The 144,179-nt window shown below is 42.2% G+C and overlaps 3 protein-coding genes across 4 annotated transcripts; 2 read left to right on the top strand and 1 right to left on the bottom strand.

Annotated features, from left to right (window-relative positions):
• Positions 1 to 50,515: 50,515 nt before the first annotated feature.
• On the top strand, positions 50,516 to 100,993 carry MORC4 (MORC family CW-type zinc finger 4). Of its 2 annotated transcripts, none has more exons than XM_082865201.1 (17): positions 50,516 to 50,824; positions 50,943 to 51,015; positions 56,993 to 57,125; positions 62,674 to 62,891; positions 63,639 to 63,786; positions 66,099 to 66,231; positions 66,566 to 66,694; positions 69,408 to 69,527; positions 70,935 to 71,035; positions 79,833 to 79,931; positions 83,632 to 83,760; positions 85,620 to 85,688; positions 86,085 to 86,136; positions 87,520 to 87,695; positions 98,551 to 99,244; positions 99,549 to 99,832; positions 100,159 to 100,993. In XM_082865201.1, the coding sequence occupies exons 1-17, from the start codon at positions 50,723 to 50,725 to the stop codon at positions 100,310 to 100,312; spliced, it is 2,814 nt and encodes a 937-aa protein (XP_082721327.1). In that variant the 5' UTR covers positions 50,516 to 50,722; the 3' UTR covers positions 100,313 to 100,993. The 2 variants fall into 2 exon arrangements, with proteins under 2 accessions (XP_082721327.1, XP_082721328.1); XM_082865202.1 differs by having other exon boundaries at positions 99,549 to 99,794; positions 100,159 to 100,336.
• Positions 100,994 to 112,805: 11,812 nt separating this feature from the next.
• CLDN2 (claudin 2) lies at positions 112,806 to 117,036 on the bottom strand. Its single transcript, XM_082865473.1, has 2 exons — positions 116,748 to 117,036; positions 112,806 to 114,961 (listed from the first exon to the last, which is right to left on the bottom strand). The coding sequence occupies exon 2, from the start codon at positions 114,777 to 114,779 to the stop codon at positions 114,087 to 114,089; it is 693 nt and encodes a 230-aa protein (XP_082721599.1). The 5' UTR covers positions 114,780 to 114,961; positions 116,748 to 117,036; the 3' UTR covers positions 112,806 to 114,086.
• A 20,223-nt stretch (positions 117,037 to 137,259) lies between these two features.
• RIPPLY1 (ripply transcriptional repressor 1) lies at positions 137,260 to 139,813 on the top strand (the record flags this gene model as incomplete). Its single annotated transcript, XM_082865132.1, has 4 exons — positions 137,260 to 137,402; positions 138,274 to 138,328; positions 138,965 to 139,029; positions 139,567 to 139,813. The coding sequence occupies 4 exons, from the start codon at positions 137,260 to 137,262 to the stop codon at positions 139,811 to 139,813; spliced, it is 510 nt and encodes a 169-aa protein (XP_082721258.1).
• Between the last annotated feature and the right edge of the window lie 4,366 nt (positions 139,814 to 144,179).

The raw sequence follows: 144,179 nt of genomic DNA, 5'->3' as shown, positions 1-144,179 counted from the left end.
GTGGTGTGCGGGCTTTGTCATTGTGGTGTGCGGGCTTTTTCACTGCAGTGGCTTCTCTTGTGCGCAGGCTCTTGTGGCTCTAAGTGCGCAGGCTTCAGCAGTTGCAGCACACGGGCTCAATAGTTGTCGTGCATGGGCTTCAGGGAGCGTGGGCTTCAGTAGCTGTGGTGCGCAGGCTCAGTAGTTGTGGTGCATGGGCTTGGTTGCTCCGGGGCATGTGGGATCTTCCCAGAAAAGGGATCGAACCTGTGTCCCCTGCATTGGTAGGTGGATTCTTAACCACTGAGCCACCAGGGAAGACCCAAGAGATTAATGTTAACATTAGCAGTGATAAATCATGTTGAATATCATGTACTCTCAATATAATGCAATGGGACATATCACTTTTATGGTATTTTTTTCCAAAAACTCATAACTCTAGTCTAATTAGGATAAAATATCAGATAAACACAAATTGAGGGACATTCTACAAAATACCTGACCAGTACTCCTCAAAACTGTCAAGGTCATGAAAAACAAGGAAAGAAACTGTCACAGACCTGAGCCAACTAAGGAGACATGGCAACTAAATGCAATGTGGTATACTGGATTGGATCCTGGAAATGAAACATGAAATTAGTAGAAAAACTGGTAAAATATTATTTAAGTCTGGAATTTAGTTAATAATGACCAGTGTTGCTTTCCTAATTTTGACAAATATGCCATGGTAATATAAAATGATCACATTAAGAGAAACTGAAACTGTATACTATTTTGCAACTTTTCTGTAAATTATTCCAAAATAAAAAGGCTTATTTAGAAATGTACTACATGACTGTGGTGGAAAGAAAAAAATGAAAGAAAGAATAAAGAAGGGAAAGAAGGAAGTAGAAGATAGGAAGGAGGGATGGAAGGAAGGAAGGAAGGTGGAAAAGAACAAAACAATAATAAATATAAAGAGTAAAGAATTTTTAAAAATCCTCTAGAGGCAAACTATTATTAAAAAGTTTTTGTGTATAATTGCAGACTTTTATTCCATGCATCTAGGCATATTCAAATATATATGATTTTTTATACAGAGAAAGGATATTATACATGTCTTATAACTTGATTTTTCACTTAATATATAATGACTATATTTCCATTAATTCATACATTCAGTCAGCAAATATACAGTGACTGGTAATTATTCAAAAGGAAAGAGTATGTGAATATGGCTTTTAGCACTTCTTGAAGGTATTATTCTGCAAGTCATGAGAGGCATCAGAAAAGGAAAGGGAAAGAGTTGAGTACATGGCAAGTAATTTTTAAAAGAGTGAATCTTTGACTAAGGATTCAGAAGGGGGGCGCAGATGTTACTTTATATGCCCAGATTCCTTGGGTATGAAGACACTTCTACAGCCCAAAGCCTAGTCATTTCACACGAAAATTTAGGCCCGTTCTTCAGACAGTTGGTGGGGAAAACAATTTAGCCTCTTGTGGATCATGAGGGATGAAGAACTGAGGATTATAGCTATTGCCATTATAAGTCTGCCTGAAGGTGAAACTCAATTTCTTATTCGCAAAATAGAATACTGGACTTTAAAATGGGCTCTTACAGAGAGTATGTTTATGTTGTGCCTTTTCAGATGTACTGCTGATCTAGGTACTTACCAATGCTAAGCTAAGTGCTATCAGCAGTAGCACTAATAAAACTTAATTTTATTATTCAATACAGTATTTTCTATAAATCTGGGCCCAAGATTAAGATGTTGATGCTGTCTATTATAACACATACCAACAGATTATTTAAACTGTCTCCAATGAAGGGTTCAGGGCAATCTATAGCTCTCAAAGTGCAGGACACTTGAGTGAAAAATCACCAAAAGCTTGGGGCTGCCTCCAGAGACTGGGTCTATGGTGGTGATCAACTCTGTGGTCATGGCAGCTTGTCAATGTTCCAACTAGGAGGTAAGGACAATGGACAAAATGCACGCTAAAATGGCGAGTTAAAGGAAAAACCAAAGGTTTCCTAGAAAAAGCCTATATAAGCTATCTTCAGACTAATAAATACTTTGCTTGAAGGATAGCATAAATGAGTACTGGTTAATGGTATATTACATGATACCCTGTGCCAGGGCAATGGAAAAAATTGGTTATACCTCAAGAATGCTATTCCCATGGTTGTGAGAGTTTCTCATGATGGCATTAGCCACTTGGGGAAGGAAAGAACTGTAGACATAGGCTCTAGCTTGAGGCTGAAAATGACTAGGGACACCAGGGTCAAATGTGAAAATTTTCCCTGCATTCAATGAAAAATGTTGCCACCTCTTCTTACATAGGAGGATACAAGAGGAAGCCTGCAACCCAGAAGAGGGCCCCCTCACTCTACCATGCTGCACCTTGATTGGGACTCCCAGCCTCCAGAACTTTTGGGAGGTCAAAAATCTGAAATTAGTTTCACTGCACTAAAGTCAATGCATAGACAGGACAAGGATCTCAGTCCTATAGCTGCAAGGAACTGAATTCTGCCAGCGGTGAGCTTGGAAGAGAATTATGAGCCTCAGATGAGATAGCAGCCCAGACTGACATGTAGATTGCAGCCTTGTGGGACCCTGAACAGAGGACTCAGTCGAACTGTGCCTGACTAAAGACCCATGGAAATTGTGAGTTAATAAACAGGTAAAAAAAATTCTTTTTAATGTTGCCAACACAGCAGCTTCCCTGGAAGCCATTCAAAGCCAAATACTCTTAGAGTTGGTGCCCTGAATTCCAAAACAGAACATAATAAAATGCGTTCCCAAAGAAACAAATCTTACTCTTAGCCAATCAGCCACATGCTCAGAATTCAGAAGAAAGTGCAGGAGAGTGTTTCCCTTGCGGGAGAACTGGAAGTAGCTCTTCCACGCTCTGCAGCTCGCCTTGTCTGCTCCACTACAAGTGTGTTGAATCCTGTCTTGATTCTTAGAGCCACTCATATAGTCACCTTTCTCCTAGGGAACCTCTTCCTTTTTTGGAGTATTATCTCTACCTTCATTCCTCCACAGGCCCCTCCTGCTCTTAAACCTCTGTGCTTTCCTCTTCTCAGCTCCAACATTTTGTTTGCTTTAGACTTTGACCCAGGTTATTTGTCATTTGTTCCATCTAGTTTTTTCATGGAAGATGTAAGATCTTTAAATCTGTGTAGAAGGAAGGTAGGGTGAAGGAAGTCAACCCCATCAATCTGGCATTTGAACATAACTTCTGTGAGTTATCATGTTAAAAGAATCCCAGTCGGGCTTCCCTGGTGGCGCAGTGGTTGAGAGTCCGCCTGCTGATGCAGGGGACATGGGTTCGTGCCCCGGTCCGGGAGGATCCCACATGCTGCAGAGCGGCGGGGCCCATGAGCCATGGCCACTGAGCCTGCGCATCCGGAGCCTGTGCTCCACAACGGGAGAGGCCACAACAGTGAGAGACCCGCGTACCGCAAAAAAAAAAAAAAAAAAAAAAAAAAGAATCCCAGTCTCTTTAGTCTATTTACAGTTGCATTAAAATAGCCTTCTTCTTGGGACTTCCCTGGTGGCGCAGTGGTTAAGAATCTGCTTGCCAACGCAGGGGACACAGGTTTGATCCCTGGTCCGGGAAGATCCCACATGCTGCGGAGCAACTAAGCCCGTGCGCCACAACTACTGAGCCTGTGCTCCAGAGCCCGCGAGCCACACTACAGAAGCCCGCTCTCCTAGAGCCCGTGCTCTGCAACAAGAGAAACCACCACGATGAGAAGCCCATGCACCACAACAAAGAGTAGCCCCCACTCGCCACAACTAGAGAAAGCCCACGTGCAGCAATGAAGACCCAACGCAGCCAAAAATAAAAATAAATAAATAAAATAAAATAGCCCTCTTCTATTATCGTACTTACTGTGTATTTGTACTCACATTCCTCCACCCGCAACACACACACCATTCTAAGAAGGGACAAGTGAATAAAAAGACTGTAGATTTTACTGTTGTGAAATTATAATGGAAATTTTATGTTGGCTGCAGTTAGTATAGTATAATGAGCTCCCTGTCCACCCTCCATTTTGCACAATCCAGTGTCCATTTGCCTCCATTCATAAATTAGGAGAGGGTTTTGTTTTGTTTTGTTTTAATTATGGGGAGAGAACCAAAAGAGATGAAGAAAGAGGACAGAGGTGTTGATATAGAATGTGTCCCCAGCCCTGTGGACTGAGTGACCTCTTGTGGTTAGAGAGGCTGAGAAAGCTAGAAGTTGCAGGGAACATTCAAGAAAGGCTCTGGGGAATTCCCTGGTGGTCCAGTGATTAGGACTTGGTGCTTTCACTGCCGGGCCCAGGTTCCATCCCTGGTGGAGAACTAAGATCCCACAAGCTGCGCGGTGCGGGCGTGGCCAGAAAGAAAGGCTCTGAAACTCTGGGTACAAGCAAGTTGGCTTTAGAACCCAGACAACACAGTGTAACACAGAGTAGGGAGGCCCTTTACCTCTTCATGGGACCATGTACAGGTCTGATACACCAAAGACTGGGCATTTTAGAAGCATCTAGAGATAGCCTACTTGACACTATAGGTGGTGTCAGTGGTGATGCTTTTCTGAGTAGCTTTACAGGCAGCAAATGTAGACAAAGGGGATCCAGAAAAGGAGGAAAGAACAGAGTGCCTGCTGAGTGGAAACCAAAGCTGATAGATTAGTTTGTAGTCACATGTGAGGCACCCCCTTGCTGCAGTCTCACAGCACATATTTGAATTATATACATATACACATACACACATATTTATGAAAATGTATTAACTGCATTAATGTGTATGTAGAAACACAAAAGAATCTATAGTTAAATTTAATTCATAAGTGAATTTTGCAAATTCAGTGGGTAAAAAGTCAATGTGCAGGACTTCCCTGGTGGCACGGTGGTTAAGAATCCGCCTGCCGATGCAGGGGACATGGGTTCGATCCCTGATCTGGGAAGATCCCACATGCCACGGAGCAACTAAGCCGGTGCGCCACAACTACTGAGCCTGCGTGACTAGAGCCCGCGCTCCGCAACAAGAGAAGCCACTGCAATGAGAAGCCCACACACCGCAACGAAGAGTAGCCCCCGCTCGCCGCAACTAGAGAAAGCCCGCGTGCAGCAACAAAGACCCAACGCAGCCAAAAATAAATAAATAAAATAAATAAATTTATTTTAAAAATTCAGTGTGCAAAAATCAGTTTTATTTCAATATACTATCAAAAAGCAATTGTAAATGAAAAATTGAAAAAGATACCATTTACAGTCACATAAACTACCTAGGAATTAATCAAACAAGACTTCTACACAGGAAACTACAAAGTATTATTGAAAAAAGTTGAAACAGAAGAAAGCAAATGGAGGAATTTGCTAAGTTCATGGACTGGAGGATTCAATATTTTAAAGATGTCAGTTCTCTCCAAATTGATTTATAGATTGCAATCCAACCAATCAAAATCTCTGTACATTCTCCTCCTTCTCCTTCTCCTTCTTCTTCTTCTTTTCTTGTGGAAATTGACAAGCTGACTCTATAAAGCAGTGCAAAGAGCCAAGAACAGCCAAGACATTCCTAAAGAAGAACAAAGAGGATCGATGCCATCAGATAGTGAGACTTATAAAAGTACATTAATAGTTTGGTCTTTTCAAAAGGGTAGACAAATAGAGCAATAGAACAGAGTCCAGAAATAAGCCCACACATATATGGACATTTGATTTATGACAAAGGTGACACTGCAGAGTAATGAGAAGTATTTTTTTAAATTAATCCTTCTGGGTCAATGGAATATCCATAAAGGATGAAATGAATCTTGACCTCAACCTCAATTTATACAAAAATAATTTCAAAGTGGATTGTAGATCTAAATGTGAAAGGTAAAACAGTAAAGCTTCTAGAATATAACATAGTAGAATATATTCATGAAGTTGGAATAACAAAGATTTCTCAAATAGGACAAATAACACTAACCATTAAATGAAAAGATTGATAGATTGGAATACATTCAAATTTAGAACTCTGACCATCAAATTATATCATTAAGAGAGTGAAAAGGTAAGCCAAAGAGTAGGATATGTTTGCAAAATTTTTAACTGACAAAGGACTCATATACAAAATACATAAAGAACCACTAAAAATCAGTAAGAAAGAGAGAAAACCCTATAGATAAAATAGGCAAAAGACTTGAATAAGCACTTAATAAAAGAAAACATTAATGAAGAACAAACATATTTAAAGGTGTGCAGCATCATTAGTCATCAGGGAAGTTTAAATAAAAACCACAATGATGTACCACTACACATCCACTAGAATGTCAGAATTAAAGGGTGATGATAGCAAATGATGTGATGTGGAGCAACAGAAACTCTCATATATTGCTGGTAAAAAATGTAAATTGTTACAACCACTTTGGAAGGTTGTCTGGCATTCTCTACTAAATCTGAACATGTAATATTATACATGTATATAAAAGGCCTAGCACTGCAGTAACATTTCAATAAAACGATGTGCAAGATATATCGGAATAATCTTTCTTGGATAAAGTACTTTGAAAAGCCAGTAGGGTGAGGGAAAGATTCTATGGGGGCATGGATTTTTAACAAGAGTAGATTGTTGCTTTTTGACTTAACCACTAGTCTTTTGTTTAGCTAAGTGGGGCACCAAGATAAGGATGAGTTGAGTTTCTATGGATAATTGCGGTAGTATTGAAAAATAATTTCTGTGAAGGAGAAGAAAGGATTGATAACATGAGAAGAATTCTCCACTGAAAAACAGAGTGTTTGACAACTATCTGAAATTTCATAAAGATGCATGATGTAAACTCTTTCCCTGGTTCCCCCAATATATTTGGTAAAAAATCTATAGCCCCGTTTTATGAAACAGCATTTGGGAAGGTATAAGGAAGGTCATTACCAGGAATCAGATTTTACTGCTAGCCAGTCACTTTAGCACAGAGTCAAGGGGATGTGACGAACCTGGCTTTATTTTTCCCCATCAAATCATCAATGAGTCCAAAATTGTCCTTCAATGGGCATTAGGGAGTCCCACATTTCTCTCCCATCTCCTCCACTTCCAGGAGACCTTCTTAAGTCTTTCTCCTACCCCGTACATTTCCACTCTTGAATTCCCCACCTGAGAAGATTTTATATAGATGTTTTGGATTCTTAGAGGTCTGTGAAATAAACAGACCCTTCCCTGATATTGCCGACAGTTTGCTGATATGTTAATGTGCTACCTGTCTCAAGCCCATAAGAAGAGGAGAGAAAGAGAAGGTAGGGGAAGAAGACTCTTCCCTACCAGAGATGCAAATTTATTAAAGATCTGTGGGCTTGCATTTACTTAGGGGATGCACTGGTGGAACTGAAATAAGAGGGAGGGCTACTGGGGGATTCTGTCACATATTGGTGGCTATTGTTGTTATTCCAACCATATTTAGAAAGTAATATAACCCTCTCGTTATCGAAAAAAATGAACCTACAGCTTGGAAGTGGCCCTTTCTTCTTAGAGGCTTCAGCCTTGAAGTTGTCCTGGAAGATGTCATAGTACCTGTCCTTCCAGCCTTCAGCTGGTGGACATGAACGCAGATTTTGAAGATCCAAGAAATTCAGGAGTGATATAAGATCAGGAGAATCACTTTAAAAGGATCAGAAAGAATGTACTGCTCAGGGAGGTGCAGAGGCTATAAATTCAATGAAGGAGGGTTTTAATTACAAGATTGATGATAAAACCAACTGGCATTAAGCACATGGCAAAGGAAGTAGAAAGAAGAAACCAAGACCATTTGACGACAGCAGTTCACTGTGTGCTTGGAAAGTAGCCAAGAGGAGCTTAAGGGAGACAATTCTGGGTCCAAGGTTGTTGTAAGGTGTTACTATTACATAGTGAAATTGTGGAAAGATTAGAGGAAGGTTACAGAGTAAGAAAGTGAAGAAAGGGAGAGTGCAAAGTCAGAAAAGAACAATGTCTATTGGGGAAAGAAAAACTTACCTTATAAATAACATGTATTATTGGGCTCCATTCTCCTGCTGTAGGAAAAAGCAAAAACAGCTCTGAAAATTTGCTGGTAAGGTACACCCAAATAACTATGACTGATTGTACTTGAAATTATACACACTATAAAGTGTGGTATAGAAGTGTTTTAAGTGACAACTTATTCCCAAGGAACACCAGGCTCGTTAGGGGAAACAACTTTTCAAGACCCAAGTATGATCTCTGTCACTTAACTATATGTTTGGCTGTGATTTCCATTTCTAAATAATCATTGTACATGGATGGACAGGGTAAACATTGAATCTATACAATAAGTTGCCTGTCTTATAAACCAGAAAAGAGAATATTTATTTCATTTTGATATTTAAGATTCTCTGGTGGTTAGAAGAAATGACTTAACTGAAATTCCAATAGTTTAAAAATATAAGCATACATGTACCTATTCCAGGCCAGATATCTTAGTCAGTTTCTACTGACTACTTATAGGTAAATCATAGAAGGAAAGCCCCCCCCAAACGTTGTGCACAGCCAGGTTAAGAAAAAGAATGGTTCATTCTCAGTGGTGAAACTTAGAAACTGGTGGTCTCTCCCTGCAAAATTCAGCCTTTCCAACCAGGTTTTAGTTTGAAAGAGATGCATTAAGCTAACTTTTGTGCTGAAAGAGAATAGTCCCTGTGGTGCTTAAGTACTCTGTGTTTCTTCCTGCAGAATATTCTTCAAAAAGACCTGGATCAAGTATGACTAATCTCTAACATTTTGGTGAGAGTAAGTTATTCCTGGTGACCTCCCCTTACAAATATCTGAGAGTAAGAGATCCCTGCTTCTTACCGCATTGTGTAAGTCCAATTCAATGGCAGGTGTACATATATGTGTCGAGGCAGATACCCCCTCATGTACTAGTCATGATGTATTTTGATATTTTCTGCAGGTGTCTCTAGATGACATATTTAGATATTTTATGAATCATATTCTAACGAGCAGTACTTTGAGATATCACCACCTGATTAGAGTAATTTATTTATAGGTTCTTCATTATTTGGCAATTTGATCGAATCTACATATTTGCAGTGATAAACACGTATGTGTTCCAAAGAAAATGCTCACCAAGTATAAGTTATTTTTGGTAGGTTTGTACTAAGATAGATGTTGTAGAAATCAGCCCATTTCTGACTAATGAAGGCAAAATCTCTCCAAGTGAAGAGAACACTGTCATCGGATACTTAAAAACAATTAAGTTCATTTAATTGAGTTTTAAGTTAAAAGTAATTGAGTTCATGGAGCAATAACATGTTGTTGTTGTTGTTTTAAATATTCAACTGAAGTTTTTTCATTACTTTTAACTTAGTGTTTCTCCACACCAAGCACAATTGAAAATATGTGTAAATTTTTCTCAAGAGAAAACAAAATCAATTTTGTCCTTTTTAATCCCTGAATTTATATGAAGTAGGGTAGGTCCCATTAGCCAATTTGCAAATGGGACATTTCTTTAAAGTGGGCCTTAGTATTCACAAACTACTTCTCCTATTGAGTAATTCCATGATCCTCCTCACTGCAATTGATTAGACTCCAAGTATTATTGTTGATCTATGCTTCCTCCTTCAGCATAGGCAGTGCTTGAATTATCTATTAGGTCCTTGGGGGACTCTTAGATTTACAACAGTGTTGGGAGAAAACCGTATGGGAGTCAAAGCAATACACAGATGAAAGGACTCCCTCCCTACAAGGGGATATGTTGTTCTGTTCCACCCAGAAGGAAGGGGAAAATAGGTCTGGTTGGAGTTTTCACAGTAATAAGGGAGGGACCATTCAGAAATCTGCTGCTGTATTAAAATAAGTAATTCTTCTGTTGCTATGGCTTTATAATTTATCCAACAAACATCTAGAAAGATATCAGCATGTTCCAAAAAAGCTTAGAGAAGTTTTTTAAAGTTTTATATTTATTCATAAGGGAGATTTTGTTGCATTACATATGCCAATGTTTTATATTATCTTGAGGCCTTCAGAGACTCTGCTTAGAGTTAGCAAGCCTTCTGATATAGTTTTAATTCAAGTTCTGATACAAGTGTTTTCCCCTTTTCTGTGATCATGACTGAAGCCAGTGAAGAATGATGGATGCGCACACACACACACACACACACACATACACACATTCACACAAGTGAGTCAAGGGAACATGATTCTCCACTTTGATAATACCAAGGAGTTCTGCCAGCTTTGAGATTTTCTCATTTGGCTCTTAGGGAGGTTTTCCAACCACCGGCGTATACTTCAAAAGGCTCAGACAGTAACATACATGTAAATAGGTGGGGCCTATTAAGTAAGGTAGTTGGACAGCTCCTTCCAAGTGTAATTTCAGAGGGCATTTCATTCATTGATTGATTCATTCAAAGGAACAGACTTATGTAAAACCCAACGAGGTGCTGGAGATAATAATGGTCAATAATATGGACCTAGGCCCCAAAAGTCACTCAGACTAGTTGGCGAGACAAAGTAAACACTCAATTTTAATGCAGTATGATAATTACTAAAATAGTGGTGAGAGGAATGATACTAGGAATCCTCTTAGGATTGCTTGAAGATGAGTTACTTGGGATCCCTCTCCCCTCAGTGAAAGGGACTGCACATGACCTCAACTGCCTCCAAAGCCTTCGGGTATTGAGAAGCTGGCATTACCAGCAACTCCTAGGAAAGCTGACACCTAAGCGCAGGTCATTTGGTGTCAGATCTTGAGCTCTCTTTGCTCTTCTGACAAGGCTGCTCTCTCACTTGCTCTGTAAAAAAGGGAGAGCAACAGGGGCCTGATTCCCTCTGCTAGAGCACAGACCCAGTGTGCCCAGCTGCATCTGGCCCTTGCACAGCTCTCCCCAGGATTTCAGTAGAACAGAGAGCTGTGCATCTGCTCCCTGTGTCCACCTGAGCGCTGTGTATGACATTTGAGGATTCAGTGGAAGCAGTTAGGAGAAGTTCCCACCGTGTCTGGATCATGGATGCTTCTCAGAGGCAGTGATGTCTAAATTAAAGCCATCAAGCTGCAAAGTTAATTAGGTAAGGAGGAGGAAAAGCAAGGTGAGAACACCCCAGGCAGAAGGAACCCCAGGCTCGCAAACTTGAAGATGAGCAAGTTAGTGTGTTAGGGAAAGTGACACTAGTTCATCATGGCAGAACTATCTTGGGAGGAGAAAAATGAAGAAAGATGAGGTCTCAGAGGTTACCAAAGTATAAATATGAATGAAGTCATAGTAAAGACTTAGGATTATACCTTAAAAGCAATGAGGGTATGCTTGTAAGTTTTTTTAATTATTATTGGAGTAAAATTGCTTTACAACGTTCTGTTAGTTTCTGCTGTACAATGAAGTGAATCAGCTATGTGTATACATATATCCCTTCCCTCTTGGACCTCCCTCCTACCCCCTCCAACCCACCCATCTAGGTCATCACAGAGCACCGAGCTGAGCTCCCTGTGCTATACAGCAGGTTCCCACTAGCTATCTATTTTACACATGGTAGTGTATTTATATCAAACCTAATCTTCCAATTCTTCCCACCCTCCCCTTCCCTCCCTGTGTCCACATGTCCGTTCTCTACGTCTATGTCTCTATTCCTGCCCTACAAATAGGTTCATCTGTAGCATTTTCCTAGATTCCACATATATGCCTTAATATACGGTATTTGTTTTTCTCTTTCTGACTTACTTCACTCTGTATGACAGACTCTAGGTCCATCCACCTCCCTACAAATAACTCAGTTTCGTTTCTTTTTATGGCTGAGTAATATTCCATTGTATATCTATGCCACATCTTCTTTATCTATTCATCTGTTGATGGACAATTAGGTTGCTTCCATGTCCTGGCTATTGTAAATAGAGCTGCAATGAACATTGTGGTCCATGACTCTTTTTGAATTATGGTTTTCTCAGGGTATATGCCCAGTAGTGGGATTGCTGGGTCGTATGGTAGTTCTATTTGTAGTTTTTAGGGAACCTCCATAGTGTTCTCCATAGTGGCTGTATCAATTTACATTCCCACCAATAGTGCAAGAGGGTTCCCTTTTCTCCACACTCACTCCAGCATTTGCTGTTCGTAGATTTTCTGATGATGCCCATTCTAACTGGTGTGAGGCGATACCTCATTGTAGTTTTGATTTGCATTTCTCTAATAATTAGTGATGTTGAGCAGCTTTTCATGTGCTTCTTGGCCATCTGTATGTCTTCCTTGGTGAAATGTCTATTTAGGTCTTCTGCCCATTTTTTAATTGGGTTGTTTGGTTTTTTGATATTGAGCTCCATAAGCTGTTTGTATATTTTGGAGTTTAATCCTTTGCCCATTGCTTCATTTGCAAATATTTTCTCCCATTCTGAGGGTTGTCTTTTTGTCTTGTTTATGGTTTCCTTTGCTGTGCAAAAGCTTTTAAGTTTCATTAGGTCCCATTTTTTTATTTTTGTTTTTATTTTCATTACTCTAGGAGGTGGGTCAAAAAAGATCTTGCTGTGGTTTATGTAAAAGGGTGTTTTTCTTATGTTTTCCTCTAAGAGTTTTATAGTGTCCAGTCTTACATTTAGGTCTTTAATCCATATGGAGTTTTTATTTATTTATTTATTTATTTTGTGGTACACGGGTCTCTCACTGTTGTGGCCTCTCCTGTTGCGGAGCACAGGCTCCGGATGCGCAGGCTCAGTGGCCATGGCTCACGGGCCCAGCCGCTCCGCGGCACATGGGATCTTCCTGGACCGGGGCACGAACCCGTGTCCCCTGCATCAGCAGGCGGACTCTCAACCACTGCGCCACCACGGAAGCCCGGAGTTTATCTTTGTATATGGTGTTAGGTAGTGTTCTAATTTCACTCTTTTACATGTAGCTGTCCAGTTTTCCCAGCAGGAAATGATTGATCTAAATTATGCTTTAGATAGACCACTCTGGCTCAAATATGGTTTAACGATTAAGAGGAACTAGATAGGAGATCTGATGTAATAAAAGAAAAGGAAAAAATTTTCAAGTTGTGATAAGTGATAAATAATAAATGAAAATAAAGCAGTGTGGTTGAGACTAGGCTTAGAGCTGAGTGGCAGGAAGCAGCCAACAACATGAAGATCAGGGTAAAAGCATTTCTTACAAGTATACCCTCATTGCTTTTAAGGTATAATCCTAATGAGTGTGGAATCACTTAGAACAGTGACTGGTACATAGTAAACACAATTTAAGTATTATCTTTTACTATGATGATGAGGAGGAGGAGGAGGATTAAGCTTTTACTGAAGTATAACATGCATATGAAAACAAGCATAACTATTGTATGTCCAATCGACAACATGTCTGGTAACTGACAACCAGATGAGGAAACAGAACAACCCATACATAGAATCCTCCTTGTACTCTCTTCTGTCACTGCCTGCCCCAAAGGTAACCATTATCCTGGCTTCTAACAATTCAGATGGGTTTTTCTTGTTTTTGTGCTTTAAGTGAAATAATACAGGTTGTGCTTTTTTGTGTCTGGCTTCTTCAACTCAATGTTGTTTCTAAGAGTCATCCATGTTTTGGATGTAGTTGTGTGTTTTCCATTCCCATTACTATAAGTTACCTTACTGTGTAAATATACAACAATCTGTATATTTGCCCTACTATTTATTTTAATTTTATTTTAAAATTTATAAATTATCAAAATATCACTAGGAGAAGAAATGGTTAAAAGTGTGTATCTGGTTTTCATTTTAAACCTCTCTATTAATTTAAAAAATATGCATACATTACTTCTACATATTTATTCATAGTTGAGGAAGTAGCCACCACTCTACAATCCCAGCTCCACAACCTAGAGTTTTTATTTCCCTTTTTAGTTCTTCTGGTGTCTATTTTATAACTCTTAATTCTACAGTTGACCCTTGAGTAATGCAGGGGTTAGGGGCACTGACCCTCCACACAGTTGAAAATCCACGTATAACTTATAGTTGTCCCTCCCTTATACGTGGTTCCTCCATATCTGTGGTTCCACATCTACAGATTCAACCACTGCGGATCATGTAGTACTGTAGTATTTACTATTGAAAGAATCGACGGGGCTTCCCTGGTGGCGCAGTGGTTGAGAGTCTGCCTGCCGATGCAGGGGACACGAGTTCGTGCCTCAGTCCGGGAAGATCCCACATGCCGCAGAGCGGCTGGGCCCATGAGCCATGGCCGCTGAGCCTGCACGTCCGGAGCCTGTACTCTGCAACAGGAGAGGCCACGACAGTGAGAGGCCCACGTACCGAAAAAAAAAAAAATCGACGTATAAGCGGACCTGTTCAGTTCAAACCCATGTTGTTCAAGGATCAACCATATATCTATTCTTCCATTTTAAAAATGTATCAATTTTACATATCATTATGCTATTATGATATCATAATTATGATATCATTGTGAGTCTATGAACCATGATGATTTCAGTCACTAACCCCATTCTTAATTTTAATGTTTTATTATTTTGGGTCTTTGTAAAGTAAATAATATACTTGAATTTTCCTGTCTCATTTTTTCTTAACAATATCTACTATCTCCCACTCTGTGAAATGAAGATATTGGTACCCAGGCTCTTACCTCACCCCCACCTTCCTGCTACATACCAGCTTATTGTCTTAGCAAAATTAACATTGTATTCTGTTTTATAACCAGATTAAGTCTTCCATGCTTTGTCTATGTGTTGATTCTAAATTTTAAAAACCAAAACCCAACATTACATTATGATGGCTACCTAAATACTCACCACTTCTAGGTTAAGTGGTTTGCTGGGTTATAGTCTTATCTCTGCATGCCCAATGTCAGTCCCATACCCAGTGCCTCCAGTGCCTAAAATCATGCAATACACTTGGACACCTTTCTGGTTTTTCCTATAGTTTCTAGTTGCTTTACTCACTTGCAAAGAATCTGAAGAAAATCCAAGAAGAATTTTAGGGCCCTGGTCCTTATATTCAGCTCAGTATATTCCACAGAAATCCCCTCTATATTTTTAGTTTTATAAATTCTCAGCCAAGCGCTGATTCCAGATAAATTCTGTAGAGACTGTTGATGTGAGTGTGGGTCCAAAATATATGCCTTATCATTCCCACAGAGTTGCTATGTGCCTTTGCATGTCTGACTTGATGACATGTCCTCAGTTCTTTGCTTGAAATTCACTTATTAATGGAGCCAACTTTATGACTCAGCAGTTTCCTAAGAGGCTCAGAGTCAGCCAGGTCTCAGCAATAGCCTGTGTCCTGGAGAAGTTTGCTGGCCTGCCTTCTCCCTGTTCAAAATTGAGCTCTGGGGCTTCTCAGGCTGGTCATATTTGTCATCCCTTTCCTAGTGCTTCATGCCAGCTGAATAAAGGCTGTTATCTGTGGGCTTGTACCAGTAGGATTTACAGCATGAGATGAAGTTGAACTTATTACCAACCCTACACTAAAAAGGGCTATGATACCCGGGGCATCTGCATCCTGAGAACAAAAGAACTTGATTTCTTTGACTTGTCCAGTCATCAAATCTTCTTCAGGCAGATGTGGACTGTTTTTATTTAACACGATGTGGGATGTCAGCAAAAAATGGAACCCCAGAATTTTGCCACTCCATGATAAAATGCAAAAACCAACAGAATAAATTTTTAGGAAATCTTGAAACTGACCAAAGGCTTTCAGCAACATGGGGAGTATTTGTTCAAGAAAAACCACTGATTCTCAGTGAGAATAGCATATTTTGTGGTGTTTTAACTTGCTGTAGTCCTATTGCCACCCTCCCACTGAGGATAGCCTTGAAAATATCATCCCACATTCCCAATACCAGAAGGAGCAGAATTGACTACATTCGCAAAGAATTAAATGTTATTCTTCACAGCCAAAAAGTGAAAACAAACCAAATGTCCATCAACTGATGAATGGATAAGCAAAATGTGGCACATTTGTACAATGGAATATTATTCAGCCACAAAAAGGAATGAGGTAATGATGCATGCTCCAACATGGCTTAAACTTAAAAATATTATGCTAAATGAAAGAACCCAAATACAAAACGTCATATATTGTATTATTTTCTTTATATAAAATGTCCAGACTAGGCAAATCCATAAGGATAGACAGGAGGTTAATGGCTTCTAGAGAATGAGGGGAGAGGGGATTGGAGTGAGGTAAGATGTTTCTTTTTGGAGTGATGGGAATGTTTTAGAATTGGATAGTAGTGGGAATTCCCTAGCAGTCCAGTGGTTAGGATTTGGCTCTTTCATTGCTGTGGCCCCAGGTTCAGGGAACTAAGATCCTGCAAGCCTCACAGTGCAGCCAAAAAAAAACAAAAAACAAGAATTAGATAGTAGTGATGATTGCACAGCATTGTGAATATGCTAAAAAGTTTGTACACATTAAAATGATGAACTTTATGTTATTTGAATCTCAATTTAAAAATTTCTCTCTCTCAAAAAATAAAAGTGCTCTCTCACACACAAAAAACTTGAGGAGATCCATAACTTCCCTATGCCCCTACTAACTATAGCTTTATGATTTGATCAGCTTCAGAATTCCTATTAAAGTTGGAGTAATTAGGAGCATTGTCTGTAAAAGTGATGTTGGCATGTGGAAGGGTGGGTGCCCCACTACCTAGGAGAGCTGGCTTGGGTCACATACAAGCCATCATCACGGACTGCTTTCATTGGACTCGAGGTCAGTTTTAGGAGTTGTAAAGACCTTGGACACAGTCTTCCAAGAGGAATGGGAAAAGCCAGTTGGTGTCACACTTTGTTGAGGAACAGCTAACATCTTAAATTCCATAAAACCACAAGAGCAAGACAAACAATAATGATGGAAAACGACCCATAATTTGTTGCATGTAAGTGATTGAATTCTAAGTAGATTCTTAATATGAATATGAAAGGAAGAAGAGGAAGGAAGAAGAGGAAGTTTGCAGTCTTGATATGAAAGATGTCCTTCTTGTTTCGTGGCCATAGTTGTGCATGAGTATAAGTGATACCCCACAGTTCTAGATACTTTTTATGTACTAGACCCTGGGAAATGTGCTTTACCTGTTAGCAGATATAGAAAGTATTACTATAATTCTTATTATACTTTTAGAATGAGTCTAAAAGAGGTCAAGACGATCCAGGATTGGAACACAAAGCCCATGTTCCCAACCTCTTCCCCAAACCATCCCCATGGGTGCCTGTCTGCTAACCAACTCAATCAGCCTCTCATGAACATCTTAGACTGAATTGCTAGTTTTTGTTGGCATTCAGACACTGAATAGAGACAGTTCCTCTGGGAACCCGGCTGCATTCCCTTCAGAGGTGTTGCACAGCTGTGCTGGCCTTTGAAGCAGAGCCAGTTCCCACATCGAGGTCAGTTCCTTTTGTGAACAGAAGGTAAACCTACACAGAGGCTCACAAAGGAGCGATGGGGTCAAATGAAAGACAGACTCTTAAGGAAGAGACATAGGTTCAGACACAGCGGATGCTGGAAAGGAAGAGCAGATTTGGGTCTATGAAAGTTATAGGGAACTCAAGAGCAGAATGTCTAGGCTCTATACTCCAGGCCTCACCCCAAAAGAATGGAATTTGAATCCTGACTCATCATGTATCCTTATAGCCAGCCACTTTCCTTCCACAACCGACTTGATTGAGCCTCGTTTCCTTGGTTCTAATCCAATAAGACAGAGACAACATGCTCCGCATTGCAAGTGTTGAATGTTCTTCCAATCATACACCTCAAGGAATCCATTTACCCCTTAGAAACCCTTTTTCCAAAGGCACTTGTACTTCTGGCAAATAACAAGTGAATCCTAAACAGGATTTAAAATGCCACCCACCTGAATTACCAGTTTCAGAAATGGAATTTTCAAACCTTATTTCTCTTTTTCCTGAATCCACAGCCACTCATTATTTCTCACTCATCTTCCTTGGCCTCCCACGTAGGCCTGTCACAGAGTCAACCACTCAGGATTCGTCTCTGTAATTTCTGTGTCAGATGAGATGGAATCCTGCATGACTATGTTTTTTGACCAAATAAAAGTTTGAGTACAAATTTCAATAATGTAGTTACTCCAGGCACTCAACTCAGTGAGTTTGGATATCAGTGACTGACAGAAAAGAAAACACAACTGAAGTTAATGAACACATCCTGTCTATTGATTCATGTGTTTTTAAATGGGAAGCTGAAAGAGAAACCAGGATGAAAGATTCACAAAATAATCAAGTGGTCCAGGTTGGTATGTTAGGGATGAGACAAGTGCTAGAAATGTGTCATCATAACTGCATCTGGACATGACATTTATGTCATGTCAATTAGGAATAAATGCTACTAGACCATTAGGTTTGGAGGTGATTTGCTGCAGACCTGTATCTCCCTACTGATCAACAGAGTTAGTATGGCTTGCATTAGATGGCCAGTGAGGAGTCCCCTTTGCTATCAGGAGCACTATGCATGCCCCCCAGAGCTACATATTTTGCTGGAAATATATTTTGTCAAAATAAAAAGAGCCATTCTTCCCTAGGGAATCCCATATAGACTCCCAGAATTGAGACCCAAATATATTTGCTATAATACCTGCCATATTTGTGATACTCCCTAATATATAAAAATTCTCCAATGGAATGAATCTCTGCTATACAAAGCTGAGATTATGGTATCATTAGATCCTGTACTCCTCAGTATGGAAACACTTTGAGCACATTGAGAGAAGAACAGTGAATCTAGTCATAATAAGGTAGGATGAAGATACCTTATACTAATAGATTTCAGTCAAGAAGAAATCTGCACATTCACACTTGGGTAAGTTTAGAGAACAATTTAAGGCTGTAACAGGCTTATTTAGGGAAGGCTTTTAATGAATGAGAGATAATAGGCATGCTAGTTAAGCATGTAGGATATCTGGAGTTAGAAGACTTGAGTGGAATTCCTTCCTCCAACTCTTCCCAGCTATGTGAACTTGAGCATAAGTTAACCTCAATTTTCTCATCTGGAAAATGCATTAGATTTTTCCTCTTGGATACTCCGATGGCATCTTGCACTGCTTTCATTTTAGAACTGATCACACTATGTTGTAATTACCTAGTGACTTGTGTGCATTACTCACTTTTTCACAGTGGCATTCCCTGTCTGTAATCTAGAGATTATATACACACTCCTACAAGTGTAATTACTGACCCTTAAGGAGTGCTAACCCCTGGAGGTGTAATTGCTGAGCCTTAGGGAATGCTTATCAGGAGTTTCTGAATGACTCTCTAAAGCGGTTGAACAAATTTACACTCTCACAAGAAGTGTGTGAGTTCCTACTTCCCAACATTGTCACCACACTTGATGTTATCAGACACAGATTTTTTTCAATGATAACTGTAAAATGAGCAATCGTTTTAATGTGCATTTGCCTGATTACTAGCAAGGTTGAGTATATTTTATATGCTTCTTGTCCAGTTGGGTGTTCTCTTCTATGAAGTACCAAATTACATCCTTGGATCATTTTCCTATTGGACTGTTTGTCATGTTGATTTGTTGCCACTCTTTATATACTCTGTGCATAACCTTATTCTATGGTTTTAGAAACCGTTAGTCTGTGTGGATGTGTCTTGCCTTTTAACTTTTTATAATGTCTTTTGAATCATTTACATCACTTGGCATTTATTAAATCAGTATTCTGTTTATTTGAACATTGATTCACCAGTATTTGAAATAAATAAATCATAATAGGTTTAAATGTAGGTTACAAGGAATTAATTAAAAGTTAGTGGTGTGGGATTCCCTGGTGGCGCAGTGGTTAAGAATCTGCCTGCCAATGCAGGGGACACGGGTTCGAGCCCTAGTCCGGGAAAATTCCACATGCCATGGAGCAACTAAGCCAGTGCGCCACAACTACTGAGCCTGCACTCTAGAGCCCAGGAGCCACAACTACTGAAGCCTGAGTGCCTAGAGCCTGTGCTCCGCAACAAGAGAAACCACCGCAACAAGAACCCCGCGCACTGCAACGAAAAGTAGCCCTGCTCGCCGCAACTAGAGAAAGCCCATGCACAGCAACGAAGACCCAACGCAGCCAAAAATTAATTAATTAATTTTTTAGAAAGTAGCACTAGGAAAGTTCTTATCATTTCCTCCTTGAGTGTTGGGAGACTGAGAATAACTTCAAAAATGCAATTATCCTGAGGAATTTCCTTGACCTTCAAAATATAGCTAGCAGATGCTTATTTAAAAAAATAGAAAGACAACACCAAATACTGGCAAGTATGTAGAACAACAGTAACTCTCATTCATTGCTGTTGGGAATGCAAAATGGTGCAGCCAATTTGGAAGACAGTTTGGTGGTTTCCTACAAAACTAGACACACTCCTACCAAATGATCCAGTAATCATGCTTTTTGGTATTTACCCAAATGAGTTGAAAACTTATGTGCACACAAGAACTTGCACATGGATATTTATAGCAGCTTTATTCATAATTGTCAAAACTTAGAAGTAACCAGGAGGCCCTTCAATAAATAAATGGATAAACAAATTGTGGTATATCCATACATGGAAAATTATTCGGTGATTAAAAAAATGAGCTATCAAGCTGTGAAAAATATGGAGGAACCTTAAATGCGATATAAAAGGTCAGTTTGTAAAGCTTACATACTGTATGATTCCAACTATATGACATTCTGGAAATAGAAAAAACTGTACAGACAGTAAAAAGAACAGTGGTTGTCTGCAGTTCATAGGGAGTGGGGGAGGAATGAATAGGTGGAGTACAGGGACTTTTAGGACTGTATGTCTACCCTGTGTGATACTGTAATTATGAATAATGACATTGTACTTTTGTCAAAACCTATAGAACTTTACAATGCAAAGGGTCAACATGAATGTATGCAAACTTAAAAAATCACTTATGAGTTCAGGAAATCCCAAGAATACTGCAGACTGTGACAAGAAAATCTAACTGTATTACAAATGTACAAAACAACCTCTCTGAGGGGGTGGGAGGTGCTAACTTAAATAACTTTGGAACTTAATGGAGTCTGTAAGACTAAAGGCAAAATAAACTACACCTAAGTATTGTATTCTAGAAAATAAGTTGTTTCCCATCAGGAATGGGTTAACAATTCTGAAAGTGCTATACGTGTATCTGAAAATGAACAATTAAGTAAATAGATGACAAATGGGGGGAACCAGATTTCTGACTGTTGGAGTGAAAATTTACAGATCATCAAGGAGACTATTCTAGAATGACCTATGTCATGTGGTAATGGAATTAGAGCCAGCAACATCAATAATAACTTATGTTTAACTTAATATAGCTACAGATGGTTACATATAAAAGTATTTATAGATATCGTGTGTACCATTATAAAGCCTGGCTATGTAAGAATCATCAGTGGATGCTAAATCTAGGGGGAACTTTTCAAGAGAAACAGGACATATGCGTGGTCTTAAAGGGTTTCTCTACAGAGTGCTTATCAGTTGCAAGGGGAGAAATAGTAACTAGGTACTGTGGAAATCAGGCAACACTTAAACCAGGTGATCACAATTAACACCACCTGTGAGTGTCAGATGACCACTGTGTTCCTCTAGATGCAGTAATCTGAACACATGTAGTATTCACTTATGTAGTATTCCGGAGGAGTATGCATAACCTGAACCTAATCATGAGGAAATATCTAACAAACCCCAAATAAGAAATGTTCTATTTTAAAAAGTGAGGAGGGAGAGATTATTCTCCAAAAAAATGAATGTCAAAAAAAAAAAAAAAGCTATGAAAATGTTCCAGGTTGAAGGAGGCTAGACACACGACAAAGAAATACAACACCTGATCCTAGACCAGATCTTGTATGGGAGGGAAAGTATGGCTATAAAGATAAAGAACATTATTGTGTTAATTTACAAAATTGAAATTCAGATGGTAGATTAGATATTGTATCGATGTTAAATTTATCAAAGTTGATAACTGCACTGTAATTATGTCAGATAATAGTCCTGTTCTTGGGAAATAAACATGGAAGTATTTAGAGGTAAAGAGCCATGATGTATGCAACTCTCAGATAAGTGAGGGGAAAGAATCATATATGCCTTACTTTCTGTCACATAACAAGATATTCCACACTCATCTTGTATGTTTCCTGCCCAAACCCTGAAATCAGTCATTTTTCCAAAGAGCCCTGGTTCCCTGTAATGGGAAATTGTATTAGAGACAAAGACCAGGATGTTAGGTCTACCCTTTGTAACTGGGGTGTCTTTGCTTCTAAATTCTTTCAGTGGTTAGTGGTAGGAAGTATTAACATGCATATACACAGGCACAAACACACATATACATATATGCACATATGCATAGATGTATTTTAGGAATCATGCTGACTCCTTTAATTCCAATACATCCCCACAAGGTTCTTTTTTCTTGCCTATCTTATTCCATATTTGTAACTTCCCTTCTTCCTTAGTGAGAACCCTGGCTCCATATCACATCAACAACATTATAAGAATTAGAGCAGAAATCAATGACTCTGAAAACAGGAAATCAATAGAGAAAGTCAATGAAACTAAAAGTTGGTCCTTTGAAAAGATCAGTAAAATCAATAAGCCCCAAGTGAGGCTAAATAAGAAAAAAAAAGAGAGGACACACTTGAAGGAGAAGAACAAATTACTAATATCCGTAATGAAAGAGGGGACATTGCAACAGTCCCTCATGGACATTAAAAGGATAATAAAGGAATACTATGAATACCCCTATGCTCAAAATTAGATAATCTACATGAAATGAACCAAGTCCTTGAAAGACACAATTTGCCAAAATTCACATAAGAAGGAATAGATGATCTGAATAGGCCTATATCTTATAAAGAAATTGAATCAGTAATTAATAACTTTCCAAAACAGCACCAGGCCCAGATGGTTCACTGGTGAATTCTACCAAATATTTAGGGAAGAAATTATACCAATTTTGAACAATCTCTTTCAGGGGGTAGAAGAAAAGGAAATATTTTGTAACTCATTGTATGAGGCCAGCATTTCCCTAATACCAAAACCAGGCAAAGATATTATAAGAAAAGAAAATTACAGGCCAATATCTCTCACGTACATAGATGAAAAAATCCTCAACAAAATATTAGTAAATCAAATCCAACAATATATAAAAAGAATTATACACCCACAACCAAGTGGGGTTTATCCCAGGTATGCAAGGCTGGTTCAAAATCAATTAATGTAAATCCATCACATTAACAGGCTAAAAAAATCATATGATCATAGCAATAGATGCAGGAAAAGCATCTGACAACATCCATTACTCATTCTTGATAAAGACTCTTAGTAAACTAAGAATAAGGGGGAACTTTCTCAACCCGATAAAGACTGTCTACAAAAGATCACAGCTATTATCATACTTCATGATGAGAATCTTGAAGTTTTCCCACTAAGATCAAGTAAAAGGCAAAGATGTCCCATCTCACCACTCCTTTTCAACATTGTACTGGGGGTTCTAGCTAATGCAACAAGACAAGAAAAGGCAATAAAAGGTAAACAGCTTGCGGGGGAGAAATAAAACTGTCTTTTTTCACAGATGACATGGTCATGTATGTAGAAAATTCCAAAGAATCGGCCACCACCACAATAACAAATAATTGATAAAACACAAAAAAGCCCCACAGACCTCCTGGAACTAAAGAGCAATCATAGCAAAGTTGCAGAATATGAGCTTAATATACAAAAGTCAGATGCTTTCCTATATAACAGCAATGAACAAGGTGAATATGAAATTAAAAAACAATACCGTTTACATTAGTACCCCTTAAAAAGAAATACTTAGTCTTATAAGTCTAACAAAATATGCACAAGATCTGTATGAGGAAAACTACAAAACTCTGATGAACAAAATCAAAGAAGCACAAAGTAAATGGAGAGATATTCCATGATCACGGGCTGCAAGACACAATATTGTCAAGATGCCCGTTCTTTCCAACTTGATTATAGATTCAATGCAATATCAATCAAAATTGCAACATATTACATTATGGATATCGACAAACTGATTCTAAAGTTCATATTGAGAGACAAAAGACCCAGACTACCCAAAATAATATTGAAGGAGAAGAACAAAATCGGAGGACTGACACTACCTGACTTCTAGACTTAGTATTAAAGGTACAGTAATTTAGACAGTGTGATATTTGTGAGAGAACAGTAAAATAGATCACTGGAACAGAATAGAGAGCCCAGAAGTAGACCAACATAAATATAGTCAACTGATCTTTGACAAAGGAGCAAAGGCAATACAATGGAACAAAGACAGTCTTTCAACAAAAGGTGCTGGAACAACTGGACATGCAAAGAAAATGAAGATCTTACATCCTTCACAAAAATTAACACAAAATGGACCATAGTCTTACATGGAAAGCAAAATGATAAAACACCTGGAGGATAACATAGGAGAATAGCTAGATGACCTTGGGTATGGAAGTAAAATTTTAGATAGAACACCAAAGGCATGATCCATGAAAGAAATAAGCTAAACTGAATTAAATTAAAGCCTTCTCTTCTGCAAAAGACAATATCAAGAGAATGAAAAGATAGACCACAGACAGGGAGAAAATATTTACAAATGATACATCTAATAAAGGACTGTTATCCAAAATCACAAAGAACTCTTAAAAGTCAACAATAAGAAAACCAACAACCCAATCAAAAAATGGGCCAAAGACCTTAACAGACACCTCACCAAAGAAGACATACAGATGACAAATAAGCATGTGAAAAGGTGCTCTATCATATGTCATCAGGGAAATGCAAATTAAAATAACAATGAGATACCGCTACACACTCCACACCTATCAGAATGGCCAAAATCTACAACACTGATAACACTAAATGCTGATGAGGATGTGGAATATACAACACCAAGAGTGAATTGTAATGTAATCTATGGACTTTGGGTGATTATGATTTGTCAGTGTGGGTTCATCAATCATAATAAATGTACTGCTCTGATATGGGATGTTGATAATGTGGAAGGTTGTACAGGTGTAAGGGTATTTGGGAAATCTCTGTACTTTTCCCTCAATTTTGCTGTGAAACTAAAACTGCTCTAAAATTCTCTTCTAAATAAGTAAATAAAAGGAATTTCTCTTATGAGTTCAGTTGAACACATTTTAATATGTTTAAGTGGCATTTTAACCTCTTTTTATAAATGTCTTTTTTAACAATTTTTATAGAATTTCTGGTCTTCTATTTCTCTATTTAAAAATTCTTCATGTATTTGGAATATTAGCCTTTTATCTGATATAAATTTTGTATCCGTTTTCTCCCAGATTGTCTTTTTAAAAATTTTATAGGGACTTGCCTGGCGGTCCAGTGGTTAAGATTTTGCGCTTCTACTGCTGGGGGCACAAGTTTGATCCCCGGTTGGGGAACTAAGATCCTGCATGCCATGTGGTGTGGCCAAAAAACAAAAACAAAACAAATGAACAAACAAAAAGTGTATAACCTTTTGTTATTATAGAAGCAGTACATATGCACTGCACTAAAATTAGAAAATATAAAAAAGCAAAAATAAGAAAATTAAATTACATATTCTCACCATCTAGCAATTACCGCAGTTAATGTAAGAGGATTCTTTTGTGTTGATTATCTCAAATTTCTTGTGTAAATCCTTCTGGGTCATGATATAATGGTTTTGAATACATTCCTGGATTCATTTCATTAATCTTCTATTTATGATATATCTATTATCATTGGTAAAATTGCTCTATTGCAAGGTTCTTTTTTTCAGGTGCAGGAATGAATTTATTGTTGTATTTGTTTGCACAGTTTTGAGAAAATACTGATTCACACAGAATAATATTTATAAAATTGTGGTGGTTTAAAAAGATGTGTGCAAATTATTTCACATTTTGACCATTTGAGAGGCAGGGTCTATATCCCCTCTCCTTAAATCTGTGCTTAGTGACTCACTCATTTAAAACAGCTTACTCTGAAATAGCCTTATACTCTTCATTTAAGCTGATAGGAAAAGAAGCTTTATTCAAAGGTCTTTCCAAAAATGAGCTAACCTGGCAGCAGAATTTAATAAAAATCAGAGGTCTCTAACACTGTTGGCATATGACACATAACTGTATCTGTGACTTTTATTAAGCTTTTAAAAGAAACTTAAAAAAAATTAAGTCAAATAGGGGCTTCCCTGGTGGCACAGTGGTTAAGAGTCCGCCTGCCGATGCAGGGGACACGAGTTCGTGCCTCGGTCCGGGAAGAGCCCACATGCCGCAGAGCGGCTGGGCCTGTGAGCCATGGCCACTGAGCCTGCGCGTCCGGAGCCTGTGCTCCGCAACGGGAGAAGCCACAACAGTGAGAGGCCTGCGTACCGCAAAAAAAAAAAAAAAAAAAAAAGTCAAATAAAATGTTATGAACTGATACACCTATAACTATACCTGTATTAGCTCAGATTGCCATAACAAAATATCACAGACTGGGGGGCTTAAACAACAGCAATTTATTTTTTCACAGTTCTGGAGGCTTAAGAGTCCAAGATCAAGGTGCCGTCAGGGTTGGTTTCTAGTGAGAACTCTCTACCTAGTTTGTAGATGGTCCCATTCTCACCATGTCCTCACATGGCCTTTCATCTGTGTGCACTCTTGGAGGGAAGGAAGAGAGAGAGAGACCTGGTGTCTCTTCTTCTTATATGGATACCATTTCTATTGAATTAAGGCCCCACCCTTATTACTTCATTCAACCTTTATTGCCTCTTTGTAGGCTCTATCTCCACATACAGTCACATGGAAGATTAAGGCCTCAACAAATAGATCTGGAGGGCGGGGGTGGGGACACAATTTAGTCCATAATGACATCCTAGAGTTCCCTGAAACATGTTGGAGAAAAAACTAATATAATCCATTCAGCCTGCTTTCTTTACCTATGAGGAAGTAGGCCCAGAAAAGTACTATGGCATTCCCGAGTTCATATGGCTGGACTGTAACTCATGTCTCCCAACTATTTAGGGTTCTTCTTGCTACAACAAAAAATATGCTTTTCTTCCCTTTGTTCTTATCCATTTTGGTCTAAAAGCTTCCTCTCATTTCCCATAGGGCTCATTGCCTAGGGGCCAGTTTCTACTGAACTGTTTGAAAACATCTATTTTTCCCAAGCAGTTAGCAGAGAACCAAGATCCAAATCCTAGCTCACTCTGGACTCAGCTGAACCCTGGCACTCTCCACTCCGCAGCACACAGCTAACTCTGGCAAGTTACTGTCTCCTGGGCCTCAGCCCCACTGGTAAAGATGACTATACTTTACCTGCCAAGTGGCTGGGCTGATCCAGTGAAGCCATAAGACTCTACAGCTCTAGGATTAACAAAGAACTGACTAGAATCTACAATTTCCATAGGGTGTACTTCCCCTTTCCTTAGTGAGACTCTATAACTTACCCTTTCATAATAGGTAATGATTAGAAGAAATACTTTTTGAAAGCTGTCAGTTCTGCCCTGAGCCAGAATCTCTTTCCAATCTTGGGATGGTGGCGGTGGTATTGGTGGAAATTGGCATTACACTGGCAAAGTCAGTTGCAAGAAGGCCCTGGTATCTAAAGCCCTGTTTTTACTTATGGCATTCCAAGAAACCCTGACCTTGTTGAGGGTTCTGCCCATGTAATTATTACTATTATTTTGTTGATTGAGATATAATTCACATACCATCACCACAATTTTAGGACATTTTCTTTGCCCCTCAAAGAAACCCCATACCAATTAGCATTCCCCTCCCCATTCCCTTTTCCATACCCCAACTCTAACCACCACTAACCCGCTTTCTTTCTCTATAGATTTCCCTGTTATGGACATTTTATATAAGTGGAATCATAAAATATGTGGTCTTTTGTTTCTGGCTTCTTTCACTTAGCATATTATTTTCAAGATTTATCTTTGTTATCACATATATCAGAACTTCATTTATTTTTAATAACTGAAAAATATGCCATTGTGTGGCTATAATATATTTTGTTTATTCACTCATTAGTGGATGGACATTTGGGTTGTCTCCACTTTGGGCTCTTATGAATAATGCTACTATGAACATTCATGCACAAGTTTTTGTATGGACAAAATGTTTTATTTCTCTTGGGTATATATACCTAGGATTGGAATTGCTGGATCCTATGGTGTACTTGGTGTGACATCCTTTTCATACTTTCTTTTAGTTCCTTAAACATAGTTTGCTTTAGTTACTTCAATATATTTAAAAGAGTCTAAAGTCTGTCTAGGAAATCCATTGCCTGGGCTTCCTCAAGGGCTGCTTCTATTAACTGTTTTTTACTCTGTGTATGAGCCATCCTTTTTTTGTATGCCTCATTTTTTTGTGTGTTGAAAACTAGATATTTTAAATAATATAATGTGGCAACTCTGGAAGTTAGATCCCTCCCTCCACAGGATTTGTTGTTTGTTCAGTGACTTTTCTGAACTAATTCCGTAAAGTCTATATTCTTTGTTACGTGTGGCCACTGGAGTCTCTGCTCAGTTAGCTCAGTGGTCAGGTAGTCATTGGTGAATGATTTCCCTAAATGCCTGGAAGCAATAAGTTTCCCAGCCTTTGCCATGGGGCTCTATGTGCATGTTGGGGCATACTTTTGATACCCAGCCAGGGCTTCACTTCCTGCTTATGCAGAGCCTCAAGATCAGCCAGAGGTGAGAACTTACAGCCTTCTCAGGTCTTTCCTTGGGATTGCACAGCCCTGGACATGTACACGGCCCTACACATGTGCATGAATTTTTAGATTCCCAGGAATATAGATACTCTTCAAAGCTCCCTTGTACATCTATTTCTCCAACATTTTTTAAAATTTTTTTAATTTTTATTTATTTTTTGGCTGCATTGGGTCTGTTGCTGCGCGCAGGCTTTCTCTAGTTGCGGTGAGCGGGGGCTACTCTTTACTGTGGTGTGCGGGCTTCTCATTGCAGTGGCTTCTTTTGTTGCGGAGCACGGGCTCTAGGCGAGTGGGCTTCAGTAGTTGTAGCATGCAGGCTCAGTAGTTGTGGCTCGCAGGGTCTAGAGTGCAGGCTCAGTAGCTGTGGCGCACGGGCTTAGTTGCTCTTCAGCATGTGGGATCTTCCCGGACCAGGGCTTGAACCTGTGTCCCCTGCGCTGGCAGGTGGATTCTTAACCACTGCGCCACCAGGGAAGCCCTCCAACTTTTCTTTTTTAAGTTTTTGAACAGTTTGCCCCAACTCTTGTCGCTGCCTCAGGCAACTGTTATGTTGAACAATCACCACTGATGGCTTTTGACAAATGTTCCCAGGGAAAAGGCTTTTCATACTGGATGAGATCAGAGTCAGGTCAAGTAGAGAGAAGCCTTTTGAGGGCTTATAGCACAGGGAACTCTCAGGCAGGGCAAATAATGACAGTTATCTGGCCATGCAGCTTTATAGGAGCTTCGACCCCATCTACCTGCTCCAGCTGGCCACTAGGCTGCTGATTTTCATTGAGATGGTGAGACTGTTGGTTTTGAAGGCTACCATGGTAATGAGGAAAGAGGGTTGGCAATGGGGCAGGATAAAATGCCACAAAGCTCATTGCTCTTAATGAAATTCAGCCATTTTTCATGAACAAATGCTCCCTGGATTGTTTCAAGCATTTGACTACTTTCCAGAGTTATAAGAAAGTTTACCTTGACCATTTTTTATAGCATTCTCATTGGTTTTATGGAGGAGAGAATTTTCAGAGGTCCTTACTCTGCCACTTCTGCTCAGGTCACCATTCAGTTACTTTTATAATTACGACTCAGCAGCAAGCCCACAACTGGTATGGCAGATAGTGCAAGCTGAGCTGCAGCAACTGGTAATTGTTTAAATTTACTGCATTTACATTATGTAAGTTGGTAGTTGAAACTATGTATTATAATATAAAGATTGGTTTACAACTAAAATGTATTATAATTTAAATAATTGTTTTTATAAATTGCTTCATATAAAAACTCATGCAGTATTGTAGAATTATATAGAGCTACTATTTCCGTTTAAATTTTCTGAGTCATGTTTAAGAATGTAATTATTCTCTAATACTTTAAAAAATCAACATTAATATTTTGTGTTATGATCCTCAATGTGAATATATTTTCTGAATTTAAAAAATGATTTTAAGACTTAATAAAATAGAGAGGTAATAATACCTATATCTGTTTAAATAATTATGAATTGTAGGATGTAATACTAAAGATGCTTGGTGTAAAAAGTTGAAAGAAAAAGAATAAAAACCCACCATACAAGCCCTGTGTGAATTCTATGTATTTTTGCCTAAATATAAACTACTTCAGCTTTTCTAAAGCTCAAAGTGAAATAATAAATAGCTAATGTATTTTGACTATTATCTTTTTTTTTTTTTTTTTTTTTTTTTTTTTTCGCGGTACGCGGGCCTCTCACTGTTGTGGCTTCTCCCGTTGAGGAGCACAGGCTCCGGACGCGCAGGCTCAGCGGCCATGGCTCACGGGCCCAGCCGCTCCGCGGCATGTGGGATCTTCCCAGACCGGGGCACGAACCCGTGTCCCCTGCATCGGCAGGGGGACTCCCAACCACTGTGCCACCAGGGAAGCCCTTGACTATTATCCTAATGATGTATTTTAATGACAGTAATGCTTTTCAAATTAATTTTTATACATTAAATAACATTACAATTTAAGTGTTGGATTAACTACATATATTGATAGTATAGTATATTGAAGTTAATAAAATAACATTACATATGAGAGAAAAAGCATAATAAATCAGGAGAAATTCAAAATATTTCTTAAAAGAATAAGAAAAATACTACTATATTTCCCAATTCTGTTCACTCTTCAATGTCTTTGTTTCTTTCATACTGTTTTCTTCTCAAATCTTCAATACCTCCTCTCTCATCCTCAATCCCAGCTGGTGACCTTGCTTTCTACTTCATTAATAAAACAGAAACATTAAGAAGAGAACTGCTATTTAAAAGAACATTTATGAAGCTATCACCCATATAATGACCACCCTGGACAAGAAATAGAATCCCTTGGTAACCCCGACTCCCTCGCTTCTCCTGCCTCCCTGCCCCCCACCCCACTGATGCCATTCTTCCACCCATCCTAGAGATAACTCCTATTCTGACCACTGTGATCATCATTTCTTTGCTTTTTTATATGTTTATCTTACATATAAGCATTTCTAAACAACACAGTTTTGTTTTACAGATGTTTGAACTTTATATACTTGCACTTGTCTGTATTATTTTGAGACTATCTTTTTTACTTCACGTTGTTTGTGAGATTCATCCATGTTGTTTCAGATAGCTGCAGTTGGTACACTTTTATTGTTGTATAGTATATCATCATATGAATATATCACAATTTGTCCATTCTAACTTGATGGACATTCTGGCTGTTTCTAGTTTTTGGCTGTCACAAAACAGTGTTATCATGAATATTCTTATACATGTCTCCTAGTATACATAAGCACTTGAATTCTGTCTGATTGATTACAGGATTGTTAGATCAATGGTTTCCTGGGGCCAATGTAACTGTGGGTTTTAGTTTGTATACAGAAGGTGAGATAGTGAATTTTCCATCTGGCCTTAGGGATGGGAGTGGGCAGTGAGGACAACGGTGGGGAGGGGCAAGGTGAGGCTGCTATGATTCTTCCTTTCCCTCCACTCTGACCTACCTTTCACCATAGCACAGTCTTGATACCCAACGGACCTTCTTAATGAATGAGAAGTAAAATGCATACTGGTTAAGAGCGTGGAATAGCTGAAGTTAGAAAACTTGAATACAATTCTCTCCTCCAACTTTTTCCAGCTGTGTGTGTGACCTCGAGCACAACTTAGTTAACTTAGGTCTCAGTTTTCTTATCTGTAAAATGGGAATAACATTAATTATTTAAAGTGAGTTGTTGTGGGATTGGATGTGTTGGGACTGGTAATATGCCCAGCACAGCCCCTGGTTAATGTGATATTTTTACCTCTAACTTGGACTAAACAGAATATAATGAACTCATCAAAAAGTATTTTTGAGATCTTTGACTTTTAAGAACTTGTCTTTGATTACTTTGAAGAGCGCAGATTGACTGAAAAGTCATTCTGTTTGCTGTCTGCACTAATTGAAAATGATTCCTCATTTTTTCAAGGCTCGTCTGGCTAGCTGTGATAACATGGGTGGACGTGCACCTATGGGCCATAGTTTGTAGGAGTCAGAGTAATGTTCAGTTGGTTGAATATGGATTCTTTGCACTATTGTTTCAGTTATCAATTGCTACATAACAAACAACCCCAAAATGTAGTGACAGAATGACAATTTATTTGCTCACCATGTTGAGGCTCAGAAATTCAGGCAGGGCTCAGGAGGCTGCATCTACTCCACCTGGTGTCAGCTGGGGCAGCTCAACTGAGGCTGGAGGACACAAGATGGCCCCACTCACATGCCTGGGATCTTGGTTCTGATTCTTGGGTGGCATGTCTTGGTTTTCTTTCATGTAGCTTCTCTTTCCAGTAGGATAGCTCCCCAAAGGGCAACAATGAAAATTACTACTGCCTTTTTAGGCCTGGTCTCAGAAATTGTGCATGACTTCTGCCGCATTCTATTTGTCAAATCCAGTCACAGAGCCAGCCTAGATTCAAGGACAAAGAAAATAGACCCTTGTTTGGTGGGAGGAGCAGCAAATTCAGAAATGCACCTGCAGGACTGGAGGGATTATCATGGTCATCTTTGAAAACAATGTACCATAGATAGCTTGTGAGCCTTTGGACTCAGAATGCAATGGTCTTCATTAGAGCCGGATATGGCTATATCTGCATTTATTAGTCCCAGGTTACAAAGAAGCAGAATATCATCTTTTTTTTTTACATCTTTTTTGGAGTATAATTGCTTTACAATGGTGTGTTAGTTTCTGCTTTATAACAAAGTGAATCAGTTATACATATACATATGTTCCCATATCTCTTCCCTCTTGCGTCTCCCTCCCTCCCACCCTCCCTACCTCACCCCTCCAGGCAGTCACAAACCACCTAGCTGATCTCCCTCTGCTATGCGGCTGCTTTCCACTAGCTATCTACCTTACGTTTGGTAGTGTATATATGTCCATGCCACTCTCTCACTTTGTCACAGCTTACTCTTCCCCCTCCCCCTCCCCATATCCTCAAGTCCATTCTCTAGTAGGTCTGTGTCTTTATTCCTGTCTTACCGCTAGGTTCTTCATGACAGTTTTTTTCTTAAATTCCATATATATGTGTTAGCATATGGTATTTGTCTTTCTCTTTCTGACTTACTTCACTCTGTATGACAGACTCTAGGTCTATCCACCTCATTACAAATAGCTCAATTTCATTTCTTTTTATGGCTGAGTAATATTCCATTGTATATATGTGCCACATCTTCTTTATCCATTCATCCGATGATGGACACTTAGCAAGTTTGCTTTGGGCAAGGGTGTGTGGGAAAGATGAAAGAACCAACAAAAGAGACTGAAAAGGTGCCTGCCAGGAGGAAAGAAGAGAACAAAGGGGTGTGGAGGCCTGGAAGCTAAGTGAATAAACATTTTCGGGAGGAGGGGGCAATCAACTATAAGACAAACGGTGCTAAGGGGTTGAGTAAAATGAGTATTGTTTTTCTGGGAAGAACTATAAGAAACTGATAAAAAGTAGTCATCCTCAGGAAGAGGTGCTGGTGGAAGGGAAGGCTTCCAGTTTTCATAACCTACCTGGCTGTGTTTGAACTTTCTTACTATGTATATAAGTTACTTTTATTTTTCTGATACGAATTATCTGGGAGGTGACATTATGGACATTAAAAAAATCTTTTTAGGGCTTCCCTAAAAAGAGCTTGAAGGGCTCTTAAAGATCATCTAATCCAATTCCTTCATTTTACAAATGAGAAAATTCTGTCCAAGAGAGATTTAGTGTCTTGTCCAAATTTACACAGTACTGGGGCTTCCCTGGGGGCGCAGTGGTTGAGAGTCTGCCTGCCGCTGCAGGGGATGCGGGTTCGTGCCCTGGTCCGGGCTGGGCCCATGAGCCATGGCCACTGAGCCTGTGCATCCGGAGCCTGTGCTCCGCAACAGGAGAGGCCACAACAGTGAGAAGTCCATGTTTCACACACACAAAAAATCTTTTTATAAAGGGCCCCTTATCACCAACAACTTTCCTCACCTTCCAACTAAAGTTAGAATTTAATGTTCCTTGAGTTCTTTGCTACTTTTTCTCTTGGGTGTCATATATAATCTAAAATGAGGCAGGCAGAAAATCTCTGACTTGGAAGTTCAATAATGTTTTCAGCTTTTAAATAAGGTTTTCAGGTCTCTGAAATAAAGTGAAACAGTGAAATCATCCACAGATGAACTGAGGAAAAGGGCTAATTGGGCTCTTCAAATGTATAGGTCTTGGAGCTACAATTATCCTCAGGTTGAAGTTGTTTTCCAGAGAGGGTGACTTTGCACCTCTGCTCAGCATCCCACTGAAGTGAAATGTGGTTTGAGCCCTCAGTGTCATATCCAGTTTCATTAGCATTAGGTTCCAATTCCCAGGGTGCTATTCTGTGAGAGCTCTGTAGACATTGGAAAGTGCTGCAGATGTGATTCTTGACCCCTCTGGGCCCTGGGCACTCTGCTGTTTCTCCCCTTCTCCCCCATGTCCATCAGTGGAAGGTCCCAGGACAAGACCTGTTCCTGCACAAAAGGCTCTCACCAGCCTGTGACTTCCCCTTTTTCTATCCGCAGCTCCTGACCTCCAAATGTTCTGCTCCTCGGCTTCTGCCTCGCGCTCAGCACTGCCTCAGCTAGGCCTGCCTGCCACACTGAGAATCCTCCCCCAGCCTCCACGCCAGTGCTTCACCACCCACTCCGCAGCCCCGCTGACAGGGCTGCAGCCTAATCCAGCCCGGGATCCGCAGGTCCTGCAGCCCCTCGTCACCCTTCCACTCAGATCAGCCGAGGTGACCAGCTCTGATCAAGATACACATACATACACAAATATACACATTGACATATACAAATACACACCATACAAACATATACACAAATACTAGCACACATGCATAGCACATGTATACATAGACACATACAGGGGCACACACACACACACAAATACACACACAGGCAAACACAGAGACGTGCGCTTCATTTGGCGCTGTCCTCAGGCCCAGCACACATACATTCCTAAAAATACACATATATATACAGATACACACACACAAACATATATACATACATATGCACACCTGGAGGGGCCACTGTCAGACCCAGTGAGGGCACCAGCTAGCCACAGAGATTGTGTGAGGGTTTGATGTTACTGAGACATTAGAGGATTCTAAATTGCTCTCCTTAGCATCAGAGAGGTCAAGTGGTCATTTTAAAGGACATCTGGTCCATTTTGCCAGCTCCCATATAGTTCTACCACCCTCACTACATGGACCTTTTCATCTTCCCTGTTTCCATTTCTGGAAAGGTTACTTTGTCCCAGGTACCTTGCCAAGTATTTTACCTATATCACCTTGTTTTATTCTCACAGTAACCCAATGATAGCAGCCATAAACACCATGCTATACAGCCTCTCTCCTTAACACAACACAGGTGGCCTTCCCTCCTTTTGGTTTCTAAAACACTTTCATATGCACTATTTTAAGTTGATTTTTTTTTTTTTTTTTTTTTTTTTTTTGCGGTACGCGGGCCTCTCACTGTTATGGCCTCTCCCGTTGCGGAGCACAGGCTCCAGACGCGCAGGCTCAGCGGCCATGGCTCACGGGCCCAGCCGCTCCACGGCATGTGGGATCTTCCCAGACTGGGGCACGAACCCGTGTCCCCTGCATCGGCAGGCGGACTCTCAACCACTGCGCCACCAGGGAAGCCCGGCACTTCTTTTTTAGTGTAGCCCTGATGTGGTAAGTGTGTGAATTAGAATCTAAGAAATGATAAAGTCTGAAAGACTAAGCAAAAAAATATAGTGGGTTTGAGGACCCAGGAAAACAATGGGAAGAAGAAGAGTTGAAAATAACTCTAGAATGGATCTAAAGGGAAAATAAGTGTGGAACGATGAAGCTCTTATTAGTAGTAATGAAAAAAGAGGCAAGCCTGGAACATCTTATGCCCAAACGTAAGAAAGAACTTTAAAACGGGAGTCATGTCAGAAAGTCACAGGATCCAGCTTGGCATGTGGAATCTTCCCGGACCGGGGCACGAACCCGTGTCCCCTGCATCGGCAGGCAGACTCTCAACCACTGCGCCACCAGCGAAGCCCTTTAAGTTGATTTTTGAGTCTAGCAATAACACTGTGAAGTACGAAAGCTTGGCATTGTCATTCCCATTTTGCAGCTGAGACTCATATAGGTTAAGGAACTTTCTGAAGATTGTAACAACTAATATATATAAGCTAGATCCTAATCCTCCATCCGTTCCAGTCGCTTTGTATATTTATTCCTTTGTTTATTTAGCATACATTTATGCTCCCTACCCATTTCCAGAGACTGTACCAGGTACTGTGAAAACAAATACTGAATAAGACACAGTCTTGACTTCGAAATAGCTGGCATTCTAGAGGGGAAGAAAAAGAGGGATATATATATAGAGAGAGAGAGGGGGATATATCATGACGTCAGATGCCGGATGCTGGGATAGATACTTGGACAAACTGGGTAGAATAACTGGTTCTACTAAGGGAGCCAGCATCGAAAGGAGGCCACGTGTCACAGACAACTCAAAGGCCATGCTTTGTCCATGCTTCTGGAACATCTGCTTTGTGTGTTCAGCAGATGATAGTGAGGCTAGTTGGCCTTTGAAAAATGAAGTCAGTCACATTCACCTACCTTTCCCTTCTACGAGGTGTGAAAGGCAGTAGTAATTAATCAAAGTACACTTTCTGAGCCAATGCAATATCAATTCATAAATTATATAGGGACCAAAAGGATTCCTGTTTATCGCAAATAGCTAAAATATTATAGGTGAGAATTTACATAATCAAAATGTGCCCCCTTCAAACTGCTTATGTCGTTTCCTAGCTATTGTAGAAAGTGAGTTACAGATGAGAAAATTCCAAATTAAACAAGATTAATGTTACCTTTTGCATAGGGGTCTTATGGTTTTTCTTTTTGATTTTTACTTTTAATTATTAGATGTCTTTTAATATTCTCTATCTCACCATTTCTCTCTTTCTGTATCTGTCTCTCTGTCTCTCTCTCTGTCTTCTCTCCTTTATTATGGAAATTTTCAAACATACCCAAGAATAGAGAGAATAATATAACCCATACCTGTCATCTAGTTTCAAGAATTATCAACATTTCACTAATCCTGTTTCATCTATTTTTTCACACAGCCAAACTTCTTTTTCTGCAGTATTTTAAAGCAACTATAGTCTTATTTTTGAGAAGAGCTTGAAGAGCTGTGAAATTAGAATGAGAAAATCTATGTCCTTCCAAACCTCATGGGTCTTTAGTCCTAATTAAATTGCCAGCATGATTTTTTAAAAACTGTTTTAGCGAAATCTCTTTTTTTTTTTTTTTTTTTTTTTGCGGTACACGGGCATCTCACTGTTGTGGCCTCCCGCGCTGTGGAGCACAGGCTCCGGACGCGCAGGCTCAGCGGCCATGGCTCACGGGCCCAGCTGCTCCGCGGCACGCGGGATCCTCCCGGACCGGGGCACGAACCTGTGTCCCCTGCATCAGCAGGCGGACATCCAACCACTACGCCACCAGGGAAGCCCTAGCGAAATCTCATTTATGGTATTAGCTTAGCTAGCAACACACGGCTCAACTGGACAAGGTGTCTTTTGGCCCTCCTCCCTTTGAAAGGGTTTTGCCAGAACAAACAGAATGGAAAAGTTTGTTGTTGTTGTTTTTGACTGAACACTTCAGATAAGAACAAAGCACAATGCAGAAATAGATACATAGGAGTTGTGGCTGAATACCAAGGATACCACTGTTGTCACTGTTAGGGAATTTCAGTATATTTGGGTTTTAAGATAACACATTTGTCCTTTCTGTCATTGGAACTATGATTTCATTTATTTCCTTGTCCCCTATTTTCAGGAGAGCTGCCTCTCAGCTGATGGGCTTAAGATATCCTGGAAGTCTCTGTGATGATTACAAGGTGAAAAGTTCTAAGTACCTTACTGGAGTATAGCAGTTAGGCAACACCTTCATCAGCATTAGAAATGGGCAATGGTTTCAAATTCAGACATACCTAAAGGTAAAAGCTTCAATGTTACTTAAGATAGCAAAATAATTAAAACAACTTAAATGTTGAATAAAAGGGGAATAGTAAAGTAGATCAGAACACATCTATATAAATGGAATCTTGTAAAGGTATGGTTTGTTGGAAATTGCTTATTTTATCACATTACATGATAAAAGCAGTATATGAAATTATATGCCCAGGATGGGCTCAAATACATGAAAAATTCACGGAAACAAAATTGGAAGGTAATATGCCAAAAGATTAACAGTGGTTGCCTCTGGATGGTAGGGTTATGAGTGATTCTTGTTTCTTTTTATACTTTTCTGTCTTTTTCAAATTTTCTACAGTGGGCATGTAATTACTTGTATAATCAGAAAAACATTTTTTCTGAATAAAAGGGACAAGCAAGTCTCAAAATCTCAGTGCCTAGAAGCAGATCAGCAATCTGTTTTGAATGTTTCCAAGGCAGTGAACCAGGCAAAAGTAAGAAGGATGATTTCAGAGTCCCTAGGGGGGAGACTTGTGTAGTTAGTTCCTTGGAAACCAGAAGTTTTAGCCACTCAAAACACATGTAAGTGTTTTTGGTGTGAATCAAAACCTTCCATTAGACATAATTGCAACAGCAGCTGTTACACAACCTGTATAAACTATTTTTGGTGTGAACCAAAATTTTAACAACATAGAAACTCTGTTAACCATTTCATGGTCACCTAGGTGTAAACCTCATCCACTACTGGCCAGGTTTAGCTGCCCTAATAGAAGGGAAATTTCTGATATTGTGGTGGAGCGTGCAGAGAACGCTTAGCTAAGAATTAAGACAACTCTTCTGAGTGCTTCTTTTTCTTCTTCACAGTATTCTCTCAAAAGATAACAAGGCAATTTGAAATGGCTTTAATATTTACTGGATTTCTTAAAACGTTATAATTAGTTAATACCCATTGCAATAAGAATAAAAAAGTATATAAAGACATAATTTCCTTATTTTCTCTAGTTCCTTCCACTTGGAAAAACGACATTAATCTGAGGTGTATCCTTATGCCCTTTTCTCTATGCTTATATAGTATGTACACACACACAAATAGAGACTTACTTCTCCCCTTATTTTCTTTACAAACATGGAGTGATACTTTACATCCAAATGAATCTTTAAGGCAGGGAAAGTACTCTGTATGATATACTGCAAAGATGGTTACATGTGAGAGTACAGAACCAAGAGTGAACCCTAACGTAAACCATGGACTTTGGGTGATGATGACGTATCAACATAGGTTCATCAACTATAACAAATGCACCACCCTGGTGGGGATGTTGATAATGGGGGAGATTGTGCATATGTGGGAAGAAGGCAGTATATGAGAAAAGTTTTTACCTTCTTCTCAATTTTCTGTGAAGTTAAAACCGCTCTAAAAAATAAAGTCTCAAAAATTAAAAAAAAAATGAATCCAATCATAGACTCGCTTTGTTTGTTTTTAAAATACAGATTCCTGGGCCCCACCCTAAGCTTATTGAATGTGAGCTTTCAAAGAAGTTTAATGAGTTCTATAATCAGAAGAGTTTGATAAATGCTGCTCTATATATTATTCTGCAACTTGCTTTTAGCTCTTAACAATACACCATGGTTACCCTTTCAGGTTAATAGCTATACATCAAAGTCATTATCTTTTGGTAGGTGTAGGGACAGATTAACAGATTCAGTTACAAAATGAAACTAAATTATTTGTTTTGCAAAAGACACTGTAAGCAAAGTTAAAAGGCAAAAGACAGACTAGGAGGAAATATCTGCAACACATGTAACAGAGAGTTAATATTCCTAATATACGAAGAGGTCTTACAAACTGAGAAGTAAAGAAGTTTGAAAAGAAGGGCACTGTTGTAGTAGAAAGTGGACTCTGAGATGGTGTTAGTAAGCAGCATATTAATTAACCTTTGGATCAACACCTATGGAAGGGAGAAGAAGGAAGCAGGAGTAGGCAGAGCGAGTAGAGCTGTGTTGCAGACCCAAAGATAGTCTCAACTAGAATGGCCCTTCAGAGTTATTCCTCAACACCTTCTTCCAAAGCCATCATGGGTGGGGCTGCAGTGTGGCCGTCATTTATTTTCAGCTTACACCCACACGCCATAGCAATCCACCCATGAACCAAGTTCAGGCTTTTTCCTTTTTTGTCAGCTGGTCACGAGAGATATTCCCATATGCCGTAAGTGTGAGCGTACGAAGAGATGCTAGTGAAATAGTGGTGGATGACATGGGAGTCTGGGCCACCTGCTGATATAGCTACTTGACTCCTCCGGTCCTGCTTGTGCTGGATTTATCACTTCCTTATAAGAGCTTCCTGTTAGGCCCATTTGCCCTCAGGATTTGGTGGGTCAGACAGAACCCAGCTCATGATGAGCAGCTGTGGCCACATACTCTCCTGGTGTCCCATGATCAGCTTGCTCTGTTCCTACCAGGACCCAGCAGCACACTGGGAGTTGTTTTTCAAAGGCATATAATTCTCTGAAGATGGCATGGCCTTTCTCCAAAACTCCAGGAGTCTGCACTGTGATTATCCCATGAGATTTGCCATCAATCCCACATGGCAGCTTTTCCCACCATTATGACCTTTAATACCATAGGGTACTCCGGTCACAGGGCCAAGTAAAAGGGCTGCTTGCACTCTGGTGTAGACTGCTGCAGAGCACTTCCTGCTTTGACGTCCACTCAAAGTTGCCAGTCCTCACATCATCCAGCATATGTGGCAGAGCAGTATTCCCAAGTGAGAAATATACTGCCTCCAGAACCTGAAGAGGCCAAGCAGATAGTACACTTTTCTTCTTTGTGGTGAGAGGTACAAAGTGTCATAATTTGTCCTTGACCTTGGATGGGATTACTCAGTGTGCCCCTAACCTTAGTGGACACCTAAGAAATGTATTGATGTGACAAGCCCCTGAATCATCATAGCATTTACCTCCCGTGTTGTGACTGTCTATCACCAAGGCCACCAATGTGCAAGCCACTTTTTGCTCATCCAGACTGATTAACGTGATTTCTTTATGCATCAGTGTGATGTTCTGTGGGGTATCCAGATCCCTTTGGACTATATTACGACAAAGGGCAAGAGAGTCAACGTAGCCCTGTAACAAAATCACAGATGTACATTGTGGTCTGTCCCATGTGAATCTGAGCATTTTTTGATCCTCTTTTCTGAATAGTGTAGAAAAGAACACATTCAGAAAATTAATGGCAGCATACCATGTGACTGAGCCTGTGCTAATCTGCTTTAGCAAATATCCTACATCTAGCACAGTGGCAGAGGTTAGGACCACTACTTGGTTGAATTTACAATAGCCTGTCATTTTCCAAGATCTATCTCTTTTTCCCTAAGGGTCAGATCGGTGAATTAAATACAGCTGTGACAGAGTCTAACACCTCTGCATGCTTGGATCATTAAGAATGACAGTAACTTCCACACTTCCATGCCAAATACAACATTATTTTTCCCACTGTTCCATTATGGAAAATATTTCAAACTTACAAAAAGTTTAAAGTATGATACAGTTAACACTCACGTAAACACAAACTAGATTCTAAATTTTACATTTTATTATATTTGCTTTGTTGCATATTTATCCGTTCTTCTATCCATGTATCAAGCCATTTAATTTTTGGATGCATTTCAACGTAAGCTGCAAACATCAGGACACATCTGCTGGAAAAATTCAGCAGGCATAGCATTAGAGATCACTGTTTACAGTTCCTGTTTTAGGTAACATTTTCATACAGCGAAATGTACAAATCTTAAGTGTACCATTTGATGACTTTGACAAATGCATATAACCCTGTGTATCATACCATTTAAGTACCTCCCATCCGCAACACATACACACACACCTGGGACTAGCCCCACCTGGGTGAGCTAACAGCTACTCATCTGTCCTTCGCCCATAGGTTAGACAAGTAAATTCAAAGAGTAAAGTGGAAAGGGAATTCCTTCTAATTAGGAAACAGGGTTTTGTATACCCTCTCTATCAATATGTTTTTGTCTCCCTTTTTGTCTTCCGTGTAGTAAGGAAGAAAGAAGTAGAGAGAATGGGGCAGCTGAAAAAGCAAGTGAAGTTAAACTAGTTTGCGTTTGCAAAGTGTAGGCCAGTGGTTCTCAAACTTGAACCTGAATCAAAATCACCTATTGGTCTGGGGCAGGGCCTGAGAATTTCCATGCTAACATGTCCCCAGGTGGTACTAATGCTGTTGGTCTGGGGACCACACTTTGAGAACCACCACTGCTTTAGGGGCAGTTTGCTGTGAAGATCAAGTGGCAGGCGCCGCCCCGTGTGCCCTGGAGGAGGTTCTAGCTCAGCAGGCAGAGCTCAGCAACCCGCTCCTGGGGAGCCTACAGTGGCCAAAGAGCACAGGTTACGCCCGGGACCTCCTGTCAAAGGCCTGGTCTCTTTTGGAGTCGTCCAACTCCTGCCAAGTCACGCCTCCCTCTTTCTGGGTGGCAGACGGATCTGTAGCACTGATAAGCCCGAGGGAACGTGGCCTCAGATGAGCCCCAGGCTGCAGAGCAGGCGTGGTTCTCAAACTGAGCGTGCATCAGAGCCTCCTGGGGCAGGGGTGCTTGGGAAAAGCCAGATTGCGGGGCCCACCCGCAGAGCTTCTGAATGTTAGGTCTAGGGTGGTGGTGGCTGAGAATGTGAGTTTCCAGCAAGTTCCCAGGTGATGCTGACTGATGCCTCTTGGCCAAGAGAATAAAAAGGCGTCTGTGTTCTTATGACTGAGGCAGAGAGGCTGCTGAGAAAGATGCAGACCAGGAGCAGCCTGAGCAGAGACTGGGTATTTACTTGGCACCAGACTAAAAATTCTGAGTGACTAGATTTTTGTGAAGGATTAGTGAGAAAGCACCAAATTATATACAGCATTTACTCATTCTAAACATATTTGAAACTAATCATTGGATGATGTTATTTACGTTCAGCTGTTTCAACAAAGGGAAGAGGCTTTGCAGTAGGCCCTTTACGTATGTTACCTCATCTGCTTCTCACAACAAACAAATGGGAAAAGACATCAAAAAAAAAGTCTTCATTTCTCCAGATGAAGAAACTGAGCCTCAAAGAGCTTGAGTGACCTGCCTAAGGTCACACAGCTAATAAGAGCGGGACCTGAGTTGAGGTCTGGCTCCAAAGCCCTTTCCGCTATACCCTGCTCACGAATGCATCCTTATTGAAAGAGCAGAGGAAGGAGGGAGAGTGTTTTCAGGGAAATCATGATAGCAACAAAATACCTGTCATGGAGAGTAAGCAATGAGGATGGAGGCTGAAGGGATAGGTCAGGACTAGATTGTGAGGGGCCTTGAAAGTCACCCAAGGAATTTGTACTTTATCGTAGTCAATGAGGAGCTGCTGCAAACACTGTAGCAGGGGTAGGATGCTAAATTGGGTGTAGCCTAAGAGGCCGGTGAGGGGGAGTCCTTGGGGTAAGAGCAGAGGGGGTGGAATCACAGAGCCCTGGAGCTGGAATGTGACAGATGAGAAAACTGGGGCCCAGAGCAGGGAAGTAACTTGCCGGAAGGATGCAGTGGGGCACCACCCAGCTCCACCCCTACCCTTTCTTGCTGGAGCCCTCATTCCCCAGCTGAAGGGCCTGTTGGTGACTGACAGCACACAGCCCAGCCCCTCCCCGGGAATGACCCTCAGCTGAAGAGAGCCACCGTGCCCAAGGCTGTGTACCCATCCCAGGTGGCAGCCTGCATCTAGTGACTGGCCAACACAGGGACATAAAGCCCTGGCTCCTTTACCACAACTTAGGACCTCTCTGACGGGTCATGCCGGCTCCAGAGCTCCCCATGTTGTGTCTGCATCACAGTTCAACTTCCTCCTCTTCCCGCTCCTGCTTTCTTCACTCCCCACAGGTACTGAGCCTGAAGGTGCTCCCCAAGAATCCTCCTGCCTGTGAAGCTCTGTGTCACGCTCTATTTCCCTGGGAACACAGCCCATGATGCTTCCCCAAGGTCACAGGCCAATTCAGTGGATTCGGGACAGGAGCCCATGTCTTCTGACTTTCGACATTTCTACCAAACCTGGCTGACCTCCCACACTGATTCCTCTTAGGCTCTCTCTCTATATAACATCCATGCAGGGATTTGGGACAAGTGACCTTAGAGACTGGGTCAAAGGGTGCTAGGAGAAATGCCCCTCATGTGCCAGGAGTGCCCTGCACGGTAATGAGTACATGCGTGCGTCAAACAGTTAGAGCTGTTACAGGTTCATCCGCCAGGAGGAAATGCAAGGTGCCTTCCTGGCCCCTCCAGGCTCCTCCACTTGCCTGGGACAGTGGCTAGGGGAAGTCAGCCTGGACCAGGCTGAAATAAAAGAGATCACGTCAGTGGCTCAGGGCTTGGAACCCAAGGCCCTGGACCAGGTGAGGCTGGCCTTGAGGACTAAAGCTCTGCCCCAAGACACAGAGAGGCATGCTAGGGATTTTCAGAGGGCCCACCACACCCTGCTAATGCATTTCCTGCTCTTCATTTTGCAGCAAGACCCAGGGGTTCACAACTGGCACCTATGCTGTGGCCACCGGCAGGATCTGCTCACTGGAGTCCTCCCTCACCATGTGTCGGCTGCCACTGCAGCCTGTTTGGCGGTGAAGTATGTGCAACCTCACATTATGGCTTGTTTACAGCCCGGTGGAGCCACAGTGATGGAATTTGTACGGATTCCTTTGCTGCTTCTGCTTATCGCTGTACAGTGGCAGCGAGGCCCAAAGGAGACCAAACCCTGGTCTTTCAACAGTTCCCTGGGCCCCTCTGGATCGCCCCTCTGTCTTGGGGAGCTGGAGAGGGGCTGAGAGGAGGCCTCTGACCCCAGTTACCAATCAGGAGGCCAAGTACTTGGGAAGACACAAAGCTTTTGTTTAAATATCAAATCCCCCGAGTAGTAAACAGGCCAATACTTAGTGCAGCGTTCACAATGCCCCCCAGCAAGCGAGACAGATGGACCACAGGCCTTACAAGAAGGCCAGGAAATGGGCATTTTAGAAGTTCCAAGACTTGAGCCAAATAAGAGTGAGGGCCACACAAGGCTTTCACAAGCGTTGTGCTGGGCTGAGAGGGAGAAATGGCAGCGGGTCACTGTGCAAGGAAGATTACGGATGCTCGGTCCGGACAGAAGGGTGCTGGTTAAAACCTCACCAGAACGGAAATTTATTTATTTATTTATTTTTAACATCTTTATTGGAGTATAATTGCTTTACAATGGTATGTTAGTTTCTGCTGTATAACAAAGTGAATCAGTTATACATATATCCCCATATCTCTTCCCTCTTGCATCTCCCTCCCTCCCACCCTCCCTATCCCACCCCTGTAGGTGGTCACAAAGCACGGAGCTGATCTCCCTGTGCTATTCGACTGCTTCCCACTAGCTCTCTGTTTTACATTTGGTAGTGTGTATATGTCCTTGCCACTCTCTCACTTTGTCCCAGCTTACCCTTCCCCCTCCCTGTGTCCTCAAGTCCATTCTCTAGTGGGTCTGCATCTTTATTCCTGTCCTGCCCCTAGGTTCTTCATGACCATTTTTTTTTTAGATTCCATATATATGTGTTAGCATACAGTATTTGTTTTTCTCTTTCTGACTTACTTCACTCTGTATGACAGACTCTATGCCCATCCACCTGACTACAAATAACTCAATTTCGTTTCTTTTTATGGCTGAGTAATATTCCATTGTATATATGTGTCACATCTTCTTTATCCATTCATCTGTCAATGGACACTTAGGTTGTTTCCATCTCCGGGCTACTGTAAATAGAGCTTCAATGAACATTTTGGTACATGACTCTTTTTGAATTATGGTTTTCTCAGGGTATATGCCCAGTAGTGGGATTGCTGGGTCGTATGGTAGTTCTCTCTGTAGTTTTTTAAGGAACCTCCATACTGTTCTCCATAGTAGCTGTATCAATTCACATTCCCACCAGCAGTGCAAGAGGGTTCACTTTTCTCCACACCCTCTCCAGCATTTATTGTTTGTAGATTTTTTGATGAAGGCCACAGAATGGACACTTATTGTCCCTGCTCATTTATCCTTCCCCTAGGATGCCACGTACTGTTTATGGTTTCCATAACTGCACTTCAGGCTCCTTGGGCTTCTCCACCAATATCTCCACCAACCTCTCTGCCGACCTTGCACTCATTATGATAATTGCACCCACCTGACTTCTGATGGTTACGCTCAGCCATAGGGTCTCTGTCTTTTCAGAGCTCTACAATGACCACTGCCATAGTGAGCCTACTGTCATGGCCTCTCCTCTGGACAGGCTGAACCTACAGAGGAGAACCACCACTGAATTTCTTAGTGGTGCCGGTAGCCCTCTCAGCCGCATGCTTCTCAGAGCCGTGGTAAATGGTGTATCCTGTGCCTTTCTGTTTGCATTTTGCAGTCTTTTCAGTATGTCCACTCCAATATGCTCACTTCTGAATCCTTTCATCCCTTATTCCACTATTTCCATAGCAATGCTGGCATTTCGACCTCACTTAGTGTGGATCATCATGTTTTCTATACCTCTAGGAGCTGTCCTAGTAGTGAGTTTGCACCACCTCTTGTGGTCCTTGCCAGGGTATTAAATCCTATTTTCCAGGGGAGTGTTCCTACATTGATAAACTCTCCTCTTCCAACTTTATAGTCTAACTCCCTTGATCAAGCGATCTCAGAATCCAATGTTATGTGTACTTTTCTAGGTCCTGCCGATCTATGCAGGCTAGGCCATGCAGCTCCTGGGGGCATAGTTACTTTCCTCCCTTATCAAGCCTAGCATGTTCATGCTATGCCTTAACCCTTGTTATAGGCCTAGTGGCCAAGAGGGGAAGTGAAGGTACATTTTGTCTTGTGGTGGAGAAGCTCTGCATCATCTCCAAGTAAGGGGTGGGGAGACTATTAGTAGGGAAGTCAGGCCAATTCTACAGGCTCAGAGGGTTCAGGGAAATCTGGGGATTCAAGATTTTTGTGGCATCCATCTAGATATCCCCAAACTGTATGTCAGGGTCCTATGCTTTCCCAGGAAGCATCCTGACTTTGGCACAGCAAACCTGTCTCCATTGGGAATTTAATCTTCTTTGGAGCTCAATAACCACCAAATTCTATTGGTCTTATAGCTACTCTTTCGCCCTGTTTCTCAAATACTTGATATATCACACCAGATCATATGTTCCCCTTCTACCAGTATACCAACCCAATTCACCACCCGGTGAAAGTCTTAACAGTAATAGGACTGCCACCTTGTGGCAGGGGGCTATCTGTGATCCACCTACCCCTCTGTGATGCGGTCCTCCTTGCCAACTGGGCAGTGAACGATCTAGCTCCCAAATCCCATCTAAGTGCTGACTTTCCCGGATAACACCCAGTTTCAAGTGTCGTAATTTGAGTTCCCCAGGAAGCCAACTCTATGACAGAATGTAGCATGCAAGAAGCCTATTAAGAGATGTCTTTTGGAATAACACCTGTGGAAGGAGCAGTCCTGGGCAGAGGGGAAAGTTGGGCTGCACCGTAGGCCTAACAGCAGCCTCTGCCAGCCCCACAGAGAGATCTGGAGTTACAATGACCCTTCCGAACTATCCCAAGTTGAGCTGAGATGGTCAAGCCTCTATAGCCTTTCTTTGGTCAGTCACTGCTGTGCGCTGCCCCAGAAAACTTTGTGACCTTGAGTGAGGCAACTCTCTGTACCTGCGGCAATCCCTGAAGGGGCTAACAGAGGCAGCTTTCCAACAGTGCTCTCTGCACCTCAGGCAAAAAGTCCTTTATTGAAATGGGCGATGGGCTGGCACATCACAGTATCCAACACAGGCACCAACTCTTTAAGAACTGTCAATTAAAAGTAAAGAATTAAGCATTTATCCTGCCCTTCCTATGGGAATTGTATTTCAGAGTAACCAAACAGCCATGGTTGACGAGGAGAAATTCTGTACAGAGGGGTACAGTTAATAAATTACAAGAAATGATGAGATTAGTTTATCATTGTTTTGCAGCCCTAATAAAATATTTTTTGCAGGCAATGAACATCAATTGATGAAACTACAAAGTAAAAGATCGATGAGAAACTTTATAATGGACCGTTCAAGCTGCCTCTGCTTGAACCCACTCAATAATCTGAACACCACTGACTGTTAGACAGTCTGTACTTTCTGATGTGTTGCAATAGGAAGTACATAACACCATCTCTGAGCATTCCTGTTTTAAAAAACTTTGTACTGGAATCTACTGAAGGCTTTATAGCCAACTTCTGGTTTATAGTTATGTCAACTTTATTCCTCTAATGAGAAGAGCAACCTAAGTAACAACAAAAATAAGTAAACAGACAAATGATTATGTAGGACATTCAACAGTACAAGGGACTTGATTTCTTCAACAACTCAATAGAATGAAGGAAAAAAAAGAGGGGAGACTGTTTTAGATTAAAGTAGATTTAAGACATATAACCAAGTACAATGTGTGCCTCTTGTTTGGATCTAGATTTAAACAAACCAAATGTAAAAAGACATTTTTTGAGATAATTGAGGAAATCAGACTATGGCTGGGTATCAGAGAACATCAAAGAACTGTTATGAATTTTGTTTAGTGCAAAAGTGGCATTGTGGCTGTATATCTTAGAAATGTCCATATTTTTAGAGGACAATGAAGTATATAGGGTAAAATGACATGCTGTTTGAAATTTGCTCTAAAATACAGAAATAAAAAAATAAAAGAATATATAAAGCAGATATAGAAAAGCCCTGATAGTTTTTTAAAATTTTTTAATTGAAATATAGTTGATTTACAATGTTGTGTTAGTTTCAGGTGTACAGCAAAGTGATTCAGTTTTTGAATTTGAGTAATAAGTACCTGGGAATTCATTTTATCATTCTTTGTACTTTTGGGTATTTAAAAAAAATTTAAGACGCCAAAAAAAAAAAAAGACAAATTCAAAGGACCCAATGGGGGAAATAATGCTCAAAGGGTATAAATATACAATAAACATTTGAGAAGATATTCAACTACACTGAAAGGGAAATGCAAATTAGAACAATAAGGAGATAGTATTTTTTTATATTTATTTATTTATTTATTTATTTATTTTTTGCGGTACACGGGCCTCTCACTGCTGTGGCCTCTCCCGTTGTGGAGCACAGGCTCTGGACGCGCAGGCTCAGCAGCCATGGCTCACGGGCCCAGCCGCTCCGCGGCATGTGGGATCTTCCCGGACCGGGGCACGAACCCATGTCCCCTGCATCGGCAGGCAGACTCTCAACCACTGCGCCACCAGGGAAGCCCGAGATAGTATTTTTTATTCAAAAGATTGACAGAAAGTTGAAAGATCAAAGCTATGTAGTGCTATGAATGTGGCAAAATCGCTAACTGCTTCTGGGAGGGCAAGTTGCCTCCATCTTACAGTATTCGTTAAGAGTAAATCACACACATGCTATTAGACACAACAATATTCTGTAGAAATAATTACACCAGAAATTCATGATCTGTACATGAGGATGTCTGAGGCAGCACTTTTTTCATTGGCCAAAAATAAATAAATGGAAAACAATATGAAATATCACAAAGGAATGGTCAAATAATGGTTCATCTGTACCAGGGAACATTATATTTAAAAAATAAATAAAAATCTCTTCTCTGTAATCAAAGTGTATGTTTAATAGTACAAAAACTAGAAAATACAAACAAGAAAAAAAAAGGGAAAATATTCATAATTCCAGACCTGGAGATATCATCTTGAAATATATCATTTCAGGTGTTTCTCATTGTAGGGTGTGTGTGTGTGTGTGTGTGTGTGTGTGTGTGTGTGTGTGTGTGCGCACGCATATGTATGTATAAATGTACTTGTTTTTCCAATAAAAAAGGTATCACGTTACACAATATGTGGTGACCTCCTGTTTCCTTAATTCCCTCATGAATATTTTCCACATGAATAAATTTTCATCCACAAATACGGCCTTTAAGAACTGCATAGTATTCCATTTTATGGAAACTGCATAACCTAACCCATTCCCTACTTTGGGGTATTTAAGTGCATTCCAATTTCTCCTTTATAAACAGCCTCCCTGCGCGCTTGCAAAGCTTTGAAGTGGATTTGCCAATTGCCTTCTGGAAAGTTCTGGCTCTTTCTGGAGGCATTTGAGGCAAAATAGTCCGAATGCTTGCCCATCACGCGAGCTTGCTATCTCCCCAGATAGCAAAACTATAGTCTTTAGAACTTGTAAGACTTGTCTTATCCTGCCCGTTAGTCATACCGCCGAACTGGGACTCTGTTCCAGAAATCCCTGCACCCTCTCCCTCCCCTCGCCTCATTCCCGCCCCTCCCCACGCGTCCGCCCCCTCCCCCCGCGCTTTCCCGCTCGGCGGCCTGGCCTATGGCAAACGCCAAGAATTAATTAGGGGCGGGGATCAAGGAGCGGCTGTCAGGAGGTCGCCATATTTCTGTACGGCCCCGCGGCCGGCCCAGCAGTCGCGGGTCGGGAGAGGTGCTGACAGGGCGGGGCCACCGCGCGGCGCTGCCGGCCTCACCCCTCCCGTCCCGGACAGGTGGCTGGAGCGCGCCCCGCCTCCGCCAGCTGCGGGTGGGAGCGAGCGAGGGCCAGTCCCGGACGGCCGCCGCCAGCTGCGAGCGGGAGCGAGCGAGGGCCAGTCCGGGACGGCCGGGCGAGGAGTCCGGCGGCGGCAAACGAGTATCGTGGCGGCCAAAAAAATGCTCCTGTACCGAGGGGCCCCCGCGGGCCCTGGCGCGCCGGGCAGCGCGCTGGCCCGGCCGGGCGGCGGCCCGCAGGCCTTTGGGATCCGCCTGAGTACGGTAGGTCGGGGGCCCGAGGGGGCGGACGTGCGCGCGGGTCCCGGGGCTGCGGGGGGCGCGCGGGGAGGGCCCGGCGGGCCGAGGCCTCACGCGGGACTGGACCTTCTCTCGCCCCCAGATGAGCCCCCGCTACCTACAGAGCAACTCCAGCAGCCACACGCGACCCTTCAGTGCCATCGCGGAGCTGCTAGGTGAGTGGCGAGGGCGGGCCTGGCCGCGATCGCCCGAGGCAGCGGTGCCAACGTGGTGCTGCGGACGCGAGAGGAATGTGCGGAGCCGCGCGGGGCGGGCGGGGGCTGGGGTGGGGGCGTCGGGACCGGCCCCGGCTCCGTCGCCAGGGACGAGGTTCCGCGGATTAAGCTGAAGAAACAAGGTGTGTCCTAAGAGTTAGGACTCCAGTGTGGTTTTTCTCTCTGGCTCGTGATGTTCCGGGCACTTTAGGATAGCGTAGTTAATAATCAAAAGGAGATGCATAAAAATATCGGGCCCTGAGGCAGCTGGGCTCCACGGGGGCCGGCGACAGACGGAGGACGCCAAGCTAGCAAAGGGGCATGAAGAAAGGTCTGGAAGACGGAGTTATTTAACTTTTGGGACCAGAGAGTCTGGGAATGATGGGACATCTCTTAGGAGATGACACGAGTGCATTTGGCTCCCTGCGACTGCGAAGGGCTGGGTCCGCGGTCCACGAGCGCCCTCACACCGCTGGAATGAATACTGAGCACTTAACCTCTCGCTCCACCGATGTTTGCTTTTAAAGCGTTTTCAGTTGATCCCTTGAAGCCAAGTACACCAGCTTTTGCAGCAGTGTGCTAAATACTGTGTGGAAAGCAAAGAAGAAAAACATTCCTGGACAAAATGCAGCACATTGCAAATGTTTCAAAAGCTGAAATTAGGGAGAGATGTTTATGGGGCAAGATAGCACAGAACAAAATCTTGAAAATGGTTTCAAAGCTCCCCAGATGAGCCCCAGTTAGAACTTAAGCAATCGCTGTGGCCATGCAGTGTGGATTGCCTTGGGCGAGAAGTCAGTGGGCAGCAGGAGGAGATGGTCAGGAGAGTTATTTGGAAGGGTGATGGGGAGCTTTGATGATTAGTTTGACCATAACACAGAATGCTCACAATATGTATGTTCATTAGAAGGTGAAAGGGGAAAAGTGACATTGGCACGTTTTGAATCCTGGAGAACAGGGACTATATTTTTAAGGTTTTGCACCATGCCTTGAGGGAAACTCATAGTGGAATGCGATATAAGTGCATGCAACTTACAAAAAAGAAAAAAAGAGGAAAAAGTAACAATTTGCTTAGTGGGAAATGAGAGACAGAAACGTGTTGTTCCCTCACAGTGGCACTGTGCAAAACCATATGCACTTATGCTGTACTGTGTACTGAACTTTATGGGTGATTTAAAAAGTGTTCCATTTGTAATTTTGAATATATATGATTTTTGCCTTAAGTATTAACTTAACCTAATTCTAGCCTAAGCTGACCCGTATAAGTGCAAGTATACATGTGTATTATATATCAATACATATGCACACATCCCTGCACGCATACATACAAACACAGAGATTTTAAAACCAAATCACAACTATTTGTGGTCATATTAATAATAGGGAAAAGGGAGAGCAAAGTGTTAACAGGTAATCCGAAGCTTTCGTTTTAGGTTTTCCTTCATAGTTTTCTCCTCCACTTATGCATTAATTTTCTGGTGAACCATTCATTCGATAAATATTTATTGAGCACTCACTGTGGGCAAGGCCACTGTGGTGGGTACAAAAATGAATACAACATAGGTTCATCTTCTAGTAGGGGAGACAAAACATGTACAGAAGGTTTATTCTTTGTATAACTGCAAGATAGAAAGTGATATATCAGCAAAGATAGACACATTGGGTGCTGTGGGAGTTCAGAGGAAGGAGGGATGACTTCCAGCTTACCAGGAAGAGGAGGTTTAGGAAAGGCTTTGGAGAAGAGGTGACATTTGAGCTGAGATTTGAAGGATTGGGACATGTGGATATGGGTGTGGGGAGGGGAGGGCATTCCAGGCAAAAGGAACAACTGCATGAACAAAGGCATGAAGAATACTGAGTAGTTGAGTTTAATTGGAGCATGGAGTTCATGAATAGTCAAAGCTATAGGTCCTTAGAGAGTTTACATAGAGCTTTCATAATTACATTTTTAACTATACCTTTTGGGGTAGACGGCATCATCATCATTATTATCATCCTGCAGATAAGAATACAGAGGCTCAGAGAATTTAATTGACTTTTCCAAGATTATGTGTTTAGTAAGTGGCAGACCCAGGACTCAAACACAGACATTTTTACTCCAAGTACCAAGTGGGGAATGAAGTTAGGAAGGTGGGCTGGGACCGAAATGTGACTGGGAGGCTTGGGTATTTGAGCTTTTAATCTGAAGTTTTCTGAGCAAGGGAATGTCATGATCAGAGCTGTGCTTCAGGAAAGTTAATCTTGCAGCATTGTATAAGATGAATTGGAGAAAAGAGAGACGTGGCTTTGAAAGACGAGGTAGGAGGTTATCAAAATAATCCAGATGAGAGGGAATAAACTCTGTAAACTAAGAAAGTGTCAATGGGAATAGTAATATTCAATAGCAAGGTGTAAGAGAGCCTAAGGATGTATAGGGTAAGAGAGAGGGAGGACAAAAAAATGACTGAAATTTCAAACTTGTGGTCATTTGAATGCTGACACTGTGTGTGTGTGTGTGTGTGTGTGTGTGAGTGTGTGTGTGTGTGAGAGAGAGAGAGAGAGAGAAAAAACAGAGGAAGAAGAATAGCCTTGTATCAGAAGATGATGACTTTAATTTTAGACAAGAACAGTTTTAGATACTTGCAGGATGTCTGTAGGGCTGCAGCTTGGCCCTGACAACCTTACAGGATCCTCATAGGCTATTCCGCTGCAACAGGAGGGCATGGGAGGAAGCGCTGCGTCAAAGCCATCTCCCACTCGCCATCCTGTCTCTCCAAGGATTCTGTCATGGGACACTTTCTCATTGCTTCCTGGGTTATGATGAGCTATGAAGCTTCAGTTACAATGCTCTTTTAGAAGATCAGGGGTCAGATGGTTAGGGGATAAGATAGAGTCCCTGGGGTCTGGTTTCTCATGCTCTTGCCTAAGTGGTGGGTGAGGGAAGTTAGAGTCCTCCCACTGAGGGTAGCATGGGCCAGGTTACGAGAGATAAGACTACTGGGATCTGGTAGCACATGAGGTTGTGTGGGCCAGGTTAGGGAATAAAGACATCCCAGGACCTGGTAGTGTAGCTCTTGTTACCAAGTCCAAGCTCGCTCTGCTCGCCGCACAACAGGCCAGTGAATCAGGAGACGAGGTGTTGAGACAAGGAATATGACTTTATTCAGAAAGCCAGCCGACCGAGAAGATGGCGGACTAGGGTGTCAAAAGAACCATCTTATCAGGGTTTGGATGCCAGTATCTTTTATAGAACAGAAGGGGGGAGGAGATGAGGAGGTAAAGGCCATAGGTTTTGCAAATATCTTCTAGAATGGCCAGTCTTAGGCAAGGGATGTGTTAATTTCTTCTTTCTTGCAGCCATCCACAGGTGGACTGGGTCAGGATGCTTCCCTGAACAAAGGCACTTTGGTTTAACATTCAGGCAGAGAGGCAGGATTCCCCAGGCAGCCCATTGTGTATAGATAGTATCCTTTCAGTGAACAAAAGCAGTGGAAAGCAAAGGTTAAAGTAAAAGTAACAGATCCAACATGTAGTCAGATTTGGGTCTTCCCTGTTACCCTCTCACCTAAGTGGTGGGCCAAGGGAGAGGAATAGGGGTTCTCTCACTGCCCTACCTGTTCACAGGCTAGATGGGCTGGGCCATGGGAGAAGATAGATTCCCTAGGATTTGATAGCATATGCTACGTGTTGATAAATTTTTGGAAGGTTAAAAGAGGTAAGATTGAAGCCAGCCACCGGATTGGTGCCTTATTATTATAAGTTCATTTATTGAGGCCAATCTGTTATTATTACAATTTCATTTGTTGAGGCCAAGTGAAAGGCCACTTAAAACTGAAAGTAAGTGCAAAGCTGTGCTTACTGCTGCTGGCCTGTCTGCTGATCTCTCTTTCCCTGCTGCTTCAGCTGACCCTGGCCTCTGGCATGCCACCCCCATACTCCACCCGCTTCCAGCCAAGGAGATAAAAGGTCTAGCTGCTCCTGGCCGTTACCTTGTAACTCCTGAAATGCCTGTATTAAAACTCTTTGGTATGTTTCTGTAAAAAAGTACCTAGTAAAGTTTGGGTGAAATTTACAGTAAAAAGGGAAAAAATAAAAGTGATTTTTTGGTGAGAGGCCTGCAAGCTGGTTCATTGAATGTACAGTTTTATAAATGCAGAATTGGAATTGATATGTATTATATGTTTGAATTGTGAATGTTCATTGAGTGTTAGAAAAAAATTCCTCTATGTCCAAAGTTTCCAAAGTAGAAATGATGTCCTGTTGGTTGACAAGTTAAAGGTATCAGTCTCAATGGCCTTGGCTTTCTTCCAGTAGGAGTGATTGATAGGTTCTAAAACAATTCAGGGCCTGCTTGCCAAGTAGTTTCTTGGAACAATGTAGGCAGCTTCACAATGCTGAATCCTTCTGTCAGTTAAAGAAAAAAACCTGCTGCCTCTTATTACAAAGTAAAACACTGTATTTCTGATAAAGCCACTATCGCATGTCAGACTTAAAATTCCTGCCAAAAGTTGACCCACTCGATTTACCACGTGCCACAAGGCTTGGCACCACCTAGTCCTTAAAGATTGACTATATCAGACCTTTTAACCCCCTTCTGGGGCTATCGGTGATGCCTTTCTGCTGTTAAGACTTTTTGGTGACAGCTTTATCAGTGACTCTGGCAACACCATTGTGGCCCTTGAAATTAATCTGTCTTGTTTTATTTGATGGACATTCCACACATTTAAGTGGTTGTAACTGATACTGTTAATCGTGTTATAAAAACTGATATTTTGAATATGTGCGATACTTCTCTTGCTTGTAAGGGATGTTCCCAGTAGAGAAATGCCATGATCTGAACATTGGTAGTGGGACGAGTACACAACCAGAACCCTACCCGGATCTCTCAGCCCAGCCACATGGTATTAGTAAATCAGTGTAGGATCCCAGGGAAAGGGGAACAGGTGGAAGGGAAGGTCTTTGTCTTGATTAAACAGCTAGTAAAGACAGGAGTGCTTAAGGAACCTATCCAACAGATTGCACAGACTGCCCTCCCACTTGGGCCAGTGAGCCCTAATGAGACTTTTGTACCACATGTGTTAGTGACTGACAATTATGTAAACTGGCACCTGTGGCAAAAAGATGTGGCTATTAGACAATGGCACCCCCTGGGGTTGTAGACATGGCACATATGTTAGAATATGGCTATATTGGATGTCTTTGGAGTCTTAAATAATTAACCTATTGTGAAGACCTAACTCAGAAAGAATCATGAAACTTTCTGTGTTTATATTTCCTACTCTAATTCTATGTTCTCCATTTAATGAGGGTAAACAGCCTCACCTTCAAGACTATTACAGAGTGCCTAAGCAGAATAACTCCTCTAAGCATGCTTACTACGATCATTGGGATTTAGGCAGGCAGTTAGTGTTTTGGTTTTTAACCTGTAACTCTTTCAGTGCCTCTTAGGCTATAAACAAGGATGGTGATAATATCTGTGTTCTTCAATGGAGGAGGTGATGTAAAAAGAAAGTAAAAGATAAAATCTTCACAATAAACTCTAACGCGTGTGGTATGTATCTATTTGTACCAAAGCTGCAGGTTCAACTCTTCTCCATAATCACCCCTTATTGTATACGTTTGTGAGCAGTAAAGTGGCTGAAAAGACAAGAAGTGATAAGACGAAAATGGAGCAAAATGCTTGGTATATGGAGGAGTTATTTTTCCCACAATCTCTGAAGTTTGAAGAGAGAAAGCAGATTGCACATCAGTCATCATATGAAATCTAGAAATCAGCTTCATAAACCCATCTGCCATCATACCTATTTTTCCCTATACCATTAATGCTCCCTGCTCCCTTCTGGGACATTCACATGAAGGGAATAAAGGACAGTTTCTATGCCTTAGGGGCACTGAACTAGAGCTTTTAATAGAATATTAGAAAAAGAGATCTGATATCACAGATTTCTACCTTTTGCAGATAATGCTGTAGATCCAGATGTATCCGCCAGGACGGTCTTCATAGATGTTGAGGAGGTCAAGAATAAATCTTGTTTGACCTTTACTGATGATGGATGTGGGATGACACCTCATAAACTACACCGAATGCTCAGGTAAAGATGTCTTCATTCTTTTTCTCTTGTCTTGAGTTCATGAACTCTATTTAAGGCTTAATAATTTTCCTTTCCCTTTATTCATTCAACAAATATTTATTGAGCTGCTGTAACGTGCCAGGACACAGGTTATGAAATAATCACTCTTCTTGCCCTCACAGAACTTAGAGTCTAGCTGGCAATTCAGACAGTCAAGCAATAATCATAACAAAAAATGATAGAAAAGTATAGGATGCAATGAGATAACTCATCAGGGGAGCCCAGTCTGATCCAGGAGGTCAGGCAAAGCCTCTTAGATTAAGTGATATTTAAGCTGAGATCTAAGGGATGAGTAGTAGAATTCAATGAGGTAAAGAAGCAGGGGGGCAAGGGATGAGAGTCCCCGCAAAAAGAACAGCATGGGTAAAAACCTGGAGGTCTTCACTGGTCTAAGACCTTCGCAAACTTATATTAACTTAAATTCACTCTTAGTTCAGGAGTATTGGCGTTGGAACAATTTATGGATTGAACCATGAACATGCCTGGGTATAATCAAGCCCCACGAAAGATAAATAGAGGACATCATACACATAATCTTTGAAAGTTTTGCAGTAGAATTACAAGGTTAGGAAATTCTCTTTTCTAACTGCTGAAGCTGGTGATAACAGATTTCTCTTGCCACTGTCAGTTCATTTAATTACTTTAAGAGGTTTGTAGTTAAGAATGTAAGTTTGTACTTTATCATCTTCACATATCACTCAGTAAAAGATGAGTGTTTCCTCAACTCCTTCCTTCTCTCTTCCTTTTTTTAGCAGATGAGGTTGATTACTCTCCATGAGGCTTCCTGAACTAGCGTGTGAAGCATGAGTACCAGTGGAGGGGTTCTGTGGAGGAGGGAAAGGGCTCTGAACTATAAAAATGGAAAAAATTCATTTGGTTGTAGTTCTCTTTGAAGGTATTCTAATTCTATAACCCTGTTTGTAGGGAAATCCCTTTGATCCACCAAAGAAAGGAAGTGAAATTTGGACATAACCAATTATAAATTTGGTTATGTTTCACCACTCAGCAATCTGTGTACCTTACGTCTCAGATCCTTATAATTAGAAGAATATCTGAGGAAAGCTTCTAGAAGTGAGATAAGAATGCGGCCAGTATGTTGATGAAGGTATGGAGTTGGCCCTATTTTTAAACTTATAGCCTCACTTTTATCTCCTAAAATTAATATTTTATATAAAGAAAAAGAGGATTTTAGATGGGATGGAACCAAAATATTTATGTGTCTAATTCTGTATATACTAGTTTTTTTCCTAAAATCACTTATCCTCTTATTGGTTCCTTCCCCCCACACCTTATCCCGGTGACATGGGTGTCAAATACTGGGCCCGACAAATCTTACTACCTTCTATTTTGTCTGTAGAACTACATCTGTGAGACTTGGTGCTTACAATTACAAGGCAAGAGGAAGGAGGAGGATGGTTTCAAAATAATTGCAGCAACTTTTGTCCCAGATTCTTTCAACAAATTTTTACTGAGCACTTTTGTGAGAATCACTGGAGATAAAGTGGTGAACCAGACAGACATGATCCTTATTGCCAAGGGGCTGGCAGTTTAATGAGAAAGATATAAAATAATTGACTAGTAATACAACTACATAGGTTATTCCACTAGTGGTAAGTGCTATGAAGGAAGAGTATAGTTTCTATGAGGGTATATAGCCGAGGGATCTAATCTAGTCTGTGGAATCATAAAAGGCTACCATGCAGCTGGGTGCTTTGTGACCACCTAGAGGGGTGGGATAGGGAGGGTGGGAGGGAGACGTAAGAGGGAGGAGATATGGGGATATAGGTATATGTATAGCTGATCCACTTCTTTATAAAGCAGAAACTAACACACCACTGTAAAGCAATTATACTCCAATAAAGATGTTTAAAAAAAAAAAGGCTATCATGAAGAAATGACATTTGAGTTCAGATACGAAGGATGTTTTGGTCCCAAAAATCAGGCAGGAACTACAGTAGCCATAGGGTTTTTTGGCATTATCATGCCAAATATGTTTCCCACTAATTTAAGCTGGGCCGTTGTTCCTCATATTTGAAAATTAATTTCAGAGAATTTTTTAAAATTTTGTTGAAGTATAGTTGATTTATAATGTGTTAATTTCTGCTGTACAGCAAAGTGACTCAGTTATACATATATATATACATATATATTCTTTTTCATATTCTTTTCCATGATGGTTTATCACAGGGTATTGATATAGTTCCCTGTGCTATACAGTAGGACCTTGTTGTCCATTCATTCTATATATAATAGTTTGCATCTGCTAATCCCATACTCCCAATACTTCCCTACCCCTCACCCCCTTGGCAGCCACAAGTCTGATCAATTTTAGAGAATTTTTAAAATGAGTCCTGGATTATGTATAGTTATATGTGTTGGATTTTATTTCTGATCATATCTTAAAATAAACTTGAATCTGTTAGAAGGTCCCATTTATTTAAAAGAGATTATTTAGTCCAATTCTAACTTCCAGCCAGGGATTCCACTTACCACAATTTGTTTTAAAATAGTTGAACTTTAGAGGTAAATTTGAAAATTATTATTAAGTATATTAATTTTTCTGTTTGTGGTTTGGAGGCATATTATTTTTGTATTTGGAAAAAAATAATAGGTAACTATGCAAAATTATTAAGCCTACAGAAATTCTATTTGACCTGTAACATTTGTTATAATCTTATTCACATTTTCCAACTTTTTATGCTACTCTTATATTTTCAGGCTAATAAAATAGTTATGTAACTGAAACAACAGTTTCTCCCATAAATGCAGAATCCCATGAAAATCAAGTTAAAAAGAAAAAGCCTATCATTAAATTCCTGTAAGGTCCATAATTAATTCTCTTTAGCTTATGGGGATAGTGTGTGAACCAACTAGTCTATATATTCAGCTGCCTTTTTCAGCAAGTTGGAAAAGGTCAAGGATTAAAAGCAGCCACAGATCCATGGATTGAAGGTATTTGCTACCTCTGATCAGAAGTGCATTTCCTAGTAGGTCTGTTCTTCTAAAACAACAGCCAGAGAATAACAGTGTGCTTAGCATTCTTTCATTATTTTATACGACATATTACATCACCAGTATATTTAGGGAGCAGCAGTACCTGCCCTTGTATGTCCATGAATTTGCTAAGGTTTTTTTTTTCATGGATCAGAGTCCCAATTTAAATTTACCCCGCTAGATTCTAGAATCGTGACATTTTAAGGAACTTGGGAGCAAGCTGCTATTTTCCTGGATTCCACTCAAGGAGCCCCCTTGGTGTGTAAACACCGTTATCTATTACACGAGAGGATACAATAGGACTTACTTAATGAAGAGAAACCACCTGTCTAACCAAACTATATAAGATACGTTCCTACCATTCTGTTATTTATTGTGAAGGCTTTTATATTAGGTAGTTATTTGATTGGTATCTGGCATCTATTCTGCGATTTTCAGTTAAATAGAATACCTAATATGGGAATGCAAGTGGAATAAAAGAACCCACGGGAAGAGTTAAGGGTAACATAACAACACCAACATACTGAGCTTCCAGCTCCTCTCATCTCATTATTCTCATCCTTTTCCATTTCTGGTTCTGGCCCTGCCCCACTACTTATCTTCTCAACCTTATATAGTCATTTAGTCTCCCCAAACCATAACACAATGAAAGTTTATAGTTACAAAGGAAAAAAGAGACGCTAGATGGCAGAACAGGCCGGAAAGGTAAGGAAATTAAGGGAGTAATATAGTTTCCCTATTTTCACCACTTCTCCTTGAGCACCTAATTGAAGCTTTGGTGGCATTAGAGTAGGTTTAAGTCCAAATAACCTTATAGATCCATTTCACATGGTAGGTAACATTACTGTTTATGAAGAGCCCTGAGTTTTAGATATGACATTAGATCTCAAGTAGAGGTAGAGGATAGCACATGACAATTCTCAGAATGACTTCTAGAGTTAGTTTAAAATTAAAGTTTGAATACTACTTTATAAGTTGTAATATATTGTACATACAGTGTATCATTTAACCCTCCTAACGACCCTATCGTTTTTAGGTAATTCTTCCACAGGAGGAAAAGGAATGCCTGAATCTTACCAACTTCTTTAAGTTTACTTCCTGGAATGCTAAGACCCATAGACTGCAGAAGCTCAATGCTCTTTTGGTATTTTCAAAGGAACTACTCTCCTAGAAATTACCTTTTTATGTGGTAGGATTTATTTGTTGGATACACAAAGCTCCTATAAAGTGTCTACTCTAGAGGGACACAATGATGTTATCGTTTAACACTTTGAAATAGAAAATTAAAAGGTGGTCCCCCTTCCTCAGGAAGTGAACACAAACCCTGGCCTCCAGGAAGTTGAAATCAGGCACCTCAACCCAATTAAAAGAATAAGAGCCAAGGCCAAGCTGCTCAGCCATGGCAGGTAGAACATCTATTTTATTGATGTTGGAGAAGCATCTAATCTGTAATATACGAAATCCTTCCTTAGACTGTAAACCATGCGGGCAAGAACCATGTCTCTTTTACTAACAGTTGTGTCTCCAGTGCTTAGCATGATGCACAGCACATAGTAGGTACTCAGTAAATATTTATTGAATGAATGGTAGTGTACAACATTGTAAACTTAGTCCATCTAGAGAGAACTAATCCTTAAAAAATTAGTTTCATTTGTAATGAGAGAAGATACATGAAGATAATAATCATTTTCTAGATTTCATATCTTTAATTTTTTTTTGGTTCGGTCATTTTGTTGTGTGTTTGAATGGAAAATATAAGAAAGGGAAAGGATCTGGCTCCCAGATTAAGCTGATCATAAGGGGCTACAGAGATTGTTAAGGTGGCTCGGTGAAAGGCCCTTAATAAAACAAGGGAGACTTTATACTGCAGCTGTTTGCTGATATTCACAGGCAGAACTACCTATTTTTATCCCTTGGCCACATTCCAATGAACTGTCCCAGCAGATGGAGCAGAGGGTAAGAACTGGAAGTGTTATCCTTTGAGTGAATAGTTGAAATTGTCAAGATATGTAACCTCTGACTTTCAGATTTCTAGAGAGTGATATGACCAGGTTAGGGATGCCTAGCCTAGTACCTCTAACTAGTGCTAGTGCCAGTTATCTGGTACTCTTGTTACCCTCTCTAGGGTGTACTCTGAGATAACCACCCTTTTCATCTTCCCCTAACTTTACTATTAGCAATCACAGCTATTTTATCTAGACAAGAAAGGCAGCTGCCCCATGGCCTTCTCCAGCTCTCTCTGTGAGTGAAAAGAGGCCGCCTTTACGTTTTATAAAGTGTGACTCTAATGTAGCGGAAGCATTTATGTACACACAGACCACACAGGAAAATCGGTCCCATTACCCTGTAGTTATTTCCTATGTTTTTAACCTAATAATTTTGCCCAGAAATACCGAAAGGAAGAAAAAAGGAAGGACTTTTCATAAGTGTTCTTCATTTGAAAGCCAGACATTCTGCCTACCTATCTTAGGATGCTTTTTACCTTTCTGATTTCTTTTTTCTTGTGTAATTACAGCTTTGGCTTTACAGACAAAGTAATAAAGAAGAGCCAGTGTCCCATCGGGGTCTTTGGTAATGGTTTCAAGTCAGGCTCCATGCGACTAGGAAAGGACGCTCTCGTCTTCACCAAGAATGGGGGTACTCTCACTGTTGGACTCCTATCACAGACCTATCTGGAATGTGTCCAGGCCCAAGCAGTTATTGTACCAATTGTTCCATTCAACCAGCAAAACAATATCCTTTCTGGAGATGGAAAATGTTAGTTAAAAATTAGTCCTATCTGACTATTCTGATAGAAACCTCTTTCTACAGGTCGAATCCAGCTATCAAAAGTTTTCATATTTAAAGAGGTATTCAGGTGTCTTAAATTTAACTGGAATTTCACCCTATTAAATATTTTTAAAATAAATGGATCATTGACAGAATCTTAGAATTATATTGCAGTTTTCACTGTTAGGCGATTTGATCTATATACTATCTCCCCACTCCCACCACTCCTGTGGTAAAGTTCCCTAGGGCCTTCTCTTTTCTTTCCCCCTAAGGGTAGTTACATTTGCGTCACTCTCCTAGAAACATACTATTTATCAGCTTATCTGACAGCTGAATAGCTCACTTTTCTATACCTGGACAAGCTATTATTTCTGTTAGACACCAGGTGTCTTTACGCAGGCAGTATAGCAATAAAGTTTGAACTCATTGCTTCCAAAGAGTTGAAAAATTCAGCCTTTGAACTATTTCTTAAGTATAGGACTGTCTTAATTTATATTATATCTTTGAAGCTATATTCTGCAGGCGTAACTGATTTTGGTCTCTACAACATTTCTGCGTTTCCCCCCTTTCCTTTCTTCTGTAGCAGTAACACCCATGCTTTATATCTATATGTCTATATTTTGTCTAAACTGGCAACCCAAAAGGCAGATCTTCCTGACTGATAGCATCCTCTTAAGATATTAATTTTTCTTTGACTATACTTGGTTTTACAAAAAATGATTATTACTGAGGATTCCTTGCCCAGCCTAGAAGCCATCTTGAACTATTCAATTTTCAACAGTGAAAATGACCTGCTGTCCCAGTTTGATGCCATCCCAGGCAAAAAAGGCACTCGTGTTCTCATTTGGAACATCCGCAGGTATAGTATTCCAAGAGTGATAGATTCTAATAAGCAAAAGCAGTATGATGAAGCATATTTTAATAAATCGCTCTAGAGAAACAGAGTAGATAAATTTTGATACATGTTTGTATATCATTGCAAACCTATCCTTAACTTTCTTAGAACCACAGCTCTGTTTGAGACAGTGCTTCTTATCGGTAAAACGTGGAGCTTGATAAGGTGGAGACCTACATACATATCCTGAAGCTATTACCATCAAGACAGTTCAACATTATTCTAAAATCTTCAGAATCCATTATAAATATCTATTTTATATTCATGGACACTGTTTTGAGATAGGTCAATGGTAGTTATTTTACCTATTTGCAGTGAAAATGAAGTAAGAGAAGGAGAAATTAGGGTAACAAAGCACAACACAATCTTTAAATAATAAGGACCTCTGTATAAATAATAAGGACCTCTGTATAAATAATAAGGACCTCTGTATTACTGTTTTCAGAGTAGCTGGATTAGAAGTGGAAAAATCTTCAAAGCAGATACATTTGAACTATAATGAAGCTGGCTTCAGGTTATGTATTTAGAGCTAATAAAATAACGTAGAAATACTTTGGGGTATGTCATTTGTTTAACTTTGCCATGTTAAATGGAACACAGTGTCCACTGAAACCTAAAAATCTTTAATATAAAATAGAGGTGTTACTCTTATGTTTAATAGAACAGAGAAGCAGATATATTCATTCTTCTTTTTTCTCCATAGGTCAAGTATTTTGCCTCATTTCTTAGTTGGGTAAAACTTAGATAAAAACCATGCTGGTTTATATAGAAAGTACTTTCCATTAAAAAGAAAAAAAGTAAGGTAATTTACATCTTCCTGTGTCCTACTGCGAAAACCTCAAGTAATATAATTTATATTATAAAGGATCATTTTCATGAGCCATTTCCAGTGATTTAAACACAATAAGCAGACTTTTTCTTTGTATATTGTTTCTCAGTTATATGGTACTAGGTGTTATATAAATAAAGGATTCTGTGGTCCAAGAACTTTGGAAAAAGCTGGCTTAAACAAAGCTTACCATGTTGCTTTATTGCAGGACTTCTCCGAGGCTTTAATATGCTAATGTTATTTCAAAATACATTGAAAACGTTTAAGAGAGCAATGTAGAATGCAGTGTTTCCCAATTTCAGAAAAAATGTTTCTCCAGACCTCCTTTCCTTGGATGGTGAATGGTGAGCACCAGAGAGGACAGGGAATCTCCTCAGAGTACATGCGTTAGAGTGGGGTGGGGTAGCAAGAGTCAGGATTATCCTGCAAAATACAGGATATACTATTATAGTGACATGAGCTTTAGACAGGATACGTATCATAGTGGCTCTGGTTCAGCCCTGAAAAAGGAGCTACATTTTCAACACAGCAGCTCTGAGCTTCTGAAACCTCCAGTATGTGGGAGGTATCCCTAGAGCTTGAGGTGGCTCTGGGAGCCAGGAATTGTTTCTGAATTTTATTTGATTATACAGGCTTTATTTATCTCTTTATTTCTTATTTAAGAGTATCTTGGGGGACTGCTGTCCCACAGAACAAATTTGGGGGACCATTGTTCTGATATGTATTTTTTCTCTGTAACCTATCATTTGTTTTACATTTTTTCCAGTAACAAAGATAAGTCTTGCCTTTTTTCCCTGGCAGTTTTTAGTGATGTAGCCCAGGGTCTTGGAATGGACCATATTTAGGTGACCCAAAGGGATTATGAGAAGAAGAAATGGTCCTAAGGAAAACAATATGAGTACTATTATATTTAAATGATAATTCTAGAAGACTAACAAGTATATGCTGTTCCTGTCGCAACCTTTTTTTGTCCTTCTAAGAAATAGAATTAGATCTGGGGAAATCTTAGTAGTCCTTATACTATTGCTAAAGTTAGAAAGAGTAGGTTTTGATTCATCTGTCTATTCATTTGGGGGAAATGATGTTGAATGACCTACCGAACAATACCCAGAAAGTTGAGATCTGTTTTCAGATCCTGCCTTGAGGATAGCTGGCATCCATTTGATTTATTGGATCACAGACATTCCCACCTTCCTTTTTTTTCTTTCCTTCTGTGCTTTGTATCACATCTCTATGAAACTTAGTAGATTTTTTTAGGCTGGAAAGGCCCTTAAATATTGTGTGATCTTCAAAGCAAGTAATGTGTAGTTCCTTTGAATTGGTAGTCAGGGAAAGAAATAGGTATCTGAGTTTTGGCTCATGTTGTTTCTTTTCTCTTGGGTTCCTAGTGCATTTTTGTCCTTTGGAGCCAGTTTTTGTTAGATTGGTACTTGTCTCTTTTACCCAGAAATAAAGATGGAAAGTCTGAGTTGGACTTTGATACAGATCAGTATGATATCCTGGTATCAGACTTTGGCACAGAAGAAAAAGAGACTGGTGGCATTACCTCTGAGCTGCCAGAAACAGAGTATTCTTTACGGGTGAGTAAGAGTGGTTTTTCTTCAACAATGAGAGGTAAGATATCCTGTAACATGAAAATATTATAATACAAGATCTCACTTTAGTTATATAACGATGACAACCTTTTGACCCTATGCTAGGATTCCTTTTCACTGTCTCCACTGAAACAATGTAGCTAATATAGTCAGCAGCACTTAGTGTGGTAGTTGATTTAGAATAACAAGGTATAGAAACTGAGTCAAGTATTTGCCCAGATTAGATCTCAGTTGCTAGCAGAGTCAGTAGATGGTAGCAACAGGGATGTCAGTAGAATTGGCAATATTGTGTAATAACTTTCCCTTCACTGTTCCATAGGCATTTTGTGGCATTCTATATATGAAGCCACGAATGAAAATTTTTCTGCGTCAAAAGAAGGTGACTACCCAGATGATTGCCAAGAGCCTGGCCAATGTAGGATATGATATATATAAACCTACCTTCACAGTATCCTTACAACTACATGAAGCTGACTTCTTTGTTTCAGGATTAGATTTCCAAGTTGGCACAGAAAAACAGAAACCTTTCCTTTTCCAATTCAAAAATACGTGTTATAGTACAAACCCTATTTTAGGTATCTAAGGAGGTATTTCTTGAATGCCAATCTGTGTGCCAATTTTATCAGAAATCAACTAGAAATTATTAAAATAATACAGTATCCTGAGACTTTAGAGATTCTGGTTCAGTAGATTCTGAAATCTCTTTTTTAAATAAGAAATATTTATTTATTTAAATGAATAGCTAGGTTTGAGAATCTCTGCTATAAGGAATGATTCACACTGTTTGGTTTGTACTGGAATTTTGTTATATATATATTACATTGATTGAAATAAGCAAAATGTTGACTAGAACTTGTTCATCTTTTGGACATACTATGATTTTTGCTGTAACAAGTCCAGACTTATGTTGATAAAAGTTAGGAGATTGGAAATTAAAAGTTGATTTTCTAGGGTGAGATAAATCTTCAACAGATTTGACATGGATTTCTTGGTACTTCTCATATTGACAGCCACTCAGAGAAGTAATTACTCATTTTCACTTCTACCCTCCACCCCACCCCATTGCCCTGGGAATGGATTTCAGACACTTGAGGAAATCTTAAGATGAGCTTTGGAAATTAGGTCCATCTTTGTTGATGGATTTTGGGGTCAAAAACGTCTTTGAAAGGGTGAGAGTTCATAAGCAGTTATGAAGAATTGCTCTTGTAATTTATTCTCTAGTAATAAGCTCAGCTCTTGGTCCAAGAAACATGTTCACACTCTGTTTGCTTTATCAAAGTCATTATCTAGCTTACTTTGTCTTTATTCCCCTGACCAAAAATTAGAAAATGCCATTCCCTTTTAAATAGCCATATGGTTGTTACTCATAAGCAGATTGATTTTCTCCTTTTGAAGAACACAACCCTTGTCTACTGTGAAAGTTTTTTTTAAAGCCCTAAACAAACCTAACTTAACAAAGCCAGAGCTAACATTGTTAGCATCTGTAGGTAAATTAGTTATAATATCACTGTATGTAGCTAGGATCTTAGTGCCATAGTTTTAACAGAGCCAGTCTAAAGTGCTTTTCAACTACTGTCTCAGGATATACCACATTTCTACCTCCAGCTTCTTTCTTCTGTGGGTTTCTACCAGGTTACCTCCTATGCATGCATTCTGTATGTACCTGAGCTCTTCTCAACCTCCCTTCCCATTAAACTGGTTACCTTTCCCTATTAGAATTTGGACTAAACGAATTCACTCTAGGCATGAGTAAAATGAAACTTCTAATAAAATTTCCCCTAAAGTCACTGAGGGAAAAGATTACTGATGCTGACTTATTTATTCCTCAGTTCAGTTAGCAAAGGCATCTTCTCTCCTCTTGTCCTTTCTCCTTATTCTAATTTGGGGAATCTCCTACCCCAGTGTACTTCCACCCCATAATTTAGAATTTAAAAGTATACAACAGAAAGAATTTGACTATCTTTATCTTTAAAATGTTAACTTTATGGTGTAGAATTTTGGGATTTTGTTTGGGGCAGTTTTGCCCTGTTTTGTTTTTTCATTGGAATAGGGTCTTATTTGAGATTTGATTTGAGCTTCTGGAGCCCAGAACATTATATATTCTGAGCCAAACATTACTGTGTTATGTACCCACTCGTATTATGTCTTCATATCATACCTGACCCACTTGTCACATGGATTTGATGCAAGTAGCTTATTACTTAGAGGGGGTAATGGAGATCAGTTTTTGGAAAAGTAACAAAAATAAGTTTTCATTTAACTCATTTGGACATGAAGATTTCTTAGTATTTATTTTAATGAAAATCTCAGTTTCTCTATCTCCTTTATCTTTCTCACTCTATTACCTTGGTTTTTAAATCAAATAGGAGTTGCTAAAAAACTCATAAATTATTCATGTTTTATGTATAATACTTAGTTCTTTGTTTCATTTATCCAAGCTTGTTAACTTCTTCCCATGAAATATATTACAACAGGACTATTTATTGTCCTTTACCTTTAAAAGTGGTTTTGTTCTTCATGGTTTTGCTTTCATTGTGTTTTGTATGATTAGCCGGACTTACCTTATTGCATGTAATTGTGTGAATCTGTGTTGTACCATGTATCTTACCTAGCAGCAAATTAAGCAGTTAGCAAGTGTTAAGAAACGTTTTGTGATTTATGAATTTTTAGATCACTGATGGTATTTTGATATATTTTCTTATAGTCTTTTCTATGTATACATTTATAGTATATATTTTTAGATGAAACTTGTTGTTCTGAACATTTCCTAATGTTCCCAAATACTTTTCAAAGACATAATTTTAAGAGCTGCACAACAGACCATGTGGATACACCAACATTTATTTAGTCATTCCCTTATTGTCAAACATCTAAATTATTTATGTTTTTTTAGCCATTATAAATCACTGATAAATTTCTGTAACTCATAAACCTTTATGGTCTTCTCTGACTGTTTCTGTAGGATAAATTCCTGAAAGAGAATTACTTGTTCAAAGGTTAAGAATATTTTTAAAGCTATTGCTACCGATTTTTAAAATGCCTTCTAGAAAGGTTATACTGGTTTACATACAATGGTGTTTGATGTGTTTTGCTGTAATATAGTGCAAAATTTTGTGTGCTAAAGCTCCTGGTGTTTGTCTCCTTAATGATTTTCTTCTCAGAATAAGCAGGTGAAAATAACTTTTGGGTTCTCTTGCAAGAATAATAACCAGTTTGGAGTAATGATGTATCATAACAACCGCCTCATAAAGTCTTTTGAGAAGGTGGGATGCCAGGTGAAGGTGAGTAGTTAATGCTTCTCTGTCATAGAGGCTGAAAAGAGTAGGAAGAGGATTTAAATTTTGCAAAAGGGATAGACTAATGAATGGCTTTTTACTCATCTTGAGATAGTTGTTAAATCTGATCCTAGAATTCTATGTTACCAGTGAGCTGTCTTATGTTCAAAAGCTCTTTCTACTTCTCATTCTTCATAGATGTCAATCAACCCAGGATTTTTACTGAATGCATTTTGTAGGTAGCTGTTAATAAGAGGTAGAATTAGAGCACCAGCAACTCTGCCATGCGTATAAGTTTATTAATGTTTGAGGTAGCTCTTTCCATTTTCTTGGGGAGACAGTAAGGCATCGTGGAAGATGTATAAAATGTAGTGGTTTATGACCAGGATTTGAGGCCTGGCTTTTCCACCTAAAAGCCATGTAATCTTGGCTACATTGTTTAATTTCTCTGAGGCTGAATTTCCTTACCTGTAAAATGGAAACAACGATAGTAATTTTACTTGCTCTGCCTACCTTACAACTTGCAGGGTTGAGAGATTTAAATGGGATAAATTATGCAAAAGTACTCTATAACTGAACTATACAAATATTACCATCATCTTAAAATTTTGATGACAACTTAAAGTAGTAATATCTGCAAGTATCCCATTCATTCCTATTTTACAGATAAGATTGCTAAAGCACAAAGAATGATAAACTGCTTTATATTACACAGTAGGACAAAGTTACATATGACCCAGGAGAGCTAGTTTTCGGCCTATATTGCTTTTCATTGTTATATCATCTTTATACAACTTGTTTGTTTGCCAGTGTAATTACACTCCGACTCAGCTCCTTCCATTAAAGTATACAAAAATGATTTTAAATCCAAAAATCTCTTGTATCAACTTGTAATTAATAATACTGCAAGTCTGACTCTCTTTAGCAGTTGTTTGGTGGCAAACATATATAAAAATGGTTTATTTTAATGGAGTGTGATTTATATAGCATCCTTAATTTTTTTTCAGATGGAGTTTGGTTTTAGTTCCCTAGAACAGAAGTATATAACCTTGATTTTTTTTTAGCATTGTCATTCTTTGTTCAAGTGAAATCTTCTGGCAGTCCCATAATATAAAACAGATGAAAGTGGAGGTAGTGTGGGTGAAGTAGAGATGGCTATTAATCCCTGGAAAGTCCTAGGAAATCTATGGATCACAGTTTGAAAATCTCTGCCCTGTAATTTGCCAGAGGTTCCAGTTCATTGTAATACTTGCAGTCTATTGGCGTACATTCTCAGTGTTTCTCTAGATATTACTGGCCTCTCCTTGCCCGTGAACGTTATGTAACCTTTCTATTATTGTTTAGAATCAAAAGGAAGTGCCTCCAGGCAGTCAACAGTAATGTAAGTGTTGAAATTAATATTTTTCTTGTAAGCCAACTCATGGAGAAGGTGTGGGAGTAATTGGAGTCATTGAGTGCAATTTCTTAAAACCTGCCTACAACAAACAAGACTTTGAGTACACCAAGGAGTACCGGTGAGTCACTCCCAACCTGAGGTGTGTCTGATGGTTTGTTCAGATATGATTCTATTCTCTGAAACCTCTAAAATCATCTCTAAAAACCAGCCACATAAGTTAACTGAGAATCCTTTCAAATCTATTTTCCAAGATTAGAGATAAAAGGATTTGATTTTTAAATTAAAAGCTTACTGATACATGATGTATGGAGCCCAACTGAAGTAAACCTTAACTTTAAAAATTAGGGAAAGAGCATAGGGGTTATTTAGTAAAATACTTTGGTGAAACAAAGAGCCTTGGAATTGATCTTAATGAAAAGAGATGAGTGGATCTGAAGTTATTGAATATGTTGTGGGGAAAGCAGCAGTTTGAAGTTTGTTCCGAAAGATTTCCTTGAAGCCAGTGAACAGATTGAGAGGAAAGTATTGGAGCAGCAGGAAAAACGTGTGTTTTCCCGGAAGCATCTAGATTTAATAGGTAAGACCAATAAAGAATCAGAAAGGAACTTGACATTGAGGCTGAACCAGCAAGGATATTTTTAGGAGGCAAAGAAGGGAGTTGTTAAAGCCAGGATATAATAGTTTGTTTTAAAACTTGTGGGGAGGGATGGATCATACATTCCTTCTTTCATCAAGTATTGTGAGATATCTCCTCTGTGCCAGGTATTAGGGACATAAGAATGAAAGTTAAGAATCCTTGATGCCTATGAACAAATGGGATGAGATATATGTAAATAAGAAACTTAAATACCTATAGAATAATTGCTTTAATGGGGGATGTATGCCAAATGGGAAGAAGCTTTAAATATGCCTAAAGGGATTCACAGAGCAGAATATGTTTGAGCTTAAACTTCAAGGAAAAATTGGAGTTTGCTAGGTGGATGAAGAGGGGGAGGACATTCTAAGCACAGGGAAGTATTTGAAATGGCAAAGGGTGTTCTGGGAGGATGGGGAAAGAAGGCATGAGGACATTTGGTGTCATTTTTCTAGAAATCTCAGTAGCAAATCTTTTCTTAGAGTGGGGGAAAAGTATTTCCCCAAATCTCTTTTGTTTTGTGTCCAAAACTGTAATAAAATTAGTTAAATGTTGTGCCTTAATTTATATGAAACCATAAGAATTTTAGGTTTAGTATTTGACAGAGAACTATTTGGATGACAACCCCAGATTAATTTCAAGGTAATTGGTTCTTGGTCACTTGGGCTACTCAATGATTATAATAACTACCTGCCCTTAGTTTAAGTAAAATGGTCTTTTAAATATGAGTCTGGCACATAATGGAGATCTTTGACTAGGACTTGACTCACAAGAGTGAAAGTTTAGGAATGACATCAGTTTGACAAAAGTCTCAGAGCCAAGTCATTCTATTTCTCTTGAGTGAAAGGAATAGAGAATTTCTGGTGATTAACCAAATAGTTAAGATTTGTGAAATCCAAATGTTAGATATTAAAAATTATGTAACATCCTCTTAAGCCGTCTCCACCACCCCCCAATCTAGCTTTTAAAGTTTAGAGGTATTAGATGCTTGGTTTGTGATGTTTCGTTTCAGTATGATGGGTTTGAGGTGATGGCAGGGGAACCAAATGGAGGTATTCTATAGAGAGTAGGTTTATTCAGCTAAACATACGGGACTTCTGGCTTAAGTAGCTTAATATCTGCTACACATTTTATTAAAAACAGAAAACTAGTATACTATCCTGCATACAGAGTCTTCTGAGGGTAATAAATGTGCATAACTCATCCCAATTCTGGCAGCTTTTCCCTTTTTACTCAATTTATTTTATGTTAAATGAAAAAAGTCTTTAGTTAAAATATAAGGAAATTTGAGAGGGCGATTAGAGAAGGTTGTCTGCTATCACAAACTCATCCTAAGAGTATTTATTATACATTTCAAAACCGCTATAAGAGATACCAGCCATCATACTGCTGGAATGTCTACAAATAAATCATTTGTAATATCACTTTTAATAGTTGTAGATATCAGATTTCAGCTACAACTATCAGGACTCAAACTTATAACATTTTTAGAGTGAATTTCAGCTGAAGAAATGCAGTCAATGCATACTAAGTGAACACCTCACTGGTACATGGCACAGTGGCTAGATTTTGTGGAGTTTTCCAGAGAAATTCGAGACATGGTTGCTGTCTTTGAGGAGCTCACAGTGTAATTGTAATGACGGATTGTCACAGACACGAAACAGTTTAGAGAGCAATAAACTTGCTCTTTGATCAATCAAAACTAAGTGGTATGGTATAGGAAGCATCCCCTGGTAGAACAGATAGGGAAGGTTTTAGGTAGAAGGTATGACTTGAGATTTGCCTAAAGGATACAGGTTTAGAAAAGGGAGGGAAGGGAATTCCAAGATGGAATTATAGCGTGAGCTAAGTGACAGCAACTCAGAGTGGGAAGAATATGGGGAGTGGGGATAAGGGGATGTAAGTAGAGTGAAGGGGAGTGAAGTCAGATGGATAGAGTATGGCCCTGTCCTAGGGCAGGGGGTGGCAAATTTTTCTGTGAAGGGGCAGGAAATAAATATTTTAAGCTTTGTGGGCCGTATGGTCTCTGTCACTACTACTCAATTCTGCTGTAGTAGGAAAGCAGCCGTAGACAATAAGTAAAGGAATGAACGGTGTCTGTGTTCAATACAATTTTGTTTACGAAAACAGGCAGTGGCCCGGATTTGCCCTACAGGCTGTAGTTTGCTGACCCCTGTCCTGGAGCCACAGTTCCCAAACTGTGTGCCAAGGTGCACATAATGAACTCACAGAGGAGCCACAGGATGTTTAAAATTTTCGAGGGGAATACAGTGATATTGACTCTTGCCTATAAGCAATAGAAATTGTTTTCTGTTGCTGTCGTAACAAATTACCACAAACTTAGTGCCTTAAGACAACACTGGTATATTGTCTTCGAGTTCTGTAGGTTAGAAGTCCATCATAGATCTCACTGGGTTAAGATCAAGGTGTTGGCAAGGCTGCATTTATTTCTGGAGGCTCTAAGGGAGAATCTGTTTCCTTGGCTTTTCCAACTTTTAGAGGCTGCCAGTACTCCTTGGCCCATGGCCCTCTTCCTCCATCCATATTCAAAGCCATCAGTGGTGGGTTGGGTCATCACATCATAACACTCTGATGACCTTGCTTCTGTCATCACTCTCCTTCTCTGATTCTGACTCTTCTGCCTCACTCTTCCACTTTTAAGGACCCGTAATGATTATGTTGGTAATTCAAGGTAATCTCCCTATCTTAAGTTCAGCTGATGAGTAACCTTAATTCCATCTGCAACCTGATTTCCCCCTTGACATGTAATCTAATATATTCATAGGTTTCAGGGATTAGGACATAGACATCTTTGGAGGACCATTTTTCTGCTACTACAGTCTGCCCTCTGGCCCCTTAAGATCCACTTACATCACACATGCAAAATACATTTACCCCATCCCAACATCCCCAAAAGTCTCAACTCTTACAGCAGCTCAGTCTAAACTCTTAATGTCATCAGCTCAAAACGCCCAAATCTTCTCATCTAAATCAGGTATGGATGAAACTCTGAGTCTGATGCATCTTGAGGTAAAATTCCTCTCCATCTGCAGATGTGTGTCTTTTTTTTTTTTGTATTTACTCCCAAAATATAATGGTGGGACAGGCATAGGATACCAGTTATAGATGTTCCAGTTCAAACAGGGAGAAAAAATGAAGGAAAAAGGAATCACAGATTCCAAGCAATTTCCATGCTAACTCCATTAAATTTCAAGGCCTGGGAATACTCTTCTGGGGCTTTCAGCTCCACCCTCTGGATTTAAGGCTCTGTTCTCTGTCCTCATGGCTCCACCCACAGACTCATTTTTCCTTTTTCTTGAAAGGTAGCATGCATGTATTTGTAGCTGAGTAGTTTCATCAGCCTGTTTCTTAACTCTAGAGTTTTGGGGGTCTAAATGCCTTCTTTCATTTATACTTTCTCTGTCCCTTTCAGTCCAATCTAGCAGTTTTGTCCTTGTATACCATTCTCAAGAACCTTGTGGGTCTCAAGTATGTATCATGGATATTCACTCCATCAGACAAGAGACTCTTGACATGTCTTTCCTAGATAATCCTATTTCTGTTCTTGGCTTCTGCTGAGATGGTGGTGAAGATCTGATTCACGTGTTTAATCTTTTCCGAGAGCTTTTTGTGTGACTGAATACTTTGACCTTTTGATCTTCCTGAGATATTAGCAAAAGGTTGTCCAGCCACTGCCTTGGCTTTTTCTCTAGAGCATCTTTCTAAATTTTAGCATCTTTTGCAGTCTGGATAAACTGAGAATTTCCAAAATCATTAAGTCCTGGTTCCTTTTTGTTCAACAGTTCTTCCCTTAATTTATTTCTTTCCTCTCACATTTTATATAAGCAGCAAGCAGCCACCAGGCCACACTTTCAACAGCCTGCTTGGAAGTCTCCTCAGCTAAATTTCCAATTTTATCATTTACAAGTTCTGCTTTCCACCTAACTGTGGGACACAATTCTACTAAGCTTTCTGCCAGTATGTAACGGGGATCACCTTCCCTCAAGTTTTCCAATAACATGTTCCTCATTTCCTTCTGAGCCTTCACCAGCCACAATTTTAACATCCATAATTCTACTAACAGTCTGTTCACAATGATTTAGATATACTGAGGAAATCTGTGTTTTCTCGACCATGCTCTGCCCTTCTGAGCCCTCACCAGTGGGGTGTTTAACATCCATATTTGTACTGACAACAGTCTATTCAAGGCAATCCAGGCAATTTCTGTAATGCTCCTCCAATTCTTCCACCCTCTGCCCACTGTCCAATTGTAAAGCCACTTCCACATTTTTAGGTATTTGTTATGGTAGCACCCCACTTTCAGGTAAAAAATGTTTACATTCCTCTTGATTATATCATATCTTTGTGAATCTGGGTTTTTTGTGATTGCTGTGATAAAAAGCAAGTAATACCAAAAATCAATGTTGAATAAGAAATGAGGGAAGTTGTGTCCAGTTTGACTCCAAGGTTTGAGTAGTTGTACAATATCCAACAGGCATACCCATTCCATTATAAGTAATTGTGGCTATTTAAGATTGAAACAAATATTTTTAAAATATATACATATATTTTTCAAATGGACCCTAAATTTTAGTACATAAATAGTTATTAAGTTGTTTCGACATAACCGTTTAATAGTAATTGGAACCAGTACATATTTCTTTAGACCTAAGGGTGCCATGAAAAACTTGGGACACTAAAGGTACCATGAACCGAGATAGTTTGAGAACTTCTGTCTTAGAGGGACATTGGATAGAGTAGTTGATGCTTTAGGCAATGAGAATTCATTGTGTATTCTTAAGTAGAGGGGTGACTTGAAACCATTCTATCTTAAGAATATAGTACATTACACTTATATACTGCTTTATGGCTTATAAAGTGCTCTACATGAATTATATCAGTTGATAAATCTGGAAAGAGGGTGCAGGATAGATTGAAAGAAGGATTATATGTTATTTGAGTAATCTAGGTGTGGGGTGAAGGTGTGAAATAAGAGTAGCTGTGAGAAAGGAAGTATGTGACAGATACTGAAAACAAAGATCAAAAAGTTTGGTGAGGGCTTCCCTGGTGGTGCAGTGGTTGAGAATCTGCCTGCCAATGCAGGGGACACGGGTTCGAGCCCTGGTCTGGGAAGATCCCACATGCCGTGGAGCAACTAAGCCCGTGCGCCACAGCTACTGAGCCTGCGCTCTGGAGCCTGTGCTCCGCAACAAGAGAAGGACGCGACAGTGAGAGGCCCGCGGCACCGCGATGAAGAGTGGACCCCACTCACCGCAACTAGAGAAAGCCCTCGCACAGAAACGAAGACCCAACACAGCCAAAAATAAATAAATAAATTTATTTTAAAAATTGATGATAAATTAATAATGGGATAAGGGAAATAAAAGAGAGGAAAGAATCAAAGATCACTTCAAAGCCTCAAATTTAGTAGACTGGCATATTGACAGGATCGTTGATAGAATAATGAGGTTGGGGAAAGGAACAGTTTTGTGTAGTGGCAATGGTGGAAATTAGATTGTACGGGATTAAGACAGGAGAATGAAGAGGAGATAGTGGGTATAGACCACATACCAGGATTGGGGAAGTAAAAGGAAAGAGATTACTGGAACAGTGGAGTCAAGCCAGGTTTTTGCAAGAAGGAATGGCGTTTCAAAATACATGAGAACGGTGTCTTGATTGAGGTGGTGGTTACATGACTGTATGCCTTTGTTAAAACCGATAGAACTACATGTTAAAAAGATAAATTTTACTCTATGTAAATTTCACCTCAATATTTTTTGCCCGAGTACATGAGAACAAAGGTTTATTTTTATTTTTTAAATTGAGATATAATTCACATGCCATAAATGTCACCATTTAAAAATGTATACTTTAGTGATTTTAGTATATTCACAAAGTTGTACAACCATCACCACTATCTAATTCCAAAACATTTTCTTCACCTCAGAAAGAAGCACCTTGTCCATTAGAAGTCACTCCCCATTTCCCCTCCTCTCCAACCCCTGGTAACCACATAATCTGCTTCTTTTATTTTTCAATTTTTTTGTGTGGTAAAATACACATAACATAAAATTTACCATCTTAACCATTTTTAAGTGTACAGTTCGGTGGTATTAAGTACATACATATTGTTATGCAACCATCACCACCATCCAACTCCAGAACTCTTTTCATCTAGCAAAACTGAAATTCTATACCTATTAAACAATAACTCCTCATTCCCACCTCCTCCTAGCCCCTGGCAACCACCATTCTACTTTCTGTCTCTATGAATTTGACTACTCTAAGTACCTGATAAAAGTGAAATTATACAGTATTTGTCTTTTTGTGACTGGCTTATTTCACTTAATGTAATGTCCTCAAGTTTCATCTATGATGTACATATGTCAGAATATCCTTCCTTTTTAAGGCTGAATAATATTCTATTGTATGTATATACTACAGTTTGCTTATCCATTCATTTATCAGTGAACACTTGGATTGCTTCACCATTTTAGCTCTTGTGATTTATAGTCTATTTTGTCTGATATTTGTATAGCTACCCTTGCTCTCTTTTGGTTACTATTTACATGGAATATCCTTTTCCATCCTTTCACTTTCACCCTATTTGTGTCTTTGTATCTAAAGTTAGTCTCCTGTAGACAGCATATATTTAGGTCATTTTTTTTTATTTTACCCATCACTCTGTGTCTTTTGATTGGAGAGTTTAATCCATTTACATTTAAAGCAATTAATGATAAGAAAGGACTACTGTCATTTTGCTATTTGTTTTCTGTATGCCTTATAGATATTTTATCCTTCATTTGCTGTATTACTATCTTCTTTTATGTTTAGCTGATTTTTTTGTAGTGAAACATTTAAATTCTTCTCATTTCCTTTTGTGTATATTTTATAGCTATTTCCCTTGTGGTTACCATGGGATTACATTATCCTGTGATCAGGAGCAGCAAACAGAGATCAGAGCACAGATCCCCAATATTTGGAGGACAAGGTCTTTTTTGCCTACCCTGGCTCCTGCAAGCTGGTCTTGAAATGTGTGCACAGCTGACTGTCACAGGGCTGGGGTAGGAGATGGGTAGCTAAGAGCTGAAATTTGCCAATCTATCATCCAAGCATTCCCCTGGAAATTACAAGTCTTCAGTCGACTCTTGAGTTCCAAATAGCTACATTAGACAGATTCTGCCAGTGTAATTGTTGTCTAGATGGGAAGGCAGATTCCTGGTGCTTCCTACTCCATCACCTTTCCAGAATCCCATGTAATCTTTTTTAAAAAGTAGATTTAAAGTAAAATTTTAAGAGAAAACAAGAAATAGTTCTTCATCTGTGACTTTAGGGAAGGATATAAACATAGAGGTAGGAACATTGGTAGGTTGGAGGGGACTAAGAGTTTATAGGGGAACTCATATATGATTTAATCTTCTCTGTGTAGTCAGAATATAATTTAATATGAGTAAGGTGGAGTTAAGGAAGAATTCCTCTTAAGGAGAGAAGAGGTCTACAAAACCTTTGGGGAATTATCCGGGGAGTCAAGAGATCTAAACACTAAATTTGTAGTGTTTCAGGTGTGTACAGCTCTACATTAAGTTGTAATCCTGGGTTGTAGAATTAAATAGGAATTAGTCACTAGAAATTGGCAGTTTTTAAAAGTAAAATTCAGGTTTTCTACACATTATATTGTTTAACCCTGGGTCTGCTGTTGTTCATTTGGGAAGAGAGATAAAGGAGAAAGGGCAAGAGCCATAATTAGGGCATAGCCTCCACTAACAGCTATAGAGTAGAAGGTTGAAGGGGACTTTGTTGCCTGTTGTTGCTATAACTGCTGTGATCAGCATTTAGACAAAGAAGAACCATATAGACATTTTTAAGTTAGTGTTTGATTTGTAATAGATAGGGTGCAGTATTTGATCCTCTGCCTTTCAACTTGGTCCTCAATTGTTTACCTGTAGTCATCTGACAATTGAATAACTCCCCAACAACTTATCTGCAATTTAGTCTTCTATCATTGTCTCTAATGTCAGCTCCCCTCGCCATGATTCTAAAATTTGGAGTACACAGTACTTTTTAGGACTTGTGACCATCTTACCTTTTCAACTGACTTTGTCATTTTGACATGTAATTTACAAAGGCAGTACATTCCCATCCTAGTTTCTGAAAGTGTAGATGTTCAGACCTATGCTGAATATTCTAAATTGCTGGTTTCTGTTAAATGGGAGCATCTTAAAGATTGCAGAATTATTCAACAGATTCTCAACATTGACATGTTTCTTTCTTTTTCTTTCAGGTTGACAATAAATGCCCTTGCCCAGAAGCTCAATGCTTATTGGAAGGAAAAGACCTCCCAAGAGAATTTTGAGACCTCAGCCATAGTCAGGCCAATACCGTGAGTAGTAAATTTAGAATATAAAAGTATTAGGGGTAATGTCTATGGAGCAAATGGAAGGAATGGGATAAGATGGTGCTTTTCACATAAGGAAGTTTAATTAACTAAAAATAGGAAATTACAGGTACTAATTTCATCATTCTCTAGACCTCTTCATTCTGGTTTGACACTTCTGTGATTTGGATCATAAATATGAAGAGTTTAGTACTGTCAGTTTATCCTGCAGGCAGCATGATATAGTAGAAAATGATGACCATTTAAATCAGCCACTCCTGGGTTGAAAATCTAGATCTTTTTCTTCTTTTTTTTTAATAAACAACTTGAAACTTTTATTGTATCAATATAATATCTAATGTATTACAATTGCTTTAAGGTTATAAGTTCTATAAATATTATGAATATTACTTAAAACCCTAAATAAATCACTAGTGTATTCTCTACTTTCAAATAATTAGGCAAAAATCATGAAATTAAATCATGGATAAATGTCTGTTAGTCTTTGTTTTTAGATTTTATTGAAGTATAGTTGATTTAAAATGTTGTGTTAATCTCTTCTGTACAGCAAAGTGACTGAGTTATACATATGTTATTCTTTTTCATATTCTTTTCCATTATGGTTTGTCACAAGACATTGAATATAGTTCCCTGTACTATACAGTAGGACCTTGTTGTTTATCCATCCTATATATAGTAGTTTGCCTCTGGTAATCCCAAACTCCCATTCTTTCCCTCCCCTACTCACTCTCCCTTGGCAACCACAAGTCTATTAGATCTGCTTCTTAATGGTTGGTTGAGCTTAGGTTAAGTAAGTCACTTCACCTCTCTGAGTATATTAAGTTAGATGACATAACTTTTTTGCACAGTACCTGGCATATAGTAGGCATTCAGGCGTTCAGAAATACTAGCCAATTTCCCTTCTCTTTATTACTAGCGAACATTGTTGGAACTGTACCAAGAAATTTGAGACTAGAAGTAGAGAACCCAGCATGTCAGAAAAAGATGTAGAATTTATTGAATCTAAGAGAGGACATTACACACAGAATGGTGGATCAGGATGAAATGCCTTAGGAGGCCAGGAAAGGAGCATAATATAGAGGATAGGATGTGTAACAACATGTATACAGTCAATTATACCATCAAGACAAAGATTAGAGGTTCATTTTGGGGTAGGCACCCATGTTTTTTTAAAAATGGAGGTAATCAGGGCTTCCCTGGTGGCGCAGTGGTTGAGAGTGCGCCTGCCGATGCAGGGGACACGGGTTCGTGCCCCGGTCCGGGAAGATCCCGCATGCCGCGGAGCGGCTGGGCCCGTGAGCCATGGCTGGTGAGCCTGCGCGTCCGGAGCCTGTGCTCCGCAATGGGAGAGGCCACAGCAGTGAGAGGCCCGCGTACCACCAAAAAAAAAAAAAAAAAAAGGAAATAATCAGACAAATGTTTGATATAAAATTTTGTTTTAAATGCAACATGATTGCTGTATGAATATCACTATATCTTATTCTAAAGATCTCTACTCCTGTCCAACATCCATGGTTTTCAAAGAAATGCAAATTGAGATGCCTTTTTTTGCCTTTTAAATAAGCAGTGATTAATGCAATGAAACAGATGTTCATATATTGCTGGAGTGTGTTTATGTATGTTATACAACCTTTTCTGTAGGCAGAATGATGATTATCTATTGAGTACTTACATGCCGGACACTGGTCTAAGTTCTTTACATGTATTTATTTAATCATCACAACAACCCTATGAGATAGACAGATGATATTATTACTTCTTTACAAATGTAGACACTGATACACTGAGAGCTTAAGTAACTTGTTCAAGATTGGATAAGTAAAAAGTGGTAGATCCACTTATGTTCACATATAGGCAATCAGGCCCCCAAACCCAGGTTCTCAACCACGACACTCTTCTGGGAGGATGCAATGAGAATATGGCATAGCCCCTTCAACTACCTATTTATTGCAAGCACAAGCTAAAAGTCTCTCCTATCTGCCTGGATGGGAGGATCTACCATGGTCTGCATGTAACCTGAGGGAGGGATTTACCGTCTCTAATACTTGTCCCCAAGGGAGTAATATTGGCACGCTTCTGCATGAGACTCTTCTGTGTGTGTGCACGTAAAACCAAAGCTAATGTGACCTTTCCTCTCCCCTTCCACTACGGCTGAAACTCCTTTCTCTGGCTCTAAATAAAACGGTGACTGTACAGAAATATTTAGACACCAGAGGTCAGGCCTGAGCTTAGAGTTTAGAGGTTGCAAGGCTGGAGCAGCCTGTAGCTAGGAGATAGGAAGCTATATATCCAAGAATGTGTATGAATTCTCTTTGTTAAAAACAGTTTTGAACAAGAAGAGGGCATTGTATTTGAGTAGTAGACTTATGGGCACCTTTTACTTCTTTTTTATATCTTTCTGTATTTTCTATATGAGCTTATATTGCTTTTATAACTAGAAAAAAAGCACCATTTAAAAAGATAAGAAAAATATTGAACTAAGGCATAAAAGAATCATACCACTCTATTGAAACGTCTAGTATACTAAAGAGCAGTGTAAATGTAACATACACAAAATCTTTTAGTCTAAATTACATGTTTTTCAAATTGGCCCTAGGTGTCCCTCTACCCTCTTTCTGTCTTTTCTCCAGCCTTCCCCTTTCCCACTCGGGTCTGCCTTTCACATATTAGATGCTGACTACTTCTATTATATAATGATCAACTCCTCTTACAGAGAAACAAATTTACTCTAAGGTGTAGGTGACTGGGTTACACTTCCTAGAGGAGATGGGAATGGGCATGTGTTTTAAGAGTAGAACTCTGGAAGAATTTTCTCTTCATAACTTAACCCAGTTGTTGAACTGGAGCCACCATTTCTAGTTACGAAATTTAATCAAATTTATGTTACTTTTTTTTTTTTTTTTTTTTTGCCGTACGTGGGCCTCTCACTGTTGTGGCCTCTCCCATTGCGGAGCACAGGCTCCGGACGCGCAGGCTCAGCGGCCATGGCTCACGGGCCCAGCCGCTCTGCGGCATGTGGGATCCTCCCGGACCGGGGCACGAACCCGTGTCCCCTGCATCGGCAGGCAGACTCTCAACCACCGCGCCACCAGGGAAACCCAAATTTATGTTAGTTTTTAAGGTTAACTTTGGGAATATCAACCTAATATTGATTTTGATTTAAGTATGAACAAAGACTTCTTGAAAGGAAAAAAAAAAGGGAGGACTAGGGAGCCTGCAGGGAAAAGGGGGAGTCATTTTAATGACGGTGCTTCAATGACTCTCACAAATGCATTTCAAATCTATCACGGGATTGGATAGAAGCAAATAAAATAATTCTATTGGTCTTATTTTTTAGTAATATTGTAATATATATAAAACTTTTTGCTGATTAATAAATTTTAAAGTTATCCTTTTGTTTGCTTAAGGATAAGATTCCAAGGTAAGTACTATGGACCTCTGTAATATGGTAGCTCACCATGTTAAAACTTGCTACTATTTTTCATATCCATATCTGGTCTAGTCCTATCATTATTTTATCTGTGAAGTTTAAGATATATACATTTTAGACACCTGGACGATAACATTTCTAACACATTTCATATATAAAATCATGCTCTTTCATTTTTAGGTTATGCTTTTCTAATGTAAGACAGAGTACAGAGCTAGGATATACACAGTCATACTTCTGTTTTCCTTCATTCAGGAAGATTCCTGACCAGACATGGGTACAGTGTGATGAGTGTCTTAAATGGAGGAAGCTTCCTGGCAAGGTTGATCCATCTACATTACCTGCAAGATGGTTTTGTTACTATAATTCCCATCCAAAGTACAGGTAAGGTTAAGACTCAGTATTATGTCAGAGAGAACTCCTGATTTGTCTCTGTATCCTAAAACACTTTTCATCTCAAGTCCACACTCTTCACCCTGGCATTCAAGCCCCTATGCTAACTGGTCCCACTCTACCTATTCATTGTATCTTAACACAAACCTTCTGCTTTAGCAGGCCTGTGGCTTCACTCTTCCCCACACATGCCATACGTATTCCCATCTCCATGACTTGATACTGTCATTCCACTTGCTTACAGTGACTTTCTGTATTCCATCTGCCTATCTAAATCATATCCGTCTGGTAAGCTTAAGTATTTTGTGTGATACTTCTCCAGTTGACAGTAGTTTACAGTTATTTTACTCTGGCTTCCTGTGGTATTTAATTCTTCACATTTGTTCACGTACTGTTTGAATTTTTTGGATGTTTTTCATATATATATACGTGGGCCCTTCAAGAGATTATAAATTATTTGAGAACAAGGGATTTACATTTCAGGTTGAGTTGACAGTTTTCTTCATATGCTTCCTATACTTGCATCTGTTGTAGTACCTATTGTACATTCAATGCAGGTTGTTTACATGTTTGTCTTTCTAATATACCATGTGTTTCTTGAAGCAGCTAACATCTAGATAGTGCCTGTCATATCCATGGGTATTCATTTCAATTTAAATATTTTTTATATGACTTAGTCACATAGGTTGATAATAACTCAGTTTGCTTCAGTTCAGCTGTGACTTTCTTAACTTTTTTCTGCAGAATAAATGCTGATAGAAAAAAGGTACTAAACCAGAGTATGCTTTTAAGAAAAAAATTTTTTAAATGGAGGAAATTAAATAAACAAAGTCCAGGTCTGTAATGAGCAAGTATTTCCCCGTAGTCTCCAGATGTGCCTAAGTACCTCTTAGGGTTGTGTGATTAAAATGTAGGACTGAGGGCTTCCCTGGTGGCGCAGTGGTTGAGAGTCCGCCTGCCGATGCAGGGGACACGGGTTCGTGCCCCGGTCCGGGAAGATCCCACATGCCGCGGAGCAGCTGGGCCCGTGAGCCATGGCCGCTGGGCCTGCGCGTCCAGAGCCTGTGCTCCGCAACGGGAGAGGCCGCAACAGTGAGAGGCCCGCGTACCGCAAAAAAAAAAAAAAAAAAAGAAAGGAGACATAGCCTTCCAGGACACTTTGTGCCCTAATAAAATGGGTATAACATAGGGTTTCCAATTATTATTAATTTTTGTTTATTTCTAGGATTGCTTTTGTCCATTGAGTACATTTTCTAGTACTCCTTTCAGCTTTTACTCCTAAAATTCTCTTCCTCGTGCTTTACATCTAGTCTTTTCATTTATAGAATTCTCTTTTTCGTCTCTTTGCTGGTCTCTGTTCTGTCCCTTTTACAATGTCAGCTCCTAGTCTCTTCTTGCTGCTCTCTATCATAGCCTCTGATTTTCCTCTTCAGGTATCATCACATAGTCTAGGGATGCTCCTGCTTCTAGACGGCACCTTGGGAATTACTTTCTTAGTACACGAGGCAAAAGACCTCGGTTCTAGTCTCAGCAATATTCTCTTTGTATGGAACCTCAAGCAAGTCTCTCTTGTGCTTGAACTTCACTGTGTAGAACTAGAGATTATGCTTTAGTACTTTGAGTGTCTTGGGAGAATGGTGATATATACACCAAAAATAATAATATGATATGCCTTGAAAAGAGAATTGCTACATGTTATCCTGCACACAGGTTTTGTAATGTGGGTGGAATCTGAACTCTGTAATGTTAGAGGGGGGTTAACCTGCCTTGTCATAGTCGTGAGGAAAGTTAAGGGTAACAGTGAAGGGCACATTTTGTTTCTGAAAGATGATTTCTTCTCTGTACTGCAGGAGGTGCTCTGTTCCAGAGGAACAAGAACTCATTGATGAAGACCTGTACTTGAGCAAAACTAAGAAACAGTTGAGTATACCCGAGGTGGTGCTCTATATCGTATGGTAGAGGAGCCTGACCCTTCCTAATAGGACAGGGGAATTTTGAGAAGAGAGATGATTTTTTTTTAATGATTTCCCTATTCACCTCTCTGGTCTTCCAGTTCTTTATTCTTTCTAGTCATCTCCTGAATGTCTCAACTAGTGATTGACTTTACCCTCTCTCCCTCTTCCCCCCACCTTTTGATAGGGCATTTGAAATCTCTCTTCAGTAGCAGAGTTCAGGAAGGAACACTTAGTTACTCAACAAGGCTCACACTATTTCTAGTTTAGAAGGAACATTATAACCTAAGTCTATAATTGGTAATCCATTTCAGACTGAGAAATTTCATGAGTGAACTAAATATCCCTTTTATCTTCTCCTAGAGATCAAACTGTTGAGAAGAAGAAGGTACCAGTGGAAAGTGAGAGCCACCAGGTGAGAGACAGTCCACCCTCTTGCTTTTCTTACACAAAATTTTCCCCAACAGAGGACATAGGTTGAAGGAAGCAGCACTCTTGAAAGCTGCATAGCAATAACAAACCAATTGTTCTGGTGGTCTTTTTTTTCACTGGATCTTTTGATTTTGCTTTGATCTGCTGTTACTGATGTTCAGATCACCAAAAATAGAAAAGCCAGATCATTTATTGTCCAGATTTGGATTCAGTACTGATTCTGGACAGTGTGAATATCACATTCGGTGTCACAGAATATTCAGGGTTATGTTCCATCCTCATACAGGCTGCTCCTGTTGAGTGTCTGGTTTTCCTCAGTCTCCTTTCTTCCAGGATTCAGGGGTGATTCCTTTCTCCTTCCTCTTGGGAAGAAGGGGTGGTTCTTTGTGCCCCTCCCCATCCCTGCTTTCAGGCTGGCTGGCTTTATAAAGACTCTGCTGTTTTGAATTTTCAGGAGCACTGTCTCTCGGACATGGTTGCCCAGCTCCGGACGCTGAAGGGTGCAATAAGGTTGGCCGTCCTTTCAGGGACACTCCTTTCCTGACAGCCACCATAGCACCCATATATCTTCCCCACCCAACCTTGCCTTTCTGCATGATTTTCCTCTTGACCCTCTTTCCCAGAGATACCTGCTAGTAGCATGTTAGATTCACCTTCTACCCACTCAGTCAGGGTAGGTCAGACTGGTGAGGATAGAGGCAATTAAATACTAATTCTTCCTCTGATAGCCTTCCAAGACCCAGGTGTATTAATAAACAGGTTGCATACCCTCATGTCTTGGCTTAATAGTCTGATCTAGAGATTGGGAGATTTCCTGGGACCGCCCTGTCCTCATTCAGTTTACCTCCCCTTTATACTCCTTCACCTTCATTATTCATACTATCTTCATAAGCTGGCTCTCCCACAAGATCCCAGATGCATGTCTCTGTGTGTGTGCAATACGAATATATATTAGTCTCTCGCATGCATTTCTCCAAGACCAGCACAGACCCTTGCTGCAGTGCTTATTCCCTTCATCCCTTCCCTCATCAGAGAGCTCAGAGGAGTGAAAACCCAGCCTTAAACTGGGTCACAAGAGAGAATTAGACAGTGACTAGGGGGCCTGGGTTTGTGTTGCGGGTGGGATGACTCTAGGAGCCAATAAGTGAGTTGGGGAGGTCTGTTGGTGTCCAGTTGATAAGGTTATAACTGAACGTGCCTGGGGTCAGTGTTCTAGTGTACATTACTGCGCGCTGTCTGTTTTGTGTAGGAAACAGTTTGTTTTTATTTGGCCAAGTGTTCTTTCCTAGCATCAGAAGGATTGACTCATCCTTTGGTATTTAGTTTGAAATTGGGATTTTTTATGAGTTCTTTCTTTCTTTGCTAGGTATTCACTAATCCACTCAAGATCCCTTCTATTCAAGATATGGATGACTTGAATAATAAGACGATTGAATATGAGGGAATTGATAGCCCTAGCCGGCTTTCATCTGTTGGAGAAGAAAGCAGAACACCTTCTCTTCAACTTAAGCCTCTGGATTCCAGTGTTTTTCAGTTTTCCAGGTGGGTAAAAAAACATAGACTCTCTTCAGTAATAAGCCTCAGGGGTTTTTTTCCTATAAAATAAATTGGTATGGTTATAATGTGTATGTTTTTCCTAAGGCCTGGCATGGAATTCAGAAGGAGAAACACCATTTTGGGTTGATAGAATTGCATGTTGCATGTATCCCCCATTTTTCAGCATTATAACTGTCATGTCAAGTTTGTCGATCTTTTTTTTTTTTTTACTTTTTGGAGGTGATCATCATCTGACAAATGCTCTTTTATGGATTATGTATTCACATTATGTTGGGAATTGTGTAAGTGAAATAATGGACATGAAAACCCTTTGAAAAGCATAATGTACTATACAAATGTAAGGTAACATTACATAGATAAGCATTATTTCTTTCCTTAAGTTTAGGAATATTGAAATCCTGTGCAGCCCCGTAGGCCTAGCACATGTTGGCCACATATAAAAATAAGTATCAGAAGTTTGTGCCATTAGGTAAGCCTTCTAGTTCATTGTTTCCTAGGGTAAATTTTTAGTATAAGTTTAGTCTTAGGATTTACTTGTTCATCTTCTAGCACCTTATCAATATTATTTTGTTAGTCTTTACAACAGAAATTTTCTTAAACATCAGGAATATTTGAAGCACTAAAAGGTATGACTGCCCCTATGCTGCCATGAGACTGGAACTCAGGACTGCTATTTATGACTTGCTTTCTCCTCGCCACTGTGCTTCTCACTTCGGGCAGGGCCAAGCCATAGGGAAGGTACAGAGTTGTTCTCTAACAGTAGAAACTTCTATAGTCCTCAATAATATGACTGTTAAATAGTAGGTTGTGAAGTTTTCATTAACCCTTTTCCGTTTGGATATTTTCCTAACATACTATAGGAAAAAAGCAGTGGAATATATAATAGGGTAAAAATGATTCCTGCCCCCGCCCCTGCCAAAGTTACTGATTCCTTTCCTTCTTTCTTCTTAGGTGGGTCTTTTCAGCTTCTTATACCTAGACAAACATCTCTTTATGTGTGCAAGTCCCCTCTTCAGTGATTCTTCCACAATTAAGCCGTGTAGATACTGAAGGAACCCCATGTCACCCCGAGCATGAACAAAAAGTCTCAAGAAGAAGTAAACTGTTAGGAGAAAAACTAGTAGAACTCTAAAGGAATTAAGTGAGAATCTGTATGAAAGCATCAAGAATAGTGCCTTGGAAGAGAGTAGGTACTCAGTAACTAATGGTTGAATCGAGTCATATTGAAGGAGCTATTTCTGAGATAGAACTATGCAACAAGGGAGTAAGAAATATAGCCTAGTCGGTCTCAGGGATTTGAGTCTAATTCTACTGTTTCCATCCACAGTTTTCCAACTCCCTTTTTTGGTTGGGAGGGGTGTACAGTAAAGTGCTGTGTTTTTTCAAAGCACATTGTTACCTCTCTACCTTGATCTCCTTGAGATGGTCATGTATCAGAATTGCCACTGGAGTATCAGAGTGTCATTGCTCTTGAAAGCTGTCCTTTTCCTACTGTGACCACTTTTCCTTTCTCTTCAGTGTTTCTTTTGGTACTGTCTAGTGAATTTTGGTAACCTGGAGGAGAAAACAAATGCTAACCTATGTATGTGTGTATTTTATGAGTGCAGTATGGCAGTACACCATTGGGTGGCATACTTCATCAGTCTTAATTAGGATTTCTATATGAGTCTTTATAGAACTGCTGTATCCAGAGTTGGGTTTTGGCTCTGGAGGACAGGCAAAGTACTGTGACTATTTACGTGTAATTTTAATTCGAGAATAGTGTTCTTTCAAGAGATATCTGATAATCGATGCTGCTAATGTCATATATTTTATGTAAGGTCAGTAAATGATATGTCGTTTCAAGCTACACATATAGGGGGATTCAAATTTTATAGAGGAAAATTAAGGTGCCCAAGAGTTTAATAAAATATACAAGGTTTTCTGTTAAAACCATGTTAAGGGAATAATAAGTTTAGTCCAGGGTTGCAAAAGTCTCCTTCGTTATCAAAACCTGAAGCTGATAAGGGTCCTTGGGTCATGTAGTACAGCTCTTTAACTCTAGATAAAATAAAGCCTACACCATCCAAGCATGTTTTAAAAATTTCTAGTGGAGTAGGTTATAAGACCTAGAAGGTGTTCCAGAGGTGTCATTGGAAACAGCTCTGTGAGTCTCACGAATCTAGCAAGGGGAGGGGAAGACCTGCAATAAAGAGTAAGTTTAGCTAGTATGTAAGCAAGCATAACCTTTGAGGGGAAGACAGCTTATATCTGTTAAAGGAAATAGTCCCCTTTCTGTTCATTCATTCTACATACATTTGAGTGCTTACTATATGAAAGCAGTGCTCTAAGGCAGTGATGGAATCAAAGATGAAGGAGCTTATGGTACTCAGAGTTATATATGTAAGCATCCCTGGTACATGCTAGGTTTCATATGAGTGGTATAAACTAAGGTCTAAAGTAGCCATAAGCATACAGACAAAGGTGAGAATTAGTGGCTGTAATTTATTTAGATATTTAGAGAACCTTTGAGTAAGCTATATGTCAAAGGCTAATTATTTCATGTTTTAAAAAGATAACCCAAAAAAATCCAAATTACATCGTAATGGTGGAAGGAGAGGAGGGAGACATTCTAATATAGTTAAAGGAATATTTGAAACAACAAACATGAGGTAGAAATAGAAAAACAGTTTTGCAAATGAATAAGATTGATTCAAGAGCCAGTATTAACATTTTAAAATATGATCTTTGAGAAAGACTTCCAGAATGGCAAAATGAGTAGTATGATGAACTCTTTCACCAACAAGTACCCATTTAACTGGAAAAAAATATTAAACAAAACAAAGCAATCATTCCTAGTTCCTAGAAATTGTCCTAGGGGCATACAGCAAGTACAGAAACATTCATTCAAGAAAATCTATTAAATCTCAGAAAGAACAGCAAGAGTCTTTGGCATTCGCCTGCTCTCATCCCCCTCCAAGCTATGTAACTACTCAAGAAGCTCTAATCCAGGTAGGTGTGGTCAAGAAGTTGGGGGCTCCCTCTCTTCCTAGCTCCTAGTCTAGAGCTATGGTTTCACCTGGGGGGTTAGGCCTCTGACATTTCTCATATCCCCCAGGTCTGTCTTGCGGGAGCTCTATTCCAAGCAGAATCAAGAGGACTGGGTCTCTCTTCCCCCACCCAGCCCCCATTCAAAGCATGGCAGCACTCACCTAGGGGCAGCATGCTGACAATCCTGGACTCCTATTGCTCCAGCCCTAGCTTACTTATAGGGCAGAGTTTCATGCCAGAAGGAGCAAGCCAAAAACCATCCCAGCACCCATTTGTAAAGAAAAGGTTTCCCTCTTAGAGAGCGGACCACTCACTGTCCCTGCCATCGGCTCTTGCACAGTGGCACAGAGGTTCTGCTTAGGGAGAACTGACTTTGTGTGGAACAGATCATGAAGAATTCCATTCCTAAGGGCATTGTCACAAACAATGGAAATCTTAGTGGCGAACAATTAAAAGGGCACTCGTAGCTCCTTGATGCAAGTTACAACAAGCAAAATGGCTGCATAATCATAAGTTTGGTAACAGAGAGAACCAAGCAAAAAGATAGCCAAGAAGAGCACTCCTGGGATCATAGTCAACCCTGGCGGTTAGGAAGGCTGTGCATAAGCACAAGACCGCACTCATTCAGGACACAAGGTGGACTTGAATGCAGTCCCCAAGCCTCACACAGATCAAACAACAGAGAGCAGGAGCCTCACTGGTACTAGGGACTTAAGCACAACCTCTAATCAACCACTGGATGAACAGTAAGCTACTCTGACCCAGGGGTCAGAGGTGATTGGAGAGGGAAAATCCAAGCTACTACTACCTGGCTGAATGTGGGGTAGAAACATGAATTCCTTGAACTGTGATAGCAACCTCCAAGCCACACATATATCCAGTGGTAAAGGGTAAAAATCTAACTGGCTAAGAGGGCTTAATTATAACCTTTGGCCTATGCTGACTCAGGGTAACTCCTAGATTACCAGGTAAAAGATAAAAATCAAGAATAAATCTGAGCAGAATACTCAGCATACTACAGGGGAAACAGATTTCATAGAGTCACTTCAGCCAAGTCACTGAGAAAACAACCCAGCAAACAGTGGCGACAACCACTCAGGGAAGTGGGAGTTGCTATACTGTTATTATCTAAAATATCAATTGTCAACAAAAAATTATGAGACATGCAAAGAAACAGGAAAGTGTGACCTGTACATAGGGGTAGGGGGAAAGCAGGTAATAGAAACTGCTCCTAAAGAGACCCAGATGTTGGATTTAGCAAACAAAGACTTCAAAGCAGCCATTATAAATATGTTCAGAGAACTAAAGGAGACCATGTTTCATCAAGTGCAGAATATTAATAAAGGGACAGAATTTATTTTTTGACAGAACCAAATGGAAATTCTTGAGGTGAAACGTGTAATAACTAATGTGAACATTTCACTAAAGGGACTCAGCAGCACATTAGGGTTGGCAGGAGAATCAGCAAACTTGAAGATACAGCAATTATAGATTATGCTGTCTGAAGAATAGAGAGAAAAAAGAATGAAGAAAAATGAAAAGCGCCTCAGAAAAATGTGGGACACCATTAAGTGCACCAATATATGCAAATTAGGAGTACAAGAAGAAGAGGAGAGGGAGGAAAAGAGGTGTAAAAAATATTCAAAGAAATAATGGCTGAAAACTTTCCAAATTTGATGAAAAACATTAATTTACACATCCAAGAAGCTCAAGTAACTCAAAATAGGATAAGTGCAAAGGTATTTACAGCTATGCAGTGAAAATATTGAAAGACAAAGACAAAGAGAATATCTTGAAAGCAGGAAGAGAAAAATATTCATCATGTAAAAGAGACCCCAGTAAGATTAACTTCTGGCTTCTCATCAGAAACAATGGAAACCAGGAGGCAGTGGGATGACATATTCATAGTACTTAAAGAAAGACTTAACCGGGAATCATAAATCCAGTAAAACTATTTTTAGAAAATGAAGGTGAAATAAGTATATTCTTATGTAAACAAAAGCTGATGGAATGTGTTTGTAGCAAAGCTGCATACGAGAAATACTAAAAAGAGTTCTTCACCTTGAAAGCAAGTGACACCAAATAGTAATTCAAATTTGCATGAAAAAACAGAGTACTGGCAGTGGTAACTGTAATTAATTGTAAAAGACAATACAGTGGCGTATTTCTTCCTCTTTCTGTTCTTAACTGATTTAAAGAATAATTGCATAAACAATGTGTATATATTTGTATATAATTTTATATATGAATATAATTTTATTGTTGGGCTTGTCTATAGATGTAAAATATTTGCCGATAACAGCATAAAAGAAATGGGTGGGAGCAAAGCTGTATTAGAGTAAGGAATTAACACCAGATGGTAACTCAGATCCACAGTAAGAAGTGAAGAAAATTTAAAATGGAAAAAGAAAGTTGATTTAACAAACTCTATAAATATTATAAATATGTCCTTGCTCCACTTTCTTCTCTTAGCTTCCTCAAAAGGCATAACATGACATAAAGTAATAATTGTAGTAATGTATTGTTAGATTCATAAATGTTAAACTAGAAAATATCCACAAAACATGAAAAGAGGAAAAGTAGAGGAAGAAAGAAACAAAGAAGGCATGACACATACAGAAAACAGAAAGCTAAATAGCGGACGTCAATTCTGACATAACAGTAAAAACATTAAATGTGACCAGATTAAACAATCCAACCAAAAGATGGAGATTATCCAATTGGATTTTTTAAACATACACAAATTTAGTATCTATACACTTTAATTCAGAGATACAAATAGGTTGAAAATAAAAAGATGAAAAAAGACGTACCATATAAATAGCAACCATAAGAGAGCTAGAGTGGCTATACTAATATCAGGAAGAATAATAGACTTTAAACAGAAAATGTTACTAGATATAAAGAGGGACATTTCATATTGATAAAGTCCATTAGGAAGATATAAAAATTATACCCATATATGGACCTAACAACAGAACCCCCAAAATGCATGAAGCAAAAGCAGACAGAATTGAAGGGAGAAACAGATAATTTAACAATAATAGTTGGAAACTCTAATATCCCACTTTCACCATAATTCGAAAAGAGACATGTACCACAATGTTCATTGCAGCACTGTTTACAATAGCCAGGACATGGAAGCAACCTAAGTGTCCATCGACAGATGAATGGGTAAAGAAGATGCGGCACATATATACAATGGAATATTACTTAGCCATAAAACGAAATGAAATTGAGCTATTTGTAGTGAGGTGGATGGACCTAGAGTCTGTCATACAGAGTGAAGTAAATCAGAAAGAGAAAGACAAATATCATATGCTAACACATATGTATGGAATCTAAAAACAAAAAAGGTTCTGATGAACTGAGGGGTAGGACAGGAATAAAGATGCAGATGTAGAGAATGGACTTGAGGACACGGGGAAAGGGGAAGGGGAAGCTGGGACGAAGTGAGAGTAGCATTGACATATATACACTACCAAATGTAAAATAGATAGCTAGTGGGAGGCAGCCGCATAGCACAGGGAGATCAGCTCGGTGCTTTGTGACCACCTTAGAGGGATGGGATAGGGAGGGTGGGAGGGAGACGCAAGAGGGAGGAGATACGGGGATATATGTATACGTATAGCTGATTCACTTTGTTATACAGCAGAAACTAACACACCATTGTAAAGCAATTATACTCCAATAAAGATGTAAAAAGATATAGCTCACTTTCAGTAATGGGTAGAAGATCAACAAGGAAGTAAAACAGTTGAAGAATGCTATAAACCAACTGGACCTGACAGATATGTGCAGAACACTTCACCCCCAAACAGCATAATACATATTCTTCTCAAGTGCATATGGAATATTCTCCAGGATAGACCATATGTTAGACCATAAAACAAGCCTCAACAAATTTAAAAGGATTGACATCATACAAAGGATGTTCTCCAACCACAGTGGAATTAAATTAGAAATCAACAACAGAAGGAAATTTGGGAAATTCACAAATATGTAGAAATTAAATAACACTCCAAAATAACAAATGAGTAAAAGAAGAAGTCACAAGGGAAATTAGAAAACATCTTAAGATGAAAATGAAAATAAAATATACAAAAAATTATGGATTGAAGCTAATGAGGTATTCAGAGGGAAAATTATATTTGTAAATGCTTATATTAAAATTGAAGAAATATCTCAAATTGGTAACAAACTTCCGCCTTAAGAAACTACAAAAATGAGAGCAAGCTAAACCCAAATCAAGGAGAAAGAAGGAAATAAAGATCAGAATGGAAATGAAATAGAGAATAGAAAAACAATAGGGAAAATCAGTGAAACCAAAAGTTGGCTCTTTGAAAGGAACAACAAACATTAAAACAATTAATAAAATAATTCTGTTTATAGTAGATTCAAAAATAGAATCTTTGGGAACAAATTTAACAGAAATTAAAGCTAGACTTGTACACTGAAAACTACAAAATACTGTTAAACGAGATTAAAGAAGACCTAAACCAATGGAAAGACATTTCATGTTTGTGTATCAGCAGATTTAATGTTGTTAAGATGGCAGTACTCCCGAAATTGAGTACTCAATGCAATCCCTATCAAAATATCAGCTGACTTCTCTGCAGACAGCCAATGGAGGAATATGACTGAAAGAAAAAGGAAAATAAGAAGAAACTATGTAGTTGGAAAATAATTCCTGCTATGTAAACTCTAAATTAATCTCTACTGAATCAGTGAATACAGGTCTGGAATAAGATTTGATTCCTAGAGGGAAGAACCAGGAGTATTTACAGAACCAGTAAGTAAAATCCTCTCACTGTCTCTCATTAACATAATAGTTCCTTTTTTGATTGCCTTTTATTTGCAAAATTTTGTTCCCTCATCTCCATGTAGCAAGTTAGTTAAACTACCTTCTGTTAAGGAGTTTATACTTTAGTGGGAAACCTGCAATACACACACACACACACACACACACACACACACACACAGTAGAAAGTAATATATATTATAGAGAGAGTGCTAAAGTGCTATAGGAATTCAGAAGTGGCATTTGAACTGGACTTAAGACCTGCAGTGTTGAGGAGGAGAAGTGTATTCCTTTCAAAAGAAGCAGCCTGAGAATTTGTGGGGCATTCTGTTTGGCTGGTATTTTTGAAGGGAAGTAGTGAGAAATAAAGCTAGGGCCAAATTATATCCCAGCTCTACCACTCACTAGCTACATGACCTTCGGAAAGTTATTTAATCTCTCTAGGCCTGAGCATCCTCTTTTTAAAATGAAGATAAAAATACCTCCTCCCTCAGGGTTATTGGGAGAATTGGGTGAGACCATACACATTAAGAGCTGTCTGGCACAGAGTAAGTGCTCAGTAAATGGTTCCTGTGTTTTGGAAGGGAAAAGCTTGAATACCAAGCTAAGACATCTGAGCTTTTATGTTGTGGGGAACAATAACTAAAGATTGCAAATAGGGAGGTGGCATAATCAGAGCAATGCCTTAGGAAGATTAACTTGGCAGTGGGTGATCTGGAGGTGTGACAAGGGGAGACTGGAGGAGGCCATTGCAAGAGTCCAAGAGAGGTAGTGAGAACTTGAACTTGGGTATTGATAGTGGTAGAACTATATAAAATTACTGAGAGTTTGTTGGTGTCATAACACAAATAGGAAACATGGGAGAGGGAGCAGGTTTGAAGGTGAAGGTGAAAGGTCAGTTTTATACATACTGAGTGAGATATCAGTGAGACCTCCAGAAAGAAATGTGTAACAGGCAGTTTGAAATTCAGTACTGGAGATCAAGGCTGGGAAAATGACTTGGAAGTTATCTTCCAGAAGTTAGAGCCAAAAGATTGTATGAGATTACCAAAGAAAAGAAATGTAGGGGGACTTCCCTGGTGGTCCAGCGGTTAAGACTCCGCGCTCCCAATGCAGGGGGCCCGGGTTCAATCCCTGGTCAGGGAACTAGATCCCACATGCATGCCACAACTAAGAGTTCGCATGCCACAACGAAGACCCAGCACAGCCAAATGAATGAATGATTAAATAATTAAATAGTTAAATAATTAAATAAATAAAAAGAAAAATGCAGGGAGAGAAGAGAGGATAATTAAAGACAGAATCCTTAGAGATGGGAAAATGAAGAGAAGGCAGATAATTTGACTTTAATTGCCTTTCATAAAACTTTGTTGTTGCTATCTAGTATCATGTACCCTTCCTTTATACCTGCAAACTGCTTGTTTTACTATCATCCTCATTACCTCCGCTAAATAGACTGCCTAGAGTGGCCCTATGCATGTTTAAAGATGGATACATTCGTTCTTACATAGCCCCTAAGTCCTTTTGCTTTCCCCCTAAGGCCGACACAACAAGATCTATTAAGATGACAGGCCAGTTTTATTTCTGGGTGAACACCAGTTTTGAAGAACATTCAGGGCATTCTAAGAAGCTAAGGTTTGAGATGTCTTAACAGATATTCTCAGAAATTACAGAGAAATACAAGCAGCCTTGAGATATGGTGGCCAGTAATGTGCCTGGCTCTTTTATCATTGGAAAAAAATTTTTTTAATTAATTAATTTATTTATTTTTGGCTGTGTTGGGTCTTTGTTGCTGCGCGCGGGCTTTCTCTAGTCGTGGCGAGCAGGGGCTACTCTTATTGTGGCGCGTGGGCTTCTCATTGCGGTGGCTTCTCTTGTTGTGGAGCACGGGCTCTAGGCGAGCGGGCTTCAGTAGTTGTCGCTCGTGGGCCCAGTAGTTGTGGCTCGTGGGCTCTAGAGCGCAGGCTCAGTAGCTGTGGCGCACGGGCTTAGTTGCTCCGCGGCACGTGGGATCTTCCCGGACCAGGGCTTGAACCCGTGTCCCCTGCATTGGCGGGCGGATTCTCAACCACTGCGCCACCTGGGAAGCCCTCTCACTGAGAATTTGAAAGTTAATTTTCACCTTGAAATTTCTTGGTTTTCTGGAGAGAGAGCACAAGAGTTATAAGGATAAAAATGGGGGTCCCATGGTGCTGCATGATATAAACTTGCATATGGATTTCGTTGGCATCAGTTTTCTTGTTAGTTCCTTCAACCGTTAGTATAATATAGCAGCTACAAATAGAAGGTGATTTGAGGTCACTGTCCTGGGCTTTCCTGAAGAACTGAGGGAGTGCCTGTTTGCCCTGACAAAGGGGAATTCTTTTGCCCTAAGTGGGGAATGACTTGAATTGGCCGATTCAGTTTCTTTGTTTCTGACTAGGGCCCTGTGTTTTAATTAACTTTTACAAGTGGATTATGGGCAATAGCCACAATCCAGTTGGCTGGCAAAGGCATCGTGTATTGTTCCATAGCAGTATAAAAAATGTGCATAAGTCATTGATACTGGAAGGTCTTTGTGACACTAACGATCTGGCTCGGTCTCCTCTGCTTACTCCACTAGGCTTTTTATGACCTTTTTTCCCATTCTCGTGTTAGGGGATTTTGAATGTGTATTTTTTTTGTTTGTTTTTCTTCCTTTACTTGCCGTTCAGAAGCTTCTAAGTCAGGCTAGCTTCAATCCTATTTTCAGAAATCTTACCAAGGTCAGCCTGGTCCTGTTATATCCAGATGCTGACTCTTCGTACCTTTCAATTTACTCTGTCTCTTAAGACACATTGCTGTCTCAGCAAATTGCATAAGTGAAGGGTTTGGGGTTTGGAGGTAAAGACATATTCCTAATCTGAAATGATCTGTGAATAACAGCTAGAGTCAGTTTTAATATGGGAAATTTGAAGAGGGGCTCCATAGGACAAGAATATACTTAGCTTGTATTGTGACAGCTTAAAATTTAATTTTCTCTTCTTGCAGTAAGTACAAATGGATCCTAGGTGAGGAACCTGTGGAGAAACGAAGAAGGCTCCAGAATGAGATGACAACACCTCCTCTAGATTATTCCATGCCTGGCCCTTACAGGAGGGTAGAGGCAGCAGTTGCCTACCCAGAAGGGGAGAACAGCCATGATAAATCGAGTTCTGAGAGAAGCACACCACCATACCTTTCCCCAGAATACCCCGAAGCAATGAAGAATACCAGTCAGAGTAGGGAGGTCTCAGTTCTGTATGCAGGGGCCCAAGACCAGCACCAGGGCTCCCTGCTCCCTGAAGAATTAGAAGATCAGATGCCAAGATTGGTGGCAGAAGAATCTAACAGAGGCAGCACACACCTAAACAAGGAGGAAGTAAGCAAGGGACCTTTTGTAGCTGTTGTCGGTGTTGCAAAAGGTGTTAGAGATTCAGGAGCTCCCATTCAGCTGATCCCTTTTAACAGAGAGGAGCTTGCTGAGAGGAGGAAAGCAGTTGAATCCTGGAACCCGGTGCCTTACTCTTCTGTGGCCTCTGCTGCAACTCCTGCTGCAGCTGTTGTGGAGAAAGGAAGAGGCTCTGAGGAGAGCGGAGGTCGTCATACACCAAAGATGAAGAACCAAAGAGAGCTAGAGGAACTGAAGAGAACCACAGAAAAGTTGGAACGTGTTTTGGCAGAAAGGAATATGTTCCAGCAAAAGGTTAGAGTAACACCTTACCACTAGGAATGAGAGGCCATTGTAACCAAGGAACCAGAGAGATGGAACTCCAATGATCTCATGTTCTGTGGCCTTTAAACAGAATAAGCCATTGAATGATCCTGTGGTATATCTCAGATTGAGTGAACCCTAATGGGCTTCCCTCCTATATTTGGGGTTTGAAAAGGTCCATAGTAGAATATGTTTAGAGAAATCACAGGGTGAATATATTCAGGAAAATTTGGGGCACTCTCTTTAGCTTTCACTAGTATGTGGGGTCATTGAATTTCTGTTTCTTGGACTGCAGGTGGAGGAGCTGGAACAGGAGAGGAATCACTGGCATTCTGAATTCAAGAAAGTCCAACATGAATTGGTGACCTATAGTACCCAGGAGACAGAAGGCTTGTACTGGAGCAAGAAACACATGGGCTATCGCCAAGCTGAGTTCCAGATTCTGAAAGCTGAGCTGGAAAGAACCAAAGAGGAAAAGCAGGAACTAAAAGAGAAACTGAAGGAGACAGAGACACACCTGGAAGTTCTGCAGAAGGCTCAGGTCTCCTACCGGACCCCAGAGGGAGATGACCTAGAAAGGTTAATTACTAGGGTTTAGTAATCAGCTTGTGAGTGCTAATGGGAAGCCTCCCTTAGGACCCCTCCCCCCCCCCGCCCCATTACTGGTCATAGATAAGGGAAGAAGCCTTAATTAATTCCTAGGCCACCAAGGATTGAGCAATCGCTTCTTAGAGAGCTGCAGCCAACCTCCCAGTGCTTGGTGGCATTGTGCTTTCTTCTTTCTTTCTAGCTAATGGAAACGTAATTGTTGAGAAATGTAGGCCTGTTTTGAAGGAGCTTCATTTTGTTCTGTTGGCTAACGACTTCATGTCATCTCTTCTCCTGTCCCTCACTCCATCATACAGGGCTTTGGCAAAGCTTACGCGGCTGCGTATCCACGTCAGCTATCTCCTTACCTCTGTCCTCCCTCACTTGGAGCTTCGTGAGATCGGGTTTGACTCAGAACAAGTGGATGGGATCCTGTATACGGTGCTGGAGGCAAATCACATACTGGATTGAGCACCAGATACTCTATATCCCCTTTTCTACCCTATTCTTTCCTCCCTCCCTCTCAACACCTCTCTCTCTCTCTCTCTCTCACTCTCTCTCTCTCTCACCCTTATGCCTTACGTGGAGAATCTTTGAGTAAATCCTGGCTCTTAATCAGTCTGCTTCTTATTCAGTCTTGGTGTGGAGAAAGAGGCTAGTTAAATAGGCTTTCAAGAGTTCCAGGAATGGAAAAGCAGTAGTCACCAAACCAGGTGACTGGAAAGCTTTAATTTTCATGACTCAGATACTTGGCCAATTTCATATCCTTTCTGAAATGATTTGTATTCATTTAGGTTAAATCAGTCAGCAGATATTGGGTCCAATGTACCAGGTGTTTGGGTTCAAGTGAAGAAGTATAACTCATGGTTTCAGCCTTCAAGGATCTAACAATCTAGCTGGAAACACAAGACATACACCAGGTTAACTGACTTGTACAGTGAGTGGTACAAACATGATAGAGAAGTTCTGGGGGAGGAAGGTCAAGGAAGGCATCACATCAGAAATGGGAGCTAAACTAAGGTTTGTTTAAAGAATGGGCATAACAACACAGTTAACAACGGTTGTTCTTTACATGGTAGGACTATGGTTGATATTTTTTTTCTTCTTCCTATCTTCCTGCCTTTCCAAATTTTCTATAATAAACCTGTTATTCTTCTTACATTGGAAAAATAAATCGTTTTTTAAAAAAATTGAGTAGGCTTGGATTTAGATATCAAATGAAAGACTGTGTGAAAATATAAGGTAATTTTTATATTTATAATTTATGTTGTATTTAGCATTACCTCTGGAAGAATAACATGAAAGAAAGCATGGAAAAAGCTGGAATGTAAAAAATGTGTCTGGTAGGAGTGATGGGTTAATGTAAAGGGAACTAAGGTTAAATCATGACCTACCTACCCACCCGCCTCTGTGGTATTTGCATTTTAATGAGGAATTCTTGAAAAAGAAATCTTCAAGGCTCAAATTTTTTAAATGTGTATCAGCACAACTATGGGATTTAAGGTAGTGGTGGGGGAGGTATTTTAGAGCAGCGAGATCTATTTGATATCCCTCAGAATGGACCTCCTACCTACTCTTCAGGCTAGTGCTGTTGAGGGGTAGATCTTACATTATCAGAAATAGTAAAACTTAACACTCTTTTAAAAGTAGACATTTTGTTTATTCATTTCTTTATAGTATTTATATAGTGCATACTCTCCGGAGAGTTCAAGGTACTCTTCAAAAGGCTTTGACCAATGAACACATAAAAATATACCAGCAGTGAAAAATAGGAAGTAATGGAGAAAAGGGAGGAGGTGGGATCAAGCAGTCGCAAAAGGATTAGCTAGTCCGGAGGGATGTTTTGGGTGGTCGTTTTATTTCTCCTATGCAGAGTTACTTCAGAAGACTCTCCCAAACTTACTTGAACTTTTTAAAAAGGAGGCCCATCATAGATATTCCAGTGGGACTGCAAGGGAGTAACGGGGAGGCTAGAGCCACGCTTCACCAGTAGAATGAGTGCTGAGAGATAGCCCCGCCCCCTTCCCTCTCCTCTCTGCTGGCTCTTGCCTGCCATGTGATGAACTCTCACGTCAGACAGACCATGATATGGAAGGCCCTGGTTGTCTAAATGTAAGTTTACTGAGAGAAGGCGGGTAGCACATTCAGCCATTCTCCCTGGGATATTTGTTCTCCAGATGAGAGCTATGAAATGGTGGGACTTTGCACAGATAGGGACAACGTGGAGGGGAGGGTGGTGCAGGGGGAAATTCAGAGCATTGGAGATTCAGCCTGAGAGAGATGATGTGGGCGGGGCGGCTGCTGGGTCAGCGGTGGAGCAGAGTAGGAAGGAGGTCAGGCAGTTGGGCTTCAAAATGAGCAAAGGGGAAACAGTTTAACTCAACTCTACTTGTGCTTACTCTCAGCCCATTTCCTAGTCTGTGGCCTCAACCCCAAAGTGCTCCTTCCAGCGAGAGTTAGCTGTGCGAGTTCATTCCCTGCAGTACCAGAGCTACCTCTCTGTTACCTGTTTACAGTGAAACCTTACCAGCGTGAGGTCCCTTTAAGCAAAGTTAAATGCAGCAGTGGAGCAATTGAAAAGTGTCACCCAGCCTTAGCAGAGGTTATGACGTAGCGTGGAGGCAAAAGAAAAAAAAAGTTGGGTGCCTCGTTCTGGCTATCCTGTTAGGTTAACATAATCATAATTCTTCAGTTTTTCATTTCCACAGTCAACACTTAGGTCCTTACTACCTCATGCCTTCCTAATTGAAAGATTCCGAGCTGGCCTCCCTTGTCTCCAATTCTCATTCATTTAGTCTACTCTCTGTCACTAAATTGCTTTTAATGACCTCATCAAGTTAGGCCTCTGCTCAACGACTTGCCAGCGCTTTCAGTTGCCCGCCGAGTACAGTACGAATTCCCATCTGGCTTCAACCCTGCTCTCTAGACTCTTCCAACATTCCAAATGCCAACCGTGTTCCATCCAAACTGAACTAGTTTTCAGTTTCTGAACCTGCCTTGAGATTTTCTCCTTTTCCATCTTTGCCGTGTTCCATCCCCTTTGCCTGGAATATTTTCCTTCATTATCCTTCCTTTGGCTCTAAAATCACCTTTTTTCCTGAAAATTCCTCCGATTAACCTAGCCAGGTACGACATTTTCTTTGAACATGCAAGTTTTGTGTCACTTAGGCTCTTATCACAAGTGTCCTTATCCTGTGCTCCCCATTAGAAAGCTCCACATTCAAATAAATTCAACTGCCTACTTGACATTTACACTTCTATGTCTCACAGACATTTCAAATAAAACATGTTAAAAAACAGTGACACACACACCCTGGAACTGTTCCTTCCCCCAATTTTACTCATTTTAGAAAATGGCACCTCCACCCACCCAGTTGCTTAAGCTAGAAACCTGGAAGTCATCCTTAATTTTCCTCTTCTAGTCCCACACATCCAGTCTGTCAGAAAGTCGGTCAATTCTGTCTTCAAAGTGTATCTTGACTCCACTCATTTTTATCACATCTACCTTAGTCCAAACTACCATCATCTCCCATAGATAATTGCAGCTCCTAACTGGTTCCTTGTTTCCGCTCTTGTTCCCACGATTGTCTTATCACTACAGCCAGAGTGATTTTTTTTAAGAAGTACACATCAGAACATGTGACTCCCCGCTTAACGCCCTTCCACTACTTCTCATTGCACTTAGAATAAGATCCACACTCCTTACTATGTCCTACAAGAGCCCTGCCTGTTTCTTCTACTTAGTCTCCTGCAACTCTTCTTCATATCTCGCTTTTCCCCTTGCTCACTGTGCTTTTCCCACAGAAATAGTTCAGGCTCTTACTTAAATAGAGACTTTCCCCATACTGTTTCCTCTCTTGGAATGCTGTGTGTCCAGTCTTGGCATGGTGGACTCTTCCTCATCCTTCAGGCCTTAGTGTTACCAACTTTTCTCAGACAGGCCTTCCCCAGCAGCCATTTTTCTCTATCTACCCAATTCTATCACTTTTTCCTGTTTTGTTGAATCCATAGCACTTCTCACAATTTGCAGTCACATATTTGGCCGTTTAATTTCATGTATTCAACAGATATTTATTGGGTACCTACTGTGTGCTGTGTGATATACAGTGGAGAACACAACACGCGGTTTCTGTCTTCCCTCACTTCCATGAGGGGAAGGGCCACGCCTGTTTTTTCCAATCACTGTACCCCAGAGCTTATCATGGTACCTGGTATATAGTAGATGATCAATGGTTGTTACTGAACAAGTTAATGATGGAAACTGTGTTTTGTTCATATCTGCATCTCCCTCAAGAGCCTGAAACAGTGCCTCGTTTGTAGAAGGGGTTGGATAAATACAGTATGAGTGAGGTAGATAACAATCCTGGGCATTAAATTCTGAAAATGAAAGCCTGAGACAATAAGTGCTACAGGTTATGGGAGGCCTAATGTTTCTCTTTAGCTGATCTTTGATTTGGATAATTAGAAAGGCTATCAAGGAGAAAGGGAATATGGGTGACAAATATTTGAATATTGTCACAAGGAGGCTCCCTAGATTTCAATTTTAAAATACTGAAAATTACAGAATGTAATCAGAAAAAGTTTATAGAGACCAGATCTTGAGAATGAGAACTCAAAGGGAAAAAAATTCTGAGGAATCTTCTGCTCATTTTCCCAAGAGCAGTGATAGTTTATTTCAAGGGAAGAAAGAGGAGCTATCCTCTTTCAAAGGACAAACAGAACACACCTCAAGGAAATACAGTCATACCTCGTTACCTCGTTTTATTGCGCTTTGCAGATGTTGCGATTTTTTTTTTTTCTTACAAATTGAAGGTTTGTGGCAACCCTGTGTGGAGCAAGTCTATCAGTGTCATTTTTCCAACAGCATTTGCTCACATCATGTCTCTGTGTCACATTTTGGTAGTTCTCATGACATTTCAAACTTTTTCACTGTTATTTTATTTGTTACGGTGATCTGTGATCAACAATCTTTGCTGTTCCTCACTGAAGGCTAAGATGATGGTTAGCATTTCTTATTAATAAAGTTTTTTAATTAAGTATTTTTAATTAAGGTATGTACATTGTTTTGTTAGACCTAATGCTATTTCACACTTAATAGACTACAGTATAGTGGAAACATAAGTTTATATGCCCTGGGAAACCAAAAAATTCCTGTGACTCTCTTTATTGAGATATTTACTTTATTGCAGTGATCTGGAATTGAACCTGAAATATCTATGAGGTATACCTGTAAGTTCCCCACACAAGTTAGCAAATCAGTACAAGTACAGTCAACCCACCAAATCTGTGAGTTCTGCATCCACGAATTCAACAAACCATAGATTAAAAAGAGATTTTTTTAAAAATCCAGAAATTTCCAACAAGCAAAACTTCAATTTGCCTCATTCAGGCAACTGTTTACATAGCATTTACATTGTATTTACAACTATTTACATGGCATTTACATTGAATTAGGTATTATAAACTGGAGATGATTTAAAGTATACGGGAGGATGTGTATAGATTTTATGCAAATTGAACACCATTTTATCTAAGGGACTTGAGCATCCTTGGATTTTGGTGTCCGATGGGGATCCTGGAACCCATCCACCACAGATACAAAGGGACAACTGTATGTACATGCTTGTTGGATGAACACATGGGCACCTACCAGAGGACTAGATCAGAGACTTTGAGGCCCCAGGGGACAGGAAGATTTGCTTGCCCAAGTCCAGTGACTGCAAATAATCTGGGGTAACAATTTAGAGAGAGGGGCTTAATTGGCAGGCTCTCAGTTCCCAAGAGTAATCTCCAGATAGAACGTGTTTCAGAGTTCTGTACTATGCATTAAAACCTCTTTCTGTAGTACTGTGTTAGGAGTAAAGCACTGGGGTATGCCCAGGAAAGCTAGGGGTGAGCTCAAGCTAAGTCAAGTGTAATTTCCCCAAAAGAATAACTTGTGCTTGGTGACAAGGACATCCCTAACTCACAAATTATCTTAGGCAGAGAGGAAATTCAGGAACCATACTTTCTGATTCCAAAGTCAGGGCACATGGTTGGATAATAAACTACACAACTGGAAAGAATTGACTTAGATACTCTTGGGTATGTTAAAGCTTTAGTCATTAAGTGAGACATAAAGAGCATTCATTTTCTAATGGAAAATAAAATCTGCAAGAGTAATGTGTTTTGTTAATTGCCTCTATACCTAAACCCAAAGTTTTGATGTGAATCTCCAGAAATCCCCAACACACTTTTAGATAGTAGTTCAAATGTTTCGGTGCCACATTCCATACATTTGCCCGTTGAGTCCTCAGGGACAGGCAAGATGACTTTAGGCAGAGGCTCAGGAAAGTGTTCACAAAGGCCTGATCTTCCAGATGGGCTATGGAAACCTGTAAGGATTGGAAAGGTGGAGGTGTGTGGGGAGGGTTTTCTAGGTGTAGGGAATAGTATAAGCAAAGTCACAAGACTGGGTGTGGGGTGAGTAAGGGAACGCCCAAGAAGGTTTGAGGAATAGTGAATTATTCGATTTGGAGCATAAGGAACAGAATGGACCAAGGGCTTGGAATGCCAGCAAGAGCGGGGGCTGCCCTAAATCTGTTTAACAACAGAGCCTCCGTAGGATATGAATTAGGAAAGTGGCTAATGAAATCTCCCCACTTGTTGAGTTTGGGAAATTAAGCCTAGTTTGCAGTTCCCCTGGACTAAGCTTTTCTCTAGCAGTGGGACGTGATGGGTTATGATTCTGTTCCACCTCAGATTTTTACAAATCTGGATGAAGGTCAAAGAGCCATCACCACCTCTTTCCTCTCCAACTTCTCAAGTCTGTTTTGCCCCTGGCTTCTGTTAATGGAATCTGATGAGTAGAAGCCTATTCAAAGTCTTCAAGGTATTCATTCAGACTTTGGGGAAGAATCTGAAGAAGTTTTGTCCTGGGAAGGAATATCCCCTTGCTAATGCAGATTCTGATCTGTGGTAGAAAATATACTTTGTCTGCCTCCTTTCCCCAAAGACACATACATTTTAGTGTGACTTTGGCACAACTTTTTAGGTCACCTATGCTTAGAATACAGTTAACCATTTGCTGAGGACCTACTATATGCCATGACCACACTGAGAGGCAGGTATAATCCCCATTTTACAGATGAGGAAACTAAAGCGTAAAGAATTGAAGTGACTCTCCGAAGACTACACAGCTAGAGTGCGGCTAACGAGCCTCCAGGCTCTTTTCCCACTATACCATACTATCTTGAAAACGATCAGTCTCGTCTTCTGCCTCTTGATAAGAAAATGCTACAGCCAGCCCACACTAATAGGAATTTCCAAGGAAGAAAGTTCCACGATCCCACACAATGTTTAACTGCCCTCATGATCAGGAAATCGTTCACTCTGTAACGAATATCCCTCTAAACAACGTGGAAATTCATTTCCTCTTGACTGGGTTTTTCACTCAGGGCTGTCGCTTGGCAGCTTTCCTGATATCAAAACAGCCACCAAGATCCTATTCTTACACTCCAGGAGGTCTTGGACTTGTTGGCCTCTGCCTTTGAGTGTTCTCACTGGCTCCTTTGCACCACCCCCTCCAGACAGTGCTGAGTTGGGCAAATCTCTTTGGGAGTGAGAAAGTGACACTTGAGAACATATTGGTTTATTATTACACATGGAGGAGTAAAATTAACCACACGAGGTGCCTCTGGAATTGCCGAGGGGAAGGTGGCACCACCTTTCTCATCTTGTCTGCCTTTCTCTTGAGTCCTACCTCATCTCCATTCTTAAAGCTGTTGAACCATTTAGTTGAAGGGTGTGTGTGTTACTCAGAGAAGTCCCCTGGTCCCCCAAATTCTAGTGTCCGTAGTCTCTGAATTAGTGTTCTTTTTTTTTTTTAACTCACTAGACTCATCTTCTCATTCTGGCTCCTTCAAGAACTAAACTGAGAAACTAGTGCAAATTCTGGCGTTAATGGTCAATCTGTGGCTGAATGTGTGTTTCTTCCCAGAAAATATACTTGCTTTTTAATCAGGGCGTTCAGTGCCTTTAAAACCAAGGGAGCAGGATCTTCACCGTGTCATCAGATATCCTTTGTGGGGCTGCTGATCCATCTTCTTGCATCCAGTTGGGTAATTCCAGAAACAAATTCAAGTCAAGAGCATCTTCTCTTTGTACTTTTGGTGTGACTGGCCTTTCTCCTGAGCAACGCAAACAGAACTTTGTCAAATATCACAGACTCTGAAAGTGCTATTGGAGAAAAGGGATTAACCACTGAAACGCTCGGTTGCCTGCCACACTACTCACACTCCTTTGGCATCTAGTTTCACATCCCTTTACACTCCCTAATATGTGTTTGAAAGCACGTGAGTTTTCTCAGTGTTTTCTCCACAAGGCCATGTCTACGAAGAGAAACTTTTTCAAAGCCCTCCTGGGAAGTGACTTGTGAAGCGGTGAGAGGGTGCTGTTCTGGAGGAATGGGACTTCCAGGATAACAGAAAAGCAGCACCTGATGATTTGCCCTTGCCTGGTGACTTCCTGCTTCGTCAAACCCTAAGAGACTCCTGCTTCTCTTGTGGAGAAGTGAGGCCTAGAGCAGGGAAGTGTAGGCAAGTTTTAACTAGGAAACCCTGAGCTGCAATCCTCGGGAAGATGGTAGGTTGTGTGAGGTGGAGGGGTAGTCAGACGACAGCTTCTGTATTGCTGTGCCTGATAACAGCCTGTTAATATTTTATCAGTGATCACATCACAGCATGTGGGGAGCCACCACTTAGGGCCAAAGAGAGAGATAACCTGCTGGACTTCCTGTTTGAGGTCTCCCCTGCTCCTTCCCGTTGAGATAACAGAACTTCTCATCAAAGCTGGGAGCCGCTCGCCCAGGGAAGCGAGACCAGGCTAGGCGAAGGCCAGGCTTCAGCCAGTTGAGGAGGAGCCCATGGGCTTCCCAGCCCGGGGCCTCCATGTCCCGGAGTGGGCAGCTACAGGCACGAAAGAATACCCCGTCCGTGAGCCTAGGGCTGAGTGGGAGAGAACAGTTGACCCTGCGAGGCCTCAGTTGGCTTCCTTTAGCACTGGGCCCCTCCTCTCTCCTCTCTCCCTTCTCCCACGTCTGTGTTTGTCCTCTGTGCCAGAGCCAAAAGGCCTCAGGTTACCTGGATGGGCACTGCCTCTGCTGCCCCCAGCAGTTTCCGGGAGCCCTGCCCAGGAGAAGGAGATGACGGGGGAGGGGCTGAGCCCCAGTGTCAGTCTTGCCGTTAGAGCCACTTAGGGTGTCCCAGGAGCTCCTAGGTTCGCTGTGCATTGTAGCCCTGCTTCCTCCTTAGCACTGCCCTCTCCCCTATTTCTCTATTTCCCATGGCCCATCAGCTGGAGGAGGCAGTTTCTTTTGATCATCGTTCCCCCAGAAGCTCAAGTAGTTGCCAGACCCTCATTTCCTGTGGGCTGGGATTTGAGGGGATTCACAGACCGTTTTTAACTAGCCCCTGACGCACCCCATCTTACGACACCTTTTCCTTATCTCTCACAAGACAGACCATATCGCGCCTGGTACCACAGGTAGGTGTGCATGTCTTATGTCTCCCTTAGATCAACTGCAGCCTCCTACGAGGCACAGATTTTACCTTGTTCACCCTTGTCACCCTCAAAGCCTTCAGCACATTGCCTGCCACCAGGTGAGAGCGCAGTTAGTGTGGGCCGGCTGGTAGCTCGCCGGCTAGAGTGCTAGCTGAATGGCTGTTTGACTGGCTGAATGCAGGTCTCTCAGAGAGCTGGAGTTTGTCTTTCCACCAAGAAGTCAGTTTCGGCCTCCTCCTCCCCTATTAATGATCACATAGCAGTGGGTCACTAGGGCCCCCAGGGGGAGAAAATATGAGTCACGCCATTATCAGAGGAATGAGGGAGGGCAGAAACATCTCTCCTTGTGCAAGGGTCAGAACCATGAGGCCAGGGAATAAACACAATGGCCTTCACTATCCCCTGGGTCTGTGGCTAATCTAAATTACTTTATGATGGAAGGCAATGGGGTGAGCTGAAAGCTGTTCAACTTGGACCCAGACTCTGGGAAACTATCTAGAGCAAGGCTCTTCTTGCTTAACCAGCCAAAGAGAACAGTTGATCTTTATCAGGTCTGCCTTAGTGTTTCTACTTGAGGATGAACTTCTAACTCCTTCCCTGGAATCCTCCCAGATTAAAAGGAAGGAGGACCTCTCTCAGCCAGCCTCAGCCTAAGAGGAAGGGAAGCTCTGTGCCCTATTTTCCTCAAAAGCCCCTACACTGCGGTGACAGACAGGGGCAGAGGGGCAGCAGCAATCTGAAGGCAAAATCCCAGACCCGTGTTGCTGTGCGAAGTGTCCAAGCTTATGTTCAGACTCTGACACTCTGTGGCTTCAGGGAATTTACTCACCTCCCCGGGCCTCCGTTTTGTCTCCTGTAAAAGACCTGCTTCACTGGGGGTATTTGGAGGATGCAGTGAAATCGTGGATCTGAACGCGCTTTGGCTGCCAGGTGGTGGGTCATCAGAGCCCGTATCAGACTGCTGCCCACTCAGCACAGCAGAGTCAGGAAGGCAAATCCATTTTCCAGCCTCCGTGGCCCCCAGTCAAGGACTCCGGGTTTCCTGGTACCAGAGCAGAGGCATGACCTCTTATTAAACTTCTGTCCAAAGAGCCCTTTCTCTCCACCCTCACTCCTACCTGCCACTATTCCCTCTAAATGGGCTTGGATGCTGCGGTCCTAGCGTCTGCAACAAAAAAGGCCCACCTCAGGAATGCAAGTGTATTGCCTCTTATAACAGGCTCCTTTGCGTTGAGGCCCGCTAGGTCCGGAGACTGGGGAAGCTGAGACTTGTAGGGCTCCAATCTTGTCAGTGTAGCCACAGTTAACATGTTTAAGAATCAAGCTTGGTTAATTCCCAGTGAGGTTAGAACAGGGCCAAATCACTGGCCTCCCAAACTCCTACACCTCCAGAGGTAGAGGAATTGGAGCTAAGGTGTCATGTCTTATTCAAATGTAAGCCTGGCATCCCTGGGATGGGACAGCTAGCTGGGCCAAGGCTGGCCCAGTGGCCAGCACAGCAGGAGGGGCAGTTCCAAGTGGTTCACTCGGTGAATTGGGTCTGTTCTCCCAGATTCCCCTCACGGGAGACCCGGAGAGCGTATGTGTCCCCGATGTTACCTTGCTGGCCACACACGTTGTTTTCCTCAGACAACTTGGGACCTCTGGCAGACTCTTCGTTTTGGCTGTGAATATTGTTGGATCGGCAATGTCCTGTTTTGGGAGTCAGGATACTGGGGCACTAACACCAGCCATGTGGCCCTGGGAAAATCTCTTTACTGATGTGGGCCTTAGTTTCCCCATCCGCCAAATGGAGATTTTCTGATCTATTTCACATTCCTCATAATGGTGGCTCAGAGCTGAATGGAATAAACACATGGCCTTTTTTTTTTTTTTTTTTTTTTTTTTTGCGGCACGCAGGCCTCTCACTGCCGTGGCCTCTCCCGCCGCGGAGCACAGGCTCCAGACGCGCAGGCTCAGCGGCCATGGCTCACGGGCCCAGCCGCTCCGTGGCACGTGGGATCCTGCCGGACCGGGGCACGAACCCGCGTCCCCCGCATCGGCAGGCGGACCCCCAACCACTGCGCCACCAGGGAAGCCCAACACATAGCCTTTTAACAAATAAATGAAACAACTGTTGTGAGACGGGAGGATCCCTGGACGTTATGAAAAGGTTAATGTTTCCCTGGGGAGAGGGAGGGTGTCCTGCTTTCTTTCTTTTTATTTTTTTTTATTTTAATTTTAATTTTTTAAATTTACTTATCTTTGGCTGCGCTGGGTCTTTGTTGCTACGCGTGGGCTTTCTCTAGTTGTGGGGAGCGGGGGCTACTCTTTCGTTGCGGTGCGCAGGCTTCTCATTGAAGTGGCTTCTCTTGTTGTAAAGCATGGGCTCTAGTAGGTGTGCGGGCTCAGTAATTGTGGTTCGCAGGCTCAGTAGTTGTGGTTCGCGGGCTCTAGAGCTCAGGCTCAGTAGTTGTGGCTCCCGGGCTTAGTCACTCCGCGGCATGTGGGATCTTCCCGGACCAGGGATTGAACCCGTGTCCCCTGCGTTGGCAGGCAGATTCTTATCCACTGCGCCACCTGGGAAGCCCTGTGTCCTGCTTTCTTAACGTCTCCAGTAAAGTAGAATTTTCTATCCACCCGGTGGGGAGAAAGGCCAATTTCCATTCTACCCTCCCCTTTGCCCAATTCCCTCAGTCACACCTGCCCTGTCTGAATTAATTTGTATTAATAAAACAGTTACTCAATCAACAAGTGTTTATTGATCGCCTACTGTGTGCCCAGCACTCTTACAGATAGTCTCGGAAATATAGACAAGTCTGAGATATGGCCCCTACCCTCCAAGAGTTTACAATGTACTTGTGAAATCAGTTACATGCACATGGAAATATAAGTATCCATCAAAAATTGTGAATGATAAGCATCAAAGAGTGAGTTTTACACTGAGGGTTAGAGGACGGAGGGGTAGGATAGGGACGGAGTGGTCAGTGGAGGCTCAGTGAAGGAGGGGTGCCGAGCAACTTCTCCAACATGAGGAAGACTTGGCTAAGGGGAGAGGGCCTTCCCACTTAGGGCAGGAGCTTAAATATAGGCAAGAAGGTAGAACTGTGAAAGGCATGTCACAGACAGTCACTGGGCCCCTCCTGCTGGCACTGAGGTTTGGGGAGGTGTACTGGAGTTTGTCAGAAGCTGGTCATGGTCAAGCTTTCGGTTTGTTCGTGACTTCCACCCCGCCCCGCCCCCCCCCCCAGGGGAAATGGGGCATTTTTAGACCTTGGAGCTGGAACCGGCTGCCTGGGAATCATTCTCGACTCTTCCATCTCAACTGAAATCCCAGGCAGCAGCTCAGCTATCACTCAGATGAGGGCCACGGCACCTTGGGCGTGATTATCCCATGCTGGAGCCCTTGGATGCTGGAGCCCTTATCCCATGCTGGAGCCCTTCTAGCAGCTCTACCGTATCTGGTGAAGGATGGTGGAGAGAATATGAAGGTGGCTGACAGGGGGCCCATCTGGGGCTGTGGTCTGTCAGAGACTCTGCAGTGCTCTGTGGGCAGACCCCGGGGGCCTGATCTCAGCCTTTGGGCTGATTCTCCGTTAGGCCTGAAGACTCTCTGGGGGCTGCCTCTCTGGCCCAATAGAAATACCCACTGAGGTTCCCACACATGTCCACCCAGCTTCTTAGATACCCAAGTTCTTATTCTCTCTTGGGCAGCAACAAGGAGTGGTGCCTTCCTGAGTCCCCACCTGCTCCCATGCTGTCATCCCCCAGCCAAGGGCCATCTCTACAAAAACCAGTTTCCTGTTCCTAAAGAAACCATTGGGTAGGCCCTTTAACCTCGTTGTTAGCCAGGTCAAAGGGAGGCAGGGGCTTCAGTGAACGTTGGAGCTGGAGCTTCTGAGGGAGTTCCTCAGTAGAGTCAGAGTCTGCTGCCACCTTGTGCGTCCCACCACAGTTTCTTTCCTTGTGCTCTCCTCTAGCCGGGGGCTAGAGCCCTGGGCCATGATTCTGCTCTTTTTTTTTTTTTTTTTTGGTCCTCGGCTTCTTCTCCGAGGCTGCCCTCCCTGTCTCATTCTACACCCAGCTGCTCTCTGTTCCCTCCATACTGTGGGATGGCTTTATTTCAGTTCATACACAAACCAGTCTAGACACTGTGGAGTCATAACAAGAGTGGGATGGACGAGGCTCCAGGGCCCATTACTGGCCAATCAGTTTCTCTGCAGGGAGGCTTGAGAAGGAGGTTAGCGCCATGCCCACGGAACCCGCCACTTCTTCCCACCCACCCCCATCCCCCAGCAATGAGCTAAGAGCCAACCTCAGCGAGAGGAAGGGTCTTTGATCACAGAGAGGGTCATTCAGTGGCATGTGATTAGTGGGTTTGGGGACGGATTCCCAGGTAAAGCAGAAGGTAAAGGGGAGACTCTGGGGCCTGGCCTCAGCGGGGAGTGGAGTGGAGTTGAGGGTTGGGGACTCAGGGTGGGAGATGGGGAGCCAGGATGAAGGAAACAGAAAGTCTGACTTGACAAGCATCTTGACAGTTCAGCCTGCACGCTGTCACACCAGCTCCCATTCCTGCCTTTGCTCGATCCAGTGGCCAAAGTCAGTCTATCCTCAGCAGCACCTTCTGACACGATCCAGTGGCAACGTCCCTCACCTGTGGCCCTGGGGGAGGCTGTCTACTGGTTTTCACAGACCCAGCCACCCCCGAGCTCTGGCCCCTGGTCCTTCACACATACCCTGTCAGGCTGTAGGAGTTAAACTCACTCTTGCCTTTGGGTGGTTGACCAGGCCTTGGAGAGCTCCTAGTGGCCAGGGGCTGGGCCTGGTAGGCATCGTAGTAGTTGGACCGATTTCCCTGGGGCGAGCAGGAAAAGCAGAGGATGATTCCAGCTACCAGGGAGAACAGGGAGGAAATAATGCCCAAGTAAAGAGCCTCTCCGATCTCAAATTTCATGCTGTCAGGCACCAGTGGGGAGTAGAAGTCCCGCAAGATCCCGTGAAGATTCCAGACAACAGGGATGAAGCCCAGGAGGCCTCCAAGGATGAAGAAGACTCCGCCCACCACCGCCACTCTGTCTTTGGCTCGGGACTCTTGGCAGAAGACTGTGCATCTCATGCCCACCACAGAGACAATGCAGGCCAAGGAGGAGATTGCACTGGACGTCACCATCATGGCCTGGGCAGCCTGGATGTCAGCAGGCAGGCCCAGCATGGTGCTGTAGATGTCACACTGGGTGATGCCTGTGCTGTGTGTGGCACACTCCATCCAGAGGCCCTTGGAGAAGCCGACTGCGGTCACGATGCTGGCGCCGACGTAAGAGCTTGTTCGCCAGCTGGGGAGTAGCATGGCAACCAGGGTTCCCAACAGCCCCAGCAGGCCCAGGATGTAGCCCACAAGTTGGAGGCCAAGAGAGGCCATGGCAGACCTCTCAGTAGATGCGTCTTCAGGGCCTGCTCCCTCGTCTTCTGGCTGTAGCTCTTCCTCCTTAGATCCCGGCCTCTAATCCCTCATTTCAGAGTGTCTGTGGCAGGCCGACTTCTCTCCTCCTTACAAGTGTCTGTGGGTGGCCACGAGCAGGCTCAAGAAGGCATCTAGAAGACCTAAAAAAAATCCATAAACCAGATTAAATATTGACCAGAAGCTTATGAGAAACCAGAAAATGCTGGATGCCTTTTGACCTTTGTTATCTTCTTTAGAAATAACACATGAGAAAGAAAAAAAAAAAACTTTGAAAGTGGAGCCAAAATGTCATCGGCTCCTGCGTAGGTACATGCTTTAGATTGGCAGCCAGACAAAGCCAGGGGCCAGACAAGTGGCTGCTTTCCGAGAAGGTGGTGATGCCATTGTCGGTTGTGGTGACCGTGTTAACTCCAGGTCAGGCTGCAGGCTGGCTCCGCCTCCAAGGCATGCTGTTTAACGCATTACCTGGCAACAGTGCTACGGGGCCCCTCAATTGCACACCGGTGCCAAACCCCAGGAGACTGGAGTAGGAGAAACAGACCCTAAGGTATAGCCTTGGACTCTAGGTTCTTAGAGGCCTCTTGAATCTCCAGCAGCCTAGAGAGCAATGGTCCTCCAGGGCAGGTTGAGGCAGGCAACGAAGCATCTGTCTACAGTCTCAGAGTTCAAGTCCTCCCAGGCCTGCCCAAATCCCCCTCCACAGGCTAGCCTGAGGCCTCCCACGTGTATAACACACCCAGACATTTCCTGTCTGCTCTCCTAATAGTTGCGCCACCACCCCTAGGCCTCTCGGGTGATGTGGGAGGATTCAGGATTCAGAAAAGATTGTTCCAGGGCCCAGAGGGAGCCCTGACATTCCCTAGGTTCTTTGTTAGGGGCACTGAGACAAAGGAAAAGGTAGCTGCTCTAGAATAAGGGGACTTGGTAAGAGGCAGGCATGTGAGTCAATCCTTTAGAATCTCAGAGCTGTTCAGGATTTTGCAGTGTTCAGTAAGCGTCCCCCTCTCACTGCCCCCAACACTTATCAAGGTTCAAGACACTAAAGGTCAAGGGCACATCCTTCTCTCCATCCACTACAAGACCCTCCAACCCACTAGTTTTTCAAGCCACCACAAGCTGGCTATTCCATTTTAGCCTTCTTCAAGATTTCTCTTTCTGTAATCATCTCTTAAATGTGAGTATTCCTCAGAAATCCATCCTTTGCTCAATGTACACTCTGTCACTGAGCAAACTATCCACCCCCATGACATAACCTCCTGCCCACCCACTGGCACTCCCAAATCTGCATAGACCTTCTTCCTGAGCTTCGAGACTTCCAGAGCAATCACCTGTTTAAAATGTCCACCTGGGGGCTTCCCTGGCAGCGCAGTGGTTGAGAATCCACCTGCCGATGCAAGAGACACGGGTTCGAGTCCTGGTCCGGGAAGATCCCACATGCCGCGGAGCAACTAAGCCCGTGCGCCACGACTACTAAGCCTGCGCTCTAGAGCCCGCGAGCCACAACTACTGAGCCTGCGTGCTGCAACTATTGAAGCCCACAGGCCTAGATCCCGTGCTCCGCAACAAGAGAAGCCACAGCAATGAGAAGCCCGTGCACCACAACAAAGAGTAGCCCCCGCTCGCCACAACTAGAGAAAGTCCACGCACAGCAACAAAGACCCAACACAGCCAAAAATAAATACATAAATAATAAATAAATAAAATGCATTTAATAAAATAAAATAAAATGTGCACCTGGAAATTTCACAGGCATCTCAAATTGGACATGTTCAAAAGAAGACTCATCACCTCTCCCATTGTACCCCTCCCCAAACAGTTCTTCCGTGGGTTCCCTGTGGTCACTGAGTGATACCTCTATTTATCTCCTTGCACCAGACCCAAATCCTGGAAGTGATTCTTGACACCTCTCTCACACTTACCGCTCACCTTCTACTGTCACAGTCTCACCAATTCTTGAAGATACCTCAAATCGATGGCATCCTTCTCTCCATCCCCACTGCTACCTCCACAGTCCAGGGCTTCATCATCCTCTCTCCTCTGGACTATAGCAACGGTTTCTTAACTGGTCTTATTTCCAGTCTTGCCCCCTCCAATTCGTTCTCCATGCTGTTGTTAAGGTGATCTTTCAGCACTAATCTAATCAAGTCTCTGCTCTACATACAACATTCCAGTTGGCTCCCCACCGGCTAAAGGATAAAGTCCAAAACGTGTCTGGACTCTATGACCTGTCGAACTTCATCTCTTGCCATTGCCCTCCGCATGTTCTATGCTCTTGCTGAACTAAGTTACTTTGAGTTCCTCAATCATGTCCTGTTGCCTTTTGCTTCCAAACCTGACCACAGGTTGTTCCTACTATGCAGAATGCCTGGCATTCTTTTCTCTCTGTTTAGCAGCTTCTCATCCTTTAGGACTCAGATGTCTTTTACTCTAGCCTGGGTCAAGTTCCCATCCTCTGTGTTCTTATGGTATCTTTTCTTTACTTACCTCCATCATAGTAATGCTACTACTACTAATACTACTAATAAAATAGCAACACTAACATAGTGTATCCTATGTGACCATTATAAGCACTTTATACATGTTAATTCAATCATCACAACAACGTCTTGTGGTAGGTACTAATCCCTATTGTATAAATAAGGAAACTGAGGCACAGATAATACTTATTTCACTATGTCGCACTCTCCTCTTTATATCCTTATTCTTCCCCACTAGTCTGTGAGCTGCTTGAGGGCAAGGACTGTATCTTATTCACTTTGTATCTCCAGTGCCTTGCACAGTGCATTACCCACCCATTACACACCCAAAGCCAGTGTTCAAAAATGTCCTCTTAATGAGTAAATAAAAGTGATAAAGAGGTTTCAAGGACTATAAGATATAGACTTTCTAAATGAGTCAATGACACTTCAGTGTAAGAGACCAGGGCTGCGCAATTTTGGGAAAGAAGATTGAGAGAGAGGATCAGAGGAAAAGAAGGGAAATGAAGAGGGAGTGGGGAACACAGGAGAGAAAGAGAGAGAGGGAAAGAGAGAGAGAGAGGGAGAGAGAGAGACAGAGTTCCACCATTTTATAGGTTTGTGCATATGTTGACTATCTTATCTCTTCAACCAAATTCTAAACAATTTGAGGGAAGAAATCATATATGAAACCTCTGTTGTGGCTCCATAGCATTGGGCACGTGGTTGATAGTCAATACTACTCATCAGTGATGGACATGACAATGCCAGTGTGGATGCCAAGCAGTGCAGAGCAGGGGCAAGAAAACACTTGACGGGAGGTATGGAGGGAAATCTACTTGAATCTCATCTCTGTCACTCATCAGTGGGGACACTGCAAGTCTTTTCCAGCCATTGGTTTTCTTACTGCTAAAACGGGCACAATTCTACCTGATCATGATTGTGCATCTCTGTGGGGCCTTCAGAGCTGCTTGGAAGTCCTTCTGCTTGTCCCTGGTGAGCATCTGCTGGTGACCACTTCAAATGCCTACCACTCTCTTTGAGCTTCCTACTCTACCTATGCGGCTATCACCCTCTCCTCATCATTCTCTTTGCAGCCAAGGTTCTTAAACAAGCCATTTAATGCTGATGTCTCTACTTCTTCCCCCTCCCACTCACTGCTCAGCCCTCTGAAGGCAGGCTGCTGCCGTTAGCCCTCCACTGAAAATGTTCTCACTAAGGTTACCAACAATTTCCTTGCCCCAAATTCAGTGGTCCTATCTCTGTCATCTCACCTTGTCCCTCTCCTTCATAAAACTGTCTTCTCGTTTTCTGTAACATCCCTCCCAGTTTTCCCTGCTCCTCAAAATGATTCCTCCAGGGTCTCCTCTATAACTTCCTCCTTTTCTACCCACTCTATAACTCTGACTATTCCCCCACCCCAGGGTTTCAGCTAGAGTTCTCTTCTTATTCTTTACATCTTCCACGGGTGACCTCATCCACTCCATCTCTATGCCAATGACTCCTGAATCTATATAACTGGCACAGATCTCTCTCCTGAACTCAAGATGTGTGTATGCAACTGCCTTTGGAATGAGCCCATCTGAACGGTTTAATGGCACCTCAGACTCAACATTTTGCAAAGTTGAAATCATATTCACTCTTCTCTCTCCACTCCCAAACTATTCCTCACACAGTGTTCCCTATCTCAATGGGACTATCACTCATCCGGCAACCCAAGCCAGTCATCCTTGTTTCCTAACCTCTACTTGACCTATAACCAGTTATGAAGTCCTATCAGATCTACCTTCAAAATACATCTTGAATGCATCCACTTCTTTCCATCTGCACTGCCTAGACTTTGGTTCAAACCCTGTATTATCTCTGTCCAGTTGGAAATCTCATAGGCACCTCAAATTGGTCTCTCTAATTCTACTTCTGCCCCGCCCCTGCAATCAATTATCCATCCAGCAAACAAGGATCTTTCTAAAATGGAAATCGAATCATTAGTATCACCCCAGCTCTTTGCCATGCTTAAAAAATTTCAGGACCTCTTCATTGCTTTCATGATGAAGTTCAAACTCTCTAGCTCTGGAAACCAGGAAAGCCCTCCAATGTCTGACTCCTGCTTTTTGTTCCAGGCTCATCTCGCACGAATAACCTCCACCCTCATGTTTTATGCTCCAATGTGCATGCACGCACGCACACACACACACACACACACAATCTAACCATACCTGAACATGTGTCCTTAACTGAAGTTGCCTTTCTCTGTGTCTCCAAACCCTTAAGCATGCTATTCAACCAACCAACATTTGCGTGGGTAATTGCTAGTCATCCTTCAGGACTCATCCTCTCCTTGAAACCTTCCTTTAACCACTCTTCCCACCCAAGCTGGCTTAAATACTTTCCCTTTCTACTCCCTATCCATATCTGAGCTTTCAGTGAGGGTTGGTGAGCTGCCTTGAGGACTTGGGATGGTGACATAAGAGCCCAGCTTAGGTTTCCCATGGGAGTCGACAGTGACCCCAAGAGGAGAGCCTCTCCCCAGAGCCAATCCTGACTCGGTAGGAGGAAATAGGAAAGTGGTTTGGGGCAGGGGGAAGGCAGAATTTTAAAAATGCTATTACTGAGGCTTGGAATCTCTAAAGAGTCTGATGTAGCAGAGCTGAGCAGGAGGAAGAACAAGTCTTTAGAGCTTAGTCAACTGGGAGAAATGGCCCAATGGGGTCAGCTTTCAGCCAGGGTCAGGAAGGCAGGGGTGGACAAAATAGGTAGTGGTTGAGTGATGAGCCAGTCTAGATTCTGCTTTGATTTGTGTGATGAGCAGTAGAGGGTTTAGAGAACCAGTCCTGGCCTGAGAACCAAGACTAACTTCTCATCTCGGTTCTGCTGGGAACCTGTTGCGGAAGTCCCCTTACTTCTCCAGGCCTTAGTTTTGATGAGAAAAATGTCTCCAAAGTTTTGAGTCTCAACTAAGGTAATGGGGACAAGAAGCCACTTTGATAAATATAGAAGACTGAACAGTTGTTATTAGAAGCAGGCAGCTTTGAAAGAAACTCCTCTCTCTGAGGGGTCCTCCTAGAAGTCAAGCCCTGGTGTCTCTGGAGGGAGAGACAGAGAACTCTAGGCCTGGCCAGCTGAACTTGTCTTCTGGGCATGAGGCCAACACACTCCATGGCCCAGGGGTTGGGCAAGAAGGCTTCATTTAGGATTCTTACTTAATCTTCCTTAGGGGAGGGATTGGAACTGCAGGAGAGGATGAGGAGGGTCAAGACTGACAGCAGCTCCTGAATTAACCCCTCCTTGCCCTGCTCTTCCCCACTTCTTGCTCCAAGAGTCTTGTGCATGGTACACTTTCTTTGAGGGTACTTTTCATATGACTCTGTGGGATCAGATAGGTGGGGTTCTCAGGCGCAAGGAAGGATCTGATGTGCTGCTCTGGGGGTGACGGAGGCCACCACAGCCCTCTTCTGTCAGCCAGTCTCATTGCTCCATCCCTTGGTCTCACAGACATCTGAGATACTTGCTTTCCTCTCCACACCTCACCCCCAGCTCCCAAGGGCTCTAGTAGGTGGCAAAGCCATTCCTTTGAAGCCCTATTTTCTGGAAAGCTTGTCCTTGGAGCAGTTCACCTCTCCTTCTGCATCAGTTGGTTGATGACAGCTCAGGGAACTACAACTGGATTGAGAGATATTCTAATTACTTTAAAAAGAAGTTTCTTTTTGTCCTGATCATCAAAGTAAAGCACTCTCACGTTAGAATGCTAGAAAACACAGAAAGGCAGAACTTAGAAAACAGACATCACCTACAACCTCTCCAGCTATAAGTGCTGGTAATGTTTATGGTTCCAACTCCATTTTCAAAGAGGCCACTTGAAGAGAATAATGTCTCAGTCCAAAAAAAGGAATTTCTTTTTTCTTTATTGAGATGTTATGGACATATAAAATTGTATTCATTTTAGGTGTACAACATAATGATTTGATATATGTATATACTGCAAACTGATCACCACAATAAGTTTAGTTAGCATCCATCACCACACAGAGCTACACATTTTTTTTTCTTTTTTCTTCTGATGAGAACTCCCATCATCTACTCTCTTAGCAACTTTCAAATATACAGTACAGCATTGTTAACTATAGTCACCATGCTGGACCTTATATCCCCGAGATTTATTTATCTTATAACTGCAAGTTTGCACCTTTTGACCCCCTTCACCCATCTTACCCACCAATCCCCATCCCCATTTCTGATAACCATCTGTTCTCTGTATATATGAGCTCTTTTTTTTTTTTTTTAGATTCCACATATAAGTGAGATCCTACAGTATTTGTCTTTCTCTGTCAGACTTATTTCACTGAGCATAATGCCCTCCAGGTCCATCCACGTTGTCACAAATAGCAGGATTTTCTTCAAAGAAGGAATTTCTACTGACAGACTTGGAGACCAGTGGGAGAGAGTTACTTAAGGGCTTAAGGAGGAGACTTTATGACTTCACTCAGAAATCCATCTTCCGTCCTCCTCAGCTCTCCCACCACCGCAGTTAAGCAGAGGGGTAAACTGTAGCTCCTTTCCTCCCATCCCTTTGTCTCAGTCCTTTTGCTCTCAAAAGCTCCATCCAGAAATTATCATCTGACTTGGAGAGTGCTTCCTCTGGCCCTGCAGTTTCAAAGACTGGAAACTTCGTGGTAGCCTTGAGGAAACAAATACTACCAACCCAAGTACCTCCAGAATTTTCCCTCCGGTACCCTCCCCTCAGAAACCCAAGGTGGCCCAGCCTGGCTTCACCATGGGCCAAAGCGATAACAACTAGGAAGCAAGAGCCCACCTAGGTGAATTTAAAAACAAATCAGAATTGAGACACTTACGAAGCAGTTCTTTTGTAGAGCCTTGGAAGAGATGTATGGCCCTGGAGAGGAAGGAAGGGATCCTGAGGGAGGGAAGTAAGGTGCAAGGGGCCCCAGGCTGAGGTGATAAAGGATTTCTAATTGTTAGCTGCAGCTTTGCAAAATCCATGTGCAAATCTCAGCCTTGGGTCAGAGACTTATTACAGATCAGAATTAAACCCCTGGAGGCTGTGGAAGATTGAGGTACTTTAAAAAAAAAAACTTTGGTGAGTTTTGTGTTTTTCCTGTCAAAAACTCCAGCTGAGCTTTTGTGAAGTGACCTCTGTGAGCCCAGGAGAGATCTTGGGGGGAGAGGGGTTTGGCCCAAGGAGGAATTCAGAACATTCCAGCTTTGGGGTGGGGAGAGGAGGGGGCTCTGTTAACCCCCATTAAGTGTTCCTGGCTAGCGGCCCTGAGGCCCAGCAGGAAGTAAGCCTCACAAACACGGCCCTGGTGAGCTAGTACCTCAGCAGCCCTGCACTGCCTACAGCCCTGCAGACTCGTCCACCCAGCTTCTTCTCCAGCGAACCCCCAGCCCTACCCCACCCCTAAGATTGAGTCCAAGGGCAGACATGTGTACTGTAGGGTCAGACTCTGGTGGCTTCAAAGCGCAGGACATGGTCCCTACAAGGTGGGACTGAGGCAGCCATGATAATGGTGGGCCTCCCCTTTGTACCACACACAGCAGTACCACATAGACCACAGTCTATGTCATTTGAGTCTCTCCAAAGTTCTGTGGAGTGGATTGCGGCAACTGGGTTTCCTCTCCAAATGGAAAAAAAAAAAAAAAAAGCTTTCCTGTTGTTGTTTTTTTTTGTGATTAGAAACATACTAGATGCGATTGCAAAGAATTCAGAAAATTATAAAGTATAAAGAGGAAAATGGAGGTCCCCGTAATACCACAGGCAAGAGGTATAGTTTTAATCACTGTTAACATTTTGATGTACTGTAGAAGACATGAATAGAACTTTTTTTATAAAATGGAATCACATTATTCCCTACCATTCTATAACCTTCTGTCATTTCTAAATAATATAATGATAAGACATTGACAGGGTCCATTGACGCGGCCCTGTTTTCATGTCAATTAAAAAACGGATCTGCACCATTCTCTTATAGATGTGCTGCATTCTATCATAAGGAAATATAATTTAACCATTAACTATTAGACATTTTTGTGATTTCCATTGTTTTCACTATTATAACCTAGCATCTTTGCACATAACACTGACAAATTCCTAGGGTTAGAATTGCTACGTCAAAGATTGTGAATGCTTTAAAGGCTAATACGACATATTACAGAAGTAGGGCAGCTATTACTATTTCCAGATGAGAAAGCCTGGGCCCACTGAGATGAAATGAATGACTCGCCCAGCGTTTCAAGTTGAGCAGGAATAGTTAGACCTGGAATCTAGGCCTCTAGATGTCTGGTTCAGTAAGCTTGCCAGTGTACCACACCGACTCCCTCCCAAGAATTCCTCATTACAAATGATAAGGCCAGTGGCCGCTATTCATTGAACACTTTCTAGGTGTCAGGCACTGTGCTTGAGTGTTTCACATACATCGTGTGACTGAGCTACTGCAGAGCAGAATCACGCTCTACTCCATTTTGGAAGCGATATCAAAGCAAACAGTCCGATTTGTTGCCTAGTGTGAATTCAATGAAGCAAATCAGAAATCATCCTCCTTCCCAAGGCGGCCTATAACTGTCTTGCAGGTGTGAGTGGGGTACTGATCCCCGGGCAGTGCTCCTGAGCCAGGGTCTCTCCAGGGGGCTACCCCGTGGCTGGCTGGGACAAGCTAAAAGGGCAGCCGTGCCTGAGCTCACGCCTGGGGAGTCTGTGGGCATGAAAGCAAGAAACACCGATGGGGTGGAAGGAAGAGCGGGCTAATCCTCTACCCTGCTGTGTGACCTGGGGCAAGTCTTCCTACCTTCTTTCTCCAGGCTTCACCCAGCTGACTTCCCAAGCCTGGGCTAACGTAGAGGAACACACTTTGATAAGTAGAAAATGCTGGTTGAAGCGAGGTAGAATTTGTAGTAGAGGGGGCGCCTTATCAACTCACATTGCTTCTGTGTAATTGAGAGGAAAAGGCAGAATCTTAGGGGAAGGTGCCAGGGCGGATGAGGGCAGGATGTGGTTACCAGATTGGCAATCACTGAAGGACTAGGTTCTGACGCTGCGTTGCCCCAGGTCGGCACTGTCCGTTCCTGGTGGAATCATGCCAAAGACTATGACTCCTCAGCGTTAAGCCTAGGAGGCTATTTAGTAATCTGCTAGGACTCCTGCTGAGGTCCAGAGAGCCTAGATAGGTGGGGGAATGGAGAAGAGTGTGAAAGAAGATAAGAAAGAAGAGAGTCTGAGAAAAGCAGTATGTGGTGAAGGAGAAGAGTCAGTGGTGAGAGAATGAAAGGAGGAAAATGAGATCTGGGAAGAGATGGCTTAGGGAAGATAGCAGAAGAGGTAGGAGCAGGGTCTTCGAGGAGGAAATTCTAAGAGAGATCTGTATAAAGTGAGATCTTGAGGGAGAGGGAGACGATGGTGCTATGAAAAGAGGAGTCTAGAAGGAGGAATAAGAAAGATTCTAGGGGCAAAGGGGCAGCGATGAGAGGAGTGTGGGAGGAGTCAGGGGCTCAGGGCAGAGAGGATTAGAGCCAGTTCAACCCCACTATTCCACCAAACCAAGAAGTTCTCATCAAGGTCACGAATGACCCCTGACTCATCAGATCCAATGGCCACATCTCGGTCCTTAACTTCCTCGACTTCTATGCAGAATTCAACAACCGCAGTAACTTTGCCCTTCTTGAAATGTTTTCTTATCTTGGCCTCTGTGATACAACTCTCCCCTGATATTCCTCCTATCTCTCTGGCTACTACTTCATTGACTTCTCCTCCTCTGCTAGATCTTTAAATATGAGTGTTTCTCAGGAGCCTGACCTAGGACTCCTTCCCTATGCAGGACTCACTCTGCATTTCCATTCTTGGAAGTCTCATTTATCTCTTATGGTTGCAATTACCCTCTATAGTCTGATGAGTTCCAAATTATCACTTTCAGCCCAGACTTCTCTGAAACCCAGACCCCTACAAACTGAAACCTCCATTTGAATATCTCAAAAGCACCTCAAACTCAACATGTCCAAAATTGTATCCTTGATTCCCTTTGAACTAAAACCAATCCTCTAACCAACAAGGACCTACTGTATAGCACAGGGAACTCTGCTCAATGTTATGTGGCAGCCTGGCTGGGAGGGGAATCTGGGGCAGAATGGATACATGTATATGTATGACTGAGTCACTTTGCTGTGCACCTGAAACTATCACAACATTGTTAATCAGCTACACTCCAATATAAAATTAAAAGTTTAAAAAAAGAAAACCAATCCTCCCTCCGTCTTCTCCATTTGAGAAAGCCAGCTGTTTAAGCCAGAAACCCCAGAGTTAGACTTAATTTCACTCTTTGCTCTTTCTCTGACCCTCTACAGCCCATCACATCTGATCTGTAAATCCTTCCAATCCTACCTCCAATGTATGGCTCTTTCATCCGTCTACTGGTTTCCCATATAAAAATGATATGTCCATTACCATCCATTACCATCACCTCTCTCTCAAAATTTGTGGTCTCAGGACCACTTTATACTTTTAAAAACTATTTAGGAAAAAACCCAATGTCCTTCAGCTACTGAATGGATAAATAAACTATGGCACATCTGTACAATGGAATACTACTCAGCAATAAAAAAGGAATGTACTATTGATACAGGCAACCACATGGATGAGGCTCAAATGTGTTATGCTGAGTGAAAGAAGACAGAGTCGAAAGACTTCTTACTGTGTGATTCCACTTATATGACATTCTTGAAATCACAAAGCTATAGGGATGGAGAACAGATTAGAGGTTGCCTGGGATTGGGGATGGGGGGAAGGGGTTGACTAAAACGATGTGGCATAGGGAATTATTTGGGGTGTTGGAACTGTAAACGTTGTTGTATAACTCTGCACTCATGGAACTATACACCCAAAAGAGTGAATTTTATGTATCTTTTCACATTTTGTCACACAGAATATAAAACAACATGTATGTCAATTTAAAAATAAAGAAATAGGGCTTCCCTGGTGGCGCAGTGGTTGAGAGTCCGCCTGCCGATGCAGGGGACACGGGTTCATGCCCCGGTCCGGGAAGATCCCACATGCCGCGGAGCGGCTGGGCCCGTGAGCCATGGCCGCTGAGCCTGCGCGTCCGGAGCCTGTGCTCCGCAACGGGAGAGGCCACAACAGTGAGAGGCCTGCGTACCGCAAAAATAAGGAAAGAAATAAAATAAAGAAATAAAAAGTACTAGTTAAAAAAATATTAAAGACTCCAAAACGGCTCCTTTTTATGGGTTCTCTCTATTGTTATTTAACATATTAGAAATTAAAATGGATAAAGTTTTTAAACTATTTTTTAATTTAAAATCACAATGATAAACCCACTGCATGTTAAAATAACATATAGGGGCATCCCTGGTGGCTCAGCGGTTAAGAATTCGCCTGCCAATGCAGGGGACACGGGTTCGACCACTGGTCCAGGAAGATCCCACATGCCACGGAGCAGCTAAGCACAACTACTGAGCCCACATACCACAACTACTGAAGCCCACGTGCCTAGAGCCTGTGCTCTGCAACAAAAGCCACCGCAATGAGCAGGCTGCGCACTGCCACTCACCGCAACTAGAGAAAGCCCGCGCGCAGCAATGAAGACCCAACGCAGCCCAAAATAAATGAATAAACTTTTTTAAAAAATAACATATATTTATGAAAAATTACTATTTTCCAGAACAAAAAAGTTAGCAAGAAAACCGGCATTGTATTACATTTTTGCAAATCTCTTTAATATCTGGCAGAATAAAAAGCAACTGGATTCTCATACCTGCTCTTGCATTCAATCTGCTGCAATACATTGTTTTGGTTAAAAGCATTGATATATGAAGAAAATCTAGCTTAACAAAGATATGTAGTTAGAAAAGGGGGTTATTTAATAGCTTTTTAGGCAGAATTCTAAGAATGATCTCCCAAATGACCCTCACCTGTGTATAAATTTCCTCTCCTTTGAGAGTGGGTGTTTACGATGTTTATCATTCCCATGATTATGTTAGTTATTTGGCAAGGAGAGATTCTCCAGGTGGGCTAATCTAATCATATGAGTCCTTTCAAAGCAGATTGCTTTCTCTGGCTAGTGACAGAAAAGGAAGTCAGAGAGACTGGACGCATGAGAAGTACTTGACATGCCATTGATGCTTTGAACATGGAAGGGACCACATGAGAAAAAAGATGGGCAGCCTCTAGGAGCAGAGACTGGCCTTTGGATGACAGCCAGCAAGGCAACAGGGACCTCAGATCTACAACCTGAAGGAACTAAATTTTTCTAACATTCTGAATGAGCTTGGAAGCAGACCTTTTCCCCCCAGGGCCTCCAGATAACAGCCCAGCCCAGCCAACAACTCGACTAAGCAGAGAACTCAGGTGAAACACCCTGGACTGTGAAATAATAAATAGGTGTCATTTTAAGTTGTTAAGTTTGTGGTAATTTGTTATGGCAGCAATAGAAAACGAATACACTGTGGATATTCTTCTTTGATACTACACCTAAACTTCACAAGTGGTCATTTCTTAATGTTTATTGGTGATGTTGAATCTAAAACCACATCAGTGAACCTTTTGTACTCAGTTACATTAAAATCCATTGGCTTAACTTGCACTTTGAATGGATCTATTATCCATGATTTTGTAACATCATGCGTTAGTCATTTGGAAAATATTGGTCCACCCAGTTATGCAGATTTTCCAATTGTTGACTCATTTCATGATTATACAATATAAAAACCCACATTCATTAATATCACTACTAATCTTATCAGAAATTTCCTTAGGGTATTGAGAAATTCTCAAGCTTACAGTAATAGATACAGGTTTTCCAAAATTCTACTTCTTACTTGAAAGCTTAGAGTTTGTCATTGACAACAGATACTATCAATTGTTTGCCTTGCGATGACAGGCTCACTTGATTCATTTTCAACAAAATGCTGGCCAATATCCAAGTCTGAATAACCATAGTTTTTCTGTCAGTTGTTCTTTCAAGCTAAAAACAGAAAAAAGTTCCATGAAAAACTGGCTAGTTTAGCTTGCAATTCAATCAAACAAGTGCTTTTCCTCATGCCAACATCATACTTCAGTATGCAGTAGAAGTGCTTTATATATCCTTCCTATTTGTCACACAGACCATTAAAAACAACATGTACTCAAAGGGTTGAGATTTATTAAAAATCAATCATCTTTACTGTTCAATCAAGACATTCTTAAGTGAAACTGATATTTCTTCTACCAGGAATACATCGATTATGAAGAATAACGTGAATATAGTTTGGTGCCACCACTTTGATCCATGCTTAGGTGCTTTGACCCACTGTTGCTTTTGCTCCATCAGTGCAAATGTCAACACAGTGAAAACTGCAAATAATGTCTCAGCATTATCAAGTAGCTTTGACTGAACCCCCTGATGGAATCTGAGGGACCCCGATGGGTCTTTGGATCATACTTTTAGGGCTGCTGGTCTAGGCCAAGGCTGGAAGGAGAGGGAAAGGAGGCGTGGAGATGAAACCTTAAACATGCTTAGAAATGTTCTGTCAAATAGAGCAGACAGCTGGGAATAAAGAGGAGAGAATTTCTGGATTCAAGATAATTTCTAGCTTCCCCCTGCCCGAGGACCTCTGCTATGCAGCTCCTTACTAATAACCTGCCTTGCTCCTGAGCTGTCCCAGCCAAGTCAACAGCTACCCTCTAAAACTCCCCCATCCTGCGATCTTGGATACTCTGTCTTACAATACTGACAGCGAAACCCATCCAGGCCCGTGCACCTGTCACGGCTATTTGTCACCCTACCCTAGAGCCCCAAGGCTCTGCTAGACTGAATCTGTTAGTCTTCTCAGACCAATCACCCTGTGTCAAATGGCATTCCATTCACATGGAATGAGTGCCTGCGGTGTACCCAGTCCTGTGCCGGGTGCTGATGGGAGGGAGGAGAGATGACAAAGCCACGGTCCCTCCCCTGATCACCTCAATAGGGTACCTTGCTTCACATCTGAGAAGGGAACTCAGATGATAAGGCCACGGAAGTAGGCAGATATTAAGATTTCTTGGAGGCTTCCTGGAGTAAGTGTGGGTTCAAGGAGGACCTGGAAGGGAGAGGTAGAATTTGAGACATGGGGGAGACAGAAGGCATTCCAGACCTAGGCAGGGGTAGAGATGATCATGTGCAGGGCCAATGTAGTAACAAGCCTGCTGGAAGTGAGAGGGGAAGCTGGGTGGAGTCAGAAGTGAGGCTGCAGTTATAGGGAACACTGTGAATGCCTGGCTTATTCTGTCAGTCACGGGTTGCCAATGCGATGTGTGAGCAGGACGGAAGCTGTGCTTTAGGAAGCTGAATCTGGCCAAGTATGCAGAAAACACCTGAAAGTGTGTGGGACAAAAAGAATTAATACCAATTTACCTACAGTATTTCATTCCATCCTCACTCAGGCCCTGTGAGATGGGTACTATTGTTTTCATCTCCAGGAAATTGAGGCTCAGAGAGGTTGGTTAACTTACCCAAGGCCACCTGGCTGGTAAACTATACAGGAGGGATTCCAACCCAGGCCTGCTTCCAAAGCCTATGCTCTGAATAACCACAGTGGTAGAGGGGAAAAACAGAATAGTTACAATAATGATAACAGCCAACATATATTGTCCTAAATATGTGTCAGGCTGGACAATCTATACGCTCTTTCCTTCAATCTTCACTACAACCCTGTGAGGTAGGCGCCATTGCTGTCTCATTTCACAGATGGGGAAATTGAGAAATGAGAGGCTAAGTTATTTGCCCCAGGTCACACAGCTGAGTGCTAGAGCTGGAACACACTCCCAAGTCCGTCTAACTCTAAAGCCCAAGCCTTTCCACTTTAAGGTCTACTGCAAAAATATAGACGTTAGATGATAAGCACCTGAGCTAGTGTGGTAGCCAGACCATTCTGTAGCAATGACTAGGGAGGGCTGAGTCCAGAGCTGTCACGAAGGAAGCACGGACAGAACTTCGGGTTGTCCCTATTTTGTAGTCGAGAGGTGGTGTCATGGACGGATCAGGCCCAGTCCCAGGGCACTGGTGATGGCTATGGTGGAGATGTGCTCAGCTTGTGACACCAGTCACCCATTTTCATTGGCCCCCTCTGCCACCCGCCTAACTCTATAGCAGCACACGGGCCTTGAAGTGGGGCACCCGGGGCAATTGCTAAATGGACCACACTCTCCACACAGCTGGATTCTAAAATCTCAAAGAGCGCTGAAACAAAACAGACTTGAATCCCAGTCTCAGATCTGTTCCTCACTAGCTATTTGGTAAGTCACTTAATCTTCCTGTGCTTCAGTTTCCTGCGTGCCTTTAAATGGGAGGAATCATAGTACCTACCTCATAGGGTTTCCACAAGGAGTAAATGAAATAATAAGCGCTTAGCACAGCGCCTGGCACATCGTAAGGGCTCAATACATGTTAACTATTTTTGTTGCGGTGCTGGTTATTCTTACCAGTTTGTCAGGCTCCACCTCCCAAGAAGACATCTGGCGCTAGTTACCGGTATCTGTTGTTTACTTAGGCAGGATCTGCAGGATGCCAAGACTAAAAAGAAAGGAGAAGAGAATGCACTACTGAGAACTCAGCATCGCTGCATCTTCCCCAGGCCTCAGGCCAGGCTGGGAAAGGAAGCTGGCTCAGAGAAGAGGCTGGAGAGTCTGGCCAGAGGAGCCAGGGATGGGGCTGGATGGATCTGATGGAGGAGGGAGTGACCTTCCCAGGCACCCTCCCTCCCACGCCTCCTTCCTCCTCAGCGCTCTGTTTTTCTAGGCCCCTGCCGTCCAAACGAGGAGCAAATGGGGAGCTGCGAGGGGCTCTGTCCAGAGAGCCCAGCACCACATGGGCCACAGCCCTGGCTCAAATGGCGGCCAAGAGGCAAAAAGTGCAGGGGGAGAGCTGACCCGGCAACAAACTGTTCTCCAGAGGGGACCCCCTGTCCCAGGCACCCAAGGGGCTGGGCCCAAGACTTGGCACATTTGGGACATTTGGACTTGAGGGCAGAAGCCCCAGGCACCATTTGCTAGTTTTGCTTTGGGGACAGGCCTGGGTAGGAAGAGAATTGTCCCCTTCCCTCCTCTCTTAGAGCCGGCCCTGCCTAGCTTCTTGCGTCCACTTGGCCCCCATTCTGGGTTTTAGGCCTCCTGCCCTTAACCCCAGGGACCCTGGCTCAAGAAGCAGACGCTGGAGAGAACGAGTAAGATCTCCTTTCCCGAGGTGAGAGCAGAACCTGTTCTGGGCCTTTCAACCTGGCATTTTAGGTCCTCCTCCGGTTTCCTGCTGGCCTAGGCTCTCCCTCTCCTCTGCTCGGCCCGCTTTCTGCACCGGCCCCCAGTGGCAGGGGGTGCAGCTCAGTGCTTAAGAGCACAGAGACTACCCGAGTTCAAATCCCAGCTTTGTCACTTGTAGTTCTGTGACCTTGGGCAAGTACCTTAATCTCACCTATAAATGAGGCTAGAAATAGTATCTTCTTCACGGGGTTGTTTGTGAGACTTGAATGAATCCATGCAAAATGCTTAGAACAGGGCCTTGTACATAAATGTTTAACAAATGTTCTGTCCTCTTACTATCCCCTCCTGTGCCAGGATTACATTTCCCCTTCTCTCTGCCCACATAAGCCCAGCCCCACTCAATCACCCCTCTTCCATGAGGTCTCCCTGGCACCACCTGTTCTCCTGACCCCTGTTACACTCCCCAGTGAGACTGGACCCATCTTGAGAGCAAGGATTCTGACATGAACAGCACTAGTTAAATGAGTCCCAGAATAACATCTAGCCCCTTGAGTGCAGTCAAATTTTATGACTGGGACCCACAGTAAGAAACGGATTTTAAAGCGTCATCCAGGACATGCATTTGTGTATCTTTCAATCTAGATCTAGATATTTGGCTAAAGCAAAAGCTTCACAGAACAACATATACCCTTGCCCCATGTGATTCACTTTTCTATCTGCTATTCATTCATTTTGTCAAATGCTGTCTGCAACCCACTAAATCGATTTTAAGCTCTGCCACTGGTTGTGACCCACAGTGTTCCCCGTGACAAGTCGCATACAGGGTGGGATTGAGACCTTCAGCATCTCTAAACCGTGAAATGATTACAGGTGCAAGGCATGACCTGTTTATAGAGTGGAGGTCTCTAAAGGGGAGCTGCAGTGGAGGATGGGCACTGGAGGTAGAAGGCTGGAGAGGCAGGCCGCGCTTAGGCAACAAAGGGCTTCGACTGCCACACAAAAGAGACTGGACTTTTCCCATAGGCAATTGGGAATCACTGGAAGTGCTTAAGCCCAGGAAAATCATACTCAGTCCTGTGTTATAGAAAGATCACTGGAGTGGCTGTGAGGAGGATGGATCAGAAAGGCCAAGTCAAGGATGGGGGAGCCTATCTGGAAGCTGCTTCGAGCATCCAGGTGACAGAGGACGGATGAGGCCATAATTGAAGAAACAACCAGGAGAGTGGGGAGCTCAGAGAGGACAAGCGTGAGAAATGGTGAAGACTACAACCAATGGGGCTTTTAGCTTGAGTGACTGGGCCAATATGATGCTGCTTATCGAGGCAGGTACAGAGGAAGTTTGTGGGAAACAAAACCAGTTTGGTTTTGGAATGAGTTTGAGACACCTATCAGGAAAACTTCAGGCTGGAAATATGGGTCAATTTTTCATTCGTTGAATAAACATTAATGGGACTGACATAGAGAAACTAACACTTTTATTTTGCCAAGTAGGGACATTAACGAAATAAATTAATATCCATCATTGCCATCGTTTCAAGAAAGAGAATATTTTGCCACCCCAAAATTAGGAAAGGCATAATGTCAGAATAAAAGACAATGTTTTATAATTGAATACATTGAGATTTTTGAAAAGCTCTACCTTTGATGTTTTTCCCATTTTGCTGTGACCTACTGAAAACATTACTGTGTATCAGCCTCATTTGTGGACTCTAATTGAGAACCACAGATGTGAGGACTGAGCAGAGGAAGAGAGGTCAGCAAAAGATACCCAGGGGGATGGTTCCAGAAGTAGGAGGGAAACCAGGAGAGAGTGACCAAAAGAGAAGGGAGAGCCTCAGAAATGAGGATTTGGCCAACAGGGCCTTTGGCCACCCAGAGTTCAAAGAGATCACTGAACTTGGCAATTAGGAGGTCAGTGGGGACCTTTGGTAGTGCACTTTCCCTAGGAGGATGGGGGCTGAGGCCAAACTGGAGTAGGTTGAGATATAAATGGGAAGTTGGGAAAAGTATAGACTCTACTTTCAACAAATCTGAGGGTGAAGGAAAGAAAAGAGAGAGGGAAGGAGGGAGGGGAAGAGAGAGAAAGAGATGGAGAGAGAGAGAGAGAGAGCAAGTTAGGGGAGCAAGAGAACACATCTAGGGAAGGAGGGACCTTGTTCTGGGGGATGACAGACAGGCACTTTATAATCAGGAGGGAAAGAGCTGGAATAAAGAAGCTGAAGTTTCCTGAAGAGAAGGGCCTGGAGGAAGGCCCCGGAGAAGGAGGGTGGATGAGGCCACGGCCCCCCGGGTGAACAGATTAGCCTTTAACGAGAGGGGCACATCGTCCCCTGAGAAGGGCGGGCTGGAGGGGAAGGAAGTTGGGGAGGCAGACCAGGTTTGGATGGGGGGCAGGGCATTGAGGTAATTCACGCTTGAAAGCCTCTGTTTTCTCAGGGAAGTGGGAGCAGAGGTTGTTCTGTGGGGAGAGGGTGGGGCGGGAACGTGGTAGGAGCTGAAGGAAGTTTGGAACGTGGCCCAGGGAATGTGGAGACTGGAGCTGGGGAGTCGACAAGGGAACATGCTTCAGGGTGGTGGAGGGGTACCAGGCCCGGCTGAGGTTGACCAAGTCTTCCCCCCTCCCTAGGTCTTGTCTCCCTCCCTAGGCTGTCAGAACCTTGAGGCAGTGTCCGCTCCTCTTTCTAGACCATTCTCTTGCCTGGCAATGCCCAGCAGCGTCTGGCCCAGAGGAGGTACCCAGCCCTCTCGATGCTCCGGCAAAGCCATCACCGACAAAACCCAGAGGCACTGTAGGGCTGTTAGGGGAAACAGAGGTAGGATCGTAATTGCCCTGACAGGAAGTGCTTCATTTTGGTGGTCCCAGACCTTTCCTGCCCCCTTGCTGCCCACCTCACTCCTGTTGCGTGCTGAGGACAATGGAGAACACCAGGCTCCCATTTTTGCCCAGCAACCCTTGTAGGCCTTAAATCCTTCAGGCTGGGGAGAGGCCCCCAAGAGGGTCCAGTGGTTTCATCTCCCACAAGCTGAATGAGACGGAGGTAATTCTTAGGAGGTAGTTAAGACAGAGCAGCTGTGTAGGGAGAAGAAAGATCCATGAACACAGGCCTGAAGGCTACCTGGGCTCTGGGAAAGGATGAGAGAGTTGGCGTGAGGGGGGAACTCCGAGGATTGCTGCTCAGGGGAATGAAGGGGCTGGACAGCCCCGATCATGAAAGACCGTGGCTGAATAAACACAAGTTCACGGTTGGTTGGGAATGAGCCCTGGGCTCTGGAGGAATAGCTACCTCATCTCCCATTCTGTCCCCGCTCCTGCCCATTTTCAGAGTCCATGGCCACCTAGAGATCAAAAAGATCCCCGGGTGTGACAATAGGTCTGCTTCTTTCTCCTTCACATACCATCTCCTTCCAGCCCAGTCTCTTCAACCTGGTTCCCTCTCAGGCGCTCATCTGAACCATTGTATTGACACAATACAAGCACATTTTCATCTTCTGGAGGCAAATTTAGCAAGAACCCTCAGAGACTAACAGAAACTCGGGCTCCCCAGCAGCCCTGCTCACTATCTCCTGCCCCACCCTCTAGATTTTCCACTCCAGGATCCAGGATCCGCGATCCAGCCTGCACTTATACAATTCAGGGACAGAGAGCTTAGCCCAGCCCAATGCTCCACTCATTTCGCCGCATATAATAAAGCTCTGTTTATTGAGGGCCAGTACAGTGCCAGCTCTCTGGTTTAGGTGTTGGCTGGACTGTTGCAAAGTTTTCCTTTGACTGAGCCAAAATGTGTCTCCCTGTAGCTTCTACCCATGGGCCTCAGCCCTACCTTTGAAGTCACACAGAACAAGTGTAATCTCATTGCAGTCTAATCCTCAGATATTTGAAAATGGCTGTCATTTTCCCAGGAGTTTTCTCTCCTCTGTGGATAAGCATCTCTTTCTTTCTTTCTTTTTATTTTTATGTGTCTTTACTTTTTATTACCCAAGGAGTATCAGGGCTTGCAGAACTTTTAGAAACACTCAGAAAAGCCTAAAGAAGGAAGTAAAAATCTACCATAATCTCACTCCCCGGAATGACCACTGTAACTTTCTCCTTTCTTCTAACCAGTCTCTCTTTTTTTTTTTCCTGTATATGCTACACCTTTTTTTTTTTCTTACCAAAACAGGATCATCCTCTAAGTTATATTGTACAGGTTTCTTTTTTTCACTCTTCAACGTATTAACTTTTTCCCAATCCTCTACCAAGCCAATTTTAATATAAAATTGTATAACCGTTCAATGATTTATTTAACCAGCTTTCTAAAGTGAGACATTTGGCTTGTTTCCAATTTTCCTTTGCTGCAAAGAACACAGTGGGGCTGGAATTTGAAGTGGGGTGAAGGTAGTGGGTAGGTGAACAGAGAAAAGAAGAGCCCTTGAATCAAATTATTCATACTATTCTAGCATCTGATTTTTTTTTTTTTTTTACATTCTGTGTCAATAATTATACTTCCCAGAACATGGTTGTGAGTGCCTGCTTAGTACTCGGTTACAAGGACTTCCTCTAATTAACGTAACTGGTTTCCTATTATTGGACATTGAGGCGGTCTCTAATTTTTGACGATTACACACCCGGCTGTGACGAATATCCAAGAAGCTAAATAAATCCGCGCCGGTGCTCGACACTGAGGTTAGGAGGCATATTTTCGGACCTCTAATGCATAAGGAACCTGCCAGTAGTTGTAACTGCAAACTTTTTGGCAAAGACCCAGAAGACTGGCCGAGGCCGAGACCGTGGCTCAGCGGCTGGGCTTGCCCGGGGTCAGTACCCATTTATCCAGCCCCCGTCGCAGAGCGTTCAGGTTGATGGTGCCCTTTGGGACCACAGGGCTCGCATCCTTCTCTCACACGTGAGGGAGCCAAGGCCCCGGGGCCAGGGATGGTCAGCAGCTTTGCACCCTGGCGCCCCGACTGGAAGCTGAGCTCTGAGATCCGGATTCTGACCTGCAAACCCTAGAAATGCCACCCGCGCTCCTTTCCTGGACCACTGACTGCTGAGGCTGGAGAGGGGATTCAGGCACTTTTGCAAATGAACTGACCAGTAAACAGGAGGGCGTGGAAAGAAGACTTGAGGTTCACCCCCCCCGCCCCCCGCAGGCATCCGGACCCGTCCTACCCACAACCTCCTTTTTTTCCTTAACCCCGGTGATATGCATAATGGAAGTCACCCCGTATCAGGTCCACCTGGCAACTCCATTTGGGGTCTGAGCTGAAATAACATGAGTCCCTCACTCGCCTTAGCCGGATCAGCTGTGCCTTCTCACTGGGAACCAGCTTTGCTAAAGGACTGTCTACCCTGCCCTCTGCGCCTGAGAACTTTCTGTGGTTTCTAACGAGCTTCCCTCCTTCCCTCCCCACCCCTCAGGCCTTGCTACTGCCTGGGGAATTTGCACAAACGGTGTGCGATTTGCCCCTTTTGTGTTTTCCTTTCTGACTTGGAGGTAAAGAGAACCCCTTGCCCCCCACTGACTCTCTGTTTACTCAACTGGGAGAGATTTCACACCCAGCGACACAGTTCTCCCTCCCTGAGCCCCTTTTCCTAAATCTTCATTCCCCTCCCCTCCCCTACCCATCAGGGAGCCCATCCTTGCACGGCCCTGAATAATTTATGAGTCCAGGCAGGCCTTATAAAAGGGTCTCCCAGGAAAAGCCAAAATAGTGCGGAAGATTCTGAGAAATAGGAGGACCCCACAGCCTGCCTGGCCGTGACACCCTAAGGATGGACCCTGCTGCTCGCGCCCCAGTCCCGGCCCTGGCCCCGGCCTCAGCCCCAGCCCTAGCACAAGGCCCCCTGGCGCTCCCTGGCCTGGGAAACCCATCGCCCCTTCTCTCCTCTAGACAAGAAGTAGACAGAAGTGAACGGTAAGTGGAACTTGGCCCTTGGCAATTTGAACTCAGTCTTAGTGGGGTTCCTGGGAGAGGAAAGGAAATGAGATGTCCAGGGCACCCCTGTTCTCTGTGCCCCCTCCCCATCTCAGGCGCCAATATCTCAACTGGCTCTTCACGTCACTAATCCTTCCGGCTGGCAGGAGGGGACTTGGGGACAGTGGGCATTGCCAAAGCTGAAAGCCAAGCAGCCAGGCCCTCATGGGCCAAGTCGCCCAGTCCACCGAGGGGCAAAGGGGGAGATTGCCATGAAATGTGGGTTGAACATGACCTCGGCTGCAGAGAGGGGAAAGAGGTCCAAAGTCCCCAGAGGTCTGTGACTGAAGGACCGTCTCTTTCCTGACCACCCCATAAGATTTCCATTTGCTCTTTTCTTACCTTTGGCAGGAAAAGGTAGTGGGGAAGCAGTGGACCCAGAAATATTTTTGGCCCCTTTCCCCAGCCCAGGAAGAGGGTAGAACTGTGAGCTCTACTTCCTGGAGCGGGGGTAAGATAGTTTTCACCCACCCCTCATTCATTTCTCCAAACATTTACCGTTCACCAAACATTTACAGAAACACCTACCGTGTACCAGGCATTACGCTAGGTGTTGGGGATTCAGATATGATTGAACATAAATCTGCCCTTAAGAAGCTCTAAGGCGAGTAAACCGATAATCACCGAACAGTGTGATAACACTGTGGAAGCAGAGAGGAGGGGCATCTGTCCTGACCTGGACTCAGGGTCCTTAAGAAATGCTTCCTGAAGGAGATGGAGTCCGAGCCACGTTTTTGGCAGGTCTCTTTTGTTATCTCAGGGAGCCCCGTCTCTTCTCCCTCCACCAGCTGATCTCTCCCCTTTGTCCTAGAGGAGCTTGTCTTTGGAGACCCTGGCTCTCCTCTACAAATGACCTCCCAAGGCAGGTGAGGAAACCTGTGGATTTGGTGAGTTTGAGCCCCTGTTCCATGTGTTCGTGCACACACACATGACCACGTTCAGGCACGCTGAACTGGTCCCTTCCCAGAGAGCCCCCGACCTCTGTCCAGGGCTGCAGTCCCCGGAAAGCACCTTCCCAGCCTTGCCCACTTTTGATTCCCACAACAGCTCTGGGAGGAAGGCGGAGCTGAGGTTTCTGGGTAATTTAGAAGATGAAGAGCCTGAGGTCCAGAGTGCGGGAGGGATGAGGGCAGGCTCCACAGCACGTCCGCGGTGCAGCTGGCACTAGCGTCCCGGTCTCCTGGCACCCAATCCCGGTGCTCTCGCCCACCTCCACTCCGCCCCTGCGTCTTGTCTGCTCCAGTAGGACTCTGTCCCCTGGACGGTCTCCAAACAGGTGTTAGAACAGGAGCAGGAAAGCAAACAACCCCCCGGACTCTGTCCACTTGTTGTTCAACTAGAACCAGGACAGACCCCCTTACTGGGGGGGTGGGGACTGGACCCCAGAGATGTCTGAGGTCTCTTCTAGACCATCTTACCTACAGGTTGCTGACCCCTGATACGGAAGAGGCAGTTATCTGGCCATGCACTTTGAGCCACATGCTAGCTTTTGCTTTGGACAGGCTGCCGGTGGGGCAACAGGTGCTGAGGTCACCAAGGTTGACTCTGAGTTCCATCACCCTGTCAGGTAAGCTTCTGGCACCAGACTTGGAACTTGACATAGATCCATTCGTCCTTTGAATCCTCACAACAGCCCTGTGAGGCAGGAGGAGGGAGGCACTGCTATGATCACTATTTCATAGACCAGGAAACAGAAGCCCAGAGAGGTTAAGGGACTTGGCCAAGGTTGCCTTCCCTGGGGTCATTGTCAATGACCCCTAAGCCCCTATGGAGGGGTCAGTGAAGAAAGCCTTAGGAGGAGATGGAGGACACAGGGCTAGAGAATGCTTGGCTGGAGGCCTTCAGAGGTGGGCGGTGGGATCAGTGTCAGGACTGATACATGCCGGGGCTGGGGCTCCCCACAGCTATGAGCTATGGACCTTCCTGTCTGGAGCCATTTTGTAACAATCCAGAAGGTTCTGTTACAAAGCACCCTTTCTTCTTTTCCCTCTCATCCCATTACTGCAGGTAGAAGGGGTTTATGGGCTGGCTTCCTTCTTGGCCCTACTGACCCCTCTGCACATATGCGCCCTAAGTGGGGGCCGTGTTTCTTCTCTGTCCACAGGCTCTTCTGGCCTAAATCCCGTTCCTTTGACTACCTGTACAGCGATGGGGAGATTTTACTGCAGAACTTCCCTGTCCAGGCAACCATCAACCTCTATGAGGACTCAGCCAGCGAGGAGGAGGAGGACAAAGAAGAGGAGGAGGAAGCAGATGAAAAAGGGCCAGAAGGGTGTGTGAAGGCGCCAGGGCCAGCGCCGCACAGGGCCTCAGCTCCCTCTCCCTCCCTGCTCCTGACCTGTCCCAACTGAGCCAGTCAGAGTCTAATTGGGGTCCGGTATGCCTGGCAAGGCTTCAGGGCATCGATTAGCCAGGAATCTCCAGGCACAGCTCTCTGGATTGAAAGTTGGGTCCTCAAGACACCGGCTCACCCTGGCTATACTCAACAGGCCTGCGAGCCCAGGCCTCTGGCATCTCACTGGGCTGCTGTTGTGTTGCCAGTGAGAGCGTCCTAGGAAGCCTAGGGGAAGGAAGACTTGCTTTCTGAAGCCCCCAGGGAGCAGATGAGGACAGAGCATTGCCACACAGAGGGGAACTGTCACTCTTCAGGGCTTTTTGACTCCCCAGCCTTCTACGTGGCCACATACTCCTGTCTCCCCATGGAAAGCCTGACTTCTGGCTTCACCTCCACGGATACGATACCAACACCAGATGCAAGCACAGCTGGGGTGCCTTTCTGATGGAACTTGCAGGAAAGGAAGGGGACATCGAAAAACTCAACTTGTTTTGGGGACCTCCCCCCTTTTGGCCCTTGTCTACTGGGGTCTGTGTGTTGGCATGAGATGAATCAGGAGAAAAATAAACTAGATGATGTTTACCTTTTTTCCTGGAACTGGACTGATTTCTTAACTGAACTCTGCCCGTGTTGTGAACCCCTGGGGAGAGGGTCAGACACCAGCTCAAGGCCACTTCATTGCTCTACCTGAGGTCAGTTGACAGATCCTTCTTCATGGGAATGTACCGCGGGAGGCCCAACATGGAGCCAGGCCCTCTTCGTCAGCTTGTGCAATCAGGCTTGATTAAACCTCAAAGACAGCTTGGAAAGGGAACAAAAAGGCCCCCAGAGGGGCTGGGGCTGGGAGAAGAGGTGAGAGGTGCAGCCTTGGTTATGAGCCTGTGCCTGTGGGGAGGGGCCTTGGGAGGTTACTAAGTCCTATCAATTTTACCTTCTCAAGTCCCTTTGTATCTGCCACAGCTCAGGCCCTCAGGCCCACCCCTGCCCCAATCAGCCTTCCTTTTCCCTCTGCAATTCATCCTCTACACTGGCCACCAGATCAGACCACGTTGTGACCCCTCCTTAAAGCCCTATCATGGCTTTTCATTGCCTCACCAACAGTTGGACTTTTTTTTTTTTAAATCACAGGTCCTCTTGAGAATCCATAGCTTCTCTACTCAGACATTCACAAATCAAGTCCTCAACTTGATATTCTAGGCCTTTCAATTACCTGGTTCTTGCCTATCTCTTCAGATTCCTATCTCAACACTCGAAGCTCATGCTGCCTGTCTTTGAATGTGTCATGCTTTATAATCCCTCTGTGGCTTTAATCCTCTGTCTGGAATGCTTTTCCACTTTTGTATCTGATAAGCTCTCATGCATGCAACAGGACTAGCTCAGACACGTCTCCTGTGAGAAGCCTCCCCAGACCCCCAAGCCCAGGCTGGGTGTCCCCATCATTCAGTACTTCATCTACCATAGCATCTACCTCCCTTTCTGTGCAGTAAGATGGGACTGTGTTTGATATCCCTACGCGACTTCTTTGCACAGCACACTGCCTGGCACAAGGGAGGTGCCCAGGAAATGTTGAAGGAAAAAGATTCTCAGGTCTTCCTAAAGCAGTTCTTGGTAGAACGAGCTCTGTCCCCCCACTGGCTGGCTTCCCGTATCTTTGCTGAGCTACGGACAGGACAGGGTAGCATTATCTGATTCAGTAGCGAAACGCTGGCCATCTCTCTTTCTCTCCTCTCTCAGCTTAAGACAGGCTGCTTCAGTTCTGAGCCCTCACTGGGACTTCCCTGAATTGGACAGCCTTAAACAGGCCACCAAACTCACACACTGGTGCCACCTATTGGTCGGAATTTAACCTTGTTCCTTAATTAAGGCTGCCAGGCAGTTGACCTTTGATCACTTTCATTCCTTTAGGCCATTCTGTTTCTGCTTGCAGGTAAAGTGGAATTTACCATGTGCTAGCTGTATGACCTTGGGCAAGTTACTTATCCACTCTGAACCCGTCTCCTCATCTGTAAAATGGGGAAAGTCATGATACTTCCTCTCAGGGTTGTTGGAAGGATTCAGTGAGATAATATATGCAAAGTAATTAGCACAACTCCTGGCACATAGTAAAAGCAAATAATAAGTGGTAGTGTTCATAGTAATCATAGTTGTAGTAGTGGTTATTATTAATTTTATAACAGAAATGAATTAGTAGGCTAGAGTCAGCTAATGACTGGTTTTTGTTCAACTAACGACTGATTTATCGGTCATCTCCACCTGAGCTCCTTGGCACCATTTGACGGTTTACCAGTCACAGCATCTTTGTAGTGTTTGTCCCCCATTAAACAAACAAAAAAAAGAAACAGAGGCCAAATGTGGCTTCAACTTATTTTTTGTGCTTCAGCAGGAACACCCTTCTTTTGAATTGAATGCAGAAAGCCAACATACCAACCAAATAAAGATGGAGCTGCCCTGGCCGGAGCCACAATGGGAGACACAGAATTCCTACCTTGGGTGGCGGGATGAATTGGGGGATTGGGATTGACATATATGCACTAAAAGGTATAAAATAGGTAACTAATAAGAACCTGCTGTATAAAAAATAAATTTAAAAAATAAAAAAGAATTCCTACCTTGGTGTCCTCTCTCTGTAAACGAACTCTCTCCACCCCCTTTCTGTGAGGCACCTTCAGAGATCCCTAGATTGTGAGGAAGACTATTTGGAAACCACTATCCTAAGGGTTAAACCAAGATTGATTTGAAGTCAAAGGGGGATTAGTATTTTAACATGTCCACATGTCCAGCGTTCCGTTTAAAATCCTTGTTTTGTGTCCTAAGCTCCCAGCATTTCATTTCATTTGAGCATTTCATATCTCAGAAATTGCTCGAGTCCTTGTACCATAGGTAGTAGAGGTTTAAAATCCTTGGAATCCCAATATCCTTGGTTTTAGGGTATTATATAGCATAGAATTACAAATCCTTAAATCCCCAGTGGCTTAAACACCCTAAAACCCTTGGAGCAGTAATTCTTAACTCAGAATGAGCTCTTCTGACTTCCCCCCCTCCCCCGTACTGCGCATGTGCCTTGGTCAGTGGTAGCCATTTTGTCTCATTTTCCTCCCAGTCCCCTGCCCTGAAATGGCTTCCAATCCTCTTCCCCAGATATGGTTGCTAAGTGATTGGAATTCACCGTTCTGACTAATCAGAGCCCAGTGTGAATTACCTTGTTATGGGTGTATCCAGTCCTTGTAGCAACTTCAGATCCAGTGCACAAACTCAGGAGGAAAAAAAATCTTTGCAAAACTGAGTCCTTCCTCTGGCTCCACCCTAGCTGGCCCATCCTAGTGCCCCATACTTCCTCATCCCAGCACTGCTGCCTCCCGTTTCCCCCACCCCATAGCAACGGAAAGAGGGCAAATCGGTTGAGTGTGAGACTTCATTTGAGCTGGGCCTTGAAGGATGGACTCAGGTAGAGATGGAGAGAGAAAACTTTCCAGAAAGAGGCAGCAGTATAAATTCCTTCATTAAACAAATATTTATTGAGCACCTACTCTGTGCCAGGCATTAATATTGTAGTGATTAATAACATGGGCTTTGGAGGCAGATGTACCTGGGTTCAAATACCATATCTGCCACTGTTGGTTCTCTCCATAGACCCACTCCTCTCAGGTGTCAAGGTCAGCTCTGTGCTCTCAACCCTCTCACCTCCATCTCTGTCGTCCCTGATTATAACACACACACACACACACACACACATATGCTGCACATGCTCATGAAAAGAGTTGCCTATTTTCTCCCCTTTCTCTGGGCAAGGAAGGTCGCCTCCCCGACCCCAGTGGTTGTTACCAACCCCCTCCTGTCTCCCCTCCCCGCAGACTGTACCTGTGTGGTTATCTGGTGGGCAGTTTGTCTCCTCTCCGCCCCAGGCCCCTGCTGTAAAATGGTGGTGAATCCTCCCGAACAAAGTTGTTAGGTGGCCTGAGTTCACTGATTGGACCTATCGGGGGCCTGGTGTTGGTTACTATGTTTTGGGTTTACTCCCCAGCTGGCAAGTCCTGTAGCAACCTCCAGGCAAGCACACAAACCCAGGTAGAAAACCTGGCAAAGAGCGAGTCCTCAGGAAGTAGTAGCCACACCCTCTGCCAGGCACTCGCTGCTCACATTACCCCCATGATCTCCTATGATCGCAACAATCCTCGGAGAGCGACACCGTTATTATGCCCCTTTATGAAAGAGAAAACTAAGAGTTAGGTTTTTGTCCCTGGGTTTGTGTGTTTGTGTGGAGGTTACTAGGAGCGTGGCCCCTTCTAAGTGCCAGGCACTTTACATTATTACCTCATTTAATCCTTACAACAACCCTGAGACATAAGTACTATTATTATCCCCATTTTATAGATGAGAAAACT

Source organism: Leucopleurus acutus (genome assembly GCF_964270905.1).
Source record: "Leucopleurus acutus genome assembly, chromosome: X".
Classification (NCBI taxonomy): Eukaryota; Metazoa; Chordata; class Mammalia; order Artiodactyla; family Delphinidae; genus Leucopleurus; species Leucopleurus acutus.
The sequence above is the reverse complement of the archived record's forward strand: the minus strand, read 5'-3'. Positions and strand labels throughout refer to the sequence as shown.

Coding starts and splice junctions, on each gene's coding strand:
- MORC4 (XM_082865201.1), top strand. CDS start 50,723: ATGCTCCTGTACCGAGGGGCCCCCGCGGGCCCTGGCGCGCCGGGCAGC. Junction 57,126..62,673: donor AAACTACACCGAATGCTCAG/GTAAAGATGTCT, acceptor GTGTAATTACAG/CTTTGGCTTTACAGACAAAG. Junction 63,787..66,098: donor CTCATTTGGAACATCCGCAG/GTATAGTATTCC, acceptor TCTTTTACCCAG/AAATAAAGATGGAAAGTCTG.
- CLDN2 (XM_082865473.1), bottom strand. CDS start 114,779: ATGGCCTCTCTTGGCCTCCAACTTGTGGGCTACATCCTGGGCCTGCTG.